Source organism: Pistacia vera, unplaced genomic scaffold (assembly GCF_008641045.1).
Source record: "Pistacia vera cultivar Batoury unplaced genomic scaffold, PisVer_v2 Contig459, whole genome shotgun sequence".
Taxonomy (NCBI): domain Eukaryota; kingdom Viridiplantae; phylum Streptophyta; class Magnoliopsida; order Sapindales; family Anacardiaceae; genus Pistacia; species Pistacia vera.
This window is the reverse complement of record NW_022196289.1, coordinates 835744-941878: the sequence shown is the minus strand read 5'-3', so window position 1 is coordinate 941878 and position 106135 is coordinate 835744. Positions and strand designations below refer to the sequence as shown.

At 34.8% G+C, this 106135-nt stretch overlaps 6 protein-coding genes across 6 annotated transcripts; 3 read left to right on the top strand and 3 right to left on the bottom strand.

Moving 5' to 3' along the window:
• Positions 1-19617: 19617 nt before the first annotated feature.
• LOC116144866 (cytosolic sulfotransferase 15-like) lies at positions 19618-20616 on the bottom strand. The gene has a single exon (XM_031430288.1). The coding sequence runs from the start codon at positions 20614-20616 to the stop codon at positions 19618-19620; it is 999 nt and encodes a 332-aa protein (XP_031286148.1).
• Positions 20617-28954: 8338 nt separating this feature from the next.
• LOC116144865 (putative disease resistance protein RGA3) lies at positions 28955-32314 on the top strand. The gene is made up of 2 exons (XM_031430287.1): positions 28955-31445; positions 31791-32314. The coding sequence occupies exons 1-2, from the start codon at positions 28955-28957 to the stop codon at positions 32312-32314; spliced, it is 3015 nt and encodes a 1004-aa protein (XP_031286147.1).
• A 6636-nt stretch (positions 32315-38950) lies between these two features.
• On the bottom strand, positions 38951-42872 carry LOC116144864 (BTB/POZ and TAZ domain-containing protein 4-like). The gene is made up of 4 exons (XM_031430286.1): positions 42833-42872; positions 42390-42484; positions 41755-42068; positions 38951-39157 (listed from the first exon to the last, which is right to left on the bottom strand). The coding sequence occupies exons 1-4, from the start codon at positions 42870-42872 to the stop codon at positions 39028-39030; spliced, it is 579 nt and encodes a 192-aa protein (XP_031286146.1). The 3' UTR covers positions 38951-39027.
• A 3705-nt stretch (positions 42873-46577) lies between these two features.
• LOC116144863 (putative disease resistance protein RGA1) lies at positions 46578-51857 on the top strand. The gene is made up of 4 exons (XM_031430285.1): positions 46578-50775; positions 50911-50958; positions 51164-51400; positions 51582-51857. The coding sequence occupies exons 1-2, from the start codon at positions 46578-46580 to the stop codon at positions 50949-50951; spliced, it is 4239 nt and encodes a 1412-aa protein (XP_031286145.1). The 3' UTR covers positions 50952-50958; positions 51164-51400; positions 51582-51857.
• Positions 51858-53877: 2020 nt separating this feature from the next.
• On the top strand, positions 53878-55873 carry LOC116144914 (UDP-glycosyltransferase 74F2-like). The gene is made up of 2 exons (XM_031430347.1): positions 53878-54613; positions 54866-55873. Exons 1-2 carry the CDS (start codon positions 53969-53971, stop codon positions 55592-55594), a joined length of 1374 nt encoding a protein of 457 aa, XP_031286207.1. The 5' UTR covers positions 53878-53968; the 3' UTR covers positions 55595-55873.
• Positions 55874-76321: 20448 nt separating this feature from the next.
• On the bottom strand, positions 76322-81749 carry LOC116144833 (putative disease resistance protein RGA3). The gene is made up of 5 exons (XM_031430259.1): positions 78331-81749; positions 77714-78147; positions 77009-77121; positions 76799-76863; positions 76322-76626 (listed from the first exon to the last, which is right to left on the bottom strand). The coding sequence occupies exons 1-2, from the start codon at positions 81698-81700 to the stop codon at positions 78137-78139; spliced, it is 3381 nt and encodes a 1126-aa protein (XP_031286119.1). The 5' UTR covers positions 81701-81749; the 3' UTR covers positions 76322-76626; positions 76799-76863; positions 77009-77121; positions 77714-78136.
• Positions 81750-106135: the final 24386 nt, after the last annotated feature.

Below are 106135 nucleotides of genomic sequence, written 5' to 3'. Positions count from 1 at the left end.
TAATGTATTATTCTTGCATTGTTGTTTTATATTATACAAATTCATGTTATAAATTATTGTTTTTAATGATCGTATATATTTTTGATTAATTTAGAGTAGCCGCACATCTAAATTATGATAATATATGCATTAAGAAATATTAGTTGTGTGATCATATTAAGGTTAATAACTCGGTTGTAGTTAATCATATTAGTATATATCTTTTACCCACAGGGAATGTTATATTTTTATGATTAATTGATGAAAATAAAATTATTCTTATTTCTTAATTAGCCCACAGGCATTATGAAAATTAATAATTCTATTTCATCATTAAAGGATATGAATCATAATATGTAATGTCTTTACCCACAGGGAGATTATGATATATCGATTCATTTATGATTTATTATTTGTTTTACATTGGTAAACTTATAAATTTTTATTGATGGTTGTGCCTCATAATTATTAGTAAGCATGTCTATTGAATTACCTACAGTTGATCAAACTTTGATGATGGTTGAGGATAAGGTTCCTAATTTAAATGGTGATAACTACAAATCCTGAGAGAGGGCTTCCTCCTTCTTTAGGTGGCATAGTCTTGACTATGCTCTTCGTAAGGAAGAGCCACCAACACCTACAGATACTAGCTCTCAAGCTGAGATTGCTTTGTATGACGGTGGGAGCGATCTAACCGTTTAAGCATGATGTTCATCAAATCTCACATTACGTAGTATCCTGGGTCGATACCGAGTGTGAAAATGTCAAGATCTTATGGAGGCAATTCATGCACATTTTGAAACATCAGAAAAGCATTAGAGAAGCGTCCTAATGAGTAGATTGACATCCATGAAGTTGACTGGTATTAAAGGAGTTCCGTGAGCATATTATGAAAATGGGACATAGCTGCTCAGTTGAAATCCCTTGAGATGTTGATTAATGATGATTTCCTGGTGCATTATGTCCTGAACTCTCTCCTCATCTCATTATACTCCTTCTCAAGATATCTTACAACACACAGAAGGATAAATGGTCAATCAATGAGCTTTTGACCATGTGTGTTCAGAGGAGGAGAGACTACTTCAGGAAGTGAATGAAACACACATCTGGTGACAGGAAATGTCAAGTACGCTTCAAATAAGAATAAGAAGTGGAAGGGAAAGGCAAGCTGCATGAGGTTATGCAAAGTAATAAGGACATATCAAGTGTTTCTTCTGTAAAAAGACGGGACACATGAAGAAGTTGTCCTAAAGAAAAGCCTGGCTTGATAGAAAGGTAACCTCTTATCTCTGTGTGTTATGAATCTAATATGATTTGTGTTTCACATAATATTGGTGGATTGATTCTGGTTCTACAATCCATGTTTCTAATACCATACAGGGTTTTCTGGATCAAGGAAGCCATTGGGAAGTGAATGCAGCATCTATTCAGGAAACAGGATGCCTTCAGTGTTGAAGCTGTTGGAACTTTTAGACTTATTTTAAGTACTAATTATGTTTTGAATTTGGAACGACCTTTTATATTCCTAGTTTTTCTAGGATTTAATTTCAGTTTCTAAACTTGTACCATGTGGATACTCTTTCAACTTTTATGGTAGTTCTTTTAATTTATTAAGAACTCATCTATTGTTGGAAATGGTACTTTGTTGATGGTTTGTTTAAAATTCATTTAGATACTGTTCCTTATAGTCTTATGACTTCACTGCTAACACTGGTATGAAACGTACTATTATGTATGAAACTCTTCCCTCTTGTGGCATAGGAGATTAGGAACACTCCCATTGATAGGATAAAAGGTTGGTAATGCTGGAGTTCTTGAAACTCTTGACTTTACTGCTTTGATACTTGTGTAGACTGCATTAGGGAAAGCAGACTAACAAATCCAAGAAGGGTGCCAAGAAGAGTTCTGAACTTTTAGAAATCATACCACAGATATATTTGTTGCCCTGACATAGCTCTAGTAGTCAGAAATATTTCATCACCTTTATTGATGATTACTCACATATATGTATCTCTATATGCTTTATCAACAGGATGAAGCGTTGGATGCTTCACAATATATATAAGCAGAAGTAGAGAAACAATGTGGAACAAATTAAGATCGTGAGATCGATAGAGGTGGTGAATATTATGGTAGATACACTGGTATAGAGACAAGCACTTGGTCCATTTGCTAAATTTCTTCAAGAGCAAGGTATTGTGGCTCAGTACACCTTCCTGGCACACCATCTCAGAATGGTGTAGCAGAACGGAGAAATAGAACATTAATGGATATGGTACGGAGTATGCTGAGTAATCCCAACTTCCTCATTCTTTGTGGATTGAAGCTCTGAAAACTGCAGCGTATATATTAAACCGAGTTCCAACAAAGGCGGTTCCCAAACGCCATTCGAATTATGGAAATTTGAAACCAAGTTTAAGTCATTTACGCATCTGGGGTTGCCCAGTTGAGTTTAGAGTTTATAATCCACAAGAACGGAAGTTAGATCCTAGGACTATTAGTGCATATTTTATGGATATGCAGAAAACTCAAGGATATAAGTTTTATTGTCCTAACCATCCAGTAGAATTGTTGAATCAAGAAATGCCAAATTTCTTGAAAATGATTGGTTAGTGGGAGTGATCAACTCAGAGACTCAGTCTCTGAGAAAATTGATGTTTCAGACAATGCTCCTACATCAAGTAAAAGATTGGTTGTTCATCCAAACAGGGTGAATAATAGGGAACCACTCAATCAAATCCACATTCTGATGCGATTTGTTTAGAGATCATTTTGAACAACCTCCAATACAAGTGGAACAACCAGTTGTGCAACAGTCTCAAGAGACTGCTGATACAAACACTTAAGGAGATCTACTAGAACAAAGAAATCAGCAATTCCTACTGATTATGAAGTGATATGCAAGAGTCTGACTATGACATAGGTACTGAGGATGATCCAGACACATTTTTACAAGCTATGAACGGTAGTAATCTGAGTTGTGGTATAATGCCATGATTGACGAGATGAATTCTATGGCGGATAATACAGTTTGGGACCTTGTTGACTTGCCTACTGGAAAGAAACCTATTGGTTTTAAATGGGTATTTAAAACCAAGAAGGATTCATTAGGCAAAATTGAGAGATACAAGGCTAACTTGTTGCCAAGGGTTCACACAAAAGGAAGAATAGATTACAAAGAAACATTTTCTCCAGTTTCTAAAAAGTTCCTTTCGTTCATAATGGCATTAGTTCCCATTTCAATTTAGATTTACATCAAATGGATGTTAAAACAGCTTTTCTCAATGGAGATTTGGGAAGAGGTTTATATGAACAGCCTGATGGTTCATTTCAAGTGATGGTGAGCATTTTTTGTTTTGCAAGCTTAAGAAGTCCATTTATGGACTTAAACGCCTCCCGACAGTGGTATTTAAGATTTCACATGTTATCTCTTTCATTTGGTTTTGTAGAGAATGTCATGGATCAGTGTATATACCACAAGGTCAGTGGGATTAAAATCATCTTTCTTGTGTTATTGTAGATGATATTCTCCTTGCAACCAATGATTTGGGTTTGCTACATGAGTGAAACAATTTCTCTCTCAACATTTTAGTATGAAAGATATGGGTGAGGCGTCTTATGTCATTGGCATTAAGATTCATAGGGATAGGCCTCGACATGTTTTGGGACTACTCAGGAAGCCTATATTAATAAATTCTTGAGAGATTTAGGATGAAAGATTGTTCACCCAGTGTTGCACCCATTGTTAGGTGACAGGTTCAATCTGAACCAATGTCCAACACTTGAATTGAAAAGGAACAAATGAAAACTATTCCTTATGCTTCAGCTGTTGGAAGCCTCATGTATGCTCAAGTCTGTACTAGACCTGACATCGCCTTTGCAGTTGGCATGTTAGGAAGATATCAAAGTAATCCAGGTTTGGATCATTGGAGAGCTGCAAAGAGGTCATGAGGTATCTTCAAGGAACTAAAGGTTTCATGCTTACTTATAAACGTTCCGACATTTTAGAAGTCGTCGGATATTCAGACTCAGACTTCGCTGGATGCGTTGATTCTCGAAAATCAACATCCGGATATGTTTTTTATGCTCGCCGAGGTGCTATATCTTGGAGAAGTGCCAACAATCTTTAGTTGCCACTTCTACCATGGAGGGCTGTTTGTTTCCTGTTTTGAGGCAACTACACAGGGTATTTGGTTGAAGATTTCATTTCTGGGCTTGAGTTGTTGTGGTCTATCTCTAGGCCAATAAAGTTATATTGTGACAATTCAGCTGCTGTATTCTTTGCTAAGAATAATAAGAGTGGAGTCGAAGTAAACACATCGACATTATTACTTAGCAAAAGGGACACGTTAAAGCCAAAGAAGTGCTCATTGAACACATACATACTGACAGATGATTGCTGATCCTCTAACGAAAGGCATGCCACCAAAGCGTTCAAGGATCGTTTGTTGTCAAATGGACTATGTCCCGCTTGTGTCACTATAGAGGTAATACTTTCATTGTCTGAAACTTTGTAATTTAGTTGTTTTTCTCTTTTAAGTTGTATACATTTTGGTTGGAGACAAACAAACATTCTAGAGGACCTAGAATAAACATTTAAGGTTTGTTCATAAAGTGGTATTCCACATTTAAGCGTTATTTTAGAAAGAGTCAAATTGCATTGTAATACTAGAAGGTAATACTTTTTAAAAGGGACTTACCGCTATGATTCATGTACTTTTTCCTCTTTCTAATTGAACATACAAGTTTGGACCAAGTGGGAGAATGTTAGACTTTTGCAATATGGTCCTGCACTTCTCCTTAATTACATTTTGGTCCCTGTTGATGTGATCATAGCACTGTATGGTCTCTTGGGCAGTTGTCTTTGATGGAAAGACAACTGCATATAAGAGAGAGAAGTTAACAGGTCCCCATTCGATGCATTTTTGATTCCCAAAACCATCACCCAAATTTGCAGTCAAGTGGAAGATCCTGTAATTCATAAAGGAGTAAGAAGATCAAAGAAGTAATTGCTATGGCTGGAGGTTTGTCATTTATTTCCGCATATATTCCATGGAGTTTTTAATCTGAAATTGATTGTATTGTAAATGAATATTGGAATATGAATATGTGTTTTACATAAATTTTATGTAAAAGTTAATTCCCTTATTGGATTTCTTAATAAGACAGATGTTTTAGTTAGGTGAACAGTTTGTAAGTAATATATACATATTTTTATTTTTTGGGTTAAATTTTGATATAGAACACTATAATTAAAATTAATATAGTATCAGAGCTAAAGATCATAAATTCGAATCCTCATATGTCGACTACTTAAAAAGCCAGGCTGAAGAAGAAGAAGACCCATATGAAGAAAAAGAAAATCTATAGTGAGGAAAAAACACATATTGAAGAACTTAATTAAGAGCTCCTTAGTTGAAGATCAAACATTGATACATTAGCTACTTTAGACCATCATTGAGAATTCGAATTTAATTATGAAATTGTGAAATCTACTTAACCCATTAATGCAAACATAAAACTTTGTATGGGTGGTAGAAAAAAATTTATTTTATTACAATTTATAGCCTCACTTAAAATATAATAGGGGTTTGAAATAAAAAATGATGGGCTGAAGATCATTTCTCACATAACAGACAGGTCAGACCAAGAGACTTGGGTCATTGGGGGGCCAGGCCTGAGAAGTTTGCGTAAGGGAAAAAGGCCCAAAAAGGTTTCCAAAATATCCCTCGACTTTTTCAATATTATTCGATCAATCTAAATATAATAATGAGGTCACAATAAAGTTTTTAAACTTTAGCGAAGTTACAAATTTTTATATTAAGGGACATCTAATAGTTATTTTCTGTTAACTTTAACAAAAAATGATAAAAATCACTTAAATGCCTTTCATTTTTTCTTTTTTTGAAGTTAATTTAGTCCTTAAAATCTAAATTTAAAAAAAAAAAAAAAAAAAAAAAAGATTAGAACCATGTTTTAAGGAACGTTAACAAACTAAAAAATTAAAAATTGAAAGAAAATATTTTTGGCTGTTAAATGACCATAATGTCCCTTGTCTATTTGATTGGCAATTAAATGGTGAAGTAAGACCCATAACATTTGCATACAGTACGAGCATAGCTCATTCTGAGTCATTTCTACCACATTTTCATTTATTGTTTCCTAAATACCTTGTACATGAAATGACCACAATGTCCCTTGACAATTTGATATACTTTGAAATGGCAAAGGTGCTCCACATAAGTCATCAATCCACACCATTTCAGAATAAAATTTATTTTACTTAAAAAAAATGCATAAAATTTCAATAGAAATTAGAATAATAATATATGTACAAATTTTTCATACAAAATCATTTTTACAAACGGATGTGTATTTAATATGATTGAATGATTTTAAATTATTAATAAATTAAACAAATTAAAGTAAGAGGTATGTCAAATATGCAAGGTTGTCATATCAATTTGTAGGAAATAGTTTTTATACCTACCTAGCATTATTCCATAAATTATTTTTCTTGTTCTTTTTACCCTTTCTGTTCAGATTGTGAAGCCCAATTTGAGCCAAATTAGTATTGCATAGGGATATGCATTTTGCTAAGATGTTTCTATGTAGAATTGTATCTCTTAAAAAAGTAAATTTAATTAAAAAGAAATAAAATTATGAATACGAATATAAATTGTATTAGGAATTTAAAAATAAAAAAGTCTGATAGGTTATATGAGTACTATTATGAATAGTATCTCATGTAGTATCTATAAAAGGATGTTAAATCCTAGAGAATCTATTAGACAATGCCACAATTAGAGAATGGGAGCCACCGATGAGAGGCTTAGAGTGTGTTTGGAATTGCTATAGCTTTAAGTCTAATCAACTTTAGCTCAACTTTGGAAATAATTTGGAATGTGTTTGGTAAATACAACTTTTATAATGGCTATGATTTTATAATGGCTATGATTCTCAAAATCCATGACTGTGTGTTTGGTAAATTAGATTTTATGAAATTGTTGGTGTATGTATAATGACCAAAATAGATACTTTATTTTTTGAAATATTTTTATAATTCTAAATTTTTATTTTGTTAAGTATTTAATAAATATTTAAAAATGTAATAATATTTTTAAAAATAAATTATTATTTAATTAATAATTCCTTAAAACATTGGATCTAGCCAACGGTCAACAATGAAATGTTAAAATCACAACTAGTCTTATTCCTATCGAGATTGGTGTGAGTATATCGGAAACTTTTGACCGCCTTTTGTGGCCAAAGGACGAGTCGAAATCCGATGACTCTACCAAATCCCAACAAATTGGCTAGGACTGGCGGTGTGGATTGACATGCATTGCTGGTTTTCAAAATATCTTAGATTAAAAAAAATAAAAATAAATATAAAAAGCCTTAATTTAAGGCCTTAAGCCTCAAAATGCTTTGAGGGAAAAAAAAAAAAAAAAAAAAAAACCCTTATATAGCTACAAATACGTAGAGTATATTTTTGTTTTTCCTATTTCTTCTGTTAGCAGCTCAGCTTCATTCATTGTTCCAAAATATCGTGGATATGAAATGGTGAAAACATTCCCTTTTGGTCACTAGTTCAATATATGGTTGAGGAAGACATTACCATTTAATTTAGGACTAATTTCATGTACCTCCACACGAGATCGTTTATTTTAGCAACTTAAAACTCTTTAGAATAATTATTATATAATTATTATAAATCGCTTGATACAGAATAATTCCAAAGGGGCTTTCGATACTTATACGTGGATTTTTAATGATTTTTAAAAAAATTGGGTGTATTTAAAATGTAACAATCTCGTAAAGAGGTATATGAAATTAGTCGTTTAAATTATAATTATCCCAAATCAATCTAAATTCTAGCTTCGTTTGAGAGTTATTATCACCAATCTAAAATCACGGAATCAAAATGATTACCGAAAACCAATTTCATGTCTATAATATTAATAAACAATTGTATCATTTCATAAATATGATGTTTAACTTTCTGCAAATGGTCCTGCACTTCTCGCTATAATACAGTTTTGGTCCTTGGATGTGGTCACGGTGTGTCTCTGGGCAGTTGTCTTTGATTGGAAAGACAACTGCATATAAGAGAGAGAGTTAAAAGGTACCCCCAGTTCGATGCATTTTTGGATTCCCAAAACCATCACCCAAAATTTGCAGTCAAGTGGAAGATCCTGTAATTCATAAAGGAGTGAAGAAGATCAAAGTAATTTGTTGGCTAGGATGGGTTTGTCATTATTTCCGCATATTTCCATGGAGTTTTTATCTGGATTGTATGGTAAATGAATATGTGGAATATGAATATGTTGTTTTACCTTTGGTATAGAGCTTTATATGAATCTCTGCCTAGCTAAAGTATTTGTTGCAAATCTGAACAATATGCATAAAATTAGGATTTTTCCGATTTAAAACCCTTACTGTAATAAGCATAACTTTTATTATAAATAGAATTGTTTTTCGATTTTGCTGTCTATGGAATCCTTGTTGAAAAGTTCCAACGGTATATTATTGTCCAACGGAGTTCTGGATGTAAAGTTATGCTAGTTAAGTTTGGTTGGTAGTTATTGTGGGTGTTTTCGGAAGCCATTTATGGCATCTATTTAGGACGAAATTGTCATTGGGATGTTCACTGATATATGTTATAAGTCCACCTTGAGTTTCCCATCGAAACGCCGGCAAAAATGGCGGAAACGGGCTGTGAAAATCTGGAAAATCCGGTAACAGTTGCGACACGAGGTCAAGCACGACCCGCACCCACTATGGAAAACAGGGTCGCCACCACGACTTGATATCAACCGTCAGCTACTTTCGACCGGACAAACAACCGGGTCAATACGACCAGCAATCCCAAAACCGTAATGACAACCACCGCAACATACCGGTCAACATCGTCGAAAGTCCCGGTCACTCGTACGTCAACACGTCAATCGGGCACCACCCGGTCAAGGACCCTGGAGTGAGGCGCGGTGCAGTGGCACTCGGGCTTGTGTCAGGCGCGTGAGATTTAGGGTGGGCGCGTGCAGGCGCGTTGTAAGCGCGTGGAGGCGCGTCGAGGAGACCGTGGAGGCGCGTGGGGGCGTGAGAGAGTGTGCTGCCTTGCTGCGGCGTCTGGGGCGCGTCCTCTGGTCACGGTGCGCTGGAAGTCAGTGACAGCTTGTAGATGGTTTTTTGGTTATTATATATTCTTGTATGCATAAATAATGTATTATTCTTGCATTGATTTGTGTTATATTACAAATTCATGTTATAAATTATTTGATGTTTAATGATCGATATATTTTGATTAATTTAGAGTAGCCGCAGCATCTAAATTATATAATATATGCATTAAGAAATATAGTTGTGATCATATTAAGGTTAATAACATCGGTTGTAGTCTAATCATTTTAAATCATTTTACCCACAGGGAATGTTTATTTTTATGATAATTAGGGATGAATAAAATTATTCTTATTTCTTAATTAGCCCACAGGATATTGAAAATAATAATTTCTCGTTTCATCATTAAAGGATAATGAATCATAATATTGTATGTCTTTACCCACAGGGAGATTTTATGATATATCGATCATTTATGATTATTATTTGTTTTTACATTGGTAAACTATAAATTTAATTGGGTTGTGGCCTACATAATTATTATAGTAAGCATGTCTATGAATTACTGACAGTTGATCAAACTTTGTGATGGTTGAGGATAACGGTTCCTAATTTAAAGGTGATAACTACATACGCGGAGAGAGGCTGTCCTCCTTATTTAGGGTGCATAGATCTTGACTATGCTCTTCGTACGGAAGAGCACCAACACCTACAGATACTATGCTCTCAAGCTGATGATTGCTTTGTATGAACGGTGGGAGCGATCTAACCGTTTAAGCATGAGTTCATCAAATCTCACATTACGAGTAGTATCCTGTGGGTCGACTACCGGAGTGTGAAAATGTCAAGGATCTTGGAGGCAATTCACTGCACAGTTTGAAACATCAGAAAAGGCATTAGAAGCGTCTAATGAGTAGATTGACATCCATGTAAGTGACTGTTGAGGCAGTTCCATGTAGAGCGTATTAATGAAATGAGGGCCATAGCTGCTCAGTTGAAATCCCTTGAGATGGTGATTAATGATGATTTCCTGGTGCATTATGTTCTGAACGTCTCTCTCATTCATATACTCTCTTCAAGATATCTTACACACAGAAGGATAATGGTCAATCAATGAGCTTTTGACCATGTGTGTTCAGGGGAGAGAGACTACTCAGGAAGTGAATGAAACAGACATCTGGTGACAGGAAATGTCATAGTAGCTTCAAAAGAATAAGAAGTGGAAGGGAAAGGCAAGCTGCAGCAGGGTTATAAGCAAAGGTAATAAGGACAATGATCAAGTGTTTCTTCTGTACAAGAGGGACACATGAAGAAGGATTGTCCTAAGAGAAAAGCCTGGTTGATAGAAAGGTAACTCTTATCTCTTGTGTGTAGAATCTAATAGATGATTGTGTTTCACATAATGATTGGTGGATTGATTCTGGTTCTTACAATCATGTTTCTACTACCATACAGGGTTTTCTGGATCAAAGGAAGCCATTGGGAAGTGAGTGCAGCATCTTATTCAGAAACAGGTGGCCTTCACGTGTTGAAGCTGTTGGAACTTTTAGACTTATTTAAGTACTAATTATGTTTTTGAATTTGGAACGAACCTTTATTCCTAGTTTTTAGGATTTTGAATTCAGTTTTAAACTTGTACCATGTGGTACTCTTTCAACTTTTATGGTAGTTCTTTTAATTTAATTAAGACTCATATATTGTGGAAATGGTACTTTGGTTGATGGTTGTTTAAAATTCATTATACAGGTGATACCTGTTCCTATAGTCTTATGACTTCACATGATTAACACTGGTATGAAAAGTTATACTATTATGTATGAAACTCTTCCCTCTGTGGCATAGGAGGATTAGGACACAAATCTCATTGATAGGATTAAAAGGTGGTAATGCTGGAGTTCTTGAAACTCTGACTTTACTGACTTTGATACTTGTGTAACTGCATAAGGGAAAGCACTAACAAATCCAAGAAGGGTGCCAAGAAGAGTTCTGAACTTTTAGAAATCATACCACAGATATTTTTGCCCTGACATGAGCCTAGTAGTCAGAATATTTCATCACCTTTATTGATGATTACTCACGATTATGTATCTCTATATGCTTTATCACAAGGATGAAGCGTTGGATTGTCTTCAAAATTATAAGCAGAAGTAGAGAACAATGTGGAAAACAAATTAAGATCGTGAGATATCTGATAGAGGTGGTGAATATATGGTAGATACACTGAGTATAGGACAAGCACTTGGTCCATTTGCTGAAATTTCTTCAGAGAAGGTATTGGGCTCAGTACACCTGCCTGGCAGCACCATCTCAGAATGGTGTAGCAGTAACGGAGAAATAGAACATTAAGATATGGTACGGAGTATGCTGTTAACTACCAAACTTCCTCATTCTTGTGGATTGAAGCTCTGAAAACTGAGCGACTATATTAACCGAGTTCCAACAAAGGCGGTCCCAAAACGCCATTCGAGATTGGACAGGTTGGAAACCAAGTTTAAGTCATTTTACCATCTAGGGGTTGCCCCAGTTGGGTTAGAGTTTATAATCCAAGAAACGGAAGTTAGATCTAGGACTATTAGTGCATTTTTTATTGATATGCAGAAAAATCCAAGGATATTGTAGTTTTATTGTCCTAACACATTCCAGTAAATGTTGATCAAGAAATGCCAAATTTCTTGAAAGATGTCGTAGTGGGAGTGTACAGCCAAGACTCAGTCAAGAAAATTGATGTTTTCAGACAATGCGCCTACATCAAGTAAAAGATTGGTTGTTCATCCAACAGGGTGAATATGAGGAACCACCATCAAATCCACATTCTGATGCGATTGTTTAGAAGATCATTTTGAACAACCTCCAATACAAGTGAACAACAGTTGTGCACAGTCTCAAGAGATGCTGATACAACATTAAGGAGATCTACTATAACACAAAGAATCAGCATTCATGCTACTGATTATGAAGTGTATATGCAAGACGTCTTGACTATGACATAGGTACTGGGATGACCAGACACATTTTACAAGCTGCAGTGAACGGTAGTAATCTGAGTTTGGTATAATGCCATGATGACGAGATGAATTCTGGCGGTAACTACGTTTGGGTACCTTGTTGACTTGCCTACTGGAAAGAACCTATTGGTGTGTAATGGTATTTAAAACCAGAAGGTTCATTAGCTTTGTGAGAGATACAAGGCTAGACTTGTTGCCACCCGGGTGCACACAAAGTGAAGGAATAGATTCAAGAAACATTTTCTCCAGTTTCTAAAAAGGATTCCTTTCGTATCATAATGGCATTTTGTCCCTTTCAATTTAGATTTACATCAAATGGATGTTAAACAGCTTTTCTCATGGAGATTTGGAGGAAGAGGTTTATATGAACAGCCATGGGTTCTATTTCAAGTGATGGTGTAGCAGTTTGTTTTGCAAGCTTAGAAGTCCATTATGGCACTTAAAAGCCTCCCGACAGTGGTATTTAAGATTTCACACTGTTATCTCTTCATTTGGTTTTGTAGGAATGTCATGGATCAGTGTATATACACAAGGTCAGTGGAGTAAAATCATCTTTCTTGTGTTATATGTAGATGTATTCTCCTTGCAACCATAATGGGTTTGCTACATGAGGTGAAACAATTTCTCTCTCCACATTTTAGTATGAAGATATGGGTGAGGTCTTATGTCATTGGCATTAAGATTCATAGGATAGCCTCGACATGTTTTGGGACTATCTCAGGAAGCCTATATTATAAATTCTTGAGAGATTTAGGAATAAAGATTGTCACCCGTGTTGCACCCATTGTTAGGAGTGCACGGTTCAATCTGACCAATGTCCTACACTTGAGATTGAACAGGAACAATGAAAACTTTCTTATGCTTCAGCTGTTGGAAGCCTCTGTATGCTCAAGTCTGTACTAGACCTGACATCGCCTTTGCGTTGCATGTTAGGAAGATCTAAAGTAATCCAGTTTGGATCATTGGAGAGCTGCAAGAAGGTCATGAGGTATCTTCAGAACTAACAGGTTTCATGCTTACTTAAACGTTCCGACATTTTAGAAGTCGTCGATTCAGACTCAGACTTCGCTGGAGAGTTGTATTCTCGAAAATCAACATCCGGTATGTTTTTATGCTCGCCGGAGGTGCTATATCTTGGAGAAGTGCCAAACATCTTTAGTTGCCACTTCTACCATGGAGCGCTGTTTGTTTCCTGTTTTGAGGCAACTACACAGGTATTTGGTTGAGAAGTTTCAATTTTGGGCTTGAGTTGTTGAGTCTATCTCTAGGCCAATAAAGTTATATTGTGACAATTCAGCTGTGTATTCTTGCTAGAATAATAAGAGTGGAAGTCGAAGTAAACACATCGACATTAAGTATTAGCAATAAGGGAGCACGTTAAAGCAAAGAAGTGCTCATTAACACATACATACTGAGCAGATGATTGCTGATCCTCTAACGAAAGGCATGCCACCAAAGACGTTCAAGGATCATGTTGTTCCAATTGGACTATGTTCCCGCTTTGTCACTATGAGAGGTATACTTTCATTGTCTGAAATTTGTAATTTAGTTGTTTTCTCTTTTAAGTTGTATACATTTTGGTTGGAGACAAACAAACATTCTAGAGGACCTAGAATAAACCTTAAGGTTTGTTCATAAAGTGGTATTCCACATTTAAGCGTTTATTTAGAAAGAGTGCAAATTGCATTGTAATACATAGAAGGTAATACTTGTTTAAAAGGGACTTACCGCTATGATTCATGTACTTTTTCCTCTTTCTAATTGAACATACAAGTTTGGACCAAGTGGGAGAATGTTAGACTTTTGCAATATGGTCCTGCACTTCTCCTTAATTACATTTTGGTCCCTGTTGATGTGATCATACGGTTGTGTCTCTTGGCAGTTGTCTTTGATGAAAGACAACTGCATATAAGAGAGAGAGTAGTAACAGGTCCCCATTCGATGCATTTTTGATTCCCAAAACCATCACCCAAATTTGCAGTCAAGTGGAAGACCTGTAATTCATAAAGGAGTAAGAGATCAAGAAAGTAATTGCTATGGCTGGGGTTTTGTCATTTTTCCGCTATATTCCATGGAGTTTTTAATTGAAATTGATTGTATGAATGAATATTGGATAATGATATGTGTTTTATCATAAATTTTATTGTAAAAGTTATTCCCTTATTGTGGATTTCTTAATAAGACAGATGTTTAGTTTAGTTGAACAGTTGTAAGTATATATACATATTTTTATTTTTTGGGTTAAATTTTGTAATATAGACGATAATTAAATATTATATAATCGAGCTAAGATCATAATTTAGAATTCATATGTGACTACTTAAAAAGCCAGGCTGAAGGAAGAAGACCAATTGAAGAAAAAGAAAACTATAGTGAGGAAAAAATAAGACATATTGAAGAACTAATTAGAGCTCTTAGTTGAAGATCAAACTTGATACATTAGCTACTTTAGACCCATGAGAATTCGCATTTAATTATGAAATTGTTGGAAATCTAACATTATGCCAATAGAATTTGGAAGTGAAGGATATGGGGTATGTGTTGCAAAAATCCTTGGCTTAGGAAAGTCTTCAAGAGCAGGAAGAGGATCTCTCATAAAAAGATCATAATCAAGATAAAGAACCAACTCATGAGGGCCTTGAGAGAGCAAGGGGCTATTCTTTAGTGAATATTTGGAACGATTGGCAATGGTGAAAATTAGGGCTTTGAGCCAAGTGGTGCCGCATTTCGGAAAAGTGGTTAATATTATGTCACTGTCTTGAGCTTCGAAGTGTCTTTGAAACCTGATCATGCCGCAAAGGTACTTAGATTGACACCAGAACCCTTGGTATTGACAGAGTTCAACACCATTCCAATTTTTCGCCTTCGGAAGCATGGCTAAGAGTTGTTCAATCTCATTGCTTAGCTCTTCTTCTTTCTCTCCAAGGGATTCTATTTTTTTCTCCATGGAGATTTGTTTACACAAAGAAAACGTTGGTAGTGAGTGAAAGCGTGTAGTTCAACACAATTTATATATAGTGGATGGTATCTACTTGTACATAAAGAGATTGGGCAATCAAACAACTAATAATGGAGTGATGTAACATATGTAATTATTTACAAAAAGAACAGCAATAATAGTAAGAGAATAAGAATAATATAACAAAAGACAAGAAAGAAAATAACAAAATTAAAGAAAACCCTCCTAAAATTAGTGACAAAATACAGTGATGTAAGTTTATATAATATTTTCATAACCTTCTTTAGGTGTAGTTAATTCATATTAATGTGGTCCTAACCAAATATTCAATTCTAATTCAAGAGTTATATTTAAGATTTTTAAATAATGGGTAGACCATGTGAAAGGGCCTAATCTGCTTATCTTATGAATGGAATCTGAAATGAAGAGGTGTTTTAACTTTTAATAGAACTTCTTCTTTCAATGCTTATTGGATTTTTATTTTCTTCTATTGATGTATGATAGATCTTGAAATCTAATCATGTTCACACATTAAGATGAGGAAAAATTTGGTTTAAATTGTTAGACTTTTGCAATATGGTCCTGCACTTCTCCTTAATTACATTTTGGTCCCTGTTGATGTGATCATACGGTTGTGTCTCTTGGGCAGTTGTCTTTGATGGAAAGACAACTGCATATAAGAGAGAGAAGTTAACAGGTCCCCATTCGATGCATTTTTGATTCCCAAAACCATCACCCAAATTTGCAGTCAAGTGGAAGATCCTGTAATTCATAAAGGAGCAAGAAGATCAAAGAAGTAATTGCTATGGCTGGAGGTTTGTCATTTATTTCCGCATATATTCCATGGAGTTTTTAATCTGAAATTGATTGTATTGTAAATGAATATTGGAATATGAATATGTGTTTTACATAAATTTTATGTAAAAGTTAATTCCCTTATTGGATTTCTTAATAAGACAGATGTTTTAGTTAGGTGAACAGTTTGTAAGTAATATATACATATTTTTATTTTTTGGGTTAAATTTTGATATAGAACACTATAATTAAAATTAATATAGTATCAGAGCTAAAGATCATAAATTTGAATCCTCATATGTCGACTACTTAAAAAGCCAGGCTGAAGAAGAAGAAGACCCATATTGAAGAAAAAGAAAACCTATAGTGAGGAAAAAACACATATTGAAGAAGAACTTAATTAAGAGCTCTTTAGTTGAAGATCAAACATTGATACATTAGCTACTTTAGACCATCATTGAGAATTCGAATTTAATTATGAAATTGTGAATTCTACTTAAGCCATTAATGCAAACATAAAACTTTGTATGGGTAGTAGAAAAAAAAATTATTTTATTACAATTAATATCCTCACTATAAATACAATAGGGGGTTGAAGAAAAAAATGATGGGCTGAAGATCATATATTACATAACAAAAAGGTCAGACCAAGAGACTTGGGTCATTGGGGGGCCAGGCCTGAGAAGTTTGCGTAAAGGAAAAAGGCCCAAAAAGGTTTCCAAAATATCCCCCGACTTTTTCAATATTATTCAATCAATCTAAATATAGTAATGAGGTCACAATAAAGTTTTTAAACTTTGCACAAGTTACAAATTGTTCAATTAAGGGATATCTAATAGTTATTTGCCGTTAACTTTAAGGAAAAATGATAAAATGACTTAAATGCCTTTCATTAACAAACTAAAAAATTAAAAAAATTAAAGGAAAATAATTTTTGGTTGTTAAATGACCATAATGTCCCTTGTCTATTTGATTAGCAATTAAATGGTGAAATAAGACCCATAACAAATTTGCATACAGCACGAGTATAGCTCATCCTGAGTCATTTCTATCATATTTTCATTTATTGTTTCCTAAATACCTTGTACATGAAATGACCACAATGTCCCTTGACAATTTGATTGACTTTGAAATGGCAAAGGTGCTCCACATAAATTCACAATCCACACCATTTCATAATAAAATTTATTTTACTAAAAAAAAAAAGGATAAAACTTCAATAGAAATTAGAATAATACTATATGTATAAACTTTTTATACGAATGAATGTGTTTAATATGATTAAATGATTTTAAACTATAGATAAATTAAACAAATTGGAGTAGATGATATGTCAAATATGCAGGGTTGCCATATCAACTTGAAGAAAATAGTTAGTATATGTACCTAGCATTACTCCATAAATTATTTTTCTTCTTCCTTTTACCCTTTTTGTTCGAATTGTAAAGCCCAATTTGAACCAAATTAGTATTGCATAGGGATATGCATTTTGCTAAGATGTTTCAGAATATTTTCTCTTGAAAAAAGTAAATTTAATCAAAGAAAAATACAATTATAAATACGAATATAAATTGTATTAGGAATTAAAATAAAAATCTGGTAGGTTGTATGAATCCTATTATGAATAGGATCTCATGTAGTACCTATAAAAGGATGTAAAATCCTAGAGAACCTAATAGGCAAGGCTACAATTAGAGAGTAAGAACCACCAAAGAGAGGCTTGGAGTATGTTTGGAATTGTTGTAACTTTAAGTTTAATCAACTTTATCTCAACTATGGAAATAATTAGCTTTGAAAATAATTTGGAATGTGTTTGGTAAATACAACTTTTATAATGGCTGAGTCTGAAAATCTATGATTGTGTGTTTGGTAGATTAGATTTATGAAATTGTTGGTGTATGTATAACGACTGAAATAGACACTTTATTTTTTAAAATATTTTTATAATTCTAAATTTGTATTTTTTAAGTACTTAATAAATATTTAAGAATGTAATAAAAAATTTTTTTAAATAAATTATTATTTAATTAAAAATTCAAAAAACTTAAAACATTGGATCTGGACAGTGGAGCGTTAAAATTACAACTAGTCCTATCAGGATCAATGTGATATATTGGAAACTTTTAATTGCCTTCTGTGGCTGAAGGACGAGTTTGAATCCTATGACTCCACCAGATCCCAAGAAATTGGTTAAGACCGACGGTGTGGATTGACATACATTGCTAGTTTTCAAAATATCTTGATTTAGAAAAAATAAAAAATAAATATAAAAAGCCTTAATTTAAGGCCTTAGGCCTCAAAATGTTTGAGGTAAAAAAAAAAAATAATAAATAAAAATAAAAAAATAAATGAAGGCATTTCTTTCAAGTAGAAATCATTTGGTAATATCAACTAGTTTAGTCCTTTCAAGAAGTTATTCTCAGAAGGTGCATTTCTTTGGCCTCAATTATTTATCATAGAATTATGAATACAGAATTTATAATGTATATTTTCTTTTTCAATTTGATAGAAATGGTTAGTGGGAGATGGATTGAGTAAAGAAGAACTAATGAAGGCAAAGAAAGGAATATTATTCATTCCATTCTCACAATTCCCGCCGAAGAAACTAGGAAAAGATTGCTTCTATCACTCAACGTCAACAATGGCAACTCCTCCGGCTTTTGAAAATGTTGACTCCTGTGAGGTTTGTGATTATTTATATCGAAAACTCCGAAAATACGAAGAATTTTTTTCTAAATTTGATCAAAGTAAATTTAACAAACCTCGAGAGTGATTAGTAAATTTAATTTCAATTTTCACTTTTTTTAAAATTTTTCTTATTTAAAGTTTGCATATAAAATATAATAGGATTGGTTGCCAAGAAGAGTGATGAGTGCATGGCGAATTGGAGGGATAGTGCATGGCTTAGAAGGATGGAAAGAGCATGAATGTGGAGACTCCATCTCCAATATTCACTAAGTTTGGGAAGCATCTCTTCAACTTGGGTTTCAGCCTTTAAGTATCCCAAATCAATCTAAATTCTAGCTTCGTTTCAGAGTTATTATCACCAATCTAAAATCACGGAATCATAATGATTACCCAACACCAATTTCATTTCTATAATATTAATAAACAATTGTATCATTTCATAAATATTATGTGACCAATCAGTTTCTCTTATCAATCCAATGATAGCATGCTTATAAATATTGATCAAGAAAGAGAAAATACTCGTCAATTTGGTTATTGCAACATATTGTAATTAATAATTCAGAGTCTTTCTACCAAACCATAATAGATAAGTGAGATATTGGACAAAATTAATTAAAATTTGTATTTCATGTTAGAAAAATGAAATTAATTAAAAGGTGTATTTGCCTATCACGTAGAACAAGTTGCCTTAATTTTGTATATCCTATAATTGAGGCAAGGGGCTATTTTTCTTAGCATCCAGGCAATTATCATATTACTACTAATTTTATTTTTGATTTTGAAATTTATCTTGTATCCCCAAATGCCTGCTGCTATCGAAGCCTCTGATGTTCATGACTTATATACAGTATAAGATATGAGAAAACAATAAAATCTATAACTGATAAACAAATTCTAATTTATGAAACACTATTTTCGACTCCCATCCGTAATAATCACATTTAATATTTAAAAATAATAATAATAATACTAAAAAAAAGCAATTTGAAAAATTTTTTCAATACAGCACACAACACAACCATAAGAAAGCAAAGCTGTTTGATGCAACAATATGGAAGCTATAGTTTATGGATCTTCTAGGGTTTTCTTAAAGGTTAAACCCGAGCCACTCAATTTTTCTTCAATTATTTTCTCCAAATGTTCGGACATTGAAGGTGTCAAATAATTTTTCCAATCTCCCACCGAACCTTTCCTAAAGAAGATATCATTCTTAATTTCTTTGAAATATTCACCATTCTTGTTCACCTCCAAATTGCTCATGTTATCAAAGCTACAAAACTTGGAAATTTCTTCTACCTTTCCTTGCTTCTCTTCATCTTTAGTGAATGGATATCCGATGAAATCGGCCAATTGTTTTACATAAAATTTGTTATTCTCTTTCAAATCTTCATATTTCAAGAATAATACCTTGTGTGGTTCTTCTTTACTAGCCTTCCAGTATCCCAAGACATGTTCCCAAATGGGGCCAAATGATTGCTTTCCTTGACAAGCCATCTCAAAAGCTTCATCAATCGAAATCGGCTCGGTGTTTGGAACTCGAATTCTCAACATGAATTTCCAATTGGAGACAAATTGGTCCGACGGATTTCTACATATGTAAACAATGCGACAGTTGGAATTCTTAATAGAATTCGGAAGTGAAGGATATGGGGCATGTGTCGCGAAAATCCTTGGCTTGGGAAGGTCTTCAAGAACAGGAAGAGGATCTCTCATAAAAAGATTCTGATCACAAGAAGGAACCAACTCACGAGAGCATTGAGAGAGCAAGGGGCTATTATCTAGTGAATATTTGGAACGATTGGCAATGGTGAAAATTAGGGCTTTGAGCCAAGTGGTGCCGCATTTCGGAAAAGTGGCTAATGTTATGTCGTTGTCTTGAGCCTCAAATTGCCTCTGAAACCTGATCATGCCACGAAGGTACCTAGATCCACACCAGAACCCTTGGTATTGACAGAGTTCAAGACCATTCCAATTTTTCACCTTTGGAAGCGTGGTTAAGAGTTGTTCAATCTCATCGCTTAGCTCTTCCTCTTTCTCTCCAAGGGATTCTATTTTTTTCTCCATGGAGATTTGTTTACTCGAGAAAACTTTGGTAGTGAGTGAGAGCATATAGTTCAACACAATTTATATATACAACATTTGCGCCATATTATAATTAATTCTCTGTCCTTTTTTTCTTGGGGATGGTATATACTTGTACATAAAGAGACTAGGCAATAAAACAACTAATAATGTAAAAAATAATATAGTGATGTAAAGTATGTAATTATTTACAAAAAGAACAATAATGATAGCAAGAGAATAAGAATGATATAACAAAAGACAAGAAATAAAATAACAAAATTGAAGAAAACCCTCCTGAAATTAGTGACAAAATACAGTGATGTAAGTTTATATAGTATTTTCATAACCTTCTTTCGATGTAATTAACTTATATTAATGTGGTCCTAACTAAATATTCAATTCTAATTCAAAAGTTATATTTAAGATTTTTAAATATAAAAGTTATATATATATATGTGTGTGTATGAATAATAGGTGGACCATGTGAAAGGGCCTAATGTGCTTATGTTGTGAATGGAATCTGAAATGAAGAAGAGTTTTAACTTTTAATGGAACTTCTTCTTTGAATGCTTATTGGATTTTTATTTTCTTTTATTGATGTATGATAGATCCTAAACTCTAATATTTTTACGAAAAATTATCACTTGGAATTTTTTTTTATCATTTACAAATCAAAAGAAAAATATTTGGTAGATGATAAAATCATATGATCGAAATGACTATCGAGAACAAATTTCATGTCTATAATATTAATCAACAATTGTATCATTTCATAAATATTACATGAACAATCAATTTCTCTTATTAATCCAATGATAACATGCTTATAAATACTCATTAATTTGGTTTTTGCAACATATTTTAATTAATATTTCACATTGTTTCTACATAATAGATAAGTGACATATTGAACGAAATTAATTAAATGTTTATTTATCAGTTCTAGATGATATGAGAAAAAAATATCATCTAGAACTGATAAATAAATTCTAATTTATTAAACACCATTTCACATTTCATAATTAAAAAAAAAAAAAAAAAGGGCAATTTGAAAAATATTTTCTCGTGTTAAAGTTTCTTCAAGTGCAAGAGCCCTAACGGGGTCAAGAAAACAGAGAACAGAGAAAAAAAAAAAATAAATAACCTCAATTCTTCATTAAATAATAAACTCAAATCATTACAAACGATTTATATAATACTTGCCGAATCTGATTTGGCAATCCTTGCCAAAGAAATCTTAACCATTGAAAGATTTACAAACAAACACAACATCATATTATAGCAACCGTTAGATGCTTTTTTTTTTCTTAGTAAAGAATAACCCAATTATCTTCTGGTATCCTTTGATTTTATTTTGCAGATAAGAATCGAAGAACAAGTCTGTACCAATTGAACACAGAGAGCTTCTTTGCTGAATGCAGGAAGCCTTTTCTTCTTCATCAGTTAAGAAACAATGAACTGCTACTTAGGGTTAGATTTAACTTTAGTTTTTAAGGGTAAAGACGTAATTGAACAAATTTAAATTTCTTTTTACAAAATAAATAATAAAAAATTAAAATTAAAAATTAAAAAACCGAATAAGATATTTAAATTATCCGTTTTTACAAAACAAATAATAATTCTTTTAGTTTTTTTGGTTTATGAAATTCTCTTAATTTTTTATTTTCTATTTTTTCAAATTCCTTTTAAAAAATTGGTTTTGGTCTTTTTTAGTTTTTCAAAAATTTTAAAATTTAGATTTTAAGAACTAAATTCACTTAAAAGAAAAAAAAGAAAAAAAATCAAGGGCATTTAAGTCATTTTATCATTTTCCGTTAAAGTTAATGGAAAAAAAACTGTTTGATGTCCCATAAAATAATTGTAACTTCTGTTCTCTTGTTAATAAAGTTTGAAAATTTTGTATCCTAAATGATAATATACCTAATAATATTATTATGGATGCATAAAAGAAATTAAACACTTGATTATGTTTGTATAAATTATTATTTTCTATAAATTTAGGAATAATTGAATTGTATTTAAAATGTTATATGGATGATATTTTAATTAATGTGAAATGTGATATTTGAATTATGACTAAATAATAGATATTGAGTATCAAATTTGAAATTATATAAATTGATAATTGTCAATAATTGTTGAGTATTAAATTTCTATCTGGTTTGAAGTACATTTTAGAGGAAGCAAGTAATGGGAATAGAGAGGTGATGGAAGCAAGTAATGGAAGGAATATCCTAAATTAAAGGGATGGTGGAAGAGAGATGATGATAATGATGGAAAAGAGTTGTCTTCGTTTCCTTGCCTTTCCAATTTAGAAATTTATTATTGTCCTAACTCATTGTCCATGCCACTGTATCCGTCTCTTGAAGAATTGCGTTTGAGTTGTATTTTGTAGGGTGTTCAAAATCGGTTAACCAATTTTGTGAAACGAATCGATTTTTCAGTTTAAGAATTTTCTTATACCAAAACCGAATTGGTTAAAGGGAAAATCGATTTTTTAGTTAACTAAAAAACCGGTTAATAAAAACCAGTTAATCGGTTTTTATTTAATATTTAATATGTTTTTTAATTTAATATTTTTATAATGAATTGGATTTTTTTTATTTTTCATTTTAATTTAATATTTTTATAATAAACCAGTTAATAAAACCGGTTTTGGTTAACCGATTTTTATATTCTCCTAAATCGATAATTGAACCGAAAATTTGGTTTTTTATTTTCTTTTAACCTAAACCGAATCTGTTTTTGGGATACTCAAAAATTTGGTTTGGTTACCGGTTTAGTTCAGTTTTTGCATTTTTTTTTAAAACACCCTTAGACTATTTCATGCATTCCAAGGCAAAACCTTTTAATCCAATATGCTTGTCTAATTATCCACTTTAAATTTGTTTTATTTATCCAATTTTAGGTTTTAGTATTCCCTCTTAATATCAAAACTGTAGAATGACTCAAAATATCATGGATGTGAAATTACCATAGTGTCCCTTGAAGATTTGACTATCAAATGACCATAAGGCCCCTTGACTTTTGATTAATAATCAAATGTTAAACGATTCTGGGCACAACTCTAATGTGTAAACTCATCATTTTACCATCAAACAACTTTGTTTTTAAAATTTTTAAGTTTAATGAAATTAATAGTATTATGTAATCAAAATTAATGTATTTATAGAAAGGTATTTTAGCCCTTAATATTTTTGTCTTAAGCATTAGCCCCCATCTTCAAGTTTTAGTGGAGATATAATTGTAATAATAATAAATAAAATAAAATAATTTATTCTTCGTCTTCCATTTTTTTTACTTCAAAACTTTATATTTGCCGTTATCAAAATTTAAAATAAATTTAAATTAATAAGAAATAATATTACAGTATGAAACAAAATCAGTGAAACTAGGTTTTACAAATTTCTTTTAATGAGAATTTGTGATACTAGGTATTTTGTTTTAATAGAAGTGAAATTTGATTTTTCTTTCGTGAAGGTGAAATTTAGAATTGATTACTTGAGATAATTAGCTATATATCTAATCATGTAGGCTTCCTTTTGCTTCAAGCCCTAGTTAGTAAATTCGCCAATTATACGTCCACCTGTATAATTCGTGTATTATTCACGAACAGCCGTATTTTATAAGTCTAGCCGTATTATTCGCGAATTATATGTCTCAACCGTATTATTCGCGAATTATTCCCGTATCTGAATTTTTGTCGAATTTTTATAAACATATTTTTCATCATTTTCTGTATCATACTCGTAAAATTTCAGTACCATTTTTTTTTCCGTACCCGTATATTTGAAATGTTATATAGATTTTAACCAAGTGGCCATGAAAAGTGCTAAAACTAGGATTGATATTGCCATATTTTTCAAAACATATTATTGATAATGTGTTGTATTAAACCCGTATATCTTATATAGTATTTTTTTCCGTATCCGAATTTTATGGCCGATTTTTTACAAATATATTTTTCACCATTTGCCATATTATACTCATAAAATTCTCATACCCTTTTTTTATCTACCCGTGTTTACTAACTAGGCTTCAAGCTTTGGTTTTGTCAAATCATTCACTTCAATTTGTTTCGTTTATCTTCAAAATTCTAGATAGACTCAAATTAATTGAAATTTCTTCCTAGTTCCTCACACTAATTAACCAATAAACTCTTCATTCATGTTTTCCAAAATATCTTGTATGTGAAATGACCATAATATCCTTTGACTATTTGATTATAAAATGACCTTAATATCCCTGGACTATTTTGCAATGTTGATTGAATATACGAATATGATGATATAAGATAAGCGTCCATCATTGATATATGAAATTATTAAGAATTTAAAAGTAAATAACGATACAATCCAAATATAATAATGAGGTCACAATAATGGCAACAAATTTCATAATGAAAGCTTTATAAAACATTGAAATATTTATTCATAGGATTTATGTTAAAATTACTTTATTTGTTTGTTAGCTTAATAAAGTGTTCATTTGTGAATCAACTTAACCATGTTTTATACTTGTTAGAATATAATAAATAAAAACTACCCAATATAATATATAACTACTTAAATTTAATTGACAATTCTATTATCAAATGTAACTTGACCCTTATAATACAATCTTGGCTGCGTCCTTCCAAAATAAAATATAATTATTATTCAATTTATAATTGCATTAGTCAAAATCAATCAACTCTCAGACTTTACGAAAGAAAAAAAAATTAGTAACTCCAACTTTAACGCCAAAAATTTAAAGAAAAGGGTTCAACTTAGTAGTTTTCAAAATTTGGTTAAGGATAAAATTCCAAAGGTACCCCTTAGACATTCCTACAACATTTCTAACAATAATTTCACAAAATTCCTTGGTAGGCTCCTAAGTCAATTATAGACATGTACTGTAACATATTCTTTGGGGATATTATCTATTGAGGTATAAATCTTTTAAAACTTTTTTAATGAGAGAACATAAGTTACAAATTGTTCAATTAAGAGACATTTAACAATTATTTGCCGTTAACTTTAACCAAAAAATGAGAAAATTACTTAATTGCCATTGATTTTTTTTTTTTCAGTTTTAAGGAGCATTAACGAACTAAAAAATTAAAAACTAAAGAAAAAAATTAAAGACTAAAAAAATTAAAGGAAAATAATTTTAACTGTTAAATGACCATAATGTCCCTTATCTATTTGATTACAATTACCACATGATATTTCCCTACATTGACTCAATGGTCAGAAGTCAGAATCAATTACCGGGGCCAAAACATTTGCATGCAGTACGTGTATAGCTCAAGTCATTTCCATCACATTTTCATTTGTTATTTCCCAAATAGTAAATGCCTTGAACATGAAATGACCACAATGTCCCTTTACAATTTGATTTACTTTGAAATGGCGGAGGTCGTCTACATACATCCTCATTCCACACCATTTAAGAATAAAACTTATTTGAATGAAAAAAAAAAAAAAAAAAAAGAGCATAACATTTCAACAGAAATTAGAATAATATTTATATATACAAACTTTTCATATAAAATCATTTATCCAAACGAATGTGTTTTAATATGATTGAAAATTATGTAGGGTTGTCACACCAGTTTATAGAAAATAGTTTGTATATGTACTTAGCACTATTCCATAAATTATTTTTCTTATTCTTTTTACCTTCTCTGATCAAATTGTGAAGCCAAATTAGTATTGCATTGGGGGATATGTTTTTCGCTAAGATGTTTCTATATAGAATTGTATCTCTTTAGTGAAGTAAATTAATTATAGAGAAATACAATTATGAATATGAACATAAATTGTATTAGGAATCAAAATAAAAAGTTTTATTAGAAATAATGTCACATGTAGTACCTATAAAAGTGTGTTAAAATCCTAGAGAACCTAATAGGTAAGACCACAATTAAAGAGTGAGAGCAACTGAAGAGAGGCTTAGAGTGTGTTTGGAATTGTTGTAGCTTTAAGTTTAATCAATTTTAGCTCAACTTTGGAATAATTAGCTTTGAAAATAATTTGTTTGTTAAATACAAATTTTATAATGGCTATGATTTTCAAAATTTATGATTTTGTGTTTGGTAAATTAGTTTTAGAAATTGTTGGTGTACGTATAATGACCAAAACGGACACTTTATTTTTTTAAATATTTTTATAGTTCTCAATTTGTGTTTTGTTAAGTATTTAATAAATATTTAAGAATGTAATAAAAAAATTTGTTAAATAAATTATCATTTAATTAATAATTCAAAAAAATTAAAACATTAGACCTGGCCAATAGTGGTCAGTTCAATGATGATGTGTTAAAATCACAGCTAGTCTCATCAAGACCGACGTAAGCCAATATATTGGAAACTTTTGACCCTTTTTTGTGGCCAAATGATGAGTTGGAATCTGGTGACTCCACCAAATTCCAACAGATTGGCTAGGATCGGCAGTGTGGACAAACACAGATTGTTGGTTTTTAAAATATCTTAGATTTGAAAAAATATATATATAAAATATAAAAAGCCTTAATTTAAGGCTTTAGAATATCTCCAATTGTGTTCTTTATTTTAAAGAACATTTTTTATTTAAATAAAGAGTATTTTTATTAATTAATAAATATAAATAACAAAATATTTAAATCCAATGGACTCTCTAAATTTAAATTTTTCATTTTGTATATTCTCACAGAGCATTTATGATTTTAATTTTTTTCCTCCTTTTCTTTTCCTAAATTTCCCTTTTTATATTTCATTACTTTCCCACCATTTTTCTTTATAAGTTAAACTGTTTCTTTTATATTCAATTCCATCTTCTTCTGCACAATCTTTTGATAGGAACCAACTTCAATAACTCAATAATTTGGGCTAAGTCATGGGTCTTTCATGGGCTTGGGTAGAACTCTCCTTGGAAAAACGGCTTGCCAAGAGAGGGTACCCAAGCTTTTATAACCCACATGCCCACCCTTTTCCCTTTCAATGTGGGATCCTAACATTCCACCACTCTTCTGCAACCGACGTCCATGTCGACCTCTTTACCCCCGTCGGCCTCTTTACCCCTTGGGTGACTACGTGAATCCCCTTTCCCTCGAGCCTCCATGCTCTTTCTCGAGGTAGTAGCCCGAGCCCAAGGTCAGCCTGCCACGCGTGCGCTACCACATAGACATAGGATCATGCTCTGATACCAATTGATAGGAACTCACTCTAATAACTCAACAATGGGCTAGGTCATGGGTCTTTCATGAGTTTGGGTAGAACTCTCCTTGAAAAACCAGGTTGCCAAGGGAGGATGCCTAAGCCTTTATAACCTACATGCCCACCATTTTCCCTTTCAATGTGGGATCCTAACATCTTTCCACCTCTTTTCCTTTCTATCACGCCATGCCACAGAATGCTTTGAGACTGACACTGGTTTTCAAAATATCTTCTATGTAAAATGACCATAATGCCTTAATTTCAAATGACCATAGTGTCTCTGACTATTGAATTGATATTCAAATGATAAACATATTCACTGGGACAGCAACCCATTTTGTAATTTAAACTTATTCATTATTTTGTAATTTGCTGACTGAAATTCCTCAAAATTTTTATCTAAAACTATTAAACATTTTTTTTTTTTTTTTGTTTATGAATATAAACAAAGACTTACTAATTTAAATAATGATTTAACTCTACTTGTGACAATCTAAAAGAATATATGTGTGTGTGTGTGTGTGTGTGTGTGTGTATACACATTAATTATGTTTATAATTAAAAAAAAAAAAATTAGTTTTTGTTTTATTTTGTTGTTGGCATCGAAACTTGCATGTAAAATGACCATAATGCCTTGATATCAAAGAACAATAATGTCCCTGACTATTATTTAACATTCAAATGGTAAACGTATCCTTTGGGACACCAATCCAATATGTAAACTTATCACATATCTATAATTGTTAGCAAACGGTGGGGTGGACTGGAGTCCACACAGCTTCATTATAATCTTTCGTTCTTGATTTTGACAGGTCTAAAGTCTAAGTCTATCTGTGAGTCAACTTTCCTTTAATTTCATCCTTTCTCTTCCCTGTTCACTCAAATTCTCTTACACTCCAATTTTCTCAAACTCTCAATTCGATCTCTCAAATTGTCCTACAAAATCTCTCAAACTCTCCATTCTTAATTTGTTTTCTTAATTTGTCAGTGCTACTTCAAAGGTAAATTGATTTTATGTTTATCAGCATCTTAATACCATTTTCTTCAATTAAACTCATCAATCTCTTACTTCATCCCATAATTTAAGAGATGACCATCAATTAAATTACTTTAATATTCAATTCTACAGCTACCAATTTGCATTATAGCAACCAAGAACAAATGGCAGAAGGAATTCTATTTGACGTTGCGAGGAAAATCATAGAGCAGTTGGGATCATTGGCTGTCCACGAAATCGGATTGGCATGGAGTGTTAAAAATGATATTACCCAACTCAAGGATCGTGTGAGAACTATCCAAGGGATACTTCTTGATGCTGAGGAGCAGCACAACAAGAAGAATAATGAGGTGACAGCTTGGCTGCAGACACTCAAAGACGCATTTTATGATGCAGATGATTTGCTAGACTATTACTACACAGAATTTCAGCAACGAAAGGTGATGGCTGGGAATAAAATGGCAAAAAAGGTACGAATCTTCTTCTCCAAGTCTAATCAGATTGCATTTAGTCTGAAGATGGCTCATAAAATGAAGAAAACTGTGGAGACACTAAAGAATATTTACAGTGTAAGACCAGGTTATCTTAATCAACGCTTTATTGATGAAAAAAGAGTAGTGAATTTGGAAAGGGAATCACACTCTTTTGTACCTATAGGACAAGTTATTGGGAGAGGTGATGAGAAAAATAATGTTATACAACTTCTATTGGACTCTAATGATGATGAGAATGTTTCCATTATTTCCATTTATGGGTTTGGAGGATTAGGAAAGACCACACTTGCTCAACTTGTATACAATGATGAAAATATCACAAAATGTCTTCAATTAAGGATGTGGGTGTGTGTGTCTGACGAATTTAATGTGAAATTAATTGTAGAAAAGATTATAAAATCTATAACTCATAAGGAACCTGGAAATCTTGAACTAGATCAATTACAAAAACGCTTTCGCGAGGAAATTGAGGATAAAAGATATTTACTTGTTTTGGATGATGTATGGAATGAGAATCCCAATACATGGGACCAATTAAAAAATTTGTTGTTGAATGGTGCAAGAGGAAGTAAAATATTAGTCACTACACATAGTGAGCAGGTTGCAAAGATTACTAGTAAACATTCGTTTCATATCCATCCCTTGAGAGAGCTAGCTAAAGACAAGTCTTGGTCCTTATTCAAGCAAATAGCCTTTGAACATGGGATAGAGCCAAAAGATTCAAAACTAGTAGAGATTGGAAAGGAGATTGTAGCAAAGTGTGGAGGAGTTCCTCTTGTTATAAAGACGATAGGAAACCTACTTTATGGTAATAACAAAGAAGATGATTGGTTACAGTTCAAGGATAATAAAATGTCAAAAATAATTCAAAAGGAAAGTGATATTTTACCTATACTCAAGCTCAATAATGATCATCTTCCCTCACACTTGAAGCAATGTTTTGCCTATTGTGCACAGTTTCCCAAAGATTGTGAGATTGAGAAGCAAAAACTTATTCATCTTTGGATGGCACAAGGGTTTCTTCAAGGATCAAATAAGAAGGAATGTCCAGAAGATATCAGTAATAAGTATTTTATGGCCTTACTTTTAAGGTCATTTTTCCAAGATCTAAAATATGATGAATGGGGCAATATAATTGCATGTAAGATGCATGATGTTATGCATGACCTTGCACAATTAGTTGCAGGAATTGAATGCAAAATGGTAGCATTAGATACGTTTGAAACTGTGGATGGAAAATGTCGTTATTTATCACTTGATTGTGGCGAAATAAGTGGATCATGGAAATTTCCAACTGCATTGTATAGTGCCAAAAATGCAAGAACTTTACTTTTATTGGATAAATTAAAATGGGAAATCAAAGTGGATGATGGTTACAAAATTTTAACAAGTTATAGGCATTTGCAAACATTGGACTTTGGAGGAATAAGGTTTCAAAAGTTGTTTACTTGGAATGGTGAACTAGACAGCTCAATTGCCAAATTGGAGCACCTACGATATCTCAATTTGTCAAAGATGGATATTAAAAGTTTTCCTAATTCCATTTTGAGACTATGGAATTTGGAAACATTAGACCTCTCCTATTGTAAAAAGCTTATAAAGCTACCAAGTGATATTAGTAAGATGGTGAACTTGAGGCATCTTATAATCAAAGGATGTGATTTTTTATTGGGAATGCCACATGGACTGGGGCTTTTAACTAATCTTCAAACACTATCACTATTCGTAGCAAGTAAGAGAATTAGAAAAAGCAAACACAGTGGGATAGATGAATTAAATAGGTTGAACAATTTGAGTGGAGACCTAGAAATTAAAATTTTAAAATACATTGAAAATGGAAGTTTGGCCAACTTAAATGATAAACAGTTTCTTCAGTCTCTTATACTGCATTGGGGGAGAAGTAGACATGGGGAGGTTGAGGGGATTGATGAAGTGATGTTAGAAGGTCTAAAGCCACACCCAAATTTGAAAAAGATTAGTATAAAGTCATTTATGGGTGTGAAGTTTTGTAATTGGTTTTCCTCTCTTACAAATCTTACTTCAATTAGTATAGAAAGGTGTGGGCATTGCCAATCTGTACCACCATTGAATAAACTTCCGCATTTGAAGAGTTTGTCTCTTCAATTTCTATCTGGTTTGGAGTACATCTCAGAGGAAGCAAGTAATAGTTGTTCTTCCACACTATCAACAACATTTTTCCCATCACTTAAGGAACTGACACTCTTTTATTGTCCTAAATTAAAGGGATGGTGGAAGGGAGATGATGATAATGATGGAAAAGTGTTGCCTTCATTTCCTTGCCTTTCCAAATTATATATTAATAATTGCCGAAACTTGTTATCCATACCGCTGTATCCATCTCTGGATGAATTGAAATTGATGTTTACTAGCTCGAAGCCATTGGTATAGACAATACTATTGGTGAATAGTGTGGGACCATTAACTTCCTCCAACTTTTCTACACCTCTCTCCAAATTAAAGTCTATTGTGCTTTTTGAAATTCCAGATCTAGAATCTCTACCAGTGGCGGGGATGCGAAACCTCACTTCTCTAGCTGGTTTGAAAATTATATTATGTTCAAGACTAACTCAAGTGCATAATGGTATAAGATTTCTCACCTCACTTCAAAATCTGAGGATTGAAAGGTGTGACAAGCTTGACTTTCTCACGGATGACGTGCAATGGCAAAGTCTCCAAAGCCTCTATTCTTTACAACTTTTCAATCTTCCAAAATTGGTGTCTTTACCAAAGGGGTTTCAATACCTTACCTCTCTACAGAAGTTGATTATTGGCAGTTGTAAGCAATATGAATCACCCAGCAGTGAAGATGATGATGATATGCCATGGCAAGGCTTTAGGAGCCTCTGGTCTTTAAAAATTCATGGGCTTCCAAAATTGGTGTCTCTCCCAAAGGGGCTTCAATATGTTGCCACTCTACGAGATTTGTATATTGCAGGTTGTGACCAATTTGGATCACTCAACAGTGAGGATGATGATGACATGCCATGGCAAGGCTTTAGGAGCCTTTAGTCTTTAAATATTGATGGGCTTCCAAAACTGGGGTCTCTCCCAAAAGGGTTTCAATATGTTACCACTTGACGACACTTGTATATTGGAGGTTGTAACCAATTTGGATCACTCAGCAGTGAGGATGACGATGACATGCCATGGCAAGGCTTTAGGAGCCTCTAGTCTTTAACAATTTCTAGGCTTCCAAAATTGGTTTTTCTCCCAAAGGACCTTCAAAATATTACCTCTCTACAAGATTTGCATATTAGACATTGTCATAATTTGACAGCTCTACCAGATTGGATATCCAATTCAAGTTCACTTTCAAGACTGGAGATCGGAGATTGTCCCAACTTGTCAGAAAGATGTGGAAATAAAATGGGGATGGATTGGCCAAAGATTGCTCACATCCCAAATATCCAAATTGATTGGACATGGATTCAACAGGATGGCTGCTATTAATATTCTTCAACAACAGGTTGATATTTCTCTTGAAGTTAATCAATAAACATTTCTTACTATAATTAACTACTTTCTTATTTGTTTTTTTGAGTAAAAAACGGTCCTTTGCTTTATCCGTTTATCATAACTAATTTCTTACATTTTTATTATGAATAGGGGCAAATGGTTTGGAATTTGTAATTAATTGGAAGGTATTTATCTTACCTATTTATTAATTTATTCCAATTCTTTAACTTTTGCAAGGAATTTTTATACATATGTTTTTATTAATGTCAATCTCTTTTATTATTGAATCCATAAACTTTCGATTTAAAAATCTTAAATTTGACAGCACTTTTAATTGAATTGCAGTCAATTGACTTATTCTATCTTCAATGGTCAGTGAATCATGAAATACATTTCTTGTACACGTCTCAGAATTTGGTGAATTGTTGTTTACACCAATTGACAATGAAAAACTGAATGGTAATTGTATCACCTATTACCTCGCACTTTTGTTCTTGATGAAAACAAATCAGGCATTATTCTATATACATCTCTTCTCTTCAAATTGTTTAATGTTTCATCAGTCGCTACTCTATTTGCAAAGTGATGGAAGAACATTACAGAAATGATTGAATCTACAATTCTATGCTGATTTGGGAATCATGCAAGTATAGCAAATGCTAGGTAATATATCTGACGCTTTTGCTTTTTTAGCCCTGTTTTTCATGAGGCATACCCTTAGAGCCCATTACGATTAATTGTTAATAAACTCTCATATGCTAACAAAAAAGAGAATTTCATGTTAATTTGCAGGCAAAACACTTTTGTAGTAGATGGCCATTCATCAAGAATGTACAAGTCTTTCTTCAGCTGACTTTTTAGATTTATTAAATTTTCATTCTTAATTGTTGATTGGAGTTTATGTAAATGACATGCAAAGTTTGTATTGTCAGTCTTTCTCTTTACATTGTGAATAGGCTTAATTGGCATGTGGAGACCCAAGAAGTGTCTTGAAGCTCTCTTCTCGTGAGGTGAATTGATTCAAGAAGGTAAATGACCGCTCTCTTTTTTTATGTTTCTATACTTCTTTTTAAGGTACATCCTCTTCTCTTGATGGTTTTATATTGTCTCACCTCCCTTCACTACATGATATTTTGTTGCACTCACATTGATAATGAATATAATATCGTTGCATATCTGGTTGCTGATTAGGTCTTCAGTTGACATTATCGAACAGGTCTTACCTCGGCAAAACAACCAAGAAAAAATTGATGAATGATGTTTGGGGTTTATCATTCTACAGTTTCTCTCAATGCTTTTCTGTTTCTCATTTTCCTTATTGTAATTCATGCATTTGCATTTTTTTCATTGTATGTAGCTTTATTTGAGGGGTAAGGCTCATTACGTCCTCCCCTGTCTAGGTGTCATCCTTTTATTTTCAATTAATAAAATTGTTCTCGTACCGTCGAGGTTTCCCTAAAATAAATGAATTTATCTTATTTGCACAGCATATATAGCTACAGTGAAGAACTCTCAATAGATCAGACTACTGCTTCAATGGGAGCTTTGGTTTGCTATATATATATATATATATATATATATATATATATGGTTTGTGTGAAAAATGGAATATAATTTTTTTCAATTAATATTTCGGACTCTTTCTACCAAAACATAATAGATAAGTTAGATATTGGACGAAATTAATTAAAATTTGTATTTCATCTTAGAAAAATGAAATTAATTAAAAGGTGTATTTGCCTATCACGTAGAACAAGTTGCCTTAATTTTGTATATCCTATTGTTGAGGCAAAGGCTATTTTATTTTTGATTTTCTTTTTTAATTTTGAAATTTATCTTGTATCTCTTAATGCCTACTGCTATCAAGCCTCTGTTGTTCATGACTTATATACAGTACAAGATATGAGAAAAAATATCATCTAGAACTGATAAATGAAATCTAATTTATGAAACCGTTTTCAATTCCCATCTATAATAATCACATTTAATTATTTAAACCAAAAAAAAAAAAAAAAAAAAGTTTAACAAAAAATCAATTTGAAATCTTACAGGGAAACACTTAATCTGAATTATTGTTGGCTAGGGAAAACAATAAAATTGTGAAGACAATATGCTAATGTCCTCATTAATATGGGATATTTTTAAGTAGGGTACAAACTTTTTAAACTTTATCAATAGGAGGATAGAAGTTATAAGTTGTTCAGTTAAGGTACAATGACTTAACGTTAGATTTAACTTTATATAAGGGTGAAGTGACGTAATTGAATTTGAACAAATTTAAATTATTATTTTTTTACAAAATAAATAATTAAAATTAACAAATTGAAAATGAAAATATAAAAACTAAACAAAAGATTTAAATTATCCCTTTTTACAAAATAAATAATAATTTTTTTTTGTTTGATTAAATTCTCTTTTATTTTAAATTTCTTAGTTATTTATTTTTTGTTGTTTCAATTTCCTTTTTAAAAAAAAAATGGTTTTGGTCTTTTTTTTTTTCAGTTTTTCAAAATTTATAAAACTTAGATTTTAAGAACTAAATTCATTTAAAAAAATTAAGGGCATTTAAGTCATTTTATGTAAAAGTTAACGGTCATAATTGAAAAAATTATAACTTTTGTTCTCCCACGAAGGTTTGAAAAGTTTTGTACCCTAATTGATAATATCCCTTAATAATGGCATAAAAGAAATTAAACACTTGATTAGGTTCATATAAATGATTATTTTCTATAAATTTAGGAATAATTGAATTGTTTCTAAAATGTTATATAGACGATATTTTAATTAATGTATAATATGATAGTTGAATTGTGACTAAACAATAAATATTGAGTATCAAATTTGAAATTTCTATCAATATATTGATAATTATTTTATTTGAATTACATTTATAGGAAGATATTTCAAATATGCAGTTAAAACGTGAAACGGTTTGAAGACAGAAATTCAATTATAATTTAATTAAGGGGTTTTGATCTCAACCAAAGGTTTAATCATGTATAAAACTTCTCCAAAATTTTCAAAAATAACATAAATCCCCCTACCATTAGTGAACCATTTTAGAATTTATAATATTAGATGGAAATTAAAGATGGTTATTGTTGTGCCTAAAAAATCGCACTGATATCAACACCAACCAATCAGAGTTCAGGAAGGCTTTGTGCCGTCTAAGAGCTACCACGTCACCCCAAGACAGAAGGGATACGGCTATCACTAACTCAGCAGATTCACGTTTTGTCCACGAGTGGATGAGGACTCCATACCTGTCCCAACTTTATCAAAATAAAAAGAAAAGGATTAAGGAGTGGGTCCCCAGGCATCATGACAACTTGCAAAAGCAGCCATTATATTGGCCTAAAAGGTGTATAAATGAGCAGCTCTCTTCAGTTGGGCATATGAGAGTTAGATATAGATTTGAGCTTCATTCTTTCTCTTTGAAAGCAAAGTATTTTTTCATCTTTGGATGTAGGATTTGCTTTAAGCATCCGAACCACTTTAAAAACCTCTCTTGTCAATCTATTATTTATGTTTCTGCAACATATATAATCTCATCACCATCTTCAAATCTCATGGATCCATCACGTGTAATTTCTAAGACTCTCTTAGCACTTCGCATGTGCAAGTCGTTGGTGTCCAAAATCAAGCATCAATAGTTTGGTGGCCCATGTAGGTCTCAAACATGCGTCTAAGTTCTCCGATCGTGTGGCAAGATCACAGATCACACGCATCAGAGTTCTCCGATCACGTGGCCAGATCACAAGCATCAGAGTTCTCCCATCACGTGGCCAGATAGTAGATCGCATGTGTCAGAGTTCTCAGATCGTGTGGTTCGATCGCAGATCACACGCATCAGAGTTCTCCGATCTCGTGGCCAGATCGCAGATCATACGCGTCAGAGTTCTTGGATCACGGGGTTAGATCGCAGATCACATGCATCAAAGTTCTCCGATCGCATGGCCAGATCGCAAATCGCACGTATCAGAGTTCTTCGATCGTGTGGCCAGATCGCAGATCGCACTCATAAGAGTTCTCCAATCTCATGGCCAGATCACAGATCGCACACATCAGAGTTCTCGAATCGCATGGTTAGATCGCAGATCGCATGCATCAGAGTTCTTCGATCACGTGGCCAGATCATACATCGCGCACTTAGATCGTCTTGGTCTTCAGCTTCAGATTGCTGATCTTTAGCACTCCAATCGCGTGGTTAGATCGCTGATCGCAAACTCAGACCGTGTTGATCTTCAGTTTCAGATCGTTAATCTCTAGCTTCAGATTGCATGGCCAGATCGTAGAATGCACGCTCAGATCGTCTTGGTCTTCGACTTCAGATCGCGGATCTTTAGCTCTCCAATCACGTGGTCAGATCGCTGATCGCACGCTCATATCGTATTAATCTTCAGTTTTAGATCGTTGACCTTTAACTTCAAATCGTGTGACCAGATCGCAGATCGCATGCTCAAATTGTCTTGATCTTCAGCTTCAGATCGCTAATCTTTAGCTCTCCAATAGTGTGGCCAAATCGCAAATTGCACGCTCAGATCGCTAATCTTCAGCTTTAGCTCGTTGATCTTTAGCTATTCGATCGTGTGGTCAAATCACTAATCACACGCTCATATCGTTTTGATCTTCAGCTTCAGATCACTAATCTTTAGCTTCAGATCACGTGGCCAGATCGCTGATCACACGCTCAGATAGTTGATCTTTAGTTTCTGATCGCGTGGCTAGATCACAGATCGCGCGTTCAAGATCGTCGAAATCATGTGTTTAGGTCATTTAGATCGTGCTTCCAAGCGCTTAGATCGCTGATTGATCTCTAATTCTCAGATCAAGTTCCACGCTTTCTGATCGAGCTCCTTATGATCTCAGATCGAACTTTTTATGCTCTCTAATCAAACTCCTTATGCTCTCTGATTGAGCTCATAAGCTCGCTCTTTTACTTGAGATCGTGTGTATCAAATCGTTCAAATCGTATGCCTCAGACTCTCAAGTCGAGCTCCTCTCAGATTGCGATCAGTTCTCAGTTCTCATATCGCGACCAGCTGCCAACATTAGAAAAAATGCGTAAAAAACTCAAATAGCCCTGAAACATCTGAAACGGTGGATTTTGGCCTCGAAAATTGCCCCAATTGGACTCTCTTATTGCCATGACGTAGAGCTCAAAACAAGCTTTCCATGGATATCTTACGGGCTCCAAAACTCCTCTCAGATCAAAAGTTATGGTGTTTTAAGTTGGTTTATCCGTTTAACACCTCTAAGCTGTGCATTTGGGCTTCTGAATTTAGCTCCCTCCAGGGATTCATCTACTGGACATTTTATGTCAGTTATCAGATCGCGCTCAGCTTCAGATCACTCTAAGCTCTCATATCGTAGTCCTAGCTCTCAGTACCTGATCGTGCCAAGCATAGTTTGAGCTCTTCAGTTCAAGACTGTAGCCTATAGTGCAACAGCCATTCAAATCTAAGACATGAGTTTTTGAAGTGCAATTACACACTCCAAAAACTAGTGGGGTTTGTTGTGCCTAAAAAATCACACTAATGTAAGGTTTTGTGCCGTCCAAGAGTTGCCACGTCGCCCTAAAATAGAAGAGATACGGCTATCACTAACTCAGCAAATTCAAGTTTTGTCTATAAGTGGATGCAAGATTTACTTTAAGCATCCGAACCACTTTAAAAACCTTTCTTATTAGTCTATTATTTATGTTTCTGCAACATATATAATCTCAGCACCATATCCAAATCTCATGGATCCATCACATATAATTTCTAAGACTCTTTTAACACTTTACACGTGTGAGTCGTTGGTGTCCAAAATCAAGCATCAATAGTTATTTTCATTGTTACCTCATCAATTTTTAAATCGTTGGGTTGTCATGAATCAACAATTGAAAACTCGTGTCAACAATTTAAGTTAAAAGATCTGATCCTTATAAGTTAATAAATATCTACTTAATCATCTCTTTGTCGTTTTATTTTACCACCTACCACTTAACAGCATGAGGATTTCTGTTAATGCTATAACCACAACGGGATTTTTGTTATTTCATTAATACCTAAGGGGGATTTTGTCATTGACCACAAATTTGCCTTGGTGCGTTATCTTCTAACTTGAAATATGGACCATAATATGCTCTCATCCTGTTGGCCTTCATCTTTACAATTCCAACATGTATTTTTTTTTTTAATTATTATTTTTATTAAACAAAGTTGGGGGATGTTTTAAATTTCAGACAAATAAAATATAGCTGAAATTTGAAAAGGGGGATGTCATAATAAGCCTGCATGCCTTGCAGAGAATGGCCCCAAAGCTTTCTTTGCTGTTTGTACTTTGCTTACCAACAATTTCCATTTGGATTCATCTTTCTTGCTCTGCTGCTGCATTTTCTCCTTGAAGTGCCTGCAAATAGGTTCATTCATGAAGGGAAAAACTATCAGACCTTATTTCAAGTACTGTGTCTTTATATCAGAAGCTATAATAAGAGTAAATCATCATGACTTGGGACTCGGGTGTGTGTCGGAACAAACAGAGTGCCATATCCACTATACCACAACCACATTTGCAACCACCCTCTGAGATATCCTATTTGGATTTGAATCTTAAAAATCCATCGGGACTATCTGACTAACTATATCAAGTTGGATCAACTTTCAGTACGTAAATGAATTCAGAAGGTCGGCATCATTATTCACAAGTTAACCAAGTTATCGGTACAGCACCAACCAGTCCATTAGCTTAGCTGAATCAAAATCGAAAAACTTTCAATTTGTAGGAACGAATGAGTCTTTATTTCCCAGTTTGGTCTCATTCTGGTAACGAACCTAATCTTTTGGTAAACAGGTCAGAAACAAGTTTGAGCTCTTACATGTCATCCAGACTAAACAATATGATTTATTAACACAATATATCAGAAAGTGTGAATGAACTTCTAACATGCATATATGCAGAACTCTTTTAACTTTCCTCTTTCCCTTTTTCTTTGTTTATTCTCCGTCTTAGTTTGGTTTGTATTATTTTTAGTTTTATTTTCCCAAACAGATGTAAGGCACAGATAAGTATAGGAATGGAAGTTTTATCTTTGTTAAGAATCAGACAGCAATACAACCAATTGCTCTGATACCATGTTAAAAATCGGAGGAGTAAAACATAAAAATAAAGAATAGCAATAACAATATAAAAAAGGCACACGATATTTTACGTGGTTCGGCATAACTCGCCTACATCCACGGATGAGAGGGTTTTCACAATAATAATATGAATACGATACAAGTGTTTTATCACACCATCAACCTAGTACCTTTACTTAGGCGGACATCCCGTTCCTATGGTGTTTAATACCCTTTGGTATTTACTCGATACCTGTAGTACCCTTACCTCAAAACCCCTTGTATCCTCACATTCTCTCTTTCTCTTATTCCTCTCTCATTACCTTGAATTGGTTCTAACTCCCTTATTTATAGGTAAAATAAGACATTCTTATTCTACTAGGATTCATATTCCTATTCCTAATAGAACTCTTATAATTTAAATCATTCTCCTATTTTAACTTAAATAAAGTCCTAAACCAATTATTCTTTCCTAGTAAAACTCAAAGTAAAAGGAAAACAAATATTCTTCAATTACAAATTCCTAAACTAGAAATTTGCCGAAAACTTAAATTCCTTTTCTTCTTGTTTGCCTTTTCTTCTTACTTGCCTTTCCTTCTTGATTGCCTTTTCTTCATCAATTACCAAAAAAGTGTTCATATTCCAACACTCCTCCTTGAACCTTTTTGGTAATTCATCTTCTCAGCTTGTTCTTCATTCTCTTTCTCTTCCTTTCTTCTACAACTTTAGCCTTCCACGCTTCTTCTTCTTCAGCCTACCACCCTTAGTGCTAGCTTCTTTTCTCTAACTCGTGTTAGAGTCTCTCCTTTTCTTCCTCGGGTTCATCTTCTCAAGAACCTCATTCCTGCCCGATGTGAGAATTTTGGAGTTGACCACCCTGCCTACCTTCTTCTGCTTCGGGTGCTCGGTGTGACACTCTCTCCCACCCAAATTCGATGAAACCTTTGTCGTCATGGTCATCCTGCCTACCTCTCCCTTGAGGTGCTTGGCATGAGTCGGGTCGAGAATAGTTTGGTTCTGATAGGCCCCAAGTTTCATCTCCACCTTTGGTTGGAGTCTCGATGGCTTTCTCTCGTCAATCCTGTCGCTGACATTCTTGCAGACCATCACCCTGCAATTTTTGCTTCATCTTCCTTAGGCCCCTTCTCCCGTAGGTCCCTTAAGAAAATAAGCTGTGATACCATGTTAAGAATCAGACAGCAATACAACCAATTGCTCTGATACCATGTTAAAAATCGGAGGAGTAAAACATAAAAATAAAGAATAGCAATAACAATATAAAAAAGGCACACGATATTTTATGTGGTTCGGCATAACTTGCCTACATCCACGGATGAGAGGGTTTTCACTATAATAATATGAATACGATACAAGTGTTTTATCACACCATCAACCTAGTACCTTTACTTAGGCGGACATCCCGTTCCTATGGTGTTTAATATCCTTTGGTATTTACTCGATACATGTAGTACCCTTACCTCAAAACCCCTTGTATCCTCACATTCTCTCTTTCTCTTATTCCTCTCTCATTACCTTGAATTGGTTCTAACTCCCTTATTTATAGGTAAAATAAACATTCTTATTCTACTAGGATTCATATTCTTATTCCTAATAGAACTCTTATAATTTAAATCATTCTCCTATTTTAATTTAAATAAAGTCCTAAACCAATTATTCTTTCCTAGTAAAACTCAAAGTAAAAGGAAAACAAATATTCTTCAATTACAAATTCCTAAACTAGAAATTTGCCCAAAACTTAAATTCTTTTTCTTCTTGCCTTTTCTAACTTAAATTCTTTTTCTTCTTGCCTTTTCTTCTTACTTGCCTTTCCTTCTTGATTGCCTTTTCTTCATCAATTACCAAAAAGTGTTCATATTCCAACAATCTTACCTACGAAGAGGGATCTTGCATAAATCAGGCTCATCACACATTCGAGAATGTAGTTCAAGCAGCTGCCACATGCGTTTGCAGTGAACACATCCACCAGGAACTCGAGTCTTGCAACTGGAGAAATGGCGGACTAAAGCCTCAAGCCCTTTGCAAGCTGTAAAATTGCAGGGAATCTGTCTTCCTTTCAGAACTTTGTCACGAGGCCCAATTGTCCTACACCCATCTCTGCATATGTGAAGGAGGGCTTCCATTGCCTCGTGGAGTTGCAAGTACACCTTTCTCTCTTCCATTTTTCTCAATCTTTCTTCTTTTCTCTGAAACCAAAGTGAAACAAAAGATTAGAGATGAAATGGATGCGGATTTTTCAGAAATTAATTGACATCACATCATCTGATTGACTTTGTTATCAATAGTGGAAACTTTTGCACCCCATTTGAAAGTAAATGAATTAAGATGGTTTTAATTCCCTATGTAACATGTAAAACATATAACATTACAACTGAGGATGTGACAACTAATGGAAAGAGAACTTTTAGGAGTCAAACAGACAAATGATCGAATTAACACCATGAATAGTTGTACAGAAACAGGGTTCTGAAGCATAGTAAAACAACAGTTTTCATCAGATTCGATACCTCTTTATACAATGGAATCCAGATGTTTTCACACTGAGAAGCAAAGTATACTGTGTTGCACCATGCAGACCTCCACCAGACATTTATGGTGGAAACTTTTGCGCCCCATTTGAAAGCAAATGAATTAAGAATTTAACCTTAACATGGTTTTGATTCCCTATGTAAAGTAAAACATACAGCATTACAACTGAGGATGTGAAAACTAATGGAAAGAGAACTTTCTGGAGTCAAAACAGACAAATGATCGAATTAACACCATGAATAGTTGTACAGAAACAACAGTTTTCATCAGATTCGACGAAAGGCTTCAATGGCGGCTGTCGCGTGAGGCCGTGAATGGCCGTGAGTTCGGCTGTCACGCGTGAGGTTATGAATAGCCTTGGCGACCGCCGTCGCGTGAGGTTTTGAGTGGGCTGGCGGCAGAACCCGTACTTCAAGATTACTTCTCTTGGCACAACAAACAATCTCGAAATCCTTAACCATGGTAAGATTGATGTTTCTCACTTATTACTCTGTTTTTGAATTCCGGTCTCACATTTTCTCCTTATATGAATGTTATTTTTTTGTTGTGTAGGTAATGGCAGATGAACTTGAAAGCATACTAATTAAGAAGTTTCCAGAGTTGTTGTCAATGAGGGCTGAAGCATTTCAAATGTTAAGGAGAAAGCCAGTGCAGGTATATGGTTTTATCTTACTGCTTTTCGCATACATAATGCTGCTTGGCAAACTTAAATCATCAGTTTCTGAACAATTCATCTAGAGGTTGTCTGCCATTATTAAGATGTTTGCTATTTATGGGCAGAGGAATGTTGTCCTTGAGATTCAAGCTATCTCTAGACATATTTTCTGCACAAACATTTTATTGCTCGACATGCTAGTTCCATTAAACCATTTTATGGTCAACGCAATACAGTTATAATGATGGGCTATGATGTTTTGATGAATTCTCGCTGAACAAAATTCCTCTCTGTGTATTTGTATCCCACTTCTTGCACTGCAGCATAATAGTCTTGAGAACTTTTGTGCTTGCAACAACATTGATTATTATGCCATTTAAATAAGTACTTAATTGATGCGTTTATCCTAATTTTCTGTGTCAAGGATACATCTCGCATAGCTTTATATTTTTTGTATTGTATTTTGTTTCTGTAATACATTATATACAACATTATATTATGTGTTGATCCTAATTTTCTGTGTTAAGGATACATTTCGCATAGCTTTATATGCACATCGCCACTTTCTTACTCATCTATAAGTCATCACAAATATGATTAGTGATTGGAAACTCTCTATGGTTTTGGATGTCTGATTTTAAATCATTGACCAATTTATGGATTATATTGATTGCCCTTCAAGATGATCTCTTCACTGTTTCTGTACTTTCAGGATCTTGTAAATGGATGAAGTGGGGAAAAAGGAGCAGTACCTGAGAGTGAAAGAAAAATTGGGGCCAACTACTTTCTTACTCATCTATAAGTCATCACAAATATGATTAGTGATTTAAAAATTTCGTGTTCACATAATAATTTTTTTATCAATAGAATATAGGGTTATACGTATATGCACGTACTAGACTGGATTAATTATTTTGAACTTGATTGAAGTAAATTGGATAGAATTAAAGTAGATTAAATTTAGTAATGTCACATATTTGGTGCAACACTGAACTAAATGTACAATTAATTATTTATTAAAAATATGATTATTTCAAATATTTAAATAATAGTAAATATTTTTTATTAAAATTTTTAAAAATTAGTAAAATTTGAAACCGGCCGGCCATATTTTAATGTTATTTATTTAAGATCATAAGAAGATTTGGCCAAAAAAAAAGAGGGTAAAATTAAATCAAATCTAATATTAAACCCACATGTTCTTCTCCCAAATCCTTTAATTAATTAATTAATCATTTGTGATAATATTTTTCCATTTGGAGATTATCCCAAAAGTTTTTTTTTTTTTTTTTTTTAATTACACTTTTTAACCATGATGATAATTGTATTTTTGTAATTTCAAATGATCAGCTGGCCAGTTTGGTCATTTCAAGTTTTTTAGTATTATTTATTTAATTGCTGATAATATTATGCCATTTGGATATTATCCCAAAAGTTTATTTTTTTAATGACACTTTTTAATAAAACAATGTCCATTATTGATTATAAAAAAAGTCTAAAAAAATTATATTTTTATTGATAAAAAAGTGTCCATTGACTGATAAAAGTGTCAATTTATTGATACAAATGAAACTTGTGTCCGTTTTTAATTGATATCCAATTGATAATAATCTATTTATACATAATCATGTAACAATTATTAAAAAAAAAAAAACCATGTTATATAGTAATACTATTATTATATAACATAATTTTTCTTTTTAAGTTATTATTATATGATTATGTATAAATTTAATTATAAAATAATTTATAATAGATTCATAATATAATTTATTCTCACTTTTTAAATTATTTATATTTCAGGTTTATATCCTTTTGTTTTACTTCTTTCAAAAGGTTACAATTTTCTTTAAGAACATAACTAAAAAAATATCTATTTTTTTAAAATGTATTATTTTAATAGATCACATTAATTAGATTTTTTTAATGCATTAAGGTTTAATCATAAAAAACTATTATTATTATTATACTAGAATAAATAAAATTTAGCTTGAGTTAGAAAAAGTTTCACTGTCTCTAACTTCACACCTAGTATTCAAAACCTAAAATATGTTTGGATAAGTTTGTGTGACTTAAAAAATAACAATTTTTTATATCTTTTGTATGATTCTAAGGGGCAACGATGGGTCCGTTATTGAGATTCTTCATTCGTAACTTTGTAGCGACGACTTGCATAGTCAACAGGTTGAGGGTTCATCACATATTTCATTATGCAAGTTGTTCATAAATTTTAAAGAGAACTCCATCCGTGGCATAGATGTGCCGAGGATCCACAACTCTCTAGTCATTGCATGGTGGTAAGACCATTGTCGATGCGATCATCACGCCTAGTTGGTTGCTGGTTAGAGCAATGTTGCCAAGATTGGCTAAAGTTGTTGTAGCGTTTAAGGTGTCCTTCCTCCCGAGTTGTTGTCCAATAGAGCGTGTGGTCACCACGACTATCGAACTACGTTCCTGCCCAGCTGAGCTATCGAACTTTTTTGTTTTGTTCATGTATAATGTTTATGTGATACAGTATTGGATGAGGGCCAATTTAAATTTCTAGATCTACAATTTCCTCGTGAGATTATTAGATGCCATAGAACATGGATTGGGCTTTCAAAAACAAATCTAATGTACCCTTGGGTTGGCGATAAGCCTAAAATGTAGAGCCCGAGCCTCTATTTGGTAATGGACATAATAGTAGTAGCATAGAGTTTAAACGTAAAGCAAAGGGGCATATTTCCATAGCACAACGGATTCATCCCCGGCCTCCAATTTCAAAAATCTGAAAAAAGGTAAAAACTGAAGCAAATTCCAATCTTTCTTTGCAAGCTTTTTTCAAACACCAAGACTTATGTCTTTCTTTACCTTTTATACTGTTAAGTGTTCTATTTTTGTCTTTTAAAGAATTTATGTCTCTTTTTAACTGTTTTCACAAACATAGGCCTTCATTTTTATTTTCTCCCAATAATCAGCTAAAAATCATTGAATTTAAAAGTGCAAATTGAACTACATATAATATTTAGTAATTACTATTAGCATTAATTGTTGATCTGATCTTTGCACCCAAGTTATTATATGTTTTTCCTTGCAATATTCTTATGCCAAAGTTCACCCTTGGCTTTTGCTTTTTCTTTATTCGATTCTTTTCTTATGTTGAGAGAAAAAATGAATAAACTAAGCATCGTTGTTAAGATCAACATTGAAAATATATTTTGTCATTAGAATTATTCGCATGTATTTTATTCTTTTTCTCTTCCTTCTTCTCTCAAATTCAATCTCTCAAATTCTCTTACCAAATCTCTCAAAATCTCCATTCCTAATTTGTCAGTGCTAAGGTAAGTTGATTTATGTTTATCATTTTCTTCAATTAAATTGAACAATCTCTTACTTCGCGACATTATTTAAGATATGCCCATCAAACAAAATTGGTCTTGTTAGGTTACTTTAATATTCAATTCTACAGCTACCTTCTTATTAATTAATTCCTCCTCTTAAAAACTATTTGTATTACAGCAATCAAGAACAAATGGCAGAAGGAACTCTGTTTAACGTTGCGGGGAATATCCTGAAGCAGTTAGGATTATTGGCTGTCCATGAAATCGGATTGGCATGGAGTGTTGAAGATGATACTGCCCAACTCAAGGACATTGTGAGCACTATCCAAGGAATACTTCTTGATGCTGAGGAGCAGCACAGCAAGAAGAATAATGAGGTGACAACTTGGCTTCATAGGCTCAAAGATGCATTTTATGATGCAGATGATTTGCTAGATCATTACAACACTCAATTTCAACAGCTAAAGGTGATGACTGCAAATAAAATGGCAAAAAAGGTACAAATCTTCTTCTCTAAGTCTAATCAGATTGTATTTAGTCTTAAGATGGCTTATAAAATGAAGAAAATTAAGGAGAGACTAGAGAGTATTTACAATGCAAGACCACCTTACCTTAATGAACGCTTTGTTGATGAAAAAGGAGTAGTGAATTTGGAAAGGGAAACACACTCTTTTGTACATATGGAAAAGGTTATTGGGAGAGATGATGAGAAAAATAATCTTATGCAACTTCTATTGGACTCAAATAATGATGAGAATGTTTCAGTGATTTCCATATATGGGCTTGGAGGATTAGGAAAGACCACACTTGCTCAATTTGTATACAATAATGAAAATATCGTAAGATATTTTCAATTAAGGATGTGGGTGTGTGTGTCTGAGGAATTTAATGTAAAATTAATTATAGAAAAGATCATAAAATCTACAACTCATAAGGAAATTGAAAAGCTTGAACTAGATCAATTCCAAGAACGCCTTCGCAAAGAAATTGGGGGTAAAAGATATTTACTTGTTTTGGATGACATATGGAATGAGAATCCCATTGAATGGGACAAATTAAAAAATTTGTTGTTGAATGGTGCAAGAGGAAGTAAAATATTAGTCACTACACGTAGTGAGCAGGTTGCTAAGATTACTAGTAAACATTCTAATCATATATATCCCTTAAGAGAGCTAGCTAAAGACAAGTCTTGGTCCTTATTTAAGCAAATAGCCTTTGAACATGGGATAGAGCCAAAAGATTCAATACTAGTAGAGATTGGAAAGGAGATTGTAGCAAAGTGTGGAGGAGTTCCTTTAGTTATAGTGACGATAGGACACCTACTTTATGGTAATAATAAGGAAGATGATTGGTTACAGTTTAAGGATAATGAAATGTCAAAAATAATTCAAAAGGAAAGTGATATTTTACCTATACTCAAGCTTAGTTATGATCATCTTCCCTTATACTTGAAGCAATGTTTTGCCTATTGTGCATTATTTCCCAAAGATTATAAGATTGAGAAGCAAAAACTTATTCATCTTTGGATGGCGCAAGGGTTTCTTCAAGAATCAAACAAGAAGGAATGTCCAGAAGATATTGGTAATAACTATTTTATGGCCTTACTTTTAAGGTCATTTTTCCAAGATCGAGAATATGATGAATGGGGCAATATAATTGCATGTAAGATGCATGATCTTATGCATGACCTTGCACAATTAGTTGCAGGAATTGAATGCAGCATGGTAGCAATAGACACGAGAGAAAGTGTGGATGTAAAATGTCGCCATTTATCATTTGATTGTTGTGAAATAAGTGAATCATGGAAATTTCCATCCGCATTGTATCGTGCCAAAAATATAAGAACTTTACTTTTATTGGATCCATTAAAATGGGGACACGAAGTGGATGATGGTTATGAAATTTTAAAAAGCTATAGGCACTTGCGAACATTGGATTTTGGAGAAATGAGGTTTCAAAAGTTGTTTACTAAGAATGATAAATTGAAGAGCCCAATTACTAAATTGGAGCATCTACGATATCTTAATATTTCATATATGTATATTACAAATTTTCCTAATTCCATTTTGAGACTATGGAATTTGGAAACATTAGACCTCTCCTATTGTGAAAAGCTTATAGAACTACCAAGTGATATTAGAAGAATGGTAAATCTTAGACATCTTATAAATAAAAGATGTCATTCTTTATTGGGGATGCCACATGGACTGAGGCTTTTAACTAATCTTCAAACACTATCACTATTTGTAGCAAGTAAGAAAAATAGTTCNTTGGATTTTGGAGAAATGAGGTTTCAAAAGTTGTTTACTAAGAATGATAAATTGAAGAGCCCAATTACTAAATTGGAGCATCTACGATATCTTAATATTTCATATATGTATATTACAAATTTTCCTAATTCCATTTTGAGACTATGGAATTTGGAAACATTAGACCTCTCCTATTGTGAAAAGCTTATAGAACTACCAAGTGATATTAGAAGAATGGTAAATCTTAGACATCTTATAAATAAAAGATGTCATTCTTTATTGGGGATGCCACATGGACTGAGGCTTTTAACTAATCTTCAAACACTATCACTATTTGTAGCAAGTAAGAAAAATAGTTCGGCCATTAGAAAAAGCAAATACAGTGGGATAGAAGAATTAAATAGGTTGAACAATTTGAGGGGAGAACTACATCTTCGAAATTTAAAATATGTTGACAATGGAAGGTTGGCCAACTTAAGTGAAAAACGATTTCTTCAATCTCTTATACTAGATTGGGGGAGAAGTACCTATTGCGAGGGAAGTAGCTATAAGATGTGGAAAATGAGTGATAGGGAGGTTGAAGAGGTTGAGGGGATTGATGAAATGGTGTTAGAAAGTCTAAAGCCACACCCAAATTTGAAAGAAATTAGAATATGGTCATTTATTGGTGTGAGGTTTTGTAATTGGTTTTCCTCCCTTACAAATCTAACTTCAATTAGTATAGTAAGTTGTGGGAAATGCCAATCTGTACCACCATTGAATAAATTTCCTTATTTGAAGAGTTTGTCTCTTGAGTTTCTATCTAATTTGGAGTACATTTCAGAGGAAGCAAGTAAGGAAGTAACATTTTTCCCATCACTTAAGGAACTGTCACTCAAGGATTGTCCTAAATTAAAGGGATGGTGGAAGAGAGACGTTAACGATGATGGAGTTGAGTTGCCTTCATTTCCTTGCCTTTCCAAATTAGATATTGATCAGTGCCCAAACTTGTTGTCCATGCCACTGTATCAGTCTCTTGAAGAATTACGTTTGTGGGATACCAGCTCGAAGCCATTGCTACAAACAATAATGTTGGTGAATAGTGTGGGACCATCAACTTCCTCCAAAATTTCTACCCCTCTCTCCAAATTAAAGTCTATGGAGATTGATGGAATTGCTGATCTAGAATCTCTACCAGCGGAGCGGATGCGAAACCTCACTTCTCTAGTTGATTTGAATATTTTTAGATGTTCAAGACTAACTCAAGTGCATCAAGGTATAAGATTTCTCACCTCACTTCAAAATCTGAAGATTGAAAGTTGTGACGAGCTTGACTTTCTCAAGGATGACATGGAATGGCAAAGTCTCCAAAGCCTTTATTCTTTAAAACTTAACAGTCTTCCAAAATTGGTGTCTTTACCAAAGGGGTTTCAACATCTTACCTCTCTACAGAAGTTAGCTATTGGTTGTTGTGACCAATTTAAATCACCCAACAATGAGGATGACGATTACATGCCATGGCAAGGCTTTAGGAGCCTTCGGTCTTTAAAAGTTTATGAGCTTCCAAAATTGGTGTCTTTCCCAAAGGGGCTTCGATATCTTACCTCTCTACGGAAGTTGACTATTAATAATTGTGACCAATTTGAATCACCTGGCAATGAGGATGAGGATGACATGCCATGGCAAGGCCTTAGGAGCCTCCAATCTTTACACTTTTTTGGGCTTCCAAAATTGGTGTCTCTCCCAAAGGGGCTTCGATATCTTACCTCTCTACAGAATTTGCATATTGATGATTGTGACCAATTTGAATCACCTAGCAGTGAGGATGACGATGATATGCCATGGCAAGGCTTTAGGAGCCTCCAATCTTTACATATTTATGGCCTTCCAAAATTGGTGTCTCTCCCAAAGGGACTTCAATATGTTACCACTCTACAAGATTTGACTATTGTATATTGTCATAATTTGACAGCTCTACCGGAGTGGATATCCAATTCAAGTTCATTTTCAATACTGAAAATCAATGATTGTCCCAAATTGTCAAAAAGATGCAGAAATAACATGGGGATGGATTGGCCAAAGATTGCTCACATCCCAAATATTATAATTGATTACAAATGGATTCAAAAGGATGGCTGTTATGAATATTCTTCTTCAACAGGTTGATACTTCTCTTGAAATTAACCAATAAGCATTTTTTATTGTAATTGACTACTTTCTTATTTGTTTTATGAGTAAAAAATAGTCCTTTATTTTATCCATTTATCATAACTAATTTCCTACATTTATAATGCAGGATTGTGTGGTGTGGGCAAATGGTTTGGAATTTGTAATTAATTGGAAGGTACTTATCTTACCTATTCATTAATTTATTTCAATTCTTTCATTTTTGCAAGGAAATTTTATACCAATTGGCATTCAAAAACTGAATGGTAATTGTATCCCTTATTAGCTTGCACTTTTGTTCTTGATGAAAACAAATTTTGCATGCTCAATCAGGCATTATTTTGATTCATCTCTTCCCTTCAAATTGTCTAATGTTTCAACAGTCGCTACTCTGTTTGTAAAGTGATGGAAGAACATTACAGAAATCACGGATTATCCCAAATTGTCAGAAAGATGTAGAAAGACTGGAGTGGTTTGGCAAAGCCCATATATTGATAGACATAGTATCATGGACGCAAAGCCCATGTATTGATAGACAGGGTATCTTTGGAGTTTCAGCTTTATAAGAGCTTTTGATCCAAACAAAGTGCAATTAGAATACGCTTCACGACTTTAAAGAGGTTCATCTCTTCTCTTTAAATTTTCTAATGTTTGAGTTGTTATTATGCGACAATTATTTGGTAGTAGTTTCATGATTATGAAAACTTAGCTGTATGGATAAACTTACCCTAAAGCTCATTCTTAATTGTTAATAAACTTTGGTATGCTAACCAACAGAGATAATTTCTTGTTAATTTGCAGGGAAAACGCTTGTGTAGTAGATGGCTATTCATCAGGAATGTACAAGTCTTTCTTCAACCGACTTTTTAGTTTAATTAAATTCTCATTCTTAGTTGTTGAATGGAGTTCATGTAAATGACCGGCAAAGTTCGTATTGTCGGTCTTTTTCTTTACATTGTGAATAGGCTTCATTGGCATGTGGAGACCCAAGAAGTGTCTTGAAGCTCTCTTCTCATGAGGCAAAATTGATTCAAGAAGGTAAATGACCACTCTCTTCTTTTATGTTTCTATACTTGTTTTTTAGGTAAACTTTCTTCTCTTGATCGTNTATTCATCAGGAATTGATTTATTCTTTCTTCAACTGACTTTTTATTTTAATTAAATTCTCATTCTTAATTGTTGATTGGACTTCATGTAACGCTATTGAATATGTGATTGTGTAGATGGATCTAATTGCTAATTGGGTCTTCAATTAACATTATCGAGCAGGTCTTACCTCAACAAAACAACCAAGAAATTCCAATGAATGATGTTTGGTGTTTGTCATTATATAGTTTCTCTCAATGCTTTTGTACTTCTCTTTCTCTTTATTGTAATTCATGCATTTGCATTTTTTTTTTCCTTTTTCATTGTATTTAGCTTTATTTGAGGGGTAAGGCTCATTATGTCCCCCCCTGTCTAGGTGTCATTATTTCTTTTTCAATTAATAAAATTCTCCTCGTACCGTCGAGGTTTCCCTAAAATAAATGAATTTGTATTATTTACAAAGCATAAATAGCTACAATGAATAACTCTCAATAAATCAAACTATAAGTTATGAATGTAAGAACCAAACTTGGCTTATAGTAGAAAACCATATTTCTTTATTGATAAAAACAGAGACACCCTTCAAGCACACAAGCAAAGCCTGATCATGGAGAGCCTATATTGATGCCTCCATCACTGCCTTTAGATACGTCTTTAAGCCCAACATTATGATCAGTGGTAGGGACTAGCGAGCCAAGGGATCAAGTGGCCTAACCACGGAAAACCAAAACCCAACCCAACCCAAACGGAAATGGCAAAGCATCAAGGAAAGTTGATTGTAGACTTGGTTATTCGTTGACATCTCTATTTCTCTTTCATATTAACATTATAAGGGTTTAAGTGTCAGTTTCTTGAGTTTTAGGGGTCTCATAGAGTTAACCCTTTCTTGATAATCTCATTTTCAAGTGCCAATATTGACAATTACCATTGTATCCCTCTCACCTAAATACGAAACTAATGTAATTAGGGCAAAGGAGGATATTATCGGATATTGATACGGTTTTCAAACTTTGAGGGTTTATGTCATTTAAAAAAAATGCAATAATCATTGTCTCAGTGATAATTTCGAAAATAATGGGGTTGTCTATGATATTCTCAGAAAATACCCTTTGTACTCTAACATTTCAAGAAGTGACAATGAGCCCCTAATCAGTAATCAGTAATCACTAATGGACGTCGGAGATTTTAGTTGCGGCTCAAGGGCAAAATTCTATCAGATCTGTGTTTTACGGTTTTCACTAAATTCTGAATTGGGTTTTGTTAATGCGTCACGATGATGAATGTTACGGCTATCGTGTGTGACCGTGGAAGCCTCCAACGGCGGCTGTCGCATGAGGCCGCGAATGGCCTTGACTTTGGCTGTAACGCGTCAGGTTATGAATGGCCTTGGCGGCCACCGTCGCGTGAGTTTTTGAGTGGGCTGGCGGCAGCCATCGCGTGGTAAGATTGATGGATCTGAANGTGAACTTATCAAAACTTTGGGCACACGCAAGAATCTGCAACCACGATTCAAAGTTCAAACTTGTGCTTTGACAAGCAGCTTATTTAATAATTTTATTGAAAGAACTTTGATGCATGACGTGAGTGCACCAAAGTTCAAATAGCTTGCCCATCAAGGCGAACTTAATTGTTAATTAATTAAAATAAACGGTAATATATACTTAATTCCACACAAAATCACACCAAATCTCTTACTTAACACGTTTCAATTGCATGTGCATGTTTGATTTAATTTGAAATATAAAATCCACACGTTTCAATTTAATGAACTCATAGAGTAGTTGAGTTACGCCACAAATTAATCTGGACATTCTGATAAAATACAAAAAATCATAATTAATGCACTTCCTATATTTGAAAAGACAGAAGAGTGGGTACTATATTAAGAAGCTAGAAGCCAAGAGGGGTTAAAAAATGTGCCGCGATATTATCATTGAAGATTCCTTTCACACTGTTTGGCACGCGAACTTGTGCCTCTTTGCCTATCACTTTTCTTCCTATAAAAAGCTTATCCGAATTGATAGGATATTAAGAAATTCAGTGAGCTCTCTAGACTTAGGTTTCTTCAACTTTCTTTTACTCTCAGCTTGAGTGACTACAAAATGGAAGATAGGATCTATAGAGGTCATGTTCTTGTAGTTCCTTATCCAAGCCAAGGTCACATAAACCCAACTCTTCAATTTGCTAAACGTTTGGCCTCCAAGGGGCTCAAAACCACTTATGCCATAACCAATTTCATCTCCAAGACCATGAAGCCTCAGCCCTCCGGCTCTGTGCAATTTGAAACAATTTCCGATGGCTTCGATGAAGGCGGCTTCGCAAAAGCTGAGAGTATCCATGATTATCTCCGAAAGATGGAAGCTGCGGGCTCGAAAACTCTAGCTGAGCTCATTACAAAGTATGAGCAATCCTCGAACCCTATTGATTGTATCGTTTATGACCCTTTTTTGCCTTGGGCTTTCGAGGTCGCCAAGCAGTTTGAATTGCTTGGAGCTGCGTTTTTCACACAAACGTGTGCGGTTAACTATATTTATTATCTTGTTCATAATGGGCTGTTGAAGCTTCCGATTTCTTCGACGCCGGTTTCCATCCCTGGATTGCCGTTGCTTGAGCTTCCGGATATGCCGTCGTTCATTTATGTTGCAGGTCAATATCCAGCTTACTTTGAGATGGTGTTGAACCAGTTCTCCAACACAGATAGAGTTGACTTCATTCTTGTCAATACCTTCTACAAGTTAGAAGATGAGGTTCGTTTTACTATAGCTTTTTACAGTCTCTAGTGCAAGCGAACATATACATTAATCAATTTTTGTCTTTTAGCGTTAATAGAGTGCAACCGCTAAATAATTAACAGAGATTCACATATATTTTGATGTACATATACATATGAAATTCTTTTATATTTGATTGGTCTAACCTAGCAGTAAAAGTTTCTACGTCCGTAACTCAATGTCCACCTAATCTAAGAATTGAAAATAACTTAATTTTACTTGATACAGGTTGTGGATTCAATGCATAAAATTTGTCCACTGCTAACAATCGGTCCAACAATTCCATCTTTCTACTTGGACAATCGCGTCGAAAATGACAAAGATTATGATCTCAATCTCTTCAAACTAGACAAATCCATATGCATCGACTGGCTAAACGCAAAGCCAACAGGATCCGTCGTTTATGTGTCATTCGGCAGCATGGCTAATTTAAGCAACAAGCAAATGGAGGAGCTCGCATGGGGCTTGAAGAACATCAATTTCCATTTCTTGTGGGTGCTTAGAGACTCCGAGGACACGAAACTCCCACAAGGGTACATTGAAGAGACGGCCAACAAGGGTTTGATTGTGAAATGGAGCCCTCAATTGGAAGTGCTTTCAAATAAAGCTTTGGGTTGTTTTCTCTCCCACGGTGGATGGAATTCAACTGTCGAGGCGCTGAGCATGGCGGTGCCGATGGTGGTAATGCCGCAATGGACTGATCAGCCGACGGATGCTAAATTTGTTCAGGATGTTTGGAAGGTGGGAATTAGGGTTAGGGTTGAAGAGAATGGGATTGTGACAAGAGAAGAGATTGAGAAATGTGTACGGGAAGTAATGGAGGGGGAGAGGGCAAGAGAAATGAAAATGAATGCTGAGAAATGGAGGAAGTTGGCCATAGAGGCAGTGAGTGAAGGAGGCACTTCAGATAAAAATATTGATGAATTTGTGTCCAAGCTGAGGAAGAGTAGTCAGTAGTTCATGAAAAAATCTAGAATGCAACGGTGATATATCATGCACACCATCCGCAAGTGAATTTACACTATCTCTGAATTTTTATTTCTGTCATTCTTCACCTTTAAAATTAATTGTAATTGATTACTCGATGTGCATGTACTGTCTTGTAGTACCGCTTCAATAATACTAATGTGATACTATAAACTTGTTCTAGATTAAGTCTTTTAATCTTCTAAATTTTTGGATTGTTTGAATAATTAATTGTGTGCAATGCAGCATGTTATTGTTCATTGAATTTCACTGAATCCATTTTAGTACATTTTTTTTTTTTCTCCCCACAACTAAAAGTCCATTTTTTATTATTTGTTTATAAATAAAAGTTGACCATCTGTTTTTGTGTCAATTTCTGAGATGTATAAATCAACATAGGACCATTCTTTGTCTCTTTTCTCATGTTAGTTGCTCTGCATATGTAAGCAATGATGCTAAGAATTTACTTGCTTACAGCTGTTCTTCAATTAATAATTTTAAAATCAATATGGGACAAAAATAGAAACAAATTTGATTGATAATAATATCATATTAATTATGAAGCTTGAAAATTGATGCCTAATTACATATATTAATATAAAGCTCCAATGTCAAATCGTATTATTCAAGAAGATGCTTCAAATGGGTTGAATTTGAAATTCGGATAAAGAAAAGAAGACAACTATATGGTACAATGAGATTTTCTGAAGAGACCTTGCGAAACATGCTCCATTGCTCCTAGACAGTGCATGTCAATCAATGTCAACTATGGCACTTCCAAGATGGTTAAAATCTCTCGGTTGGTTTCAATTTTTTTCCGCCATCTTATTCAACTATCCCATCATAAAAAATAAAAATAAAAAATACATTTTGTTTTAATATTCTTCTAAGTTGAATAATATTATATTCAATTCAAAACATTATAGGTCCATTTGGTTTATTATTTCATATCTTACTCCCAATCATATTCTCAAAATAACTATTTGTTTATTATTTAAGAAATACTATTATATTTTATTCAATTACTTTTAGACCCCTTAAGTTTATTAATTTAATTAGACACCCTCATAAAAAAGTTTAAAATTTAACAAAAACACCCACACCCACCCATAGTTGCCAGATTCCGGCAACCACCATCGATGGTAGCCAGAATCTGTCACAACGACGTACAAACAACCTAAACTGGTTGGTAATTCACAGATCTGACCGTCAGCGACGGCCAGATCTGGCCTTTTGCAGCCGTCAACGGCCAGATCTAGCCGTAGATCTGGTCTTTTCCGACCAGATCTGTGGTGGATCTGACCTTTTTCGGATTTCGTCGAAAAAGGCCAGATTGACGCACGACCTGTCAGATCTGACCAGTCTGGGTCGTAACGTCAAATTCCTACCAGATTCCGGCGGTAGTGGCTGAAATCTGGCACTATGGGTGGGGGTGGGTGTTTTTGTCATTTTATAAAATTATTATATATTGGGGTGTTTAGTTAAATTAGCAAACCTAGTGGGTTTTTTTGTTAATTTTTAAATTTTACCTCGTAATAATCACCCTACTCAACTACCCAATACTGTTTCCAAAATCCTATCCAAAATAACAAACCAAACAGACCCATAAATTAACAAAAATATCCTCATCCACCCAACTATTGTCGACGGCTTGCCACAATCGCCAGATGGTGGTTGAATGTCGTCGGAATGGCACACGATCGACTGAATTTAGTTGGTCATGCGTCGATATGATTGTTTCTGGCAAGATCTACGGCCAAAGATCTGGTTGTTGATGACTACCATATCTTGGCCGTCAACGGTCAGATCTGTGGCCGTAAATCTAGTCATTTTCGGCCAGATCAGTGCACGACCAGCTAGATCCAGCCGGTCGTACGCTATTTCGACGAATTCTAACTATCTTTTGGCAGTGGTGGCTGACTGACGACAATAGTTGGGTAGGTAGGGTGTTTTTGTTAATTTATAAACTTTTATTATAGGGGTGTTTAGTTAGATTAACAAACCTATGGGGTTAAAAAATAGTCAAAATATTTTCAGAAAATATTTTCAAAAAATGTACCAAAAACATTATCAGAATACTATCCTATTTTCCAAAAATCCTATTCAAAATATAATACTATCCTAAATAACTAAACAAACGGAGCCTCAATCTTTATAGTCTTGATTTAACTTTCTTGTTCCCTCAAGAATGGTAGCTACCATTCTATAAACCATTTTCTCTTCTTTGGTCTTTTTTTTCTTCCAAAAGGAAAGATGAATACTTATTAATTTGAGTTATTTGCTAAGCCAAATTAGCTAGGTCTTAATTGCAACACTGTTTCAAAGTTAAGAGTTAAAGACTTTTTNTTTTTTAAAATTACAAAAACACCCCAATAATCCACATTTACCAGATTCCGGCCACCACCACCGGAAAATAGCCGGAATCTGGTAGGATGGCGCACTACCGGCTGAATCTGGCCGGTAGTGCGCCGATCTAGCATTTTCCGGCCAGATCCACGGTGGATCTGGCCGTAACAATCGGTCACGACGGCCAAACAAACGGTCGTCGTTGACCATCAACGACGACCGTTTGTTGGCCGTCGTTGAGAGCATCTACGGCCAGATCTGGTGGTTGACGGCCAGATCTGGCTGTAGATCTGGCCTTTGCCAGCCAGATCCACCTTGGATCTGGCCGGAAAAGGCCATATCGGTGCATGACCGGCAAGATCCAGTCGGTCATGCGCCCATAAGACGATTCCGGCCACCTCCGGTGGTGGTGGCCGACTGGGGGTGTTTGAGGGTGGGTTAGGGGTATTTTTGTTAACTTTTAATGTTTTATTATAGGGGGTATTTTGTAAAAAAACAAATATATGGGATATTTTATAATTTATAAATTCTACATCGTAATACCCACCCAATTCAACTTTTTTTTAACTTTTTTCAAAAAACTTTTTCCAAAACCCCCAAATTTTGAACCAAACGGAGCCTTTGTTTCTCTGATATTCTATTTGTCTTTCTTTGCAATAAAATGCTCTATTTATTGCTTGTCTCTCCCCTTTGAAGTAAAGAGTTGTTGCTGCATTTAATACAGCTTTGAAAAGTTGCACTACCTAGAGGAACGGACGTTCCACTATCACAAACGGTTATTCCCAACATAACGAATACTTTAGCTCAATTCTAGGGTTTATGGAATGATCGTTTGACCACCACGAACGGTTGTTCCACTGTCGCAAATAAATATTCAACCACGAGGAACAATTGGTCCATTGGCTCCTTAAAAATCCAGAGGCATGCATAGCTTTTTGGAATGATGACGTTTTGCCAAGAACGATATTTGAGTGGGACCGGTTGTGCGACATGATTGTTTTACTTGAAATACTTGAATTTCAACTTGATCTTCAAGGTTTGTCAAAGCTGTGAAAACATTTGAATTTAGAGTACTTTGACTTTTGACTTGGTTGGAATGGTCGTGTAGCTTGATTGTGACATTGTGACCAACTTGCATCATTTTAGATAGAAGAATGCATGATCATCTAGTACGTGGTTGTGCTATGAGCAACTTTATGAAACTAGGAATAGTCATTCCTTCGTCCTGCACAATCATACCAATTGGAAAAACTGCATCTTTTGTTTTGGTTATGACTTTTGTCATACCTTTGCGTGTTTGTTAAAAACCAATGAACTCTTTGATTAGTTTTGGTATATCAAAACACATGAGGGCTCAACAATATCATGTCACTTTCCACCGTGATTACTTCTGATCATACATCAACGAACAATTTTGTTATGTGAAGATGAGGAATGATGTTGAGTGCAAAATTATTGGCAGAGAAGATGCTTTCCTTGATATAGACTGTTGATGAGTGATTTTGACACCAACGACTCGCATGTGCAAAGTGCTAAGGAAGCCTTAGAAATTACACGTGAATGATTATGAGAGAGCTGATCAATATAATCCACTACAAAGATTGAATAATAAATGAGAAATGATTTTCAAAGTGGTTCGGATACTTAAAGCGAATCCTACATCCACTGTTTCTTTTATATATGAAAGATTACAGTAGGTCGCGTATAGTGAACAACGAGCAGAGGTACAACAACTGAGTATTAAGAGAGAATATCAAGTCAGACTCTTTCTCGTAGGTTATCTTTGCTTTGAAAATAAAGATTACAATTAGAATGAGGGTTTAGTATCAGAATCCTGAAAATGAGAGGAGGAGTCCTCTATTTATAGTAGAGGAATTCAAGGTTATGATTACAAATCTGTAAATGGATAGGTGTCGTGTAAGTCCTTCCTTGCCTCTCTTTGGCTGATAACTTAGGAAATATTCTTAAATTATCTAGGGCTTGGACATGTGTGCGGTCCTTAGTCACTCATATACAAAATCTGAATCTGATAAATTGATGACAACCATATTCTCTCTGTCTTGGGTCGATGTGGCAACACCCGGATGATGCAAAGCCTTCCTAAACTATGATTGGTGCTTGCTGATTAAGCTTATGTTAGTCTTGATTTTTTAGACATAACATAAGCTCCCCAGTTCTTAAGGTTCAAGAATTAAATCTTGAGAACTTCATGATTATGCCGCGACTGATATGTCTTGAGGAATGTATGCTCAAACTAACAATTGAGAACAACCACATTGTTACAGTCGACATGAGGCTGATGGCTTTATCCGACTAGTGAACTGAGTGTAGATCGTGACATGGGTCTCGAGAATTACACAAGCGACCTGACGTGATCATTCTCAAAGGTCTAACTGTAAGTAAATCGACGGGTTAGACGCAGCAGAAAACAATCAATTACTCTGATGAACCCAAGATTAGGGTCTGATATGAACATATTTTACATGCTTAAATTGAAATAACACAAAACCAAATAAGGATCGGATCATACTAGGGTTTGGAGGCTTCGTCAATATCTCTAAACGCGATGTCGCTATCGATCCAAGTGTAGGACGAAACTCACATTGTCCACACGAAAATAGTACAATAGAGACCAAAGATTGGTTTTGCTAGAACTAATCCTTGGCTTTCAGGTTTCAAGGTTTGGAAGGATAAAGAGTGAAAAAAGATGAAGAGAAGAAGGGAGAAAAATTCTCTCTAATTTTTCACTCTCCCACGATAGCAACAAAGAATGAATGAATTCTCTCTATGAAAACCTATTTTGCCTTTCTTTATATAGAAAAGACAAATATCAATTCCACCCCTAAAGTTTAGCAACTACCCAAACTTAGGTAGAATCGCACATAGATCCATGTTTAATTATTTAATTAAATATTAATATTAACTTCAATAATTAAACTCGTAATTTTGCTAAATTATTCCAATAAAATTGGACACAGGCAACAACTTCAGTAAATTTAATTACACAGCAAAATTACCAATATGCCCTTTCGTCCAAAAGATGAAAAAACCCTTCCATAGTTAACCATCCTTAAACTGTCTTATTTAGTGTGTGACCTGTAGGCTCCTCATCATACCGGCAATGAGTAGTATCGCAATTGACACCAATCAATCGTCTCACTACACACATACCAATATTGGCCCCTAGTAAGGCCACCCGATAGATTTGGATTCAACGAAATAGCTACCTGTCAATGATATGGTTACCATGCAATCAAATCCTTTCATCATCTGTTATCTCATCGAGACTGAGGTATGGAAATAGTATCAATCTCAATTATCCTCGATATATTTATATTTAGTTACTAGACCAATGACCAAAATAATAAATTAGATTGAGTAACAACTCAATCTCACTGTGATCACAGATTTACTGTCATTTTCATTAATTGAATTGTGCCGTGAGATAACTCTTCCCGTACCCGGGAGTGATGAATCCTTTTTCGATCCACCATAGTCTTGATACACTCTTTGATGCAGCCAATCACTAACGTATTGACAACTCTGAATAGAACTGCATTGGGCTAGTGTCAAACTATACCAATCGGTGCACAAGGCGCTCCGGTGATCTCAAGTCTAAGGATCACATGCATCACCATTAGTTAGAGGATTTGTTCCATCTATATGGAATCCTTTGATGGGTCAGTCCAGTAAACCGGCCTATAGCATACCCCCGTATGTTGCACCAGGTTATCGGCAAACAACCTTGACAAGTGAGATCAGTCACTGCCTTTCGACAGGGTCGTTCAACATTATGATGGCCTTACCGTATTATCTGTGTCCTTGGTTAGAATAATGCTGAGGCTACAAACATTTTTAGAATGGCCATCATATGTGCTCATAGGGTTCTCACTATCAAGATTTGAAACACTTGATACCTTCGTCGCAGTTCTACCATCCTAAGGACATATATCAATACATACAACTATGATTTACATGATATAGTAGATAATGCCTTTTATTGATTAATAAACATTATTACAAAGAGTCAATTCCACAATAATTGATTGGCTCTAGGGCACCTACTCCAACACTAACGACCTGAGCCAGATCTTGATCAGTGCTATGAAAATGTGTTTTGAACTCTACCTGTCATTCACTAACTGAAAACACTTAGAACACTTTGATGTCGAAAACTGAGAATCATCTCATTTGGTGTTCGAGCTTTACATGTGGAAAAAATGCCTTATTCGAACAACCTCCTCAGATGTTATCCGTTGCACTTGACAGTTGTCTTGGTCAATAAAATAAACTTTATCTGACAGATGTGTCTCTGCGCAATAAGTGTCAGCCATGAGCATTAAATGCAAGTCATGCTGAAACGACATTCCCTTTTGAAGCATTAAATGCGGATGAGGGTGCATTTAATGTGGAGGAGATAATCATGCTAGCTCTTGGCAATTTCAATAAAGAGAAACACTGGTTAATCTTCACGAAGCGTGATGGTCACTCTTTGTGCAGATTGGTGACGCGTGGTTACAATCAATGATTGGAAACGCATTCCCGTCCAAACGTTGCTTATAAAAGAAACCAATCGTCGTCTTCCACCTTATAAAACCCAAAGCCCATTCTAAGTTTTTCACATAACTCAAGTTTTCTGAGAGAAAAACAACTTTTTTGTGCTAAAAAAATCAGTTCATCCTCTTCTTGGTTAACGCACACTCAACGCTACAACAGAGCATTCATTCCTAGCAATCAAGAGGTAAAGAAATTGCTTCTTTTTTCTCTTTTTCATTTCTGTCAAAAACTTAGTTGTTATAGTAATGGTGGGTATGGACGTCTGATAGGCTTAGATGATGAACATTTTTGGGTAGTGTTTAAAAAGAAACACTTTTAAGAGTCGAAACCTAGGGCATAGATCTTTCAAAAATCATTCTTAAGAATTTTTAGGGTTTTGGTGGCTATGGAAGAGAAACCAAGGTTCTTTTACTCTTCTGAGTCGTTGTATGAGGTCACTTATGCAAAGTTTGAGTCACCCTTACATGTCGCACCTTTACAGACTCTAAGGGCAATGGACACCTTTGAGACAAGAACAGTTGGAGAGGGAAGCTCATAACAACCGGGCATCTCGACGAGTCTTAGAAGCTCGCAACCACTGGGCACCTTGGCGGGTCCCGGATAAGTGATACAATCAAAAGTTACAAATGATTAAATTTGGAAAGCAATAGACCATTATGCGATCAACATAAATGTGTTCCAACACAGGTCACACACTGCTCGTGAGTATTTCTTACACAGAAAAACTCTTAAGTCTTTTTTAGCAAAAGATGACTTTTTTTGCTGATGTATCTGTATGCTACGCAGCAACTATGCCACTAAAGGTTGCGAAGATGATGAAGAAGCCTGGGGGGTTCACATTCCCCAGGATTAATCCAACTGAACTAGCTAGAGCGACCTCCAGCGATATCCTTGTAAGGGGGATACAAATTAGTGCCAAAAGGCAACCACCCGCTAAGCGACGTGAAGAAGCTCCCAAGTCTGCTACTGCTCGTCCACCAAGGAAGAAGACCATGACTACGAAGACAAAGAAAAGAAAAGAAAAGAAAAATAATACCCATAAAAAAGGAAACTGAATCTGAATCAGATGGCTTCAGGATATTGTCAGATAAGCTATAACCCTATCAACTCTTCTCTACAAGGACAACCTCGAGGGACACTCTCAGGACCTTAACTACCCCTGGGAGCTTGCAAGGGAAAGAGGGAGCGACCACGACTGCTTAAGGGGAAGTAGGCGAGGAACAGGTTGAAGGGGTCCTTACCGCAAAGAGGCTCGACCCATCCGTGTTGGATCTTTTGAGCAACTACTAGACCATTTATAGCCAGTGGTTTACACCCTTTTGGAATGCCAAGTTGCCACAACCTTTGACAGGTACGTGGCTTCTCAACCTACCAAAATGATGGTCGTGACACTTCAGATGCAAAGTCAGGTAAAATGTGTATCTGACTGAAAGGAATTCTTCTCTGTGAGCAGTAGACTTCCAGAAGACCGAGCTCAAGAAGAAGGATAACGATAATAAAGGGCTCCAACGAACAGTAGCGAGGCTTATTATAGATTTCGACCAAAGAGAAAAATAGTTACAAGTGATCTTAAAGACCGAAAAAGCAGTTGAAAAGACTCAAGCTAAGTTATAGGAAAACTCAGAGAAAGAGAAGAAGGTGCTATAGACAGATCTCAAACTTTCTCACGGATGAATCACTTCGTTGATTGAGTAGATGAAGCAACAGAGCCTTGAAATGGAGAGAAAGGCTGCTCACTGGGCGTTGAAAGCTATTTATAGCTTGCGGCTGAACAATCCTAACATGGATATCTTTGACCTCCTCGAGGAATACTAACTTACTCTTGGTTCTATGGTTGCAGCTGAAGAGCAAGAAGAACAAGAGCCTGCCCCAGAGGATGATCAGCAAGAACAAAGGTCCACGAAAACTAAGCGAATGACCTAGAGGTCGGTGATCAGCCGAACGACCTAGAGGTCATGATGACTGAAGTCAGGGATCCTGGTAATCAAGACCAATGATCGTTCTTTCCTCTGCTCGAATATAGTCTTTTGTACTATCTTTTTGATGTAGCTACAAGTCGTCCTTTGTAAATATCATTGAAATATATAAAAGAACTTTTGATCACTTGTGATAGCACTTTTATAACTTAAGTACTTCACAAAACAAATATAGCATATATGATCATAAAACTTGTAAAACATTGTAAACAATAAGATTATGCAAAACTTGAGATTACGACACAAGTGATTCTTTGAGAAGAATTGTGATAATCTTATTCATAGCATTTACAACAGTGAAAAATTTACAAGTAAATAACTAATCAAGCTATAAATGAGTTCGGAATTACTGATAATAAGGGAGAAGATTTTCAGCATTCCAAGCTCACGGTACTTCAGAACCATTAAGCCTTTTGAGATGATACGTTCCAGGTCGTATCACCTTAGCGACACGATATAAGCCTTCCCAGTTAGGTCCCAATACCCTAGTACTTGGTTCTTTTGTACCGAGAAGGACTTCTTTTAACACTAGGTCGCCAACTCGGAAGTCTCTTCTCTTGACTTTAGTGTCAAAGAATCTTTTAGCCCGCTGCTGGGAGGAAGTTATCCTCAACCAAGCCTTGTCGCAGTGTTCTTCAACTAAGTCCAGAGTTGCACGCAAGAGTGCTTCATTCTCTGTTTCATTGTAAAATTCTTTCTAAAGTAAACCAGCTCATGCTTCCACTGGAACCATCGCCTTGCAGCCATATGCCAATGAGAAGGGTGTTTTTGAAGTAGAGGTTCTCGAAGTCTTTTTATATGCCCATAGAACTTCTAGGAGATCATCGGCCCAATTGTCATTGGCTGCGCCAAGCTTGGCCTTCAATGTGTATTTGATAGTCTTGTTGATAGCTTCAACTTGATCATTAGCTTACGGTCTTGCTACTGAGGCGAATTTCTTATGAATCCCTAGCTCTTTGCAAAATTACTTGAATTTCTCATTATCGAACTATTTCCCGTTATCAGAGATGAGTGTATGAGGAATCCTATAGTGACACACTATATTCTTGAAGATGAAGTCTTTGAGCTTCTTTGTAGTGATCGCAGCCAAAGGTTCTGCTTCAACCCACTTAGTGAAATAATCCACTGCGAGCACTGCATATTTGATGCCACCTTTATTGGTTGACGTGAGTCCAATGAGATCAATTCCCCACATAGAGAATGGCTAAGGACTGGTCATCATCGTTAACTGGTAGGAAGGAGCTTGTGGGATGTTTGCGAATCTTTGGCACTTATCACACTTTTTCACAAAGTTGAAGGCATCTTCATAAAGTAGAAGCCAATAATATCCCCGAAGGATGATATTATTGGCGAGAGATCATGTGGCAGTGTGATTACTACATATCCCTTCATGTATCTCTCTCATGATATAATCTGCTTTATCATCTATTACACATCGGAGGAGGAGAGTGCTAAACTCTCATTTATACAACCGATCTCTGATGAGAGTGTAACGAACAACTCTAGTTCACAGGAGCCTGCCTCAATCTTGCTGTTAGGAAGCATGGTTTTAAAACCTGGCCCTGCCCGGCCAGTTCAATCAGTTGAACTGAGAACCGGTGATCGAGTCCGGTTGGTTTGACTAAAAAATCAGAATTTTCAAATGACACAGTTTAAACTGCAGTTGGACTGGATTTTTTGTTATGAACCGCCACTCCAACAGGTTTGACCTAGTGGTTGAACTGCTTTTTTATTATTTTATTATTTTTATACGTCATGTTGTATTATTTTTTTATGTCATGTTGATGTCAGAGTGACGTCATCACACTGACATCAGCATGATGACATCACGATTCGACTCGACGGTTGAACTGGTTCGATTGGCCAACCTGGTGACCTGATCAGGTCACTCTCCAGGTTGGGTTTTAAAACCTTGTTAGGAAGAACCCCATCTCTGAGATACTGAATAGTCAGAGTCATCCAGGAAACGAATTCAATTGCGGCTACGACCTGATCAGGTGAGCTAATGCTGGGAACTTCGATGTACTTGATTAGAATACTATCCGGAGCATCGGATTCCAGCAATGAGGCTATCTTTTCCAAAGCATCTGCAATAGAATTACTATCTCTCGGGATTTGTCTGATCGTATAATGCTTGAAGGGCTCAAGTGCGGCCTTGGCTTTCTTCAAATAACTTTACTAGCTAGTTGTTCGGATTCTCGATTAGGCTGATAAGAGAAGTTTGAAATAAAGTTAGCAACAGCCTGCCCTTTGATTGTTGTTTTCGGTCTGTAATGTAGATCGAACTGGCTTAGTTCCATAACCCACTTGAGCAATTTATCTGAAGCCTCTAGCTTTTGAAAGACCTGCTTAAGTGGGTAGTTGGTTAATACATAAATGGTGTGGGTATGGAAATAAGGTCACAGCTTCTTGGAAGTGATCAGTAAGGCCTAAACTAATCATTACATCTCTAGATATCGTGTTTCGGCATCCAGCAGTCATTTACTCGTGTAATACATTGGCCACTAAATTCTATCCTCTTCTTGAATGAGAGCCGCCTTGACCGCATACTGGGAGACGGACAAGTAAAGAAATAAGATTTTCTTGGGAAAAGGCTTGGACAAAAGAGGTGGTTTTCAGAGATGCTCTTTTATACTTTGAAAGACTCGCTTACACTCTAGAGTCCATTCAAATCTCTTGTTAGCCCTAAGTATATTGAAGAATGGTAAACAACAATCTGTTGCTCTCGATATGAAGCGACTAAAAGCTGTTATTCTTCTATTCAAGCTCTAAACTTGCTTTCGATTGGTGAAACTTTTCATATCTAGGAGAGCTTGGATTTTCTTAGGGTTGACTTCAATTCCCCGATGGTTAACCATATACCCTAGGAATTTCCCTGAGGATACTCCAAATGAACACTTAAGAAGATTAAGTTTGATTCTATACCTTCGGAGTATATCAAACATTTCCACGAGGTTAGCTATGTGATCTGAAGTGACATGCGACTTGGCCAGCATGTCATTGACATAGACCTCTATTGATTTCCTGATTTGCTCAAAAAACATACGGTTAACCAAACACTGGTAGGTCGCCCTAACATTTTTTAGACCGAAGGGCATGACTTGTTAGCAATACAATCCTTGATCTATGATAAACGAGGTATGCTCTTCGTTGAACATGTATATCGAGATTTGATTATACCCCGAATAGGCATCCATGAAGCTTAACAACTCATGCCTAGAAATGGCATCAATGAGCTGATCGATTCTGGGCAAATGGAAACTATCCTTTGGAAAAGCTTTGTTGAGATTCGTGAAATCAACACAGGTTCGCTACTTGCCATTGGGTTTCTTTACAAAAATAGGATTGACGACCCAAATTAGGTAATAAGCCTCCAGAATGAACCCGATTGAGAGGATCTTATCCACCTCAACTTTAAGAGCAGTATAACGCTCTGAGTCCATGGTTCTTTCTTTCTAGCGAATTGGTTTGACCACGCTATCGATGTTGAGGGCATGACATATTATATTCGAGCTAATCTCGACCATGTCAGCATGAGTTCATGCAAAAACATCTATATTCTGCTTGAGGAAGCTTGTTAAATCAGTAGTGAGCTAAGGGCTGAGATTGCTTTTGATTTTTAACACACGAGTCAGCTCATTCTGGTTGACTGATACCACAAATAGAGTCTCAACAAGCCCACTATGGGAATACTCCTCCTGAACACGAGGATCTATGTTGTCTTCCACTGGACCTAGCTATGGTTCGATCTTGTTGATTGCCATAGCCTGCTCGGGAATGCTCAGTGGTTTCCCTTTTCCTTTGTATGTCATCTGCACTGCTCTTACATAGCAGTCGCGAGATTCACGCTGAGACTACTTAACTTCCCCACACCTTATTGGACAGCTTTGAAGTTCCGGAGTAGGGTCGTCCCAATATGTCATTAAAAGTGAACGGACAGTCTACTACAAGAAATTCTATCATCTTGGTCATTTCATAGGTCTCACCCAAAGTGACCAGAAGTGCAATCGTTCCCTTGGGAATCAGATGATCCCAAGTAAAGCCATAGAGGGGGATAAAGGCAGGCTTGAGATCTTCCTCTTCCAATTGCATTTCCTCAAATGCTCACTGAAATATGATGTTTACGATGCTCCAATTATCCACCAACATTTTATGGAGCTCGCACCGACCTATTTTAGCTGGGATGATGAGTGCATCCTCATAAGGGTGATGTAATCGCATCGCGTCTTTCTCTGAGAAGGTAATCTCCTTTTCTTTGCGCACCTTAGCAGGTCGCAGTGCCTTGTTTAATACACTCACGAGATCATGAGAAGCTTCTTGAGCGTACTTTTTCTTAGCATCTTGAGAATTCCCCACGAGATGTGGTCTTCCAAATATAATCCCTACAAAATGGAGACCCTTATGACCACGACGCTTCTTCCCATCATCCTCCTAGTCCTTCTCTCGAATGGGAGTTGAACCATCAATATACTTCTTAAAGTGCCTTTTTTCAATGAGGTCTTTAATAGCCTACTTAAGAGCTCGACATTCATCGGTATGGTGCCTATTATCCCAATGATAACGACAATACTTCTTGCTATTTCTTATAGAATGGGGATTTTTTATGGGCTTAGGCTCTTCGAGCAGATTAGCTTTTTCTGATTTATATAGAATAACTGACACCGATGCATTTAATGGAGTATACTGATTCTTGTCGCGATTGTGACGAGGGACTTGGGCATAGGATTTCTTGGGCTCAAACCACTGTATCTTTCCCTTTCTTTGATCGTCATTAGCCCACTTACGATCAGGCCTTCTACTACTCTTTCCTTAGTTTTCCTCCCTTCGATTGGGAGCACTGGTTGAAGGACCAAGTTTGTGGTGATTTAAAGTAGCCACAAAATTTTTAATTCTGAGATATTTCTCAATGAGTTTGTAGAAGCGAGTGAGGGAAATATCGTCCTCAGATTGCAGTTTCTTCCATAGGTTAGTTTGCTGGCGAACTCTCACAATAATAAGAGTTCAAACTGAATCTTCTGGTGTATTAGCTACCTTATTCAACTCCTTGTGGAACCTATCAATGTAGGACTAAAAAGATTCATTCATCTCCTTCCATATGTTATTGAGATAGTTCAACGACATTGAGAACTTCCTATTAGCCTGGAAGTGTCTCAAAATTAACGAACTCATCTACTGCCACGAGATGATAGATCATGGCAGAAGCGATCTAAGCCAACGCTTAGCATGGACAGTTAGAGTTACTGCTAAGTAGCAACATTTCACCAAGTTAAAAACTTGGTAAAGCTCCATGAGATCGTTAAACTCATAGAGATGATCCTGCGGATCATAATTCCCATCGAATGCTCACATAACGGGCATTCTAAATCTTGACAAGAGATGAGCAGTCAAGACTACTGGAGAAAAGGGAGAAGCCTCAACAACTTGCCCTCGCTCATTCTGCTAAGCTTTAAGTTGATCCAGAGCTCGCTGTAATTCCTCAATCTAAGGAAGCAGAGCGACCTAGAGATCACTTTTTTCAATCTAAGGAAGGAAAGACCGCAGATCAGACTTTTCCACGCCTCGGTCGGAGCCTTCGGCATACCTTGGCACATGCTAGCTGGAGCCATGTGAAGGCACTGAATGACTTGGGGAGTGATCTTGACCTCTGCGGTGGTCAAAACTGACCCGTGTATGGTAGGTGTTTCCTTCGCAGTGATGGTCGGAACCATCATTCAGACGATGATGGGAATCTTCATGCCGTGCAGTCTTGTGGGGTGCCCATGCAATGTGGCATTAGATGGCTCATGTTCTGATATACCGCCAAGTTGCAAAGTTACAAATATTCTACTTGCTTAATGATCGGTATTCACTAGCCCTTTTGAGCCTTTTGGTCTATCGTCAGCCACTTGCTTTCCCTTGTTCTTATGCACTGTAGTGCGTGTGGTATGAGTTTCTGCCCATTTCGACGCTTTAGCGCAACCTACAAGCATTTTTGGAAATGGCTTTGCCTTATCAGAATAGGGCGGTACGACTTGATCCAAATGATCTAACCTTCGGCTAACTGTTTGGAGAGTATTATTGAACCTTTCCAGGTAATTCATCACAGCTGGATCGAGCTAAGAGGTTGAGGGGATATCCATTGCGGTACCTTGGGTGACTGGAGGTACTTCGGGAGAAATAACATCTTGTACCCGGGGGATCTCCTCGTTATTGGTGCTAGTTCACTCGGTTTCAAGACCACGAGCCATTTGTTCACAAATAGAACTGACTAATCAAAGATTCTAAATGAAGAGCAAATATAAAATCAAGCACTCCTTCTAGTGCCAAACTATTGATGCGTGATTTTGATACCAACGATTTGCATATGCAAAGTGCTAAGGAAGCCTTAGAAATTACACGTGAATGATTATGACAGAGCTGATCAATATAATCCAATACAAAGACTGAATAATGAATGAGAAATGATTTTTAAAGTGGTTCGGATGCTTAAAGCGAATCCTACATCCACTGTTTCTTTTATATATGAAAGATTACAATAGGTCGCGTATAGCGAACAATGAGCAGAGGTACAATAACTGAGTATTTAGAGCGAATATCAAGTCAGACTCTTTCTCATAGGTTATGTTTGCTCTGAAGATAGAGAATACAATCAGAATGAGGGTTCAGTATCAGAACCCCGAAAATGAGAGGGGGAGTCCTCTATTTATAGTAGAGAAATTCAAGGTAATGATTGCAAATCTGCAAGTGGGTAGGTGTCGTGCAAGTCCTTCCTTGCCTCCCATTAGCTGATAACTTAGGAAATATCCTCAAATTATCTGGTGTTTAGATAGGTGTGTGGTCCTTAGTCACTCATAGACAAAACCTAAATCTGAAATAAGTTGATGACAGTCGTATTCTCTCTGTCTTGGGTCAACAAGGCAACACCCGGACGACACAAAGCCTTCCTGAAATCTGATTGGAGCTAACTGATGTAAGCTTACGTCAGTCCTGATTTTTTAGGCATAACATAGACATTGGTTATAAGTTGCTTTGAAGAATGTGCAACATGTTCCCAATATCCATCTTGACTTGATCACCACTAGTACTGTTGAGGATGAAGGATACTAAAATCACTTTGGTGATGAAAAATGGAAGCTCAATAAAGGATCCTTGATAATGGCTAGAGGGAAGAAACTCAACTCTCTTTACATGACTCATGCCAAATCTTTTAATAGGGAAGTAAACTCAATTGAAGACTCCTTCACAAAGTTATGGTATATGCGACTTGGTCACTTGAGTGAGAAAGGGATGCAAATTCTCACTAAGAAGCAACTTCTCCCTAGCTTGAAAGATGTTGAATTCCAATATTCATTACTTGACTAGTAAAGAACATAGATTTGCATTCAAGAATTATCCTTCCAAAAGATCAAATGTGTTAGATTTAATTCATACTGATATGTTTGTTATATGAATGCTATGAGTCTTGGTGGTGCTCAATACTATATTACTCGAAAGTGTGGGCTTTTACTTCGAAAATTAAATACTAGGTGTTGAGCTACTTTAATGTTGCCTTTGAGAGGGAAACATGCATAAAGCTTAAATGTGTATGTGCATATAATGGTGGAGTGTACAAAGGTCCATTTGAGGAATGCTACAGAATTCATGGGATCAACCTTGAGAAAATAGCGCCAAAAACACAACATAATGAATTTGCTGAAAAAATAAAACCGTGCTATTATTTACAGAATTCGGTGTATACTTTCACATGCAAAGTTGTCGAAATCCTTTTAGGGTGAAGCAATGAGGACAACTGTGGCTGACCACCTACAGGTATGGGTTTGGACACAATGGGCATGAAGCCCAAAAGCCCAAAGCAATCAAAACAAAAGAAAAAGAAAGAAAAGTGAAAGGAATTCACTTTTGATAGAAAAAAAAGAAAAAGATAAAGGCAGCCCGTCATTTTACAAGTAAGAAGAGTGAAAAAGAAGAATAAGGCATAATAGAGAGAACTGACATATTGCTTTGATGCTAGTTAAGGTATGTTTAACTTAATTTACTCCAAGCTTAAGCAATGCCCATATTCTTTTCTTTTCTTCCCACTGAAGTATTATTTGATGCTAGCTACTTAACGTGTAGAGTGTTTGTAGTTTTTGCTTTAACCCTTTTCTCGAAAGATTTGAAAGATAAAAATTTAAAAAAAAAAAAAAAATAAGTAAAAGAAAATTCAATGAATAAACTTACCCATATAAAGACCTCATCAGTTAATCCAATTCACCGATAAAAAGAGAAAAACCCGGATGTTGAAAGACCATAAAAGCTTGCATGTATAACAAAAAAAAGATTACAAATGGAGGCAACTGAGTACTTTTACCAAACCGATGGTGGGTTTACTAGAGTTTATCTAGAAACCAAATCCTGTTACATCCTCCAGTGGCTTGAATGTTAACTTACAGGTCCTTCACTTTCTCATAAATGTCATTAAGACTCTTGGAGGTAATTATCATCCAAACAAAAAATCCTGTAAAATATTTTAAATGGTAGTTAACTTTTTGATAATTGAAGTTCACTGTTATTTCAACCATCAAATCAAAGTTCGTAAACTGATTTTTTTTTTTTTTTTGTTTGTTTGTTTGTTACTTTTCAAAAAAAAAAAAAAAAACCTTAAATAACAATAATACCTTCAATTTTAGCAGTTGGCTTCTATATTGGAAGCTGTTTTCGTTGACGTATTTGGGGTTTGAGAACATGATATTATATGTGCTTTGGTTTAGATGGTAACGCCCTTGAAGGGGTGGGCGGGCCTGAGTACCCATCCAAAATAAAAGGAATCGGAACTAGAACTGGTCGGTTTCTTTGATTTGAAATCAGAATTGGAACCTTCGGTTTCGGTTCCTAAAAACTTGGAACTGGAACCTCTATTACAGGTTTTGGTTCCTGTTCCGGGTATCCTAAAAAATATCAATTACCCCCCATTTTCTAAAAAAAATGACAAATAAACCCTTATAAAATTATAATTACACCCCTAAAAATTAAGTGCTAAACATTAAATAATATATTTGTTTATATTTACTTGATGTTTGATGCTTTATTATAAGTATTTAATTGTTTGTTTTCACCGATAATAAATATTTAAAAGTTATTATTTAACGTAAATGTCTTAATATATATTAATTTCTTAATCAAGTAATAAGTGAAACTTAAATATTAATAAGAATATATTGAAAAACTGATATTTTAATGAAAATTAATAAGATTTTTTGTACGAAGATAAAAAAACAAAAATTTTCTTTTATATTTATATGATATGCAAAATAACAAAAAACCCCTATTCTTTAATATTTTATCAATTTAGTCTCGGTTCTCGGTTTTCGGTAACTAGAACCAGAACTAGTATCAGTTCCAATTTTTTGGAACTAGAACCTACCCTGTTACGGCCGGTTTCGGGTAGGAACCGGAACTGACACCTGGGTACCCGTCGGTTCCGGTTCTACCCTAAAATTTTGCCCACCCCTAGCCAAAATAAACCACCATTGAAACCACCATAATGTTAAAGAGACGAGAACAGTAATACAAAGATAAGAGAAAATCAAGAATGACCTTGATAGGAATCCACCCCAACAACCATTGTTTTAAAAACTGAACTGGAGGGCAACCCGCTCTGATGGACAGGTCACGGTCCAACCGGTTGGACCGTCGGTTGGACTGGTGACATCATCACACATCATGAGAATCCTTTTCCCTACTTTTCATTTGTCTCATCTCTTCTTGTGACTCTTTATTTCTTTTCTAAGTTTCATGCATGTTATTGTTTTTAGCTTGAATCATTTGAATCAAGTCAAGTTGTATTCTTGCTATGTCATCATGCAACATCCTGTCGTCATAAGTCCTTATTCCATCCACAAACATACAATAGAAGTAAAACATAAACATTCAAGTACGGAATTCAAATACATAATTTGGAAATACATGCACATACAATAAGTACTTAGCAACAAACATACCACAAAATCAGTTGATAGTTGTACATAAAATAACTAAAGTAAAACATAAAGTATATCAATAAAAGTTCTGCTAACTACATAAATACATATACGAAATTAAGCTCAAAAAAGAAGAAAAAATATTTCCTTCTTTTATGAGCTTAATTTGAATTTCCTTTTTGTGATTTGCAAAATGCACTTCATGATTTTACTTCTATCAATTTCGTCCCAATCTCACTGCTTCCAAAACCAAACTTCAAATGGGCATGCAAACTTCAAATGAAAGGATTATCTACATGATAATTTTGGTTAAAGCAATATTTACTCACTGGCAGATTCTCTTTCACATCCCATAACCGTAGTGTGCTGTCAGTAGATGCAGAAGCAAGTTCATTATTTGACAAGAATTTCACATATGAAACAGCTTTCTTATGCCCAGAGGTCACTTCAAAAAGTCTTTCTGCTTTTAGCCAGCAAAAGAAAAACAAAACCAGGAGCAGGAGCAGGGTGAATTCAAATACATAATCTAGAAATACATGCACATACACATTGCTCCAGATAAAGTTTGCAACGAAATCATTATTGATTATTGAAGCTGGATCGAGGAATGGCGTGTTTATTACCTGGATCGAGGAATGGAGCTGTCATCAATGAATGGAGCTGTCACCGTCGATTTCCAGTGAGGAAAGGAGCTGTCGTCGTCGATTTTCAGCGAGGGAGGAAGACGTCGTCGATTTCCAGTGAGGAAGGAAGACGTCGTCGTCGATTTCAGAGAGTTCAATTGCGATTTGGGTGGGATTTCAGAGAGAAATTTTCATAGAGAACAGAGAAGAAGGTGAGAAATTTTCACAGAGATGAGAGAACAGAGACGAAGCTGAGAAATTTTCGCAGAGATGAGAGAAGGAGTTGAGAAATTTTCGCAAGAAACTGAGAGAGAAGAAGATGAGAAACAGAGAAAGGGTTGCGTATGCTGCAAGGGGGTATTAGGGATTTAAGGGTTTTTCAACCAGTTTATCCGTCAATCCGGTTGGACCGACGGTTCAGTGAAATTATCCAGTTTTAAAACGATTTAAAGCAGCTTATTACATTATAACGGTTTTGGTGTTGACTCGAACCGGACACGTGACCGGTTCGTGGACCGATCCAGTTTTTAAAACAGCGCCAACAACTCAAACAATTGGGTTGGGCCATGGGTCTTTCATGGGATCGGTAGAACGTGCTTACCATTTTCCCTTCTAATGTGGGATCCTAACATTCCACCACGCATCGATCTCTTTACCCCAAGGGTGACTACGAAGATCCCCTTTCTCAGGGTAACAGCCCGGGCCCAAGGTCAGTCTGTCATGTGTGGATTGCTACGTAGACGCAGGATTATGCTATGATACCATTTGATAGGAAACCACTCCAATAACTCAACAATGGGGCTAAGCCATGAGTCTTTCATGGACTTGAGTAGAACTCTCCTTAGGAAACCAGTTTGCTAAAAGAGGGTATCTAAGCTGTTTATAACACACATGCCCACCCTTTTCCCTTCCCATGTGGATCCTAACAGAATTCCTATGTGTTTCTTGCAATTTTGGGACTTTAAAACCCTAGAATATCCTTCTCTATTCACTCTTGTGCAATCTATCTTTTGTTTTTTCACTGTTCAATAGGGGTTTTTATAAGTGTGATTCAATTTTTTTTTTTCTTTACTGGGAAGAATTTTGCTTAAAATTGGAAAACGATTTGTGACCAAAACGAATACGACCAGTTTCGAACAAAGTCTCACTTGGTAAGACGAGTGATTTGTTTTTGTATTGCATACATAATATTACATATCAAAAGGATAATGTCTGATTAATTGGATAACTTTAATACGTCTACAAGACACATAAAATGATTTTTTTTTTTCAAAAAAAAAAGAAACCTCGGCGGCACGAGGGAAAATTTTATTAATAGTTAAAAAAACAAATGACACCTAGATAGGGGGGGACGTAATGAGCCTTACCCCTCAAAAAGCTATATATACAATGAATAAAGAGAATGCAAATGCAAATGCATGAAGTACAAAATTACAAGTAAACTTCAACTAAACCTATATAGAAATACATGCCAAACATGATGGTGGAGTTCCTTGGAAATAGATGAAGGGGGATTATCCCACCATTGCAAGCTCGAAAATGAAAAATCCAAATCTGCCATAACATTTCCTTCTCTGTAAAATCTGGGAACAATGAACTTGCATACTCTTCATTAGAGAACAATAATGATACCAACTATTATGTAAAGACCAAGGTGTCTGAAAAATCGCAGTAAGATTCATTCATAAAAGCATAATAATGATACCCAACAAATATCACTATCATTCAATTATATATTTGATTGAATGATCTTACCTCCTCTAGACAGTTATGTGACTTCTTCCTTCTTGGTTGAATAAGAATATTGTATAATCCATTCCCTTGTAAACAACAACAACTGATCAGTTCAAAGACTATAATATTAAACCAAATAATACAAATCTTCTGTGTTTTGTGATTTGTTTCAAATGTATAACCTTGATATGTAAGGTGCTTCTTTGATTACACAAATTACAAGAGCTTTACCACATCTTGGTGCCTCTGGTGATAAAGATGACTTTCAGAAGAGATACCACATGTATATGACTGTTTTTTGTTGATATATAATCATTTTGATGGAAGGAAGTTGACTCCTCTGGCTATAAGATACCACAAGAAAACAACACATTTCAAATAAGATGACGATATTTATGATGGTAGAATCATAACATGTTGTATGAAGCAATACACAATTTTTTGCTCAATTTACAAACCACGATGAGTTAAGCAAACTCCTCTGTTTTGTTCTGCAGTTATCCATCAAACATCAGAAACAGGATGAAATTGATTTTCTACTTTAAAATTACAAATATGATAACTGTATTTTTTACAAACATCTCCTTGTTGAATTACAAATAACAACTATAATAGAGAGGGTGAAAGATTAAAAAAAGGTTATATGAGAATGCAATGAAAGTATCTTTGCACATATTAAAGATTAACAATGAAAACTGGAAATGTTTGCTTTCTCTTTCTACGAATTGCCACTTTGCCTCCACTTGATTCTCGTCTCAGATGCTTTACCATTATGCTAGCATATTGTAAGTTATCTTGCGAAAATGCATTAACAAAGGCAACAAATTAAAGACACAATTGTAAGTTAGATGATTTAGTACTAAAGGCACAGTCAATCTGAGTTAGAGATCAATCATAGCAATTGCAATGCAGCCAGATCTCATTGATGATACTGACCTGAAATTCAAGGCTAATATTCTTGGAAAACACCTTGATTGCTTGTATGGCTACCCAATGCATATGAGGATTGATGCCTACAATGACTTCCATAAATGTCTGCATTCAAATCGTATTATAGAGCCTGAAACATTAAGAAAATGAGAAAATCTTTTCCAATACTTTAAAGCAATAGCTAGAGAAAAAGAAAAAAACTCACCAGAAACTTCCCCATATAAGCCATCAGCAATTCCGCTGAAACTCTCCATTTCACATGAGAGCAAGCACCTATTTCCCCTGAATTACAAACCATCTTTTCTCCTCACAATCTCCATTCACCAAATCTCAGCTGTCCTCAGCACACGTTTAATAACAGTATCTATATGATCCCAAGAGAACCACCCTTAGCTCAGTGAAAACAACCAGTTCATCTATCAAGCATTCCTATGCTAGGCTGTCAAAATGAATCTTCATCAATCAAAAGGAACCACACACATTTCCGCTTATAATTTAAAGATGTTAAATACATTTCAATATTTTATACATCAACACCATACTTGAATTACCAAAGAAAACCGTGGCATTTTTTTTGAACTTCAACAACTAATGAAACAACTAAAAAGAAGAGAAGAAATTACCTGTAGGTGATGAAAATGACTGCTGCCTAGGATATTGCACATGTTTATTACCAATTATGATATGAGGAATGTGAGAGATTTTGGGCCAATCTCTTCCTTTCTGTTTCTCCTTCTCCTTCTCCTTTTCGTAATGTTCTTCTAGAATAGAGCACCAACTGATGTCCAATTTCTGTAGTGTTGTCGTTTCAGAAAGAATGTGATCTGGCAAGGCTTTTAATTTGTTGCAATCACTAATTTTCAAGGTATGAAGACATGGCATGATACTAATATTATCTTCCTTGGTGATATCCCACTCTTCCCATTGTTTCATACGACAAAACTCAAGAGATTTCAACTTGGGGAAGACAACAGGAGTTGTGCCACCCTTTTCTATTCCCAAAAATTCATTACTGACTTTTTTCACACCCTTCATATCCAATAGCCTAAGTGATTCAAGGGATGCTAATTTTCCCAAAGGAGGTAAATGCTCACACTCTTCCATGCAATCACGAAGAGTTAAGTTGGTGACGTTGGGGAACACGATTTTTTCTGTACGTGAAAATAAGCAATTTCTAACATCCAATAGCTTGAGTGTTGTCGACTGAAGAATGTAGTCTGGTAATGCCTTTAAGTTCTCACAATATCGAATGGACAATGAAGTAAGACATGTCATGTTTCCATCCCCACTCCTTGTAATCCCAGAATTCCACTCTTCCCAATTTTTCATTTTCCAAATCGTAAGAGATTCTAGTTTGGAAAAGGCAATAGATGATGATGATGGTGATGATAGATAGTCATTTTCTATTCTCAAAAATTCTTTACTTACTGTTTTCACGCCACTCATTTGACTTATCTTGAGTGATGCAAGGGATGGTAATTCACCCAAAGTAGGCAATTTCTCACAGTTTATGCAATTAGAGAGTGTTAACGCTCTCAACATGGTTAATGAGAACATCCAAGGGGGGGATATAGTTTGGCCTTTGTAGTCATCTATCTTTAATTTTTCTAGATTTTGAGGTGGTTGTAAGGCTTCAAGAACTAATTCATGACGCTCATTTGACCTGGTTTGATTGAATTTTAAGCTCAAATCAATCAGGTTTTTCTTATTGTGGAATTCTGCTAATTTAATTGCACTAACATTTTTCACATTTCCCAACCCTTCTAACTGAAAAGATCCTTTAGGGTGGTTCAACTTTTTCAAACATTCAAGACTAGTACAGGCTTTCTTACTGTGACCACCATCACTGATAACAAATTTACTCAGTGTACGAAGACGAGTTAATCTCTCCATTCCTTTTGGCATGTAACTTAACGATTTATTATCATAATTTATTAAATGCCTCAAGTTGATTAACTTTCCTATCTCCTGTGGTAGTTTTACAAGTCTAATGCAACCATAAAGATCCAAGGTTTGCAAATTATACAAATCACACACCATCTCAGGCAACTCTCCCAATTTTTTATTTTGAGATAAGTTAAGATATCTCAAATGTATCAACTTTTTTATTCCTCCTGGAACTTTTGTAATTGAACAGTCACTCAAATCTAATGTCCTCAGACAAGTCAACTGATCAAATAATTTGATCAAATCTACTTCAAATACAACATCAAATGTACGGTTAACAACAAGAAGAAGGCTACGCAATTTTTTCTCATTGCAAATGGCAATAGGAATTGAGTCTCCTAATATCATTAAATGATGAGTTCTTTTGTAAGAAAACTCTAATTGAGACTCTTCATGATCATCAACATTCATAGTAAAACATTCATTTTGCGTTAGAAATTGAGCAAAGTCGTGCACAATATCATGCATCTTATAACTTACTATGTTACCATCATGTCCACTTCTTTCAGGATCTTGAAAAAAAGAGTGCCTCACTAAGTTTTGAAAATACCCTTCACCAATTAACTCTCCATCTACCTTAATGTAACCTTGGCCTATCCACAACTTAATTAACTTGTCTTTCTCTATCTTATAATCCTTGGGGAAAATGGCACAATATGAGAAACATTTTCTCAATTCAGCAGGCAAATCATAATAACTCAACATTAAAGCTGGGAAAAGTATTTTTTTTATCTCTTCTAACTCCCATAGTTTACCATTTAAAACACTTTCCCGTTCTATCTCTTCTAACTCCCACAGTTTACTATCTAAAACATTTTGCCATTGTTCAGTTTTTTCTTTCAAACTCAATAAATTCCCCAATATCTTTATAGCAAGAGGCAAGCCTTGGCACTTACTTTCAACTTTTCTACGAAAATCTTCTAAGTTTTTAGGCACTTCACTAGTCCTTCCATTAAACGCAATTTGCCTAAATAATGACCAAGAATCCTCATCAGATAATTTTCCTAGGTTGATTATTTTGGTGGTTTCTATCTTATTTGCGGTACTCTCTTCACGTGCGGTCAAGACAATTCTACTTCCTTGACAACCACAATTAAGACAGTACTTTAATTTTTTCCAATTGATGGAATTTTTTGTGCAGACATTATCTAGGACAAGAAGAAACTTTTTTCCCTCTAGAAATTGATGCATCTGTTTTAACAAAGTGTCTAATCTCCCTAGACTTAGCTTAGCATGCGTACTTTTCAGAGATTCAAGAATTGCTTTGGCAATCTTAATCTCATTAACACAATCAGACAGAGTCACCCAAATTTTAACATCAAAATGGGTATTCATCTCTTTCTCATTAAAAGCAAGTCGAGCAAGAGACGTTTTTCCAATTCCTCCTATTCCTATAATTGAAAGGATAGGAATAATTGGCCCTTCACTACTCTCGCTTAGCAAGAAGGCTACAATTTCTTTCTTAGCATCATCTCTTCCATATATTTTTGTTTCATAACAAAAAGAGGCAGCAGTCCTTGGTGATTCTAGCTCTCTAGTGTCTTTCTTAGAGCTAAACTTGAACTTATTTTTCTCTGTAGCTAAATTATCTAGCCTTTGATTCAGAATTTTTATCTTAATAGCAATATCACGACGCAAGACAATTTTCTCAGTAGAAAAACAATGAGAAAGGATTTGGAAACACACCTTCTCAAACGTGGAAGCATTTTCAACTTCCATCTTCAACTTATGAATGGCAGTGCTCCACTCATCCAACACGTCATCAATCTCATAGGAAGTGTCGGTAAGCTTATCCAGCCAATGCTTCACATCCATTTCCTTCACTTGTCTGTCTTCTGCATCTTGAAGCACATGCCGGATGCCCTCAAAATTGGTTTTGAGCGTTTTGACTTCAGCATCAGCACCCACGTCCAGTCTCGCGGCTCTCGCCTTGAGCGTTTCGCCTTCGTCTTCAGAATGCACGACGGGTCTCGCCTTGTCATGATCAGTTGGATTCAGGACAAAATCCAATTGCTTCAGGATTGCGGAGACAATCACTTCAGCCATTGTTTAATATCGCAGTTGAGTAAGGGAAGATGATTTGTTGTAAGGTAAATTTGGTATGCCAGTGTTGTGGCAATGGCGCCCTTTCGGGTAAATACTTAAATATAGATATCCAGAGGGGTGATGTGCCCCACTTAAAATTTAAAATTCATTTTACCCCTAGTATTTTAATCAATTACTTTGGCCCCCTCTAAAATTTTAAATTATTTTTTCCTTAATATTTTAGCCCATTACAAGTATGCCCCTCCTGCTTTATTCTATTAATTTTTAAGTTTCTCTCATGTCTAACTCTAAAGTATTAATTAGCCTAAATCTTTTATATGTGGTTTTATATTATGTGAATTTATCTTTATTTATTTTATCATTTATTGCATTTTTTTACTATTATCCTTCAAATTTGATTTAAATTCCATTACTTTTAATTTGACAAAAAATACAATTAAATTTAACTTACTTCCACGTGGGTAATGAATCACTTTTATATTTCTGGTTTAATTACATTATAAAATTTAGAATATAGTATTTGTATAGTATTATATACAACTTTGGAGAAAATTTCAAGGAATATATCAATAGATGGATTAAAGAATTAAACATTTAGCTTTGATACTTGTGAATAAGAAGTTAATGCAGTTTTCTCCAAGCAATTTCCATATTGTTTTCTGCATGTACACTCTCTTGTTTTTGCCAAATTTACCTTTGATATATGCTAGTTAAAGAAAGAATGTAGTTTTCTCCAAGCAATTCCCATATTCTTATCCTTTATGCATGCTCTTTTTCTTTTGCCAAATTTTGCTTTGATGTTAGTTAAGGAATGTACTTCTCTATCTCCAACTCTCCAAGCAATTCCTATATTCTTGTTTTCCTTTATGCATACAATACTTTTTCTTTTCAAAATTTGTTTTGACTAGTGAAGTGATGAAGGAGCCATTGCAATGCTTTACAAAATTGTTTTGGTAATATAAATCTTAAGAAATCAAATTCTAGTGATTTAAGTGCTTTTTGTCCCTCTATTTTTTTATTTTTTGATGACCAAGGGTGTTTGGACTAGCTTGGGTGCATCTTAACTTATCATTCGGGACCTTGGAACTACCGACTGGATAAGAGTTCCAATAATCTCTCCTATTAGGGGCCGAGATGCATCAAACTCAAGATTTATTGAACAATACATTTAAGAGTCCTAGTTGACCACTCGACCACCTAATGGTGGTTCTGTCCCTCTAATTTTTGTTAACTCAGAAATGGAATTGCAAATATGAAATATACATGCCAAACAAGCTCTTCTTCCAAGATTGAAAAAGCAGAAGTAGATAGTAGAAATTATTCCCAATGTTCCCTAAAGGTTTGAGCAGAATTTTGTTTGAAGTGTTTTTCAGAGCACTCCTTTGCCCAATAATTTAAGTACTTTGAATAGTAAAAGGCATTAATTTATGAGTGGTCAAGTTCCAACATTCTCCATCGAGGCATGAATTTATAGTGGTTATAAAGTCCTTTGTTAAAGATGCCATTTTTTCTTTTTTAAAGATGATCTAATTGGCTATTCCTTTGAGAAGACATCCATAAAGTTCAGCAAATAATCCTTGTTAAGTCATACTAATATAACAAAACCCATAAAAATACCAATTTTTTATGAGTAAGCTAAATTAAAGAAACCAATTAGAAGCCTATTTTGGTAATAATATATTTTCCCTACACTAAAACCATAATTATCAAGTTTAGGAAAATATATATATATATATAAACTTCATAATATTTTTTTACATATAACGAGTTAAATTAAATTTGTATAAGACAGACCTTATTTATTTATAATCTAAGTATTCTATTTATCTTGTTTTTGAGTTTGATAATTACATTACTAATTTAGAAATTACATAAATTGATTAGAAATTGCAAACTTATAAAACCTTGTGGATTTTTTTAAATTTCAGGGAGGGCGCTGGCCCACCCTAGGCCAGTGCAGGCTCCGCCATTGAATTATAGAAACAATAGAAGGTAAGAGATTTCACACTGCAGGGTTACATTTCTTTGTTTTCACATATCACATCAGGCGTAGAATACCATAAATAATTGAGTAATATGTTATTTGTATAGTATTATAGATAGCTTTGGAGAAAATTTCAGTGAACTTTTATTAGATGCATTAAAGATTTAAACATTTAGCTTTGATAGTAATCAAGGAATGTAGTTTTCTCCAAGCAAATCCCATGTTCTTTTCTTCATGCAACCTCTCTTGTTTTTGTCGAATTTATATACCTTTGATATATTCTAGTTGAAGAATGTAGTTTCTCCAAGCGATTCCCATATTCTTTTCCTTTATGCATGCTCTTTTTCTTTTACCAAATTTTGCTTTCATGTTAGTTAAGGAATTGAATGTACTTCTCTCCAATTCTCCAAGCAATTCCCATGTTCTTATTTTCCTTTATCCAAATATTACTTTTTCTTTTCAAAATTTTGCTTTGATGTTGGTGAAGCAATGTAGTTTTTCTCCAAGCAGTGGAGTGTTGGTAATATAAATTAAAATAGGTTGAAACTTGATGGGTAATAAATGAGGTGAAAACATTTTTGAAAATAATAATATAATTAAATGTGGTTAAGTGTTTTCGATCCCCTATGTTTTTTTTTTTTTGTCATCGAGAGTGTCTGAACTAGTCTACGTGTACTTCACTTAACTAATCCTTTGAGGTTTTGAAAGTTTGACCAGATAATTCTCTAGTAGTCACCCGGATCTCCTATTTCTGGTTAACACATAAATGGAATTGCAAATATGAAGTATACATGCCAAACAAGCTCTTCTTCCAAGATGGAGAAAGTAAAAGTGGACAGTGGAATGTTCCCTAAGGGGGCGTTTGGTTCAGGAATGTTAGATTACTGGGAATGTTGAATTACTGGAAAGATAGATTACCTTGGAAGATTACTGTGAATCTTTAGGAAAATGTGTTTGGTTAGTTGGTGGGTATATTCTATTAATATGTTTGGTTATGGAGAATAAATTGGTGGGTATGTTATTTAAATTACTAAATTGTCTATTTTTTAAATATTAATATAATATTATTTTTATTATTATTTTATGAATAATTTCTTTTAACCCCCAATATTTCAGATTTAGCTAAAACACCCTCGCTTATATAAAACTTTAATTTATGACGAAATCACCCCCACCTCCTGCCGCCACCGCAAACCACCGTCGGAAGTCTCCAAAAGTCCCCGTGAGTAGCTCACCGTGACCAAGAGGCTTCGATATGGCCGTTTCTGACCATATTGATGGCCGAAAACGGCCATATCAAGCTAGATCTGGCCGTTAACGACCATGGACCTGGCCGTTAGCGGCCAGATCTATTCCGGCCAGAATAGATCTGGCCGTTAACGGCCAGGGCTCTAGCCGTTAACGGCTAGTTCCAACAATCTGGCTAGAAATAGCCAGAATAGATCTGGCCATTTTCGGCCAGATCTGGCCCGATATGGCCATTTTTTGCCATTAATATGGCCGAAAACGGCTACACCAAAACCTCCCGGAGCCTCCCATTGAATCTCGTTCTTTTTTAGGGACACCAGCGACTTTCCCGCGGCGGTCCGTGGTTGTTGTTCCACTGTCGGTGGTGGTGGCTGGGTGGTAGTAGTGGTCTGTAAATTGTTTTAAATATAAGGGCATTATTGTCCAAAAATTTAATTAAACAAGGGTAAAATTGAAATAAGATATTAATGTAAATTTCTTTTAAAATAGGGGCATTATTGTCCAAAATTTTTATTAATAAGGGATAAAATTGTAACAAAAAAAGATAACCTTGGTAATCTTAGAAAACCTAAGAAAATAGTGGTAATCAGATTATCTCCAATATTACTAATAGTAACCACTATTGATATTTAAAGATTACCGGTATCTTATATTACTTGACAACCAAACATGGTAATAAAGTAATATCAGATCACTTACCCCTAGTAATGCCAAATACACCCTAACCAAATGCTCCCTAAAGGTTTGAGCGGAATTTTGTTTCACGGTTGCTCATAATTCATCATGTGTTTTAAAATACTTGAATTTGCCAACTTTGAATTTAATAAACATTTACATAATCGGTTAGTTAGGAGGATTTTTCTATTTAAAAGTAAAATACCCCTCATTTTGATATTGTTCTAGTTTAGCCCAAATTCTGCTTCCTAACCATGTTTGTTAAATTCAGAGGATGTATATCTTAGTACTTTAAAGTTTAAACTGCATACTAACCTTAAACTAGTAGACCTAAACTTGAGGAGTTAAATGCATTTAAGTCTAGGGATGAGCACAGGTAGCGGGTAGAACCATAACCTTGCCCAGAACTGACACTGTGCAAGTAGGTTCCGATTCTATTTTTTTGGAACTGATACTGTGCGGTTTCGGCTCTGGTTCAGCTTAGAACCTGCAGTAGATACCCTGTTTTGGAACCTGTTTTAGAACTTGGGCTGAAATAAATATCTGTGAAGAATGGGGGGTCTATTATAATTTTACATATAAAAAAATTAAAATGGAAAAAGTTAAATTTTTACAATAACCTAATTAAATAAATATACAATTATACTTATTACATATAAACTATACCATATAAAAAACTTTAATATATTATAATATATTAATATTAAAGTATTGATTAATTAAATGTATAATTGGAATTAGGACCAATTAAAAGTATTTTAATGTTATAAAAGAATTATTTTCAAATAAAATAGTAAGTTGATTGAATAATAATATAATATTTAGTTATTTATACAATTATCAAGTTCTAAGTATATCTGTAATAAATTAGTAATTAATTAATTATATAAAATAAATTGATAAACATTAATACATTACTAGTAAAATGATTACTTAATCAATTATAAGTTATAACATTATATTATAGTTAAATGATTACTTAATTGATTATAAGTTTATAATATCACATTAGTAATTTAGTACACTGCTTAATTAATTATAACATTACATTATAGATTTATAGTATAATTACTTAATTAATTATAAAATTATATTATAAAAAAATGATTACTTAATTAAATGATTGGTTAATTAATTATAACATTCAATTATAAATATTAGTACAATACTTAATTAAATTATTACAAATTTAATTGATTATAATATTACATTAAAGATTTATAGCATGATTACTTAATTCATTATAAGATTACGTACATTATAGTATGATTACATAATTAATTATGATATTATATTATAAACATTAGTAATTTACTGCATTAGTACAATACCTACTTAAATGATTTGAATTTTAATTAATTATAAGATTACATTATAAATTTATAATGTGATTACTTAATTAAATGATTATTTAGTTAATTATAACGTATGATTATAAACATTAGTACAATACTTAATTAAATGATTAGAAATTTAATTAATTAAAATATTAAATTATAATTAATTAATTACTTAATTAATAATAACATTAACATTACATTATATTATAATTACTTAATTAATTATAAATTTATAACATTACATTATAAACATTAGTAATTTACTACAATAGTACATTACTTAATTAAATGATTAATAATTTAATTAATTATAATTTTGTATTATAGATTTATAGGATGATTACTTAATTAATTATAATATTTCATTATAAACATTAGTACAATACTTAATTAAATAATTAGAAATTTAATTATAGATTTACAATAAGATTGTTTAATTAATTTAATTAATTGTTTATTTTTTTGTTTTGATTGAAGATTTTTTTTGTGAATTGTGATGAATTGATTGAATTCAAATGTTGCCTAGAGATTAGAGGATTTATAAGTCACGTTGGACACAAATGAATGAGTAATCAAAATTTGTTAGGTTTGTATTTGTAACCCTTTAAGGTATTTTTATCATTTTTTAAACTAATAGGGGGGAAATTATTTTTTACAGGGTACTCGGAAAGGAACCAAAACCTACATTTTAGGTTCCAGTTCCTTGAATTTAAGAAACTACACTGTACAGTTCCGGTTCTAGTTCCTTTTTTTGGAACCTGTACTGTGCAGTTTTGGTTCTGGTTCTCCCAAAAAATACAGGGTGCTCGGAATCGCTCACCCCTACGATTTAACTCAGTATTTTGGAACCTGTACTGTGCAGTTTTGGTTCTGGTTCTCCCAAAAAATACAGGGTGCTCGGAATCGCTCACCCCTACGATTTAACTCAGTATAAAAAGATAAAATTTTAATTAATATGTACACCCTTAAAATAGCTAGCAGCAGTTGTTTACATGAAACAACAAAACATGAACTGAATACAACAATCAATATATAAATGAAACATGGAAAATTAAGACTAGAAGATACATCATGTAATTTGATAAGCATTTGCTAATTTTGCCCACTTGGTGACCTTCCTTTGCATCTCCGGGTTTCTGTGCTTCTACACTTCCCTCAGCATCTCCAGGTTTCTCAGCACCTCCAGATGTCTGAGGATCTGCAGGTTTCTGAGCTTCTCTACTTCCCTCAGCATCTCCAGGTTTCTCAGCACCTCCAGATTTCTGAGGTTCTGCAGGTTTCTCAGGAAAGTCAACTTCGTAACAAACAGTAGTAGCAATATGCCAAATCAGAAGGCTGTGATCAAAATCTAAATCAACCGTGCTCCACTTGAATTCTTCAAGCTCATACTTTTCTTCAAGCACGTAATCACCTCTCTGAGCCAAAAATTCCTTGCAGGAATTTATAGTATAGCTGTCTTTCATTTTTTCAGCCTTTTCTTTTATCTGCCCGAAGATTGCTTCTCGCAAATCATCATCCAACTTTTCCCAAGTCAAATGGTGGTACTCTTGAAAAAATTGTCTGACGTAAGGCAATTTCTGAAAATCAGCGAACAGGCCTTTTGCTTGCATCTCTTTAAGGCAAAAACTTATCAAGTTGTACTGTGCCATGGATTCCGACCACCTCTTTCGATAGATCAAAACTGACTCCTTTGTATTGATCGGAAGTAACTCCTGTACCTGCGATTCAGTCCACGCCTTTCGATGGATCAAACGTGATTCAATATAAAAGATAGCCTCAAGAATTCGCTTATTGAGTGGTTTTTGGTTCTTGATCAGCCAGAGTTTTGTCCAATCAGAGAAAACAAGTTTAACAGACGAGTAAACCTCGAGGAAAACAACCCCGGCTAGAAGAGTGTAAGTAATCGAGACGTCATTTAGATCAGGATAGTCACGCAAATCAATCAAAATTCTGAAGAGAATGAATGCAGCAAGACACGAAAGGAAACTGATGCTACGGAGAAGAATCCCCAATCGAGAATAAATAAAGGAGGCCTTTGTGTAAAGCACATCATACATAAATCCGAGCTCAATTGCCACCAACGTGAAGGCATCTTTAGCTGACTTGCTGTGAATGATGTTGTAGCAATCCGTCCGTTCACTGAGGCCGAGAAGTAAGTTTGAGAAGAGATACTCCAATCTCTTGAACAAAAAATGAGCGTCAAGATAATGCTGAAGTTCTTTTCTTTCTGAATGTCCCGCTCGGAACTTCCTGATATTCTCGATCTGTATTTTTCTCTCGAAACCTTCGGTTTCCATTCTCATCAAAGCATTTTCTGCAATTGGATTAGCAGAAAGCAAGGCCTCTTTAAACTGCTGGGAGCTTGCAGACCTGAGCGCATAAGTCCTTTCTCCATACTTGACAATTCCAGTAACGAATACCGGAATGGATAAAAATGTAAGGGCTGTAAAGCTCCAAGACCGGAAGGAGACGTAAACTGCTACTCCAACTTGAACAGCAAGACTGAGAAAGTGCCTGGACCATAACTCATTGTCTTCTAAAGAGTAAGCCGTGATACTATCTGGACCACCGAGGTTTATGAGCAGAAACGGTGCCCAAAATGCTTGGAGTATGTTATTTGCTTTGGTGACATTATTGTTATTGTCTTCTTGGATGCTTGCCAGGTTGCCCAAGGCAACAGTTGCCACCCAATCTGCTGACAAGTATGCTGACCAAACAACAAACTTGATCAGAATTCTTGGATCGCGTTTTCGCCGTGTGCCACATACTACGAGGATGATTTGTACCATAAGGCTAAGTTGAATCAGTACTCGAACTTCCCATCCATTCCAAATTTTGCTAATTCTATCAGAAAATAGACGTGTGATCTTCATATCTTACTCTATGCTGAAACTGCAAAAATGAAAATATTATGAAAAACACAAAACAAAACTAAACCAGAAAATCTGGTGTCAGTGTTTAATAACAGCATTAAACTTCATAATTATGTTACACTCTATAACAGCATACATAGAAATCAGAGCAGAATATATAGAAATCAAGAGACTGGTACCTGGTAAGAAAAGAGGAAAAATTAAAGAAGTTAAAGAAAAACAATAGTTGCAATTGATACTACAATAGTTAAAGAACATCAAAGACAGATTAAGGCTTAATCTGCGGTTGCTACATAACTAATGAAATAATCACTGACTCCATAATCTTGTATTTCTTAAAAATGTTTGATAAGCATCTTCTAACTCTGACATTAACTACAAGCTGAGTATTTTTTTTTTTTTTTTTTTTTTTTAATTTGTGTCATTAATTCTTAACCATTGTTCAATGCAATATTCAATAATGAATTTAATGTCAATTCAATAACTTCTAAATCATTGGATTATCAACTCTGTACGTGATATATAGTGCAAAAGAGCAAGTCTCTTTGCATTATTTTCGTAATAAAACAACCAACTAATCTGGAAAAGATTGAAGATACCACAGGTATGTTGAGCTATCCCTGAAGTTGCTTCAGCTAACAAGTGAAGCAATTCAATTCTTAAGGCCATTTATAATAATAGAAAAGCAAAAGAAGAAAGAAAAAAAGGCTAACAAACAAATATTATGAACAGTGCATGCATGGAGCATGGATTATTCTCATTAAAGAATAACTTGTGCTCTGGGGTTGGAACAAAAAGATGAAGTGTGGACTTGGGTTTTGAATTAATTTCTACTTCATGTCGTCCAATAATTTTGCCTAGAAGTATCATCCTTTTTGGAGTATTTACTGATTTAGTTTTCAAAATACAGTTTTCAGAAAATGCTAGTGGACTATTTGTTGAATATCATCCATACTTTGTATGTCAACCCAATTAGTAATTGGTTTAGAATTGATTTGTAAAATTTGGGCCTACAGCGGGTTAACCCAAATATGATATTATAATAGTGGAAAAACTATAGTGTGAGAAAAGAAGAGAGAGAAGACTGAACTGTCGTCATATGTATTGTATTATTATAGCTTTTTAAAATTTTTGTAAAAATTTGGTCCTAGTACGGGTTAGCCCAAATAAGATTAGGGTTACTATTATATAATATTGTAATAGAGGGAAAACTTTAGTGTGAGAAAAGAAGAGAGAGAAGAGTGAACTGTCGTCATATGTATAGTTCCTTAATCGAGGACGAACCAAGATAAATCGTGTGTTCTCTTTACTTTTATGCTTTCGTCGTTGTGTGTTTTTTTGGCCCTTTTTTCAACACTATTCTTGTTTTGTTGTTTTAAGAGTGTCCATCTTTAACCTTTCCGGATTACAGTTTTATCTTTTCGGGATTCCAGGATATAAAGAAGTATTAATTAAAGCTTGGAGGAGCTGCTTTAGCTTATGCAGGAATTGAATGTTAAATGACTTCTTACTTTAAAGCTGGATTCTGGTGTTTGAGCAGTGAAAGAACTTGTACTTATGATCAACAAGAAAACAAGAAAGGAATTTCCTTTTTCCTTCTTTCTCACTTGTTTTCCCTCTCTTCTCACACAAGTTGATCTCTTTTTCACTGCATTTTTCTTTTTCTTTTATTTTTTTTCTCTCTTTCATATTTTATTCCTGTCCATTGGCTTTCCAAAGAGTATGTTATCTTGAATAGTACCTCTCTGGATCCAAGGTGTTTGAGAAATTTAGATAATAGTTCAACTACATTTCCCTGTATGCAACATTAATTAGAGTCTCATTTTAAGAATGAATCATTTGGACTATTTTATTACTTACTGGTCCTGAAATTTTGGATACTTCTCCAAGGATAATTGACTTCTAAGCACCAACCTTGCCACAAACTACAATTTGTAGTCCCATTTTGACTTTCAAGTTGATATCTCTCAGAACTGGAACAGCTGATTCTGGTTCCCAACTGAATTTCCCTTTGTATTTCAACACGTGAATCAAGCTCCAAATGCTTTCATGTTTTGTCAGATTCCTCCATACTAAGGTCATTTAACTTGAATAAGCAAAGGCATGCTTCTTAATGTTGTTGGGACGGTGAAAATAGTCGCGGCATTCCAGGGAGCTCATATGATTAGCAAACTTCCTAAGAAATCCACAGTGGAGATGATTACTGGACATATCAGATGCATAACACATTTTCTTGGCTTTATTTTATATTGCTTTTTATAGGATTTTGATCCCCTTGTTTATGGTAAAAAATCTCTGGCCCATATCTTCGTTTTTTTCCCCTTCAATAAAAAGCAAAAAGACTAAAGCTGCAAGAACCCAGTAACACCTAGAAAACTTCAGAGTAGTAATTCGACCTTAAATCTGTGCAAACAATTGTCGCATATCTAAGCTTTTAGTAACTTATTTTGCATCAATACAACAAATACACAAGCTTATTTTCAAATGTCAACTGAAGTAACAAAAGCAGGCAACTAGTGTCATTACTTTATTCAATCCTAAACCTGATCTTTGATAATCTTAAACATGATCCATCCGTCTTATAGATACGGGTTTTTGGAGCTCATTAAGATGATGATTGAGTGCATCCTTAAAACCCATTTCAACTGCATTTCTTTTCCATGAATCAAAATCCAACAAGCACTGCAATATGGTTTCACCCTTGGCCTTAACCCCGAGGGCTGCAATATGCATTTTTTACTCCATACAAGCATATGTATTTTCCTTCTCTTACCTGAAATTACAAAAAATGTACAATTATGGTCTATCATGCACATTTTTATTCTGTCTAACAAGTTATTCATATGCTTTAATCAGAATTTTGATAAGTACGCATACCCAATTAAGAATGACTGGATCTATACCGTCTATAAACAACTCAATTCACAGGGGAATTTCTGCCGTAGGCAAGTGAAAGGGAATGCATTGCTTCCCCAAACCCAGAGCATGTAGAAGGCATTATGGTTGACCACTTTCCCTTGAGGGTCAAGTACCACAACAATAGTCTTCTGCTTGAAGTGCCACACTTCTTGGATGTAAATGATGACCGCTGGGTTGATCATTGAAGGTGATATACAGACTACAGAGTACATGGCTTGTTCAACAGGTAACACTCAAATTTCTTTTGCTCCTTTTGGGTCCATGGGGTTGACCTATTCACAACAGGGATCCAAACCATTTCAAATTGATTGTCGATCCTTGATGAATGATGACGAGACTCCATATATATTTGTTCTAGTATAGCTACCTCGTTGGAGGATACCTCCACTTCTGAGATGAGGAGCACCACATTCTTTCTCTTCAACACTTTCATGCTAGCCTGTTTTTTCCATACAATATGGAACATTTTAATAACTATTGTTATGCTTGAATGCTAACAAGATGATCTCTCCTTATTTTGATGTTAATAGTTAAGAAAAAAAGAAATGAGAGAAAAATTTGCAAACCCTTTTCCTGGTACCACCTTCCAGGAGAGGCAGCTGATCTTCCTTGGCATAAATCAATGCCTTCAGAATTTCCATGTTATCAGCGTGCTCTCTTTCCCTGAGTCTTCGAAGTCTTTGATACGCTTCAGCATACCTTTGCTGTCCTGCATCAAAATAATGAGATTGTTACTTTTCTATTTAGGCGTATAATGAATCAATTCAATAACATAAGGCATTCCTTTCCACTAGTTTTTGGTAGGAAAGACTCACCAATTAATTTCAAGAAAGTTAAATTGCAAAACCTTGTCATCCAACACATCTAGTTGCAATTGTGTTCCCTGCATGCAATAAATAGTTACAAAAATTTATCGGTCACACCCAAAATGTAGAGTTAATAGCCAATGAGACACAGACAAGATTTATACATACCAGACCAAAGCCAGGGGCTCTAGGGGTGGAAGGTTGAAAGATGTCCTGAATGATGTAAAGAAGAGGTTTGACTGCCAATTTACGGCCATCAGTGTAAAGAAGAGGTTTGACTGCCAATTCACGGCCATCAGGTTCATGAGTGGCTTTAACTTGCTCCATTATTGCACTTTCATCTGATGGTACAATCGACTGTGCCGTTGAATTTCTAAGGAGTTTTAGGTGATGAACAACAGAGGAAGAGAAGTAAGGCTTTGTGTTGGGCTTGGCCCTGAGTTTCAGTTCACACTATAAAAGTTAAATCCATTGTGTCCTTACAAAGATTGGACAAAGTAGTGAACAGCCCATGCATAAATTAAATCTAAATTTTGATATTCTGGGCAGATTCAACACTCAGTAGTAGCCACATTGTTAGAGTCTTCTCATTTGATTTCACCCATGAACTAGAATAATTGAATTACTTGATATAGTCTTTTCTTTGGGTTAATTAAACAATATTAAGTTGTGCTTAAAGAGCTCAAACCCAACTGTGAAACTTCCTTTGATTTCTAGGAAATTTCAGCATGTTGTTGATGGTGATTCAATTATTTCTTGGGATGCAAGTGATTTACATTCAATATATTTACAATTTAGCCTTTGGGAAATTCGGGCACTACAACTTCGAACCAGGTTTGAAGATAGATAAAGTGAAAATTCAAAGAGAATAAGATAAACCATGGATAGACAAATAGAACTGACTAATCAAAGATTCTAAATGAAGAGCAAATATAAAATCAAGCACTCCTTCTAGTGTCAAACTATTGATGCGTGATTTTGATACCAACGATTTGCACATGCAAAGTGCTAAGGAAGCCTTAGAAATTACACGTGAATGATTATGACAGAGCTGATCAATATAATCCAATACAAAGACTGAATAATAAATAAGAAATGATTTTTAAAGTGGTTCGGATGCTTAAAGCAAATCCTACATCCACTATTTCTTTTATATATGAAATATTACAATAGGTCGCGTATAGCGAACAATGAGCAGAGGTACAATAACTGAGTATTTAGAGAGAATATCAAGTCAGACTCTTTCTCATAGGTTATCTTTGCTCTGAAGATAGAGATTACAATCAGAATGAGGGTTTAGTATCAGAACCCCGAAAATGAGAGGGGGAGTCCTCTATTTATAGTAGAGGAATTCAAGGTAATGATTACAAATCTGCAAGTGGGTAGGTGTCATGCAAGTCATTCCTTGCCTCCCATTAGCTGATAACTTAGGAAATATCTTCAAATTATCTGGTGTTTGGATAGGTGTGTGGTCCTTAGTCACTCATAGACAAAACCTAAATCTGAAATAAGTTGATGACAGTCGTATTCTCTCTGTCTTGGGTCAACAAGGCAACACCCGGACGACACAAAGCCTTCCTGAAATCTGATTGGAGCTAACTGATGTAAGCTTACGTCAGTCCTGATTTTTTAGGCATAACATAGACATTGGTTATAAGTTGCTTTGAAGAATGTGCAACATGTTCCCAATATCCATCTTGACTTGATCACCACTAGTACTGTGGAGGATGAAGGATACTAAAATCACTTTGGTGATGAAAAATGGAAGCTCAATAAAGGATCCTTGATAATGGCTAGAGGGAAGAAACTCAACTCTCTTTACATGACTCATGCCAAATCTTTTAATAGGGAAGTAAACTCAATTGAAGACTCCTTCACAAAGTTGTGGTATATGCGACTTGGTCACTTGAGTGAGAAAGGGATGCAAATTCTCACTAAGAAGCAACTTCTCCCTAGCTTGAAAGATGTTGAATTCCAATATTCATTACTTGACTAGTAAAGAACATAGATTTGCATTCAAGAATTATCCTTCCAAAAGATCAAATGTGTTAGATTTAAATCATCTGATTATGTTTGTTATATGAATGCTATGAGTTTGGTGGTGCTCAATAATATATTACTCGAAAGTGTGGGCTTTACTTCGAAATTAAATACTAGGTGTTGAGCTACTTTAATGTTGCCATTGAGAGGAAACATGCATAAAGCTTAAATGTGTATGTGCATATAATGGTGGAGTGTACAAAGGGCATTTGAGGAATACTACAGAATTCATGGGATCAACCTTGAGAAAATAGCGCCAAAAACACAACATAATGAATTTGCCGAAAAAATAAAACCGTGCTATTATTTACAGAATTCGGTGTATACTTTCAATGCAGTTGTCGAAATCCTTTTAGGGTGAAGCAATGAGGACAACTGTGCCTGACCACCTACAGGTATGGGTTTGGACACAATGGGCATGAAGCCCAAAAGCCCAAGCAATAAAAACAAAGAAAAGAAAGAAAAGTGAAAGGAATCACTTTTGATAGAAAAAAAAAGAAAAAGGCAGCCCGTCATTTTACAGAAGAAGAGTGAAAAAGAAGAAAAGGCATAATAGAGAGAAAATAGAGAAAAATGGGTTTCTTGGCTTAAAGAGCTCAAACCCAACTGTGAAACCCTTTGATTTCAGGAAATTCAGTATGTTGTTGATGGTGATTCAATTATCTCTTGGGATGCAAGTGATTTACATCAATATATTTACAAATAGCCTTTGGGAAATTCGGGCACTACAACTTCGAACCAAGTTTGAAGATAGATAAAGTGAAAATTCAAAGAGAATAAGGTAAACCATGGATAGACAATAATTTCGCAACGATATTTACTCCTTAAAGTATAATTTTTTTGACTATATTGGTTAATTAGTCCTTTTTTTCATTCACGTACTTGTTAAAGCTCCACCACTAATATATGTGTTTTGTTTAATAAATACACACGAAAAAAAGTGCCCAAATTAAGGATAAGTTAGATAATTTAAGCAAAAAATGCAAGTGACTTTATGCTACTTCTAAGATAAAATGTTCATTTTCTGCTCTGGTTTTATTGTTTTGGAAGATTTGGAATTTCTTCCATTTTTTGTAAGTTTTTTGAAAATTGCCCTAAAATGATATTACTCATTATTTTAAAATAATCATAAAAATATTATATATACATGATTATTTTATTATTATGGGTATGGTGATACAAGGGCAAAGTCGAAAGATACATTCATCAAAATAATTAGTTTGACCATGAAAGACAGCTTTAAATCGAACTTGTGTACACGTGTGGCATTTTTTTTTTCCTATAAATGCACTTTAGAACAGAATTGCAAAAAATCGGTTAACCAAATTAGATATATGCTTTTTCAAACCGAACTAGTTTTTCGGTTCAAGCATATTGTGAACCAATCGGTCCGAAATATGACTTAAACCGGTTGCAAACTGATCCGAATTTTCAGTTTGCAAACCAGTTTTACTAAAAAGCTTTCCTTTTCTAATATTTAATAAAAAAATTTCCTACTTTTAGATGATGAAATTTCAAGAGACCAAAAAATCAAAGATTCACAACAATTGACAATTAATCACCAATTAATGCTACTGATTCTTCTCATCCAAGCATAATAACTAATCATCACTAATTACATTATCATAAAATATAAAGTATTCCTTTATGGCCAAGTACAAAAGTGATTAAGAAATAAGAACAAGTGAAAGTTGTAAACTGACCATTTCCCCCCATTTTAAGGCTTAAGCATTCTTCAATTGGTCAAGTGCAGTCACGGAATCACCTACAAGAGGAATGAAAAACTTACATTTACTCTCTCTATTACCTTTAAAAAACTAATAATTAAACCATAATTTGAAAAAAGTAGAAATCTCATGGTGCAGAAGTAAACATTTGCAGAAACTTGTGCCATAATTTACAAGTTTTTAACAGAGTTTGGGGCTTTTCTGGGTAACTTGTAGAGGTGGTGATGAAAAGCTCCACCAAACAATGCTCGACCAAGCCCATTGTCATTGTTAATGGGACCCACTCTTTATTCAAGTATTCTACATCAATTTTACGGTAAAATTTTAGGATTGTGCAAGCATGTTCATAGATGCATTGACAAATTAAGAAACATGAAAGTTTTATCATCAATAAAAAGGCATATGCATGAATGAAGATTGAAGGCAAATTAACCCAAATGAAAACTTACCTCAACACAGAAGCTCAATCAGCACAATAAAGTGTCAATCGTCGGTGAAGATTAAAAAAAAAAAATTGTGAAGACTAAACTGGTCACCGCCAAAGGTCAGTTGTCGAAGCTTGAAGAATGGAGGAAGGTGGCGAGTTTGGGAGGGGCTGTCGTCGGAGAGTGAAGAAGGCGACTGGTCTTGGATAGTGGAAATTATGGAGATGGAGAGGGAGGCAGCGAGTTTGAGAGGGCTGGGCGATGGAGTCTTGGAGAGTGGAGACGAAGGGGCGAGGTTGAGAAGGGCTGTCGTCGAGAGTCACGATGGTGACTAAAGTCTTAGAGAGTGGAGAGGGCGACGGTGAGTTTGAGAGGAGAGGAGTTGTCGAGTGTGAAGTGTTTGGGTCTCAGTTTAGGGATTCAAAATTCAAAATCAAGATATTAGGATTTAGATAATTAGGGATTTTTAGAATAATATTATTATATTATAGGAAAACCAGTTTACTAAACCAGTTATAAAAATACTATAAACCGTAAACCGAACCGAAAATCCAGTTAGCCATTTTTTGAAACCGAAATTGAAACTGGTTTACTGAATAATTGTTTTTTGGTCTGGTTTTCCAATTAGGTTCGACTTTTTTTTTTTTTTGTTTTTTTTTTTTGCAGCCCTACTTTGGAATGTTGAGATTCTTGGACTTTGCATGAGCAACAAGTGACAAGCATGCCCTTGGCTGCCACTTGACAGTCCCACCTGGGCATGTATATGAGTTAAGCCGAGCCGAGTATCTCGGTACTCAAGCTCGGCTCGTGATGAACAATATCGAGCTCGAGCTCGAGCTCAATCGAGCTTCAGTATTCGTGTTCGAGCTCGAGCTCGGTACTGTGAAGATGTACTCGAGCTCGAGCTCGAGCTCACTTAATCGAGCTCAAACGAGCTCGAGCCTGATCAAGCTCGATCGAGCTCAGTACTAAAATATTGTATTTTCTCTTTCTTCCTTTCACCTATCAGGCTATCACCTCATTTTTTTTTTATTTTCTCTTTCTCCCCTCATTTTCTCTTTCTTCTTTTCACCTATCACCTCATTTTGTCACCTCATCTTTTTTTTTCTCTCTTTCTCCCCGTCCTCTTCTCTTTCTGCCTTATTCCCTTCTCTTTTCTTACTTTTTCAGATACTCCTTCAAATTTTCTCCTTCATTATTTTTCTTTCACATTCTAAGCTTAAATGGAACCGAGGATGAATGAAGTTGAAAGAGAAGATGAATGAAGTTGGATTTTTGAAGCCAAAAGAAAAAATCCCAAATGGGTTTTGAGTTTTTGTTTGAGCTTTGAAATGAGTTTATCGTTTTTGTCTGTGAATGGGTCATGGGTGTTGTTTGTAATTTTGACAACTTAAAAATAAAACTTTTGAAATCTTGCAAATTGGCCCCCAAAGCTCGTTTAAGCTCGCGAGCTCGACGAGCCGAGCTCAACTTGGATTGAACTCGGCTCATTACTGTTCACGAGCTGCTCGAGCTCGAGCTCGAGCTCGACTTGACTGGTTTTGAGTCGAACTCGAGCTTACGACGAGCCGAGCTCATGTCTCATCCCTAGTCCCACCAATACTGTATGTTTGGTTTGTGGTATTACACTACACTAAAGGAACATATGACAATATTTTGAAATTAAACTATGTTTGGTTTGATTTGAGGGGAGGGTACTAGATTTTAAAATTTATGCACTATCCACTTAAATTTAATCCCCATCCCTCCCATGGGTTTGCTTTGCACAACACAAGAAATTTACATTTTTTTAATTAAAATTTGATATTATGTTAAATACTGTATAATTCCAAAAAAAGAAAAAACTGGTTCGTGGGTTGTCGGCAAACATCCATTGACAGGATCTGGTTGTGGTCTTTGACGAAACATCCGGCAACACTACCACGTAGTTAAAAAGATCTCTTGGCCATCTATCTAATGATGTGAATTGGATACAGCCGACAAAATTTAGTTGAAATATTTTTGGCTTTTCTAGCGAACGTTTTTCCAAAGAGTATGTTATCTTGATAGTACCTCTCTGGATCCAAGTTTTTTGAGAAATTTAGATAATAGTTCAACTACATTTCCCTGTATGCAACATTATTAGAGTCTCATTTTAAGAATGAATCATTTGGACTATTTTATTACTTACTGGTCCTGAAATTTTGGATACTTCTCCAAGGATAATTGACTTCTAAGCACCAACCTTGCCACAAACTACAATTTGTAGTCCCATTTTGACTTTCAAGTTGATATCTCTCAGAACTGGAACAGCTGATTCTGGTTCCCAACTGAATTTCCCTTTGTATTTCAACACGTGAATCAACTCCAAATGCTTTCATGTTTTGTCAATTCCTCCATACTAAGGTCATTTAACTTGAATAAGCAAAGCATGCTTCTTAATGTTGTTGGGACGGTGAAAATAGTCGCGGCATTCCAGGGAGCTCATATGATTAGCAAACTTCCTATAAATCCACAGTGGAGATGATTCTGGACTATCATATACATATCACATTTTCTTGGCTTTTTATATTGTTTTCTATAGGTTTTTGATCCCCTTTTTTATGGCAAAAACTCTGGCCCATATCTTCGTTTTTTTTTGCCTTCAATAAAAAGCAAAAAGACTAAAGCTGCAAGAACCCGTAACACCTAGAAACTTCAGAGTAGTAATTCACCTTAAATCGTGTGCAACAATTGTCGCATATCTAGCTTTTAGTAACTTATTTTGCTCAATACAACAAATACACAAGCTTATTTTCAAATGTCAACTGAAGTAACAAAAGCAGGCAACTAGTGTCATTACTTTATTCAATCCTACCTGATCTTGATAATCTTAAACATGATCCTCCGTCTTATAGATACGGGTTTTTGGAGCTCATTAAGATGATGATTGAGTGCATCCTTAAAACCCATTTCAACTGCATTTCTTTTCCATGAATCAAAATCCACAACACTGCAATATGGTTTCACCCTTGGCCTTAACCCCGAGGCTGCAATATGCTTTTTTTACTCCATACAAGCATATGTATTTTCCTTCTCTTACCTGAAATTACAAAAAATGTACATTATGGTCTATCATGCACATTTTTATTCTGTCTAACAAGTTATTCATATGCTTTAATCAGAATTTTGATAAGTACGCATACCCAATTAAGAATGACTGGATTATACCGTCTATAAACAACTCAATTCACAGGGGAATTTCTGCCGTAGGCAAGTGAAGGAATGCATTGCTTCCCCAAACCAGACATGTAAGGCATTATGGTTGCACCACTTTCCCTTGAGGGTCAAGTACCACAACAATCTTCTGCTTGAAGTGCCCACTTCTGGATGTAAATGATGACCGCTGGGTTGATCATTGAAGGTGTATACAGACTACAGAGTACATGGCTTGTTCAACATGTACACTCAAATTTCTTTTGCTCCTTTGGGTCCATGGGGTTGACCTATTCACAACAGGATCCAACCATTTCAAATTGATTGTCGATCCTTGATGGATGACGAGACTCCATATATATTTGTTCTAGTATGCTACCTCGTTGGAGGATACCTCCACTTCTGAGATGAGGAGCACCACATTCTTTCTCTTCAACACTTTCATGCTAGCCTGTTTTTTCCATACAATATGGAACATTTAATAACTATTGTTATGCTTATGCTAACAAGATGATCCTCCTTATTTGATGTTAATAGTTTAAGAAAAAAAGAATGAGAAAAATTTGCAAACCCTTTTCCTGGTACCACCTCCTCCAGGAAGGCAGCTGATCTTCCTTGGCATAAATCAATGCCTTCAGAATTTCCATGTTTCAGCGTGCTCTCTTTCCCAGTCTTCGAAGTCTTTGATACGCTTCAGCATACCTTTGCTGTCCTGCATCAAATAATGAGATTGTTACTTTTCTATTTAGGCGTATAATGAATCAATTCAATAACATAAGGCATTCCTTTCCACTAGTTTTTGGTAGGAAAGCTCACCAATTAATTTCAGAAAGTTAAATTGCAAAACCTTGTCATCCAACACATCTAGTTGCAATTGTGTTCCCTGCATGCAATAAATAGTTACAAAAATTTATCGGTCACACCCAAAATGTAGAGTTAATAGCCAATGAGCACAGACAAGATTTATACATACCAGACCAAAGCCAGGGCTCTAGGGTGAAGGTTGAAAGATGTCCTGAATGATGTAAAAGAGGTTTGACTGCCAATTCACGGCCATCAGGTTCTGAGTGGCTTAAACTTGCTCCATTTTGCACTTTCATCTGATGGTACAATCGACTGTGCCGTTGAATTTCTAAGGAGTTAGGTGATGAACAACAGAGGAAGAGAAGTAAGGCTTTGTGTTGGGCTTGGCCCTGAGTTTCATTCACACTATAAAAGTTAATCCATTGTGTCCTTACAAAGATTGGACAAAGTAGTGAACAGCCCATGCAATTAAATCTAAATTTGATATTCTGGGCAGATTCAACACTCAGTAGTAGCCACATTGTTAGAGTCTTCCATTTGATTTCACCCATGAACTAAATTTGAATTACTTGATATAGTCTTTTCTTTGGGTTAATTAACAAATATTAAGTTGTGCTTAAAGAGCTCAAACCCAACTGTGAAACTTCCTTTGATTTCAGGAAATTTCAGCATGTTGTTGATGGTGATTCAATTATTTCTTGGGATGCAAGTGATTTACATTCAATATATTTACAATTTAGCCTTTGGGAAATTCGGGCACTACAACTTCGAACCAGGTTTGAAGATAGATAAAGTGAAAATTCAAAGAGAATAAGATAAACCATGATAGACAAATAGAACTGACTAATCAAAGATTCTAAATGAAAGCAAATAAAATCAGCACTCTCTTCTAGTGTCAACATTTGATGCGTGATTTTGATACCAACGATTTGCACATGCAAAGTGCTAAGGAAGCCTTAGAAATTACACGTGATGATATGACAGAGCTGATCAATATAATCCAATACAAAGACTATAATAAATAAGAATATGTTTAAAGTGGTTCGGATGCTTAAAGCAAATCCTACATCCACTTTTCTTTTTATAATGAATATTACAATAGGTCGCGTTAGCGAACAATGAGCAGAGGTACAATAACTGAGTATTTAGAGAGAATATCAGTCAGACTCTTTCTCATAGGTTATCTTTGCTCTGAAGATAGAGATACAATCAAATGAGGGTTTAGTATCAGAACCCCGAAAATGAGAGGGGGAGTCCTCTATTTATAGTAGAGGAATTCAAGTAATATTACAAATCTGCAAGTGGGTAGGTGTCATGCAAGTCATTCCTTGCCTCCCATTAGCTGATAACTTAGGAAATATCTTCAAATTATCTGGTGTTTGGATAGGTGTGTGGTCCTTAGTCACTCATAACAAAACCTAAATCTAAAATAAGTTGATGACAGTCGTATTCTCTCTGCTTTTGGGTCAACAAGGCAACACCCGGACGACACAAAGCCTTCCTGAATCTGATTGGAGCTACTGATGTAGCTTACGTCAGTCCTGATTTTTTAGGCTAACATAGACATTGGTTATAATTTGCTTTGAAGAATGTGCAACATGTTCCCAATATCCATCTTGACTTGATCACCACTATTACTGTGGAGATGAAGGTACTAAAATCACTTTGGTGATGAAAAATGGAGCTCAATAAAGGATCCTTGATAATGGCTAGAGGGAAGAAACTCAACTCTCTTTACATGACTCATGCCAAATCTTTTAATAGGGAAGTAAACTCAATTGAAGACTCCTTCACAAAGTTGTGGTATATGCGACTTGGTCACTTGAGTGAGAAAGGGATGCAAATTCTCATTAAGAAGCAACTTCTCCCTAGCTTGAAAGTTTGAATTCCAATATTATTACTTGACTAGTAAAGAACATAGATTTGCATTCAAGAATTATCCTTCCAAAAGATCAAATGTGTTAGATTTAATTCATACTGATATGTTTGTTATATGAATGCTATGAGTCTTGGTGGTGCTCAATACTAATTACTCGAAAGTGTGGGCTTTTACTTCGAAATTAAATACTAGGTGTGTAGCTACTTTATGTTTCCATTGAGAGGGAAACATGCATAAAGCTTAAATGTGTATGTGCATATATGGTGGAGTGTACAAAGGTCCATTTGAGGAATACTACAGAATTCATGGATCACACTTGAAAATAGCGCCAAAAACCAACATAATGAATTTTCCGAAAAAATAAAACCGTGCTATTATTTACAGAATTCGGTGTATACTTTCACTGCAAAGTTGTCGAAATCCTTTTAGGGTGAAGCAATGAGGACAACTGTGCCTGACCACCTACAGGTATGGGTTTGGACCACATGGGCATGAAGCCCAAAAGCCCAAAGCAATCAAACAAAAGAAAAAGAAAGAAAGTGAAAGGAATTCACTTTTGAAGAAAAAAAAAAGAAAAAGGCAGCCTTCATTTTACAAGTAAGAAGAGTGAAAAGAAAGAATAGGAAAAATAGAGAGAACATGAGAAAATGGTTTTCTTGGCTTAAAGAGCCAAACCCAACTGTGAACTTCCTTTGATTTCTAGGAAATTTCAGTATGTTGTTGATGGTGATTCAATTATCTCTTGGGATGCAAGTGATTTACATTCAATATATTTACAATTTAGCCTTTGGGAATTCGGGCACTACAACTTCGAACCAAGTTTGAAGATAGATAAAGTGAAAATTCAAAGAGAATAAGGTAAACCATGGATAGACAATAATTTCGCAACGATATTTACTCCTTAAAGCTATTAATTTTTTTTGACTATATTGGTTAATTATTCCTTTTTTTCATTCACGTACTTGTTAAAGCTCCACCACTAATATATAGTGTTTTGCTTTAATAAATACACACGAAAAAAAGTGCCCAAATTAAGGATAAGTTAGATAATTTAAGCAAAAAATGCAAGTGAACTTTATGCTACTTCTAAGATAAAATGTTCATTTTCTGCTCTGGTTTTATTGTTTTGGAAGATTTGGAATTTCTTCCATTTTTTGTAAGTTTTTTGAAATTGTACCCTAAATGATATTACTCTTATTTTAAAATAAATCATAAAAAATTATATATACATGATTATTTATTTATTATGGGTATGGTGATACAAGGGCAAAGTCGAAAGATACATTCATCAAAATAATTAGTTGGACCATGAAGACAGCTTTAAATCGAACTTGTGTACACGTGTGGCATTTTTTTTTTTCCTAATAAATGCACTTTAGAACAGAATTGCAAAAAATCGGTTAACCAAATTAGATATAGCTTTTTCAAACCGAACTAGTTTTTCGGTTCAAGCCATATTGTGAACCAAAATCGGTCCGAAATATGACTTAAACCGGTTGCAAACTGATCCAATTTTCAGTTTGCAAACCAGTTTTACTAAAAACTTTCCTTTCTTTAATATTATAATAAAAAAATTTCCTACTTTTAGATGATAAATTTCAAAGACCAAAAATCAAATGATTCACAACAATTTGACCAATTAATCACCAATTAATGCTACTTTCTTCTCATCCAAGCATAATACTAATCATCACTAATTACATTATCATAAATATAGTATTCCTTAATGGCCAATTACAAAAGTGATAAGAAATAAGAACAAGTGAAAGTTGTAAACTGACCAATTTCCCCTCCATTTTAAGGCTTAAGCATTCTTCAATTGGTCAAGTGCAGTCACGGAATCACCTACAAGAGGAATGAAAAACTTACATTTACTCTCTCTATTACCTTAAAAAAACTAATAATTTAAACCAATAATTTGAAAAAAGTAGAAATCTCATGGTGCAGAAGTAAACATTTGCAGAAACTTGTGCATATATTTTACAATTTTTTAACAGAGGTTTGGTGTCTTCTGGGTACCTTGTAGAGGTGGTGATGAAAAGCTCCACCAAACAATGCTCGACCAAGCCCATTGTCATTGTTAATGGGACCCACTCTTTATTCAAGTATTCATACATCAATTTTACGTAAAATTTTAGGATTGTGCAAGCATGTTCATAGATGCATAACAAATTAAGACACATGAAAGTTTTATCATCAATTAAAAAGTGGCATATGCATGAATGAAGATTGAGCAAATTAACCCAAATGAAAACTTACCTCAAACACAGAAGCTCAATCCAGCCACAATAAATTGTCATCGTCGGTGAAGATTAAAAATTAAAAATTGTGAAGACTAACTGGTCACCGCCAAAGGTCAGTTGTCGAAGCTTGAAGAATGGAGGAAGGTGGCGAGTTTGGGAGGGGCTGTCGTCGGAGAGTGAAGAAGGCGACTGGTCTTGGATAGTGAAATTATGGAGAATGGGAGGGAGGCAGCGAGTTTGAGAGGGCTGGCGACTGGGTCTTGGAGAGTGAGACGAGGCGGCAGTTTGAGAAGGGCTG

Bases quoted from the DNA above. Each gene is read 5' to 3' on its own strand.
- LOC116144866 (XM_031430288.1), bottom strand. From the start codon at position 20,616: ATGGAGAAAAAAATAGAATCCCTTGGAGAGAAAGAGGAAGAGCTAAGC.
- LOC116144865 (XM_031430287.1), top strand. From the start codon at position 28,955: ATGGCAGAAGGAATTCTATTTGACGTTGCGAGGAAAATCATAGAGCAG. The intron at 31,446-31,790 runs GTAATAGTTGTT...TTGAAATTCCAG, and splicing joins GTACATCTCAGAGGAAGCAA to ATCTAGAATCTCTACCAGTG.
- LOC116144864 (XM_031430286.1), bottom strand. From the start codon at position 42,872: ATGGTTAAGGATTTCGAGATTGTTTGTTGTGCCAAGAGAA. The intron at 42,069-42,389 runs GTATCGAATCTG...CTTTGGTTTCAG, and splicing joins GGATTCCATTGTATAAAGAG to AGAAAAGAAGAAAGATTGAG. The intron at 39,158-41,754 runs GTAAGATTGTTG...ACCTATTTGCAG, and splicing joins TGCAAGATCCCTCTTCGTAG to GCACTTCAAGGAGAAAATGC.
- LOC116144914 (XM_031430347.1), top strand. From the start codon at position 53,969: ATGGAAGATAGGATCTATAGAGGTCATGTTCTTGTAGTTCCTTATCCA. The intron at 54,614-54,865 runs GTTCGTTTTACT...TACTTGATACAG, and splicing joins TCTACAAGTTAGAAGATGAG to GTTGTGGATTCAATGCATAA.
- LOC116144833 (XM_031430259.1), bottom strand. From the start codon at position 81,700: ATGGCTGAAGTGATTGTCTCCGCAATCCTGAAGCAATTGGATTTTGTC.